The sequence below is a fragment of the Brachyhypopomus gauderio genome, chromosome 6 (genome assembly GCF_052324685.1).
Source record: "Brachyhypopomus gauderio isolate BG-103 chromosome 6, BGAUD_0.2, whole genome shotgun sequence".
Taxonomy (NCBI): domain Eukaryota; kingdom Metazoa; phylum Chordata; class Actinopteri; order Gymnotiformes; family Hypopomidae; genus Brachyhypopomus; species Brachyhypopomus gauderio.
The window spans coordinates 23,177,743-23,321,921 of NC_135216.1; the positions used below are offsets into that span (position 1 = coordinate 23,177,743).

The 144,179-nt window shown below is 44.6% G+C and overlaps 4 protein-coding genes across 4 annotated transcripts in view; 2 read left to right on the top strand and 2 right to left on the bottom strand.

The window, feature by feature from the left end:
• The window catches only part of nkiras1 (NFKB inhibitor interacting Ras-like 1), a 3,848-nt gene extending 1,415 nt beyond the window's left edge, over positions 1-2,433 (bottom strand). The window contains exons 1-3 of the mRNA XM_077009761.1: positions 2,113-2,433; positions 1,680-1,796; positions 1-36 (exon numbers count right to left, since the gene is read on the bottom strand). The exon at positions 1-36 is cut by the window's left edge and continues 206 nt beyond it. Coding sequence (XP_076865876.1) covers positions 1-36; positions 1,680-1,773 — 130 coding nt within the window. The 5' untranslated portion in view covers positions 1,774-1,796; positions 2,113-2,433. The remainder of the gene's footprint in view (positions 37-1,679; positions 1,797-2,112) is intronic.
• A 701-nt stretch (positions 2,434-3,134) lies between these two features.
• Positions 3,135-4,969, top strand: rpl15 (ribosomal protein L15). The gene is made up of 3 exons (XM_077009760.1): positions 3,135-3,342; positions 3,848-3,984; positions 4,611-4,969. Exons 1-3 carry the CDS (start codon positions 3,171-3,173, stop codon positions 4,914-4,916), a joined length of 615 nt encoding a protein of 204 aa, XP_076865875.1. The 5' UTR covers positions 3,135-3,170; the 3' UTR covers positions 4,917-4,969.
• Positions 4,970-11,317: 6,348 nt separating this feature from the next.
• nr1d2b (nuclear receptor subfamily 1, group D, member 2b) lies at positions 11,318-21,326 on the top strand. The gene is made up of 8 exons (XM_077009763.1): positions 11,318-11,830; positions 13,345-13,563; positions 14,179-14,267; positions 14,591-14,735; positions 16,551-17,212; positions 17,361-17,546; positions 17,792-18,002; positions 18,124-21,326. The coding sequence occupies exons 1-8, from the start codon at positions 11,812-11,814 to the stop codon at positions 18,318-18,320; spliced, it is 1,728 nt and encodes a 575-aa protein (XP_076865878.1). The 5' UTR covers positions 11,318-11,811; the 3' UTR covers positions 18,321-21,326.
• Positions 21,327-23,645: 2,319 nt separating this feature from the next.
• Positions 23,646-110,015, bottom strand: thrb (thyroid hormone receptor beta). Its single transcript, XM_077009764.1, is given in 11 exon segments — positions 23,646-26,858; positions 31,964-32,222; positions 32,980-33,126; positions 36,230-36,435; positions 37,619-37,766; positions 37,952-37,990; positions 37,992-38,053; positions 53,561-53,625; positions 53,802-53,854; positions 69,206-69,272; positions 109,754-110,015. Coding segments are annotated over 8 exon segments (1,110 nt in total). The 5' UTR covers positions 53,568-53,625; positions 53,802-53,854; positions 69,206-69,272; positions 109,754-110,015; the 3' UTR covers positions 23,646-26,616.
• Positions 110,016-144,179: the final 34,164 nt, after the last annotated feature.

Sequence of the window (144,179 nt, forward strand, 5' to 3'; positions counted from 1 at the left end):
CATAAATGTCTTCCTGAGTTTCGTTTGACTCTGCACCTAAAAAAAAGAAACAATGCAGGTTAATTAGATATTTATTTCAGTCTCTTTCTTTCAGTGTAGATTTAAATTAAATTAATGAAGACCAAGATACTGGATGTACTACATAAAAGTAACAGATAAAATTAGGATGTGTGGAGGTGTGAACACATTCTAAATTTAAAAGCAATTATAACAGTCCTTTTACATTTCTGGAATGGACTCTTCACCCAACTCCATACTCTATAAACTATAGCTATAAACCACATTAGCTGAAATATCTGTATTTCCAAATATGATTTTAGGCTTTACACTACATTAATGACATTGAGCATACTTTGCTTTGAGTGTGCCTGCAAAGAATTAATGTCATTTTAATACAGTTATGCTGTTGGGAAACCCCATTCAATCATTTCGTTGAGTAAACTTCAGTGGCTTTCAGTCTCAGTCTTGGAAAGTCCTGGTCTATGTCTGACAGATCCTACTACATCGTGTATACTGCATTCTGGTCCCCATAGTAGTATGCAGTATAGTATCCATTATGCAACAAATTCAAACCACACTATGGGGCCACACAAACATATGAAGGTTCCACTTGTGAATGGATTTCCTGCCACTGTTGCATAGCAGGATGCACCATGAAAATAGCTCTGGTCATGTACTGGAATATTTGGCCAGAGTAGTACGTCATTCGGGCATCTTTCGCATATTGAGTACTGATATGGGCCCAGTCAGTAGCGTGGCATGTAGCGGACTATCCAGAATACTGCCCAAATGCTGCATAATTCCATGTACCTGCTGTAACACCTGATGCAGCTGATCAGTTCATTAAAAACCTTCCATATGCTGAAACAGGCATGTTGGGGTCATATATATATAAATATGCAGAGCAGGAGATCCAGAGATGAAGGGCATAAAATGGCACTATATTGGCAGGCATCAGTAAACTCTACTGCACTTTGGCATATAGTCAAATATAGTTCATTCTGAAATGAATGAAATGTTCCATATTTTGTCAATTGTGATTTTTTCACTGCAATCGAAATTTGTCCTCCGCATTTACCCATCTGTGCAATTAGAACACACACACAAACACTCACACTAGTGATTAGGGGCTGTGGATCACACATGACCAGAGCGGTGGGCAGCCCTAGCCCGGCGCCCAGGGAGCAGTTGGGGTTAGGTGCCTTGCTCAAGGGCACCTCAGTCATGGCCTCAGGCCTGGGAATCAAACCCACAACCAAGACCAGTTCCCTACCACAGGACCATGACTACCCCTATATTCTGTATTTATGAATCGGCCACAACAAATCTGAAAATGGGAACAACATCAAAAACAGTAACAAAAGAATATGTGCATCCCCTGTATATTGCACAACAATTGTTTGATGTCACTTTTTGGCATAATTTTATTACATGTGATTGTAGAAAGTGAAGTGAATGTAAAATAATAAAGTAACACTAGCATGAGATATTTTTACTTCCACCTACAGTGACAAAAAGGCACTTTAGTCACTTCGCCAAGGCTGTTTGAATAGTTTGGTTTATTGAAAGCCTTCGTGTGTAACACTACTTACAGTAGTATGTTAGTTAAATAGCCCAGGAAAGGAACACGCCATCAATGTTTCATATAAATTGTAGGACGAGGAAGGACAGTAACTAACCGATAGTGTGGTTGCCGTAGAGTAGCTGCTCCAGGATGGCGGTTTTCCCCACAGAGGCCAGGCCACACACCACGACCTTACAGCCCTTACCCATGTCCGTGTGCCCCTGGAAACACCCTACAGGGGATAAATCACCATAGTGTGTGACATGAAGTGATGTACAATCAACCCCATCTAAAGTGGCCTAGTAGCAGGACACTGTAACCTGCTTGTATGGACCACAAAGCTCACGTTAAACGGCCAAGATCAAATAAACAGAGTGCATTTAAATCTGTTTCCTCATTCATAGTTCACTTCAGCCAGCCAGCTAAAAGAACTTACTGCGGATGTATAGATAGCCTTGCATACATGTTCTTTTATCAAGCAGCTAGCTTCACAGCTACAATGCCAATGTTTTATTAATCTGTTATAACATGATAAAGAGCAAACATACCTTCTCTCACAACTGCAAGAACAGTGGATGGTTATGTGCGCAATTATATATACGGTTACGTAACGTTAATGGTTCAAATCGAAAGTGATTCTAGCTAATGCTAATGCTAACGCTAACCAGCTGCTTTATATTATTGTGTCAATAGTTTCAATTAGCTAGTTGTCTGGCTAGCTGGCTAGGAATCCGAGTGTCTCTTACTTGATGCATAAGAAAATATACAAAATACAGCAAAAAAAAAGATTTTTATTAAAATTTCGCTTTCAAATTCTACAGCATTACCCCAATAACCATATTTCGCTTGCAGTCATTTAATAAGTCAAAGACACTCAAACACAAGATAAATACTTCACTTCCCAGTGTGCATTTCACCGGAAATTTCGTCAAAGGTTTTCATAAAGCATTCTGGGTACTTTTCTCTCTCTTTCCGGTTAGTACGCCATCAAGTAAGCGAGACGTTTCCATTTTTCTGAAATTTAAATCCATTAAAAATCTCTTTCCAGATAATGTCATCCAAATGACCTATTTCTTATGTTTGTAGCGAGACACCATGTGAACCATATCGTGTCGCAATTTTCTTGCTAAAGGAGCTATTTCTATGTTATTTCGATAATAGATGCAAGCTATGACCAGTAGCGACGTCGGTATTGCCAGTTCTTGCCGATGTTTCTTCATTTTAGGCGGAGCTGCTTCACACACATTAATATATAATATTACCGTTGTACAAGCTATTTGTAGTTCAATGTACCAAGTTTAACCGTTATGTTAATCGGGTCTGTCGTTGAGCGAGCTAGCTTAGTTTGCTAGCTACATGTTGCAGGCATACTCGCATGGCGAATATATTTAGTGGCAGTTGACTAGTGTGAGCTGTCTACACACGTAAACATACAGTGTGTGTTGTGTGTGAAGGTTATTTACCTCCATAATGATCACTGTAACCAGCTAGTGTGTTACTAGTCCATTTACATGGCCAGTATGAACCCAACTGTATTGACTCTCCGCACCCCTACAGTGTGATAACACCTGCCCTGTTTCCTCCCCGTGTATCCAGCTAAGGCATCATGGGTGCGTACAAGTACATGCAGGAGCTGTGGAGGAAGAAGCAGTCGGACGTGATGCGGTTCCTGCTGCGTGTCCGGTGCTGGCAGTACCGCCAGCTCTCATCCCTCCATCGCGCTCCAAGACCCACCAGACCCGACAAGGCCCGCAGACTAGGGTACAAGGCCAAGCAGGGTGAGTCTGCAGTGGTTGTTGAGATCTGGTGTATATTGTACTTGAGTTTTTATAATCTGTTTCGGGAGGACTCGGCATGGCAGCATTTTTGCATATTGAGCAAATGAAATGTGACCTGCAGCAGTGTACAAACATGACTGTCTTGGCCCTTTAGTGCCATGGTACTAAAGCGCCAACATGTTGAGTCCTAACATTTTGTGGAGCAACACTCAAGACACTTGGTAAATAATCTCACAGTATAGATGGTAATAAGTCATGTTTTATAAGATTTGTTCATTTTGCAAGGATGGAGCGAAGATGTAAAATGTAGATGTGGAGTTCCCTCATCTTCCCTGTCTGACACCACCCTACCTGTCTGACACCACCCTACCTGTCTGACACCACCCTACCTGTCTGACACCACCCTACCTGTCTGGTCTTCCAGTGGACCAGTTATTAAAGCGCCTTCTTAAAGGGGCCGCAGTGTAACCGTTGCTTCTCTCATGCTCCTTACTCTCACCCTCAGGCTACGTAATCTACCGCGTGCGTGTGCGTCGCGGTGGCCGCAAGCGCCCCGTGCCCAAAGGTGCCACCTATGGCAAGCCTGTGCACCACGGCGTCAACCAGATCAAGTTCGCCCGCAGCCTTCAGTCTGTCGCTGAGGTACGTCCGCCGTGCCTTTACCGTGCGATCGCTGTGTTTCTACGAACTGGCCATCTGCAGTGGGCTTGTGTAAAGTGTTTTATATTCGTGTTATGGGTGTGACAGCCAAATATTTGTTATTGCATGAGAATGGAGCAGGAAAACTGAGACAATGAGAAGTTGGACTAATATGTTAAATTGAGTTCTATAGTTTTTAATTGCACGTTGTAATGTGTTGCCCTGCCAGAATGTGATGGGCTTAGTGAACTGTTGGTAAAACGCGTCTACTTCCCATCCAGAGATGAGTCACTGCAGATTACTTTTATTTTTACTAGAACTTCAAATAAGTGTTAACAGTTTTAGGCTTCTGTTCGGACAACTTGTTAAAGTCCCATATACATGTGAACCATAAGTGGCGTGTAATGCCCAAAGTAAAAAGTATATATTGAAGCTACAAAATACATGTCATCTGTCTTTAGGCTGTTCAGACCAGAGTTGCCTAGAATTGTCAGTGCCTGTGCAGGATCAGTTAATGAATATGATCCGCTAACACCAGTGCCTACTGAGCTCCCTTTTTTTTTTTTAAGTTTCGCTTTAGTGACATTTAAGTCATGTATCTTCCCCACTGCCGTCTGCCCTCCCACCAGGAACGTGCCGGACGTCACTGCGGAGGCCTCCGGGTGCTCAGCTCCTACTGGGTGGGCGAGGACTCCACGTACAAGTTCTTCGAGGTGATCCTCATCGACACTTTCCACAAGGCCATCAGACGCAACCCCGACACCCAGTGGATCACGAAGGCCGTGCACAAGCACAGGGAGATGCGCGGCCTCACGTCCGCCGGCAAGAAGAGCCGTGGCCTGGGCAAGGGCCACAAGTTCCACCACACCATCGGGGGCTCGCGCCGTGCGGCCTGGAGACGCCGCAACACCCTGCAGCTGCACCGTTACCGCTAAAGGGGGCGCTGCACACCTGTACATTCATCAGAATAAAGTACCTTTTTATGGTCCCTGTTGCTGCCTGCTGTGATTTCTTTTGTGCAGCTTGGTGAATGCTCAGGTTGTTGATTTATAACAGGGGTGCTCATTACGTCGATCGCGAAGGAAGTGTCGGTCGATCGCGAAGGAATGTGCGTAGATCGCGTCACATAAAATAGTAGTAGATGAATCGCACATCTGCACTGACGGTTGTATTTTGATTGACATTCACGGTAGCCAATCTGCAATCCACTCAACAAATTATGTTCGCAAGAAGCATTTGATCTGATAGTCCTCTTACCCTAGATGGTTTTTCAGTAACACCTAAATATCGCAGAAAGCTTAGGTGTCACTATTGATTCGGATCTTTGATTTGACACACATGCAATGTCACTAATGCTGCCTTTTTCCATTTATCTAATGATCGCCAAGCCGAGACATTTACTTTCATTAGCTGATGCATGCTTTTGTCTCGTCAAGATTGGACTGCTGTAATGGTCTTCTAATTAGATGTTTCAAACAGTCCCTAAAGAAACTCCAACTTTTACAGAATGCTGCAGCTAGAGTCATAACTAGGGCTAGAAAATTGTATCATATTATTCCTGCTCTCTTGGCAATACACTGGCTTCCAGTTAAATATCAAATTGATTTAAAAATACATATATTGACCTATAAGGTGTTAAATGGTCTTGCTCCACAATATCCGAGTGAACTCATAGCAAACTATCCCATCTCACCTGTGTGCCCAAAATGCTGGATTTCTACAGCCAGTGGCAGAGCTTTCTCCTTTAAAGTCCCTCAGTTATGGAATAGCCTTCCAGCTCCAATCCGAGAGTCTGACATAAGTCTAAATATAAAGATTGGGTCTAAGTTTCACATATTGAATCAAGTCAGTTTATATACTACATGTGAAGGTGTGGAGCTCGGAGGGGGCCCAGTCATTGAGTCTTCTGGTAATCTGAGATGTTGGTGCGGTCATCCATGCTGTCATGTGATCACTAGTTGTGACAATGGCTGAATCTGAAATGCCGTACTTAAAGCAGTAGGCACTAGATGCAGTACGTTCTGCTCAAACGTTGAAGCAGTGCAGTATTTCAGTAGGCGAATGGGATGTTTTCGTAAACTCTGACATACCTGTTATGGTGTACTGAATAGGAAGTACTGCATTTCGGATTCAGCCAATAACTCTAGATGACTCTAGTTGTGACAATGACTTGGGTGGAAAGCAATGGCTCAGTGAGCCCTCATGACTGTGGTCACCTCCAGGCCCCTCCCTTTAGTTATGTTGCTATAGATAAGTCTGCCAGAGCCTCATGCTAATCACTGGCGCGTGAGCTATGTATGTCTGTTTAAATCTATGGTTGTCTAAATTGATGTTCACATACTCACCCTGTATTTTATATCTCGGTTGTATGCTTCTACCAAAGATAATTCCGTACAAGCACCTACAGTCATGGCCAAAAGTTTTGAGAATGACACAAATATTATATTTTCACATGATCTGCTGCCCTCTGGTTTTTATGTGTGTTTGTCAGATGTTTTTATCACATACAGAGATATAATTGCAGTGATATGAGTAACAAAAGCTTTTATTGACAGTTAGAATGAGTTAATGCAGCAAGTCAATATTTGCAGTGTTGACCCTTCTTCAGGACCTCTGCAATTCTCCGTGGCATGCTCTCAATCAACTTCTGGACCAAATCCTGACTGATAAGCAGTCCATTCTTGCACAATCAATGCTTGCATTTTGTCAGAATGTGTTGTCAGAAAATTTTTGTTTGTCCACACATCTCTTGATGATTGACCACAAGTTCTCAATGGGATTAAGATCTGGGGAGTTTCCAGGCCATGGACCCAAAATCTCCATGTTTTGTTCCCTGCTGGAAAAGGCATTGATGATCACCAAACTGCTCTTGGATGGTTGGGAGAAGGACATTCAGGTCTCGGAGGACATTCTGGTACCATTCTATATTCATGGCTGTGTTTTTAGGCAAGATTGTGAGAGAGCCGATTCCCTTGGCTGAGAAGCAACCCTACACATGAATGGTTTCAGGATGCTTTACAGTTGGCATGAGGCAAGACTGGTGGTAGCGCTCACCTCGTCCTCCCCGAACAAGCTGTTTTCCAAACAGTCCCAAACAAATGTCCCAAACAATCCGAAAGGGGATTCATCAGAGAAAATGACTTTACTCCAGTCCTTGGCAGTCTACTCCCTGTACCTTTTGCAGAATATCAGTCTGTCCCTGATGTTTTTTCTGGAGAGAAGTGGCTTCTTTGCTGCCCTCCTTGAGACCAGGCCTTGCTCCAAGAGTCTCCGCCTCACAGTGCGTGCAGATGAACTCACACCTGCCTGCTGCCATTCCTGAGCAAGCTCTGCACTGCTGGTAGCCCGATCCCGCAGCTGAAACACTTTTATGAGAGACGGTCCTGGTGCTTGCTGGTCTTTCTTGGGCACCCTGGAGCTTTTTTTGGCAACAATGGAACCTCTCTCCTTGAAGTTCTTGATGCAATAGATTGTTGACTGAGGTGCAATCTTTCTAGCTGCGATACTCTTCCCTGTTAGGCCATTTCTGTGCAGTGTGATGATGATGATGATGATTGCACGTGTTTCTTTAGCGATAACCATGGTTAACAGAAGAGAAACAATGATACCAAGCACCAGCCTCCTTTTAAGGTCTCCAGTGGTGTCAGTCTTACTTAATCATGACAGATTGATCTCCAGCCCTGTCCTCATCAACACCCACACCTGTGTTAATGGAGCAATCACTGAAACTATGTTAGCTGGTCCTTCTAAGGCAGGGCTGCAATGAAGTTGAAATGTGTTTTGGGGGATAAAGTTCATTTTCTAGGCCAATACTGACTTTGCAATTAATTGCTGTTATGCTGATCACTCTTTATAACATTCTGGAGTATATGCAAATTGCCATTATAAAAACTGAAGCAGTAGACTTTGCAAAAATTTATATTTGTATCATTCTCAAAACTTTTGGCCATGACTGTAGAAGTTGGTCTGGCTTGCCAGTGTATGTATCATTGCCACAAAAGTACACACTGATTCTAACTCCTACCTGAAGCTCACCATCTGAATTGAAGGGACTGTGACTACTCGGCCTGGAATTAGAACTATAACTATGGACCTCTGCTAGCAGGTCGCCCAATGGAGGATGAGTTCCCTTTTGAGTCTTGGTCCTCCCGAGGTTTCTTCCTAATCTCTGCCATTTTAGGGATTTTTTTCCTTGTCACTGTCGCCTCTGGCTTTTTTTTTATTTTTTTATTTTTTTATTCAAAAATGTATGTACAGTAATTAATTCAGAAAATATTTACACTTTTTGCACTTTGTGGACAGGTGCCAAGTCTTGCTGGAAAATGAAATTTCCATCTCCCAAAAGCTTGTCGGCAGAGGCAAGCATGAAGTGCTCTAAAATTTCCTGGTAGACGGCTGCACTCACTTTGGTCTTGATACAACACAGTAGACCTACAGCATATGACACGGCTGCCCAAACCATCACTGACTGTGGAAACTTCACACTAGACCTCAAGCAGTTTGGATTGTGTGTCTCTCCACTCTTCCTCCAGACTCTGGGACCTTGATATCCAAATGAAATGCAAAATTTACTTTCATCTGAAAACAACACCTTAAACTTCATGCTACCCTCTGCCAACAAGCTTGTTGGAGATGGAAATGTCATTGTCCTCACTGCCAAAATTACCAATACCAGGTTTAATATCCACAGTATCGCTGTGCTTGGTTAGCCAGCAAACTCGTAAACCCCATAGAGAATCTATGTAAAGAGGAAGATGACAGACACCAGACCCAACAATGCAGATGAGCTGAAGGCTGCTATCAAAGCAACCTGGGCTTACATAACACCTCAGCAGTGCCACAGGCTGATTGGCCCCGTGCCACGCCGCATTAATGCAGTAATTCGTGTATAAGTACTCAGTGCCTTTACTGTACACACTTTTCTGAATTATTATTTTTAGTTAGTCTTATATAATATTCTAATTTTTTTTGATAATGATTTTGGGTTTTCATTGGCTGTAAGCCATAATCATCAACAGTAACAAAAATAAAAACTTGAAATAGACCATTCTGCTTGTCAGTACCTACTGTGGGTCTAATACCCATCTATGCAACTTTTGAGTGTTAGGTCTTGGTGGAGTACACCTTGAAACAATTCTTCACAGCAGAAGAGTTCATAAATTACAGAATGTGTTTCCGTTTTGAGAAGTCCATGCCCACACATGCCTGAACCTTAGACTCAGGAACCATGCACAACTGTCAAATACAAAGATTTGAAGAATTATTTGTTAATAGAATGTGTTTGCTTGATTAATTCATTACAGTGAATGTCATGATGGAACAGTACATTGGTCAGTCTTTAAGTTCAGCCTGCAAATGCAGTAAATGTCTACTCAAGATGTTCTGCTGGGGATGTACCATGTTGTACACACCCCCAAAGAACGAAAGAAGTTCTCAGAACATGTTTTTTAAAACAGGTATGCTAAAAATGCAAAACCCTATTCAAGAATCTCCACCAATGCTCAGTTAAGGTTGTCATGGAAAGAGTTTCAACTGTCGACATTAAGTGGTATTTTAAGTACATTATGTACATTGACATCCCTTTTAAGTAATGTTTTCACAATACTTTGTTGAAGCAGTAGGGTGATTTATAATTTATAACCCCCACCACAAACATATTGCTTCTTCCTCCATCACTGGGTTATGAGTGTTGTGCATCATTCAAACCACATGGTACACCACGAACCCCTTCCTGAGAAATGATATGTTGTAGGTAGTACTGCTGACTGCAATGACAGCAAAAAACTCCCCATTAAATGACATCCGTTAACAGTGATGTTACTTTGTCTAGAAAGTGCATTGATATTTTGTATGTACATTTATACACCTTGTGAATAATGTAAAGATTTTCAGATTAGGGTGAAAAAGGTTGACCCAAGGACGGTGAAATCACACATGTAATACCAAATTGCGTTTAATTCTAATCACACATGTAAGACCAAATCGTGTCTAATTCTAATTTGCTGCAGTTGTAAGACCTTTTGCATACATGTCATGGTTTGATGTCCAGTGTGCCTTTCCTGTCTAAACCAAGCTGTTGTCACTGTCTGTCTTTCAGTGTTTCTCTGTTTTATAAGATTGTTGAGTTTTCCACAAAGGACAGCTGTGGTACCCTTCCCATCACATCTTATGCTGTTCCTTCCTCCTGTGTATTCTCTTCAGACTGCACTGCAACCAGAGCAGAGCTGCCAACATTTATCATTATCCTCTGAAATGGATCTGGGACACGCGGTGTGCGTTAGCAATAATTCAAGGTGTCATTTTGTAATCATTGCCAAGACTCAACAGAGAAATTAATGTGGAATGTAGGCTGAAGAAGCTTTTCAAATATTAGTATTGTATGTTATATAATGTTCTGATGCTGTATTTCTGAGTATGGGTGTACAGTACTGTTATTTATAGTAGTTTTATGAAAACGTAGACTATATGCTTTTGTACGCGTTAAACCGATATATGAAGTTAAAATATTTTTATTTATCCTTCTTACTTATTGCAAATGTATAAAATAAAACCAGGGGTGAAAGCATATCAGTGATGTAAATGAATGATGTGTAATGGAAACAGACATTAGGTTTAAATCGCTTATCTCCGAATTCAATCTGTTTAATTACAGTGGAAAACAAGTTCCAGTAGTTTTACTTTTCATTATTTTGAGCCTAATGTAAACGCAGGCACCAGGTTTAATATTCAAAAATACCTATTCAAGGTTTAGCATGGACAGCTAACATGGACTAGATTGGAGTGCATGATAATAAAATATGTAAATCTACAAAATGGAGACGTTACAGTAAGAGAGCTCAAATATTCAGAACACAACTATGTTCACTAGTAGTGTGAGGGTGCACGCGACTAACACTGATCCGACAGGTGCACGTGACTATTGCGCATTCGTAGTTGTGTTCTGCGTGCGCTATTTTCATTAGAAATGTTGTGCAGCAGATGTCCTGTAGCAGAAGAAAATTCTGTAGTATAACTCACATTCTTTTAAACTCATGCATTAGGGCTTTTCCCGCATTGTTTAAACTATGTACGCTGAACTGGCTGTTTAATTGATGCTTTTTACAAGACACCGGTCATTAACGACCAAAAAACAAGTGAATCTGGTTTTGCATTCCTCAGCGTACACAGGCGACCCGCTCCCCTGCTCTAGACATCTGAAACCATGTGTATAGAACGTCGACACGAACGAGGCCCCTCGAGGATCCCGCGTTACTTGGAACTATGAAAGTGTGTCAGTGGGTTACATTGACACCAATGCAAGCTTCAGGGAGGAGGAGCCGCTTGAAGTGGGTCACATGGCCAGCAATGCTCCTCACTCGAAACAGTACTGGAGAAGCACGGTACACCCAGTCATCCTGTTAGAGTAGCTAGTCTTTCACTTGGGTTATTACGAGGAAGAAACCGACGTGTGATATTATTCCGCTGTTTCTGGAATCGGGGTCCAAGAATTATCCGTTGCGTTCTCGTTGAAGTCTTTCGAGATCTAGTGTTTCTTTCACGTTAGAAGAGGGTTATTGTAATTATCCGGAGCGAAAAAGAAACGGTTTACTTGGTTAAACCGAAACTTCCAACAGCTGAAAGGGTTGGTGAAATATTACAGCTATCGGAGGTTCTTTAAGCAGACGCCCACGCAGACTCCAGGTTTTCAACACTGAGTATGTTCGGTCTTTAAACCATTCAGCTCATCGACCAGTGAAATTCATTGCATATAATCAGCGACTAGAAAGTTGCTGGAAACACGAGGAACACGGCTTCAGATCACAGGTGACCAAGGGCTCTCTGTCGGAGGACATGGAATCAACAAAGGCTGGTAAGGTTATTTTTCTTCTCAAAGATTATATATTTGTTCAAATTTGATCATAACGTTTTATTGTTACTGCTTTATCCGTAACTGCATTACACTTCCTGGTAAGTCATTGTTTTGTATTAGGCTACAGGCTCATTCAAAATTTAAATATGTATTATTCTTTAGAACGTAGAAATTAAGACACTAAACCATAGATTGAGATGTTGCTAGGGATGTAAATTATTGATCGATGTTGGTTTACGTTTTTACCCATTCGTTACTGAGCCTATAATTGTAACTGGGTTAATACTGTCAACAGTGCTGTTGTTATAACATAGACATCTGCCTCGGACGGCACTGCAGTCCCCCAATTCACATGGACGCATCACCCTAGCCATGTGCAGCTGTGTTTACGCTACCCGTGCGTCTGCTCTGATTGGTCAGAAATGTAGTGACGTCGCTATTGCATAATTTTGCATGGCTCGGTGGTGTGGCGGCTCGCGGAGGATCCACGTGAGGCGAACCCAGCCTGTTTGCGCGCTGACCTAGTTTTGCACCAGCCCCGGCGGAGGCGTGCGCACTAAAGAGGAATGTTCAATGAATACAAACTCTCTCGTATCTCCGAATAACCCTGCTCCACTCGCAAATCGATTTTTAAAAATAAAACAACAGTTTGTATATTATTGTTTTTGTATTATTGGGTTAACATGCAGATACTTTAGAGGTCGACAATAATTATAATCTTAGTCGACCACTCTGCCATTCTGAATAAGCTTCTTTCGGTTTAGGCGACAGTTTCCTTGAGTAATTTTAGAGCATGTTTGTTAAAAGTTTATAGAGCAAGTTTGTTACACCTGTATACCCATGTACATGTTAAACTATATTAAACATGTTAAGTTATTCATATAAATGTTTAACTATTCAGATTTAAGTTAATTTCATGCTAATGATCCCATTAATTGGCTTTTAAGTACTTGTAGAATATATTTCTTCAAGGAAACCTGCCTTATATAAAAAAAACCCCACAAAACCCCAACAACCAATTTCCTTTTGCTTTAAGTTTCTTTTGCTAAGTTACTGGTAGTTGGGCCAGTCTATACCCTTCAACACGGGTATTGTGTAATACTGTTACCTAACCACTGAGAATGGGTGGCAGAAATCAGGTCAAGCGAGCTGAAAAAATTATATCCCAGTAGTCTGACTGGTCCACTTACTGAGAAGAGAGTTGTTAGACCGGCAAGCTGGGTAGTCAGCTGTAGCTGTTCCTTGTATTTCCGTTGCCAAAAAAGGACAAACCTGTTTTGAACAGTGTATGTTTGAGTGTTTCTGATGGACTGAATAGAGGGGTCTATGCTTAACTGCATTAAGAATGTAAAGACTAAAAATGTTTTTACTTATGAATTTCAACTCATTAAACATATTGCTCCTGTTGCACACGTGTTTCGTCTTACAGTTCATATAATTAGCAAAACCAAAACCAGAGTGGTGACAAAACTCGCTCTGGTACTGACTGTGCTATTACCATTGTGCTCCACTAGGGGGAGTGATAGCGTACATCAGCTCTTCGAGCTCTGCCTCTAGTCCGGAGTCATGCCTCAGCGACTGCTCCAACAGCAGCTACCGCTCGTCGTCCCCGCCGTGTGCGGCCTCACCGGGCCACAGGGAGGTGCCGACGCGGGGGGAGCAGGTCGCCCGCCCCCAGGGCCATGGGGGGAGCAAGGCACGCTCCCCCTCCTCCTCCAAATGTGCCATCACCAGTGAGTGTTCTGACCGCCCCGTTCCATTTCACCATCCTCACTGACACACAGGAACACACTGATCCTGAATCAGTGGTCATTAGTTCCCAACAGCAAGTGTATGTTAAGGAAGGTGTTCTGTGAGTAGTAGAATGAGGCAAAGTCTCATTAAATCCCTAATTTTGAAGTCATATGTGATCTGCTACATAAGAATGTGAATGTAGGGGGTAAAAGAAAAAAAGGTCAATAGAAACTCCCAATCTGAGAGTTTCCCAGTGACCTATTTCTGAATTATTGCCTTACCTGTTGTCACAAGCTTTGTTTAAACATCACCTTTGTCCTGACCTCAATGATGCATGTAAGTCCGGGTAATATAATGTAGAGATTTTATATGACTTCACAGCCCCATAAAGTACATCACACACTTCACACAGTAGAGCCCTGAACTGGGTGGGGTGGGAGGGTGGTACTGGTTCCCATCAGAGGGCAGGTAGTTTATTTGTGTTCCACTCATCCCTATACAAACCTTAGCAGATAATGGCTGTAAAACAAGTGTTAACACCCCCCCACCCCAACACACACTCACACACACACACACACACACTCACTGAGTCTGCTTTGCTTTTGGCCCTCCAGAGATCAGTGGTTTGGTGCTGCTGTGTAAGGTGTGCGGAGACGTGGCTTCTGGCTTCCACTACGGCGTCCACGCCTGTGAAGGCTGCAAGGTGAGAGATCGCATACATGCTGAGCACATCAGTGCAAAGACACTGCATGTCTAGACCACATGGTCTACGCTAACGTCTTAGCTGAGCTGTCTTCATGGGGCTGGAGTATGGACCCGGTCCACATTCCCCCCACATCGCTCCCTTACACAAAACCACTTGCAAAGTGGTTCACTGTTTAACCCTGAGGCCCGCTGGACAGATCACCTCTCTGGTGGAGAGCGGGGACTTCATCACACACGCCTCGCTCTGACCTGCCCCGCTCTGACCTGCCCCGCTCTGATCTGCCCCTCTCTGATCTGCCCCTCTCTGACCTGCCCCTCTAGGGTTTCTTCAGGAGGAGTATTCAGCAGAACATCCAGTACAAGAAGTGCCTTAAGAACGAGAACTGTCCCATCATGCGTATCAACAGGAACCGCTGTCAGCAGTGCCGCTTCAAGAAGTGTCTGCTGGTGGGGATGTCCAGAGATGGTAGGACCTGTGTGTGTCTGTGTCTGTGTGTGTGTGTGAGTGTGTATACAATGTAGTGCCAAAATTATTCGCTCACCAATCCAAATGACCGGAATCAGGTGTTCCATTCACTTCCATGGCCACAGGTGTATAAAATGAAGCACCTAGGACTGCAGACTGTTTTTACAAACATTTGTGAAAGAATGGGTCGCTCTCAGGAGCTCAGTGAATTCCAGTCTGGAACTGTGATAGGATGCCATCTGTGTAACAAATCCAGTCGTAACATTTCCTCGCTCCTAAATATTCCAGTCAACTGTCAGCTGTATTATAAGAAAATTGAAGTGTTTGGGAACGACAGCAACTCAGTCACGAAGTGGTAGGCCACGTAAACTGACGGAGTGGGGTCAGCGGATGCTGAGGCACATAGTGTGAAGAGCTCACCAACGTTCTGCAGAGTCAGTCACTACAGACATCCAAACTTCATGTGGCCTTCAGATTAGCTCAAGAACAGTGCACAGAGAGCTTCATGGAATGATTTACATGGTCTAGCAGCTGCATCCAAGCCATATATCACCAAGTGCAATGCAAAGTGTCGGATGCAGTGGTGTAAAGCACGTCGCCACTGGACTCTAGAGCAGTGGAGGTACGTTCTCTGAAGTGATGAATCGCGCTTCTCCATCTGGCAGTCTGATGGACGAGTCTGGGTTTGGTGTTTGCCAGGAGAACGGTACTTGTCTGACTGCATTGTGCCAAGTGTAAAGTTTGGTGGAGGGGGGATTATGGTGTGGGGTTGTTTTTCAGAAGCTGAGCTTGGCCCCTTAGTTTCAGTGAAAGGAGCTCTGAATGCTTCAGCATACCAAGATATTTTGGATAATTCCATGCTCCCAACTTTGTGGGAACAGTTTAGAGCTGGCCCCTTCCTCTTCCAACATGACAAGCAAAGTCCATAAAGACATGGATGGCAGCATCTGGTGTGAATGGACTTGGTTGGCCTGCACAGAGTCCTGACCTCAACCCGATAGAACATCTTTGGGTGAATCAGATGAATTAAAACAGAGACTGAGAGCCAGAATGTCTTGTCCAACATCAGTACGTGACCTCACAAATGCACTTCTGGAAGAATACTTAAAAATCCCCATAAACACCCTCTTCCCAGAAGAGTTAAGGCTGTTCTAGCTGCAAAGGGTGGACCAATGTCATATTAAACCCTATGGATTAGGAATGGGATGTCACTTAAGCTCATATGAAGGTCAGCGAATACTTTTGGCATGTGTGTATATATGGGTGTGTATGTGTGATATATGTATATTAGACACTAGATACACACACACGTGTAAATATATCTTGCCAAAGTAAATTCCAGGTGAGAGAGAAATTTCCAAAGGAGATTCCAGGTGCTGTATATTAAGATAAGCGCACATAAGCAGCTGTCTCAGAAGATATAACTGCAGTACACGTCTGAAGGGTGGGACAGAGATGGCTTATGGTATTCCATTTCAAGGATTTTATAGTGTTGGTTGTTAATTTGATAACAAATGCAGGTCAAAGCCTACTTAGCTGATGTTAACGTGACACACTTTCAGTGTTTATTATCTCAGTGTAGTGAAGATTGTAATCACTCAACCCAGCTCCCTTTAAACAGCTATTACTGCTGTAATGTGCGTTATGGTCCTCTGTCTTATGTTGATTTGTTATGAAGAGATCTGTAGTGGTGGAGCATTGGAGGAGAGAAGTGGGCGGTCTGACCACGTCTACTGTCCAATCAGACCGCCCAGTGGTGACCCGAGCGACCACTGCCATGCCTCTGATTGGTTATTCTGTCTGGTCCTTCCTCAGCTGTGCGTTTCGGCCGCATTCCCAAGCGGGAGAAGCAGCGTATGCTGTTGGAGATGCAGAGTGCCATGAACAACATGATGAACACCAGCCAGCTCCAGCTGCAGGGCAGCCAGGCCCCGCCCCATCCAGCCAAGGCCGCCGCCCCCGGGGACCCGCCCTTTGCTCCTTCCTCCTTTCCTCCTGCCTCCTCCCACCAGAACATCCAGCCTGAGGCCAGAGTTGGTCCCGAGTCGCTGGTCGCCATGGACACGAGCCCAAGCTCGGATTCGTCCAGCGCCACGGACAGCGGCGAGGAGGAGGTCGTCGGCCCGGCGACGGGGGCGCGGCAGGAGGCGTTTGCGTACGGTCAGGAGTCGGCCGTGCGTTCCACCGCTGGTCGGTACATGGAAGAGACGCGCGACGCGTGGAACCGCCAAAACAACGTCACCACGGTGACCGGCCAACTCCCACCAGAAGACGGCCAACTCGGCCACTGCCCCGTCAAAGTGGCCGACGGCGTCCCCATTGGTCACTGCCCCGTCAGAGTGGCAAGCAGCAACCGTGGCGACCGCTGCTCCTCCTCTGTGATTGGCCATTCACCACGAGTGTGCAACGCCAACGATATGCTAGGCAACAGCAGCTACGCCGGTCAAGCGTGGAGTGGCGGCAACATGATGCATCTGGTGAGTGAGGCGGGCCTGTGACCTGTTTACAATAAATAACAATAAGAAAAAAACCTTCTTAACAACAAAGACATTCATTTAAAACGAATCAGTCTCTTAGTTAGCGGAACGATGCCTGTGTGAGTCACGACGGTTCTCTCTCCACCAGGTGTGTCCTATGAACACTTCGCCTTATGTGGACCCCCACAAATCGGGCCACGCTATCTGGGAGGAGTTCTCCATGAGCTTCACCCCGGCCGTCAGGGAGGTGGTGGAGTTTGCCAAGCGGATTCCCGGTTTCACGGAGCTCTCCCCACACGACCAGGTTAGCCTGCTCAAAGCAGGCACTTTCGAGGTACGCTCCAGCTGACATCGTCCCGACATCTCTGTCCCGCATCCTAACGGTCCCGCGCACAATGGCGTCCTCTTGATAGCGTCCATTTCAACCCATGATCGAGTTATTTGCGGGTCAGGTTGAACATTTCGGTAGTGTTAATGCCTTTGTCTTCTCAGGATACGATGCGTGACGTTATACGAGGTGTTTTTTTTTTGGTTGGAACACGACCCGTTTTCTCTGACCTGTTTCCCCTGGTGGTGCAGGTGCTGGTGGTGCGCTTCTCCTCGCTGTTCGATGCCACGGAGCGCGTCGTCACCTTCCTGAGCGGGAGGAGGTACAGTGCGGAGGCGCTGCGCTCCATGGGGGCTGGAGACCTTCTCGCCTCCATGTTTGACTTCAGCGAGAAGCTGAACGCTCTCGGCCTCAGCGATGAGGAACTGAGCCTCTTCACCGCCGTTGTGCTGGTGTCTGCTGGTACGCCCCTCGCCACCCGTGTTATATATATATATATAAATACGCATAGTCATATAAGATGTACGTAAGCCGTCATGAATGACCTTCAAAGTAAAAGCCAGTCTGCTCCTCTTCTCCTCAGACCGCTCGGGCCTGGAGAACGTGAACTCCGTGGAGGCCCTGCAGGACACGTTGATCCGTGCCCTGCGTAGCCTCATCACCAAGAACCACCCCAACGAGATCGCCATCTTCACCAAGCTGTTGCTCAAGCTGCCCGACCTGCGCTCCCTCAACAACATGCACTCCGAGCAGCTCCTGGCCTTCAAGGTCCAGCCCTGAGAGTGGACCAAGAACTGTGGACCATGCCCCGCCTCCCCACCTCCACGCCCCGCCTCCGGAACCAGCATGGGCTCCACCATTTTATCTGCAGCCATCAGAAGGGTGCTTACCGCACTCTGCTGCTGGTTGACCTTTCACCCCTGCTACATCTGAATGACCGGGAGGTGGTGGAGGGGTGGGGGTTCTGAAGATCATAGTGTACAGACTCTTCGTGGTAATGCATGCTGTCCTGCATAAATGACCTATAATGACCTCGAGCTTTGGTGGGAGGCACCCTCTTGAATTTTAATTTGTTACTAGATTTGTACTGCTTAACTGTCTGTGCAATATGTGAACCATGTTGACATTTTTTTTTTCGTTGTTGTCGTTGTTGTTTCGTTCGCATCTTGTTGGTTGCAGAGCGGTGTACGTACACCGACTTGGTGCGGGGTGATGTTTGGTGTACACCAAGATCTTAAGCAACTGGTGTCTACCAGAAACCTGTATGGCTGTTGGAGGAGGACGTTGGGCAGGATGTTTACATACCTCCCCATTTAAGCTAAATATAAGTACAGGAAAGCTAGCAAGAGGAGTGCTGGTCCAAACTCCTCTCTAAAAAACACAACCAAGACCAGAGGAATGTGGATGGATCTGCTGCTTGGGGCTTTTACAGGTGGTATAAGGCACTGTGGCCCTCTCTCTAACACAGAAAGAGACGAGAATGTTAAACGGAGATTATAGACCTATAAAATATGGGGTTGTGTGGGCGACGGAGAGAAGATGGAATGATATATTTTTCTGCTTGGTAGGTGTAGCTGAGTAAGGACACTGCTGATCTTTAGTCTGGCATTATGGTGCAGTTGTATATATGTTTCGTGAGTAGTAGGATTATATTTGGTAGTATTGATTTAAAAATGCTCTGGCAGTGTTTTTATTTTAGAGGAATTTAGGAACAACCTTGAGATGTAGGAAGCTTGCATGCGCTGTCCACTGGCGTCTGATGGGACCTAATCGAAACATTCTGAAAAATCGTAAGCAGAAATCACTCCATCATGGCTTGTCAGCGCTGAAACTTCTAAAAGATTCTTGTCTATTTTGGTGAGGAGTTATTTATCGATAGAAAAAGGAGGTTGTTGGATTACTCCAGATGTTTTCAGAGTAATCTGTTGCACTGAGTTTAAATCTGCACCTCTCTGTTTCATTGTTAAGGTCATTTATTTTCATTTTAATTTTTCTGGTCAAGTTCAACAAGAGTAGAATTATTTCATTTTATAACAGCTGTGCAATCAGTAAAGTGTGTGTATTCTTATACATGAACATATCACAGACAGGAGAGAGAGAGAGAGAGCTCAGAGCAGTCACCAGAGAAAAACACAAGCAACACAAGCACTTTTCTTAATCCTGTCCTCTCCTTTTACAGGAGCTCCTCCAAAGATGAGAAATGTGTTTGCGTCTTTAAAAGATTGTAATTTGATAGTTGGCTTGACTGAAATATCAAATACCTCATGATTGTATTATCAGCACGATTTATTGTAATTACAGTGTGAGAGGAGGATGGAGAGGGCAGGAAAATGTTAGGGAGACGCTGTTGGCGTCTAGAGCTAGGCCCGTCCTAGACCGGGTACTGGTTTGGGTTCTGATGCACTGACAACATCTCAGCTCCCTCTCCTTCTCAGAATCTGCCCTGAGTCTTTGTCAGCGTGATCACTGTATTGCCAAACTCTGGTCTGTACTGGTTTTCCTTTGTGAAAGCATAGCCGAATACCTAAATTACAAATAATATTCCTCTATATTATTATATGTAAATATACATATCTTACATATAAAATAAAACATAAATGAAGAACTCTTCCTTCTGAGGTGTTCGCTCCGTTCATCAACACGTAAACACTCACATTTCGCTATGAGCTTCATCCACCATTACAAAACCGCAAGGTTCCAGTGAACTACATGTGAAAATATACCCTGGCCAAGGCAATGAACGTTTCACAAGTGACATGTCGTTGGTTTCTCAAGGCCGCTCACATTGAGCCACTAAGTTTTAGAAATTAGGTGAGGAGAAAAAAAAAAAACAACCCAGAGGGAACGGAAAGACCAGTTGAGGATGTTGGCCTGGAGCTCCGCCCCTGCCCTTAGCCCCTCCCACCTCGCACAGCTTGGTGGCAGATGGCAGCCTGAGGGCCGGTGTACAGCGCCTCTTCTTGGGGCAGCAGGACTGCTGTGAACTGCCCCATTTCCCCTGTTCCCTAGGTGCTATCCATTAGGGTGTGACCAGCAGATATGGAACGCTGCCTGCGTGTGGCCTTTGACAGGGCCCATTTCTCAGCTCTGGGCATCGTGAGGGCAGATTTTGCTTTTGTATCCTGTTTGTTTTTGACTTGTGTCTATTGCTGTGCAGGGTTTTAGTCAAACCATTCAAAAGACATTGAAGTCTTTCAAACAATCTTGTCTTTGGTAAGACGTGTCTGGTAAGAGTGTTCAAAATGGTCATTGCGTCTTAGAGCGATTATCTGTGCTTAGCTTAGCTTAGTATAAAACCGAGCATTCCGATAAAAGTACTGTACTGCGAAATAAGTGTAAAAGTGTTATATAGAAAATGAATCAGTAGAATATCTTCCTAATCTTTTATCTTCCATAGCTTCCATATTGCCGTTACCAGTGCTCAAATGTTCACGTCTTCCTTGGGCAATCCCAATGCAGAAGAAACCAGTTCTGCGGCAGTCTAATCCATAAGCCTGTTTCATGGTTTGATGCAACTTTACAGCAGGACTACTTTTCTATAGTAATGGCTTTTACTGTCTACTTCACAAGTGACTCAGACAAGAACTGAAATTGCAAGCGAAACAAATCTGGTTTCCACTGGGGCTGATACTCCATAACCCACAGAAACTCCAGTGTCATACTGGAGGGGAAAGTTAAGCTTGTAGATTTGTCTGCTGTGTTAAGTGTTTGGAGAGCATGAACTTCATTTACTGAAATGTACCAAATAAATTGGAGGACAACTGGAAATTGTTCACCATAAAGATATCTGCTTTATTGGTTTTGAAGGTCAACCTGCACGTTACATAAATTTACTGCAAATGCATCATTCCTCCAGAAGATGGCAGCAGTGAACAGTAAAATATCATCAAGCCCTCCTTCAAGAGACTGACAAACGGGGTCACTCCTTTAGGAATCCATCCTGACATACCCGTAGATCAGTTCCAGTTAAACATGTGAGACAACATGACACCATGAGTCCAAAGTAAATCAAGTGTTGGTCATTCAGAGAACATAACCCCCGGTGTAAAGGTACCCAGTAGATCTGACACTTATTCTTCTGGGTGCATTCCTGCCCCCACTTTCCATTTTTTATATAAAATAATACTGTACATGTGTGTTGTTCTGCACTGTAGGATTTTCCCCATAGCAATAGAAATTAATCTAAAAGCTGTAGCTGTGGTCAGCGCCTTACCTCAGTTACATTAACCATTTAGCCTATATGACCATACGAGACAGTGAATCTCAGTTCTATTCCAATTTTAATCAAAATTCCCATGGCACCTATTTGAGTTACTATTTAAAATTACATTAGTTTAACCTAGGCTATTTAGCATGAAATCTTTACGGAACTCGTAGTATGGCTGGGACTTACACCTGTAGCTGTGTTGTAATAGCCCCTTGTGGATTCTCATTTTTCTTATTGATTTTTTTCCTCCATTCAATGAATTGGGAGTGAGATTTACTATCCTGACGAAGTAAATGGTTGTGTGAGTGATCAAAAGCATACATTTATGTTTGCAATGCTGTCTATACCACAGGATGATGGAGATTTGAATGTTCTGTTGCAAATCGTCTACTACATACAACTCGCATACTGATCGGGTCCCAAATCAGCATGCAGTGTGTAGTAGGCTAACGTAGGGTTGTGTTGTCTATGGACCTGGATGTTTGCAGCAGTTTGAATATAAGCAGTGATTTAGCGGCGTAATGGGATTTAATATTAGCGCCTTAAGGAATTCAGTGTTACAAGCTTCGTCCCTTTAATAAGCCTGTGGGAAGTTGCTCGTTGATATTAGGTTCTATTTCCTTCGGATAATGTTCTCTCAGGTAGCGGCGGAAGATTTGGAGATGGTTGTGCCTTCAAAAACAGATTTTTTCTTTATTTGGGAGTTTTTCGTGGGTCGAGCGCTATGAGAGCACCAGTAACAGAGGTCAAAAATCTTAATCCCCCCTCCCCCAACCCCACCACAACACGTGCCGACATCTGCTTGTAAAATCAATATTTGTATCCGGATGGCTGGCTGGCTGATCCGGATGGCTGATTCGGACGGAAATAAAGGTGTAGAGAAGGCCTGTAAAAGAACAAATTACCCCAGGACGCAATGAAAAATTAATCCTGTCTGAACAGGCCTGAAGACATGATTTCATACAATCTTCACTTTCTTTTTTCAACAAAACTAATCTTCACCTTATAAATGCAAATTTGGTTACCTTTAAATCACTCAATTTTCTAAAGACGTTTAAGAACACGGAATAATGTGAAGAATGAGGAGTAAGACAACATCTATACAACAAGTTAATTGTAGTGAAACTTATTTCTAATATCAGCACTATAATGATACAGGGTGGAAGAGGCCATCTCCTGATTTCTTGAAAATGACACACACACACACACACACACACACACACACACACACACACACACACACACACACACACACACAGGTTACAGCAGCAGAAGACCACACCGGGTGTCACTCCTGTCAGCTAAGAACAGGAAACTGAGTCTACAATGATGTGCAGATGACGTGCAGCTGACAAACCACGGTGTGGTCTTCTACTTCTGTAGCCCATCCGCTCCCTCAAGGTTCGACATGTTGTGCGTTCAGAGATGCTCTTCTGCATGCCTCAGTTGTAACGACTGGTTATTTGAGTTACTGTTGTTCTATCAGCCGTTCTATCAAACCAGTCTGGCCATTCTCCTCTGACCTCTGCGCCCACAGAACTTCCGCTCACTGGATATTTTCTCTTTTTTGGACCATTCTCTGTAAACCCTAGAGATGGTTGTGCATGAAAACCCCAGTAGATCAGCAGTTTCTGAAATACTCAGACCAGCCCGTCTGGCACCAACAACCATGCCACGTTCAATGTCACTTAAATCACCTTTCTTCCTCATTCTGATACTCGGTTTGAACTGCAGCTGATCGTCTTGGCCATGTCTACATGCCTAAATGCATTGAGTTGCTGCCATATGATTGGCTGATTCGACATTTGTGTTAATGGACAGGTGTAAAGTGGCCAGTGAGTGTATAACCACAAGTACAGTAAAAGTCCTTTTGGAATAAGAAACAAACATATCGGGAATTTCTCAAAACCATCTTTATTCTCAGAGCCAGTTCATATTAAATACACCATTGTGATCATCACCATTGCCATCCTCATTCTAATCAATTCTTTCGCTGTTTTTACAATCATCATCACAGTCATCATCAAATCCAGGATTATTTTCACTTAGTGCAACTTCTCGTCTTCCAGGCTACCCAAAATTGCAGAGCGGTACAAACCGCTGAAATTTGACTTAATCCTCGGCCTCACTGTCTCACAGCAGCCTTGTGCAACATGTAAAAATTTGGTTAAAAACAAAGAAAACAAAAAATCTCAGCCCCTTCACGAACCGATTCACATTCGAACCACACAACCTCGCGCCGAACCCAGAACGAGCTAATTCGGCCCCTACCCATTGTTTCAAGGCCCTCAGACCCACGTCAAGTCAAATCGACACATGGATGAAAATAACAGTTTTAGGGTTGAAGCTCTTGAATTCAGTTTAAAACAGAGGCAAGGGATGGATTTCTTCATAAAGGACTTGGTTTGGGGCATTTATCCAGTATAATGTTTTTTTTTCCCCTCCCACTGTTTAAATGATTGCAATCACAATACTTCCTGTTGAACAACCATTGCGGACGGGTGGAACGTAACAATAGTGAGAGTTCTTGACCCTGTCTGAGATACTCGTTCACCTCAACATGAATTAAGTCTCGACAGAATGTGGTTTTGTTAGAAATCTGTGAAAAGAGCTTTATTTCAGTGTTATGTTTGTAAAATGTTAAAATGTTCATTATATGCAAACATCTGTAAAAATATCTGCAGTCTGAAAATATACAGCCATTTTTTCCACCTTTATACTGTAAAATAACGTTTTGTCCTGTAGTGCGTTTCTCGTCTCAATCAGCATTTCCCTGTGATTCTCTATGGGGACAATCGCTCTCCCAGAGCAACGTGACTCGCTCGTTCAGAGGCGGCCGACGGTCCGCGCTCTAACCTGCATGCGCCTGGCTGCGCGACAGACGCCCCCTGCTGGCAGAGACTGAGGATTGTTATACCTGACCATATTGGAACAGCTTGAACTCGCCAATGGAGCAAACCAGCCAATGGAAGCAAGCAACCAGCAGTTGGCACGGCGCTGTCTGCATAATGCGAACTGGCGTTTACTGACTCACATTCACTGCTGGCGACATCGGCTTTGTAAATTAACTACCTTAATGCATATAACTGTCAGGAGAGCAGTTGCAGTTCCCTCTTGTCTTTCAACTCTTTCTCTCTCTGTCTCTCTCTCTCTCCTCACACACTGATTGTCTGTGCATTTAGTCTGAGCCTGTGCTTTGTGTGCATGTAGTTGTGTGTGTGTGTGTGTGTGTTTGTAGTCCTAAATAAGCCAAACCACTAGAGCAACTCTATTGCTTACTAAAGGCATCACTTTACAGAGAAACACAAGCTTGAGGCAAAGTGTTGCAGTTGTTGTTTGTATACAAACAAAATGACCAGTTATCATTATTTCCTAAAGAACATATAGAGGTATGTGACAATGAAAATGTTTCGCAGTACAATAAGTTGTCAGAGGATGATGTCACCAAAAAACAAAAAACAAACCAACAACAACAACAGCAACAACAAAACGACCCAAAGGAAAGAACTGAAAATGGAATACCTGACACATGCCCTGTGTCTCAGAGGTCACGTTGTGTTACGCAGCAGTGGACAGAGGCCTTGCCCAGGACTCAACGCTCACTACTGAACGAGTAGACATATATTTAATGTGTGCGTGTGTGTGGAGGTGCATGCGTGTGTGTGTGTGTGTGTGTGTATGTAAGTGTGTGAGTGTGTGTGGGGATCATCCATACGGCTGATTCCGAGGTTTGACTGACAGGTCTAACAGAGGTATAAATAGGCAAACTCATAGCACCATTAAGTCCAAGCGGAGGAGGCAATACCTTTGTCTATCTCACAAAGTTATGACACGTACAATTTATACGAGATCAGAGAGACAGTCACAGACAGTCCGGCAGGGGGGAGGGGCCCGGGGGGAGGGGGGAGGGTCCGGACAGGTATGGAGGAGAACAAACAGGACTTCCTGTTTCCTGTGGGGTGGTTCTTGGGAACATGAGCTGTAGCATTCTCTTGCGTTTTAAAAATTTTTTTGGCACCTGAACAGTGGCATTTCTGTGGCCGGAGAAGCGATGCGTTGATCTCAGCATTCAGCCGCTCCAAAACCCAGCGTGGTAACTACGCACGTCCTCGAAGGTTACAGCCCGCGTATATGGTCCGACATCACTTGTGAACAGTGCTTGAGAACTCTTACCTTTGTATGTGTAAACTTGTGAATGAGCACACTGCGAAATGTAGTAAATGTAGTCTGGATCGTTTTCATTAACCTGCATTCATTACGGAGAGCTTGAAGACTTATCGAGTGTTAAGGGACAGAGGGGTGTCCCCCATTGTAGGCTTGCGTTGTTGGTTCTTCCGTAAGTCGGACGCATAACGGACTCCCGCTTGATGTGGAATGTTGCATGACACGCTACAAATGCATAGATCATACAACTGAGTGACGAGCCAATGACAACGACAAGTAGATATAATCACTCATAAAATAACTGTACAACGATAATACACCTAAAGCAACAGGACAATAATTTTTTTTTTACAAAACACAGGAAAGCAAAGAAAGGAAGAGAGAAAATAGACAGAAACAAAAAAATAAAATAAAAGAAAAGAAAAGAAAAGAAAACGAGATGAAAAATAAACACACTATTCACATGTACCCGCATCGTAAATGGAATGGTCCATCCAGAAACTAGGCCCAGGAGCTAAAGCTATGGAATGAAGTGACACTCAGTAGTGACAGATTAGAGTTCGTTAAATGTGTCCAAAGAGGGTGTGGTTATGCGCACCGTTGGTGTGGAACAGAGGTTGGGGGAGGGGCCCAGGGCGGGGCAGGGCGGGGCGGTGGTGGTGTGCGGGGCTCAGCCCGATTGGCCGGCCACGACCTGGCACTACGTCAGTCCTCGAACACCTCCAGGAAGAGAGGCGGGAAGAGCTCGGTGGGGCACTCCACCTTCATGTGCAGGAAGCGGCTGGCGTGGCAGGCGCCGATCATGCGCAGGTCCGTCACCTTCATCAGCAGCTTGGGCCAGAAGTGCGCCACCTTGTGCTTGCGGTAGTTGATGTAATGCTCGAAGGCCAGCAGGAAGTCCTCCTGACAGCGCTCGATGCGGTCCACACTCGTCAAACCAGGACGGTCTGTCATAGACGGAGGGACGCATGGGTTAGTGGATAAAAAGACAGACAGATCGAGTTTTTTTTTTTTTATCGAAAATGTTGCAAAATTGTCTCACTGTATAAAAAAAAAACAAACCCAAAGAACAAAAAAACAAAACAAAACAAAAAACTACCAGTAAACCTGCCACTTTGGAAATGAAAGCCTGCCCTGATCTGAGTGTCAAAAACAGAACACAGACAGACAGCCAACAGCTGCTTAAAAAGTTCACACTTGGTTCACAGGAGCTGTGTGTTACTCCTTTTACCATGTCTGCCAAGCTCTCAAAGGTGTTTTATTAAAGACCATGTATTGAGAGTGAACCTTTGTCCATGTTGTCTCTTCAGTTAGAGTTATTGCCAATTCCCACAAGCAATCTAAGTCTCCTACTAGCACAACAGGTACTGTTCATTACAGAGTCCTTTAATAAGTCCATTACAGAGACAGGTGTGTAAGGTGAGGGGTGGTGCTGTGTGAAGAATATGATGTATAGTTGCTTCAAGTAAAAGAATATATTATAAAATAAAAATATAAAATGTATATATAAGATATCTGACTGAATCCTTCACACACTGACAACATGGGATCAGCGTAGTCATAGTGAGTTAAAAAAAGACTTCAGACACAAAGGGTGATATTTCTCCTGGTAACAGACTGTGTAATGTGTAATCTCCTGTCAGTCAATGTACCAACCACACCAAATTCATGATTCACGATTACAAGGCAACAAGTAATGAGTGTGAACAGTACAGCCATCTGATGAGTTTGAGAGTTGTGTGGCATGTCCGTAGCATTAGGCATGAATGTGGGTGAAGTTACAGCTACAGTGCCAGGTTGTTGAAAGGGCGCCCCCTGGTGTCACCATGCGGTTTCTCTTTATGAACCTATTATGGTTTAACCCAGGGGTGCCCACACTTGTCTGGCCTGAGAGGTAATGCACTCATCCTCAGTTTCATAACTGTCCTTCACGTGCTACAATGAGCTGACTAATAACTGTCTACTCAATGACCCTCAGATTCCTGCCAACCAGTGGCTTCCAGAAGGAACGAGCTGATGAGGAATCCCAGCCATCTTGAAGCAGAATCCTGATTAGCATATTTCACCTGACATGCCAGTGCGTCTGATTTCCTTACACGGTGGGGTGAACAGGCCAACATCAAGGCGCAATCTGCAGCAAAGTTTCCGGGTTCCCAAATGTAATCGGAGCAATTGACTGCACTCGTTGCTTTAACACCCCTGCAGATGACAGAGGGAACCCTCATAAGCTCTGGCTCCTTCCTGCATTTCATAACCCACATGGTGCAGCAGAGAAACCCCACAACGACACTCAGGCTCTGGAGCGTTCTTGTGGTTAAGTGCTCCACTGGGCTTCTAAAAGGCAGATGGCATTGTCTGGGTTCGTCAGGTGGGAGACTCTGCTATGCCAGCCAGCAAAAAAAAGTCTTCCAGTGTGCAGTCTTTCCACACCAGGCAGACATTACATTGAACTCAACATGACTCGGTCCAAAAACTGTGTTGCTTCCAAAAACTCCAACTGACGTCTGTCCGTCCTAACTTAAGCAGGAAACAAAAAGGGTTACTGACGGAAGCTGAAAGTACAGAAATTTCTTCAAACTTATACATTACTAATTTCTGTTTTCATTTTAGAGAATGCAACAATTATGGATTATTATTATTAATTATCTTCATCATATTTTAACCTCTTTAACTAAATTATTTTATACAATAAATTAACCCTTAACTGGCTCTTACAGTGCCCGTATCGAAGAAAGGCCGGGTTCATGCAGCGGTGCTCAAGGAGAAATATATCCATGGCATTGCAGACCTTGGGATCGTTAGCTGGTGCATGCGTGTTTGAAAAGCTGGATGTGAATACGTCTTCCTAATGCAGTACATTTATAACAACAACCAGAACAATTCCAGAACAATTGTGTGTCAGTGGTAACTGAAGGAGTGTAGTGGTGTGTCATGAACACAGCTGAAACAGGGACAGCTTCTGTACACAGTGATGGGACATGTCAGCATGGCTGTCCTAGTCCAATCAGAAGTGACACTACTGTCATGAGAACGCCACCCTCAGATTCCATGATGGTCTCCTGAAACGTCCAAGCTAGTGATTCCTGCAGCTATGTGCAATGTTGGAGAAGTTACGTGAGGGCCATCAGAGCATTTCCAGGTGCGATCGGCGGGTTTGAGAGTCAGGCCAGGCCAGTCCTAGATAGGCGGTGGCTTGACCTTGTTCAGAACTGAAGAGTGATAGGGTCTTAAAAGAAACAGAAAACCTTTCCAAATCTTTAATGCCCACTAGATCCCCTGCTATGTCATGGTGAAAGATACGTTCACACTTAAGTTCTTATAGTGTTTTTCTCCATTTCTGGCAATGACTAAGCGTGTTCCTACCACATCAGGCATTTCTGGATGAAATTGTGTATCATAAGTCCGATTTCTAGATATGGTATTCAATAAAACTGACAGTTGCCCGAATTTTCCAAGACTGGAAAGTTTGCAGAGATATACCGACATCTAGCATATCACTAGTGCCCCAAAATTTGCTCAGAGTAACGACAAAACATCGTGTCCATATGGGGAAACAGCTTCTTAGCCACCCCAAAAACCCTTGTTTGATATAGGCCAACACGTTTGGTGCTCATAGTGTTTATAGTTCATTCCAACTGTGGTCCCACTTCCTGACTAGAATACTATAGCTGTCAGAGAGAATGAGGAGACAGAAGGAGGCTGCTGTGTAAAACACAAGACATGCGTTGATGACAAACCTTTGCCAGCTTGCACCTGTTCTGAGAGTATGACTCACAGACATACAGAGGCAGGGGACCATGGTGTCAACCCCACAACGCCCCAGAGAATCCTGGGAAGAAAAGGTGGCACCTTGCCCCTAGGTCTGTTGCTGAGAGGGGGAATGAGCTCCTTTCAACACTGGACAGGCATTTGCCAGTTTCTCCGGTGCCTCATCTATCCCCACCTTAGTCAGACTCACCTGCCACAGCTCAGACTCGCCAGTGAGAGAAGTAGTTAAAGCCAAGAGACTGGATGTAGTTATTTAGGAATATTCTTTTTAACTTATAGCTGAAGCTTACAGAAAATTGTGAATATCTGAACTTTCATATGCTCTTCTAGTTACATGCGTCCTGTAGGCATTTGAAGCAGGTTCACGTGTGTTTGCCCTCAAAGATGGAGAAATAAGGATTCTATCATCGTCCAGCATATTCAATCTTGTTGAGAATGTGGGGTGTGTGTCACAAAGATAGCTATGTACACAAAGATGTGGACTAAGCAAATTATTTATTACAGTATTTCTCGGTCGATTTGGTTCATTTCTCATATCAGAACTGAAATTCTCAAAACTGCTCATTCAATCTCCACATCTTCTTGTCACTTGTGCACATCATAATTGAATTTCTCATTGTGTTTAACATTTAGCAAAATGCTTTTGTACATTTTGCAAATGGACATGAATAATTGTCCCCTCCAAAACATTTAGTCTTTAGGTCATTATATGCAGAAGTGCTGAACATGTCATAATCTCTAAGGCATCATTTTACATTTATTTATTTATTTTGTTACATTTCAGTAATTTATCCTAATTTGATTAAATTGTTCGCAGGTGAACATTCAGTTACATTCAGCTGGTCGTTGGGTGCTGCCGAATATTGGAAGAACAACTGTGTCTTCGATTGTTCATATTGAATTGTTCATAGAGAAAGCATGTATGTAAGAAATGTGCTCTCTGCTGTAATGCTGCACATTGACATAAATTCTGACATGTTATTCAATATTTCGTTTTGCATATTTGCATTCTTATACCATATAGGATATCAAGAGTAGCTCATGGGGGGGCAGAGGTTCCATTTTCACACCTCAACAAGAGGAGGCTGTATGTGCTCAGATTGTTTTGAATGTGTAGTGTAAGTTTCTAATTTTGTAGTTTGTAGTCAGTTGTCCGTCTTTTCTGAATTTCAATCAGATTTGTTTTAGTCAACAAATTGCAGTGTGAACAATACAGCCAAACAATATTGCTGTGCAAATTTGATTCCAGTCCAATTTCTTGCTATCGTTATCCCACCTACAGTCATGTGTAACTTTGTGTTCTGTGTAAGTTTGTATTTTGTGTGTAACATATTGTTTCATTTGATATACCATAGAATGTGCAGCATTCTTGAAATCAAAAGCTTAGCTGGTTTGCCTCAGAATATACTTACAGTCTGCACTGACTGTGACTTATAGTTGCACTGACATCATGACGTCAAGTATTTTGACTGCCTTGTTCATAGGCAATGGCACTGACAAATTGACCTAAATATTTGCTTCTGAGGCAAAAATAAAGAATTCTGTGTGAAGTATCTGCTTTCCCAGGATTTTTTTTCAGGAGTTTTGCTGTTTGCACTGTTTTGAGAAATGCACTTGTTGTAATGCCAATGTAAACTATGATGTGAGAAATGTACCAAATCGACTGAGAAAAACTGTAAGTGGGTGAAGGATCTTTACAATAACCCTCTTGCTTCAGTTGTCACCAGTGGTCTACAGTCCGATCATTTTAGCATCAACTTCCATGTTGGTCTTGGAGTGTGCGTCATAGAACACTAGCTGAAGCAATTACAACAAACCTTAACATACATGCTTTCAGCACATAAAAATATAAAATCACATTTGCTGACAATTTGATATTTATATATTAAATTATATAAGATGCAAACTGACAATGGACTATGGTCAACAGACTCAGATTCGACCTGTATGCATTCATACTGGCTAGCTGGGTAGATTTGAACAGATTTAACAGATTCAGATTTTAACTGAATGATCTGTGGTTATCATAAGGTTATCATAGTAGTAGTATCAATAGTGCCATATGAACAATATTTCTCCCCAATTAGTGAGATTAATGTCGTAGGCAGAATTTGTACTCAAAAACGTTAAACATAAAGGCAGCAAATATTATTTCAGTATTTCTTGCTCCTACATGTTATTTCTTATGAGGTAAATATGTCGATAATTGGAGGACGTGAGGGTGGGCGTGGTGCACGTGAGAGTGGGCGTGGTGCACGTGTACTCCAACAACGCCGGCGCTCACCTGAGGAGAGAAGGATGACGGCCTGCAGCAGGGCCACCTCTGAATCATCCAGGTCGAAGGACGACAGCGACACACCCAGGTCGAAGATGGCGTCCGAGACCACGCCGAGGCCGCCGTTCTTCAGCTGCCCGCGTGTGACCGCCATCTCCCCGTTGAGCGTGAGCGTCTCACTCTCGGGGTCGTAACGCACGGCAGCCCGCAGAGACATGATCTCCATGCAGCAGCCCTTCAGGAGAATGATCTGGTCCTCACAGGGCAGCTGCAGAACAACATCGCAGTGTTACACTCCAACACACACACACACACACACATCACGTACACACACACATCACGTACACACACACACACACACACATCACACACACACACATCACGTACACACACACATCACGTACACACACACACACACACACACACACACATCACACACACACACATCACGTACACACACACACACACACACACACACACACACACACACACTACACACACACCACATGCATCACACACACATCATACACATAACACACCACACACACTAAACTCATCACACATCATAAACATCACACACACCACATAAACTACACACATCACACATACCATGTAAACCAAACACAACACACATCATACACCACACGCATCACACACACACAACACAAACCACAGCACATGCATAACACACACACCATGCAAACCACACGCTTCACACACACACACTATACACACCACACATTTCACACACGACACAAACCACACACAACACACACATGTTCACATGATTCATTTTCCAGAGCAGGTGACAAAAGCTTCACTTTCTTTTTTCCATTTTTTTTTTTTGCATCTAATTAACCAAAGTTAATGTTTTCCATGTCATTTTCCATACAATTTCAATCTACCTAATGTCTATTAACATGCTTCATACCTGAGGGTATTTTGATTCTTATGCTTAGAAGTATAAAAAATGATGCTTATTATTAATTACTGCTTCACTTTTTTCTTTGGTATATCCGTTTTACCTCACAGAACATGGGCAGCTTTTTGGCGAAGTCCACCACTCTGGTTATGGCGGGGGTGATAATTTTTGTAAACTGACTGAAGGCTTCTATGTCCACCTTGCTTCCCTCTGGCGCGTTGACGATTGGCCCTTGACCGATGTCTTCAGGCTGCAATGACAGGAAGCAGGGAGGGGGCGGGGCCTTTAAGCGTCGTCGCGACTCGGACAACTAATGGACATTTACCAAGTGGATGGTGTGACACAGCAAATCCTCATTCCCCTCTAAAAGCTTAAGAAAGGGCCACAGAGTTACAGCGAGCCACATTCCAAAAAAAAAAGTTGAGTGAGTCCATGGTGCCCAGTTATTCAGAGGAAAAGGCGGAGAGGAAGGAAACTTAAACGATAGGAAGATAACTGAGGAAGCCGGAGCAGAGAAGCCATTTTGATTAGATCTCCCTGTCTCTCTGCTGGTGATGTCATTGACTAGGGTTATTCACTGAGGTGCTGAGTAGTAAGTTTCATTAACTTTTTTTCTTTTAAAACCTTTTGTTTGTTATTTTCGAAAAGCACTTCAATGCCCTTCTGACCAGAAAAGTGATGTGAAAGATGAAGCGTGGAAGCAACCAGACTGAGGAAAGAGAAGACAAGAGTGCTGAATACAGCGCAGACTTTGCTTTCTTTCTTTTTCCCTTTTGTTTTTGTCCTTGGGTCTTAACGTGCTCAGCAGAGTCATCCCTTAAGCTCTCCTCCCCTGCGCACACCTTCAGTCTGACACAGCGAGCAGAGCGCTACACAAACACGGCAAACAGACACTGCAAGCGTTCAGCATGTTGATTAGAGATGGCACGATACCAATTTGTCCCGTACCGATCTGATATCTTTGCATTCGAACGTCACCCAATATCGATACCAATCTGATTTTTTTATTTTGCTGAAAAACGCTGTGGAGCTGTGTTTCAGTTGTTTGGGGGAATGTTTTGTGTTGGATGAATTGTATATGCTATTTTTTTTTTACAGACATCACGCATGGTTATGAGAGAGGAATATATTTTTTAAAATGATAAAAACCCAAAAGACTTTTACAAGATTATAAAACTTTCCTTCCATTGCCATGCAGTCCAAGCGCACACGCACGCACGCACACACACACACGCGCACACACACACACACACACACACACGCGCACACACACACGCGCACACACGCACACACGCACACACGCAGGTGTACTTCACACCTCAACTGGAAAAGTTATCTTTTTTTTTTATGGTTGCCTCTCTTACTGACTCCTGAAATCTTTCTTACTGACTCATCACTAGTTGCAACTGTAATTCCACAACAACTTAACATTGACCTTACAATTATTGTTCTTGTGAATTTCAGTGGTCAATCACTGTACTACCTGCTACACCCCAAACCCTCCGGACCCTACGTGAGCTTACAGAGAAATGTTACCTGCTCTGCGAGTCTCTCTTCACTTAAAACCAATAGCTTCTTCAAAAATTCCAGTTCACCTTAAAACTCAGCTGGCTAACGGTAAACAGAAGTTTTTTCGGTTTATTTTGCGGTTTATTATAGAGGAAATAACTTCATGAACTTCGAGAGGGAGATTTGCTTTACTTCCATTAGTCATTCTCCCCCTGGCTCAGTTTGTGCGGTTTCTCTTTTCCCCGACCATGAACTTCCTGTACTTCACACCTCAACTGGAAAAGTTATCATTTGTTTTTCTTTTTTTTTGAAGAACGAATTTAATAAATAAATCACTTGGCTGCATATCCATGGCAGTGAGCAGTGCTAAAGCTCTATTTTGTCTTGTTTAAGCACTCTCACTGATCCACACAGTGAGGAATCAAAATTACACTGCAAATAATTGTGTGAGTGCATGCGCATTTGCATTTGACCATTAATAGTTTAAACGTGAGGAAAATGCAGCAGTTAAAATCTACAGTAGTGTATAAACTGTGCTAAAACTAGCCTGACTGTTGCCATATTCCATAGGCTGTTTTCAGGCTGGGGTTGTGATGGTATCAGATCGGTGTCCATAGAATTGTCTCCATCGCTATATGTGATCCAGCATTTTTGCTGATATTGACCCGATTCCGATATGTGGTATCGGATCGGTGCCATCTCTAATGTCAGTCTATCCAAAAATTCAAATAAAAATTTAATTAAATGAATAAAAAAAGACAGAACAGAAGCAGCTGACAATTTCAAACAGCGTTTTCTTTTTGGGGTAAATAAAATAATAATAATAATAAAATGATAAAAAGCTCAAATGGATTTGGTCTACTGGTTCTTACCTTGGATTCCTTCACCCCCACTGCACTCTGGTCAGAAGTATAGAATAAATTACAAGTTATTTCATTAAGTAGCATTGCTTCCTCGACCTGTTGGGCAATCAACAGGGATCGTGAAGTTTCAATGAAGAACCCGAGTCAAGCCAACTAAAAAAAAACAGGTTGAAACTGAGGACAGAGGAGGTAGTGCACAGAGAAACAAAGAAAGATCAGAAGCTCAAGTGGCATTTCCATGGAGTTTAGGACCCAAGCTGCCATGACCACACGCCCAGTGACCAGGTGAGGGTGCTCATCACAGACATTTGAAATTTCATAATGTCTTAGCACAAACTGCATATGCATGTGTTGCTTACTGTCACTGTAATGATACGGTCACTACAATGGCACTTTGGAGAAGTCCCATATAAGCATGGCATTTGTTAGTAAACATGGTGTGGAAACCCACAGCAAAGCTGAAACAGACATCAATCTGTACAGAATCATTAGATTTCAAAGGATAAGCGATTGGTTAGAGACTGAACAGGTGAGAACAAGCAGGAAAAATTAGAGAAAGACAGGGGAAAAAAAACTGCACAGAAAAAGAGAGAAAGCATTTGATTGGTTTGGCTGAACAGAGGAAAACGGAGTTTGAGGAAGGAGAAGAGATAAGAGTGAAAGATGTCCCGATAAAGTTAGTGCTGCTGCCCTTGTGGAACACAGAGTCTCCAGCGTCCAGCTAACATTCTCCCACTCTACAAGATACAAAAACATGGACATATTAACACAGGGCACCACAGTGGAGACGGGACTGAGAATCATGGGAAAATGGGGAAACGGGAGGTGGTATGTGGAACACTGGGAAAAGTAGAAAAACTGGGTGGTGTGTTCGAAGTGCGGCAGGGAATTAAAAAATCTACCAACACGTCAAAAAAAGGAAAAAAAAACAAACAAAAAAAAAACCCCCATGGCATTGACTTCGGGGAGGAGGCATCTCACCAGGAATTTGCGTTTTTGTTTCCAGTGGTTGCCCTGGGCGTTGGTGGCCATGTGGGCGTCGGTCACCACTCGGATCAGCTCCCACTCCTCCTGCGAGGGTTCGGGCCGGTCCCACACGCTCTTCTGCAGCTCCTCCCGCCGCCGCCGCTCCCGGTTCTCCTCGATCAGCTTCCGCTTGGCCAGCCGCTTACTGTCATCCAGCACCACTAGGGGGCGCAGGGGAGGAGCGGCAGCAGGCCAAGAGGTGTGGACCGCAACGGCGGGACGAGTCGAAGGATCGCGAGGCAAGAACAGGATGAGCAGTTAGCACACAGAATAAAAACATTGTATACACACATATGTGTAAAGAAAGGTCCAGAAAAGGGAGTATTCCAAAATGATTAAACTCTGATTATACTATGATTAAACTTTGAGAGATTAATCTTTCCCTTAAGCCCCTCTACTTCATTTATTTTCAAGAACAAAGAATAATAGGATTGTGGTCAAATGTCGATAGAGCCATCCCCTGAAACTATCTATACACACAGGTGCGTGAAGCTTCTCACTGAAGTGCTCTGAATGACACGAGCATACGTGACACGTGATGGCAGAAAGAAACCACACCCACAACCTCAATGAAACCACACCCACAACCTCACAGAAACCACACGCACAACCTCAATGACACCACACCCACAACCTCAATGAAACCACACCCTCAACCTCAAAGAAACCACACCCACAATGACACCACACCCACAACCTCAATGACACCACACCCACAACCTCAATGAAACCACACCCACAATCTTAAAGAAACCACACCCACAACCTCAATGAAACGACACCCTCAACCTCAAAGAAACCACACCCACAACCTCAAAGAAACCACACCCTCATCCTCAAAGAAACCACACCCTCAACTTCAACTTCAATAAATCACACCCTCATCCTCAAAGAAACCACACCCTCAACCTCAAAGAAACCACACCCACAACCTCAAAGAAACCACACCTTCAACCTCAAAGAAACCACACCCACAACCTCAAAGAAACCACACCCACAACCTCAAAGAAACCACACCCTCAACCTCAAAGAAACCACACCCACAACCTCAAAGAAACCACACCTTCAACCTCAAAGAAACCACACCCACAACCTCAAAGAAACCACACCCTCAACCTCAAAGAAACCACACCCACAACCTTGCCCTCACGCCACCAGGTGCGTGCACCCCCTGAACCTGAAGACGTCCCATCACGGCACGCTATGCAGGAAAGGCGTAGCAGAAATACGCATGAGCTTGCACTACAGCAAAAAACCAAGACAAACCAACCAACACCCCCACCCCCACATTACACGACTACACCTGAAAAGCGCCAACGTTACGGAAGAGACGAGAGCGCTTACAGTCGGTTGCCATGCCGACGGCAATGCATTTCTTGAAGCGGCATTCCTGGCACTGGTTCCGGGTGACCTTGTCGATGACGCACTTTCCCTCGTACTTGCAGGCATACGTCGGGTTCAGGTTCTTCTGGATCGTGCGGCGGAAGAAGCCCTGTGGGAGGAGGGAGGCGGTGAGGCACGGAGTAGCTCAGACTCAGGTGCGTAGCTCAGACTCAGGTGCGTTGCTGCACTGTGATTGGCTGCGTAGCTCAGACTCGGGTGCGCTGCTGCACTGTGATTGGCTGCGTAGCTCAGACTCGGGTGCGCTGCTGCACTGTGACTGGCTGCGGCGCTTACCTTGCAGCCCTCACAGGTGATGCAGCGGTAATGGTACCCCCGTCGCTTTGTCCCCACACACGACACAAAGCTCGTCCTTGTCTAGGTAACTTGGGATGTACCCTGAGAAGGAAACAAAAAGAAGGAAAGAATGGAAATGTAAAAAGACTGTAGAATGGGGAAAAAACTTCAAAGTAAAGAAACTACATAGTAAAGAATAAACAACACAGTAAAGTGAGTTAAGACAAGTAAGACGCAGTTGATTTGTAATTGAAGAATGACTTTGATTGTGCTCTTTTTTGAAAAATGAATCAAAGATTGTTTTCTATTTAAATTTAAATTATGTTCAGCCCAGAATGTAAGAGCGGAAATGTGTAATTAGGAACACGCAACACCTGTGGGCCAAGCCTCTTCAGGAACACATAACACCTGTGGGCCAAGCCTCTTCAGGAACACGTAACACCTGTGGGCCAAGCCTCTTCAGGAACACGTAACACCTGTGGGCCAAGCCTCTTCAGGAACACGTAACACCTGTGGGCCAAGCCTCTTCAGGAACACGTAACACCTGTGGGCCAAGCCTCTTCAGGAACACGTAACACCTGTGGGCCAAGCCTCTTCAGGAACACGTAACACCTGTGGGCCAAGCCTCTTCAGGAACATGTAACACCTGTGGGCCAAGCCTCTTCAGGAAGATGCAACACCTGAGGGCTGAGCCTCTTCAGGAATGCCAGATCTTGGTAACTGCTTCATGTGTTTTTTAAAACACTATGTGTCAACACGATAGCACAGCTAAACTAAGCTAAAGCTCCAAAAGTTCATTCTAGATAAGCAGAATCAATACTGCTTGTAACCAATAAGACTGCAGGAGGTGAGAGGCAGGCCATTAACCCAGCAGGTCAGGGCTTTCTGGGCCCCTGTCTGGGCTCCAACTGGCATGGCTGCAAATCAATATACTGTACAATACCAGACAGGCCTGAAGACATTAAGACACGCTGTACTGAACATGGTTCCCTGCATGTTATACACAAACCAGCAGATCTAATGGTGCAAAGGTCTTTTCACCAAAGGGCAAAAATGTTCCCATGACACTACATCAAACTATGTCATATTGATTCGTAAGGAACAGGATCACAGGATCATGGGAAGTTCTTTGGAAATGCTGAGTTACAAATGTGTTTCATTGCACAATGTGTAGCCAGTAATTAATCACATGAGGCACAGCTCTGTATTGATCTTTGTTTTTTTTTTTTTAAAGCTTAACCCCCCCCCCCCCCCCCCCCCCCCCCCCCCCCCCCCCCCCCCCACACACACACACACACACAATGCATCAGTAATCTAATTCTACATTAATTAAAACCTGATCATAGTGATCAAATTTCCAGATAATCTAAAATAAAAAAACAACATAAAACAAAATACAGTCCTACGTGATTCAGGCTATTCTAGTTCTTTAAGTACCATATTCATGCACATGTCCGTTAAGTAGCATATTCGGCAGGTAATGTAAAACAGTGCCCAACAAAGCCCATAGGTGAAATTCACAAGCTCTTTACGGTTTTTAACAACCATTAACTGAATGAATTTGCTCTGAAGATTAGATGAGCTCCATTACTTCAACTTAGCGACAGACCATTAAGAGATCGATGTATCTACAATCTACAGCAGAGACCTTCACCGAGTGCTTTAATCATCCAAAACAGAACATTAATATCAATCCATGTGTATGGAGATACACAGAACAATAAATCAACTTTACTCAAGTTTAAGTCACTTTCAATGTTTTAATGGCCACCAGTACCACCTCCAGGCTCCATGCCATCCATCCTTTGATGCATCTTTCACCTATTATTCCGTAACACTCTTCCTTAGCTGCTGTTCCATCTGCTAGGTTTAGTGAGAAGCCTCTCTTTCCCTAACACACACCCTCTCTGCCATGTGCCTCCTCTTCCCTGCAGTGCCTCTGTACCTTTCTTGTGTGGCGACTGCATCCACTGCATCTGGGAGAGGTCTGGCCTTCCTTGGTCGGAGAAGCAATGCCCCTGCTGGTAGTGGCCCAGGGTCACCTCCGCACTGCAGAACTCGCTCTTGAACGCGGGGTCGTAGGCGCCCTGGTACAGGGTACATGGGCCCGGAGGCCACGGCTGCTCCGCAAACTCAGGGTGTTGGAGCAACGGCTGTGGCTCGTAGTGGCACAAGGCGGGACCGTCGCCGCCGTACATGCAGTACTCGCCTCCACCCGGCACCGTGTAGCCTCCGCCCGCGGCGTGAGGAAACTCGTAAACGTCCGGTACGCAGTAATTCATCGCTGCGTCCTTTTGAGGCACAGCGAGGGCAGAAGATGTCTAGGCAGGAGTGCTGACGACAACGACATCAAGCTTTCTAAACTACAGGCCGACACATGGCTAACGAAAGTCTACGGTGAGTAGTCGCATGCGAACGAGCGGACGTGTACGGTCTCGGCCAAATATAGAACAGCAACAAAAGTAAACTGAGCAGCGGTGAAACCAATGGCGTGAAAGATCCCCAGAGCACTCTTGGCCTTATATATGGAGGAAGGTGAGGCAGACGGCCCATCCGCCCCCCATGTCCCGCGCCCTGCCAAATTGTAGGGAAGATTTATGCCGACGCGTTCTTCTAATCTGACTCTGGACGAATCCTGGAAGTGTGGCAGGTGGGGGTGATGGCCCCTCAGATTAGAGCCAACCGTAATGGTCCTCTCAAGGCCTGGACCTTGCGCTGTGATAGTCCACGGAAACCGGATAATGGCGCCTTAGCCTAGCGTGCCTACGCTATATCTGAACATGCTTAAGAATTATCACTATTAATATCTGCCACTGGAAAACCTTGGTTGAGATGTTATGATTACACTCAAGATCCACAAAGCCCAAAGTCCTGGTCTGCGCATCCAGGCACATCATTGCCAGGTATTGATTTCCAATACAAAGCGCTCCATAACCTCATACGATCTTAATCTCTCCTAAATCATACTGTGGATAATGCTAAAAAGCCGTTTGGACACTTGTGACTTAAAACGCCACCTTTTGCTTTACTGCGAGACACAAATTATGTTCATTTGCTCGTATAGATGAAGATAAGTTGTATTATTAAGCAATTCCTCATTTACAAAAGAAATAAGCTAGGTTGTTCAGTGCCTCGTGTGGTATGACTGTCTGGATATTGTTTTCAGACAAAGGGGGAGTACCGGAAGAGCTGTCATTCTTTTAGACAAGCAGGCAACCAGTAATCATTTGCTGTATGACAAATGACAAACATGAAATGACAGAAACGTGAATATAAAGAGGCAAAAAAAATGTATATAGATGGGTGTTGGTAAATTAGTTTTTTTTAATTATTATTATTATTTTACAGTCAACATCATTGACTATCTGCTTAGGCCGAAATTGTATTACCAATCTGAACACATTTGTTTACTCACTAAGTTATCTGAATTTAGCAGCAAATCTCCATAGAGTCAAATTTTTAAATGTAAAATATAAAAAACGAATAAAAGGCTTTGCTTTATGATGTTACAATAAACTATTACATGACAACAAAGTAGAAAATAACAATGAACAAAATAATAAAAAAAAAACAGCTTCAAACGTAGCAGAAAATGTGGCGTTGTTTTTGGACAGCCACAGATAAGACAATAATGTGATCAGCACACACCAGCTGTTTACAGTGGGGGCCTCTGAGGTAAATCTGCTCCTGACCCAAAGCTGATACCAGTTTAACTTTTTGATGAGGTGATGTCCTTACATGTAGGTTTAGTCATTAGGGGTATTTACTACTGACAGACAACTTCAGACAAACAAGCAATTTACTCCTCATTGACTTCCTCGTTGTAAATCTGCTAATTAGTATTCAAGCAATTACTCCTAAATAACAACAGCAACAACAAAACACAAAATGATGTCTGTCTTAGAGTATGGGTCACAGCTCACAGCAAATATTACCCGAAGCTGAAAACCTTAGCGAAACTAAGAAAGAACATGGCACAGGTTCAATTATACATCGCTCCTGACATCCAGCGTCATCAAGCTTTCACTGAACTCCCATAGGACCTTAACTTCTGTCTTTGAATTTTGGATTTTGGTTGAACTGAGTTGAAAAGCATTGCGCTTACCTTATTGCCACTTTACAGTGTCAGTCAAGCAGCAGACCCTGTGCCCTGCAGCCCTTGGGCTAAACTAGCGGTGGTTCCCACCATGGTCCACGCGTTCTCCTAGCAGAACATGCTCAAACCCTTCTTATATCCATCACGGTTAAGTAAAGATTGAGGTGGACCCTCCAAATTTGAGCAAGCATTCTGCTATCTTGCAGAAGCCCCTCTCAAGGCGAGCGCACACCTCTGCCTCCGAGCCGCGCAGGCCCGCGGTGCTGGTGATGGCAGTACGCACAGCTCGCCAGCCCGTGTGGTGTCTGCGGCCCGATGAGCGGGCTTCTGCACTCATTTATTTCCTCAAAAATAAGGGAGGGGGGGCAAAGCCGGCCATGCGAATTTGCGTTGCAGTTCTCGGGGTGAGGCCTGGGTTGACATGGCTGCCTGAGCCAGATGTCCCCAGCCGCACGGCGTTACCTGGAAAGGGCACCGGCTGCCCCGAAGGCCCCCCGGGTGAGCTGGGGCCCGACCCCAGAGGACGTCGACACGCCACCCCCGTCATAATCACGGCCAGATTAGGCAGACAGGAGCGGACAGTGCTGCTCCAGACATAAGGAGTGAGGGCCATATAGTGTCAATGACCTGTTAATGCTCAAGAGCTGGAGCTCAGCAAGCAACAAGCTGTTCTTATTGATCTGGCCGGTAGTGACAGAAGATCCTGATCAATGCGATTATTAATTTGCCAGTAATCTTGCTTCCAAGAAAAAGCACAAAGGAGTGATCAATAAGATAAAGCATTTTTCTGTCACAACATGGCAAAAGCCACATACTCAATTAGATCCTGAGAGATTATAATCTTACATATTTGAAGGATATCAAGATGAGTCTCAACTAAGCTCTATACTCAAGGCACATTTAAGTTAAGGATCATAGCCTAAATATCTGAAAGGACATAACAAATGAAAATCCCCCGACCACACTAATGAGTTTTAACTAGTCTTCATCAGAGTTTGATATTCAAATAAAACTAGCAAGGTTAAGAATTAGTAGCTCTATAATCACACGCACACGTCCAGTTGTTCTGTTTCCAACAGAAGTGATATAAAAGAACATCAAGGCATTTTTCTTATGCACAAACAAAACTTTACAAGTGGGTTCTACTTGTTATTCAAGTCATATAAAACCTGTCATCAACAACCTGTATAATTTATCACTCTCTGTCATTCAAGCATGTATATATTTACACTTAATCATGCCAAGATTTCATGTTTAACAGCTATTTGACTAGAGTCAATATAGGACTACATGACATAAAAACACACACCGTGACTACAGCCTTTTTCTCAGCTCTCTTTCCGTACGCGTCACGGCTTCGGAAATAAAGACGTGATAGCGCTCATACACACACTGGCTGTTGATGCTCCACACAGTGACAAATGAACCTTCAAGGAGTGTGTCATTTAGCACGCGTCACTGTTGAGAATGATAATGAGGGTCACTGCGCGCTGAGGCGTCCTTTGTCACGCCGCCTGACAGTACGGCCTCCCTAATTGGTCGTGTCCTCTGACAACACTTCTGCTTGACCCCCTCACATTTCAGTCATGGACAAAAAATTGTTTTTCCATTCCGTGGATTTTACAGGTTTGAACTACTGATGTTTTTTCTTCCTGGATATTGAATGCCGGACTTCAAGTCCCTCTGCTCCCTGTTTTTCCCTTATATGGCGCTTTTAGTAATGACATATCGGGGTGGGAAGCCTTGCTTCCTATATTATTTTTGGGCCATTGTGAGACATTTTCTTGAATGTTTGCTCTTGCACAAACAGGCAGGCTTTGTCCTGTTCATCGACGAAGGCTTTCCTACACTGTGAACAGCAGCTTCAAAATGACTTGGCACACTCCCGTGCATCCACCTCAGACACAATGCAGGGGAGGATTGAGAGCACAACCATGTTCCTGCATGAGGCCCACTCTGTTTGGACATTATTCTTGGAGATGCATTATCTTGATTGGACGGTTCATGTAATTGCCATTGTTAATCGGTGGTGGCAGATGCAAAATGCCTCGGCGTTGTAAACAAGAGTGGGGGGGGGGGGGGGGGGGGGGGGGGCAACGACAAAAAACACTGTTATACTGGATTTCACTCAGAGAGATCATTACATCATCCTTGCTTGAGCCTGAAATATCATTAAAAAGGACTTAAAATATTACCTCCTAAATCTAAATATTAGCTCCCAAATCTGTTGAATTTAAAAAAGGAGGGGCACTGAGAAACTTTGCCCACTTTAATCCTAATTTAAATACAGAATGCCAGCCAGCTCCCTTCATTGCCACTTAAAATGGTACAGTTTGTTTGATTAAGTGCTCCTGGGAACACCTATGAAACAGCGGATTAATCAGTTATTTGAAGGAAATAAAACCCTGTGTTTGTTTAGGCAGTGGATAATTCATTATTGTGTTCAACCTTGGTAGCTTTTGGCTAAGTGCTACAGCCCAAGATAACATGAAGTAATCATTTCCCCATGAACCAGTTTTTAAACAAATTCAGCTAATTAGGCTTCACTGTGCAGCTCCATGTTTATAAAACCTGGTCCCACATGGCCACAACGCAGCACATTCACTGTCCTACCCACAAGCCTCTGAGGTAACATGTTCATCTTAGCTGCCGTAGGTATATACTATCTGGACCAGGGGAGGAGTGCGCCATGCAACACTACATGTTGACATTTTTAAATGGAGCATTTCATCACTATCACTATATCTTTTTAGATGACAGCACTGTCATGCATGTGTGCTTGAACTAATCACCGCCATTCCTTAAGAAACTGGGATCAGATTTATATAATAGTATTAGCATATGTACCACAGTAATAAGCAGCATCATCGTAGCTGAAATTAGCATATCGCAAAATACGTCCAAAATAGTCGGACGGCATCATTTCTATCTTTTCCTCTACACACAAATATTTATGCGAGACCAGAGTTAAAACTGGTCCAACTTCCTGTGGTGGGGTAGGAAGCTTCCCCTCATCCTGCTCGCGTGTAGGAGGACGTGTGCACAAGCACTTCACACTTGTTGCTAGAACACGAATGAGTTGTAGATCAGATCAGAGGTTAAATGAGCAATCTGCTCCCCAGAGATCGTCGCCAAAGCCGCGGGGGGGGGTGTTTTCCCTCATTTGGTTCTTCCGTTTTCCTTTCTTTCATTTTTCTTTTCTTTGCTGAATCATACTGAATCACGCTGTTTATATAGCAAATGGTTTGCTAAGTTCCAAAAAAAAAAAAAAAAAAACCAAGAGATTCCTAAGTAGATTGCTGAGTGAAGACATTCTGGACTACGTGCAGGCACAACAGTGGCCACCAATTTGACTGCTGGTTTTGCTGTAAGCAGAACGTGAATGTTCTACAGCTTGGTCCAGAAAGCCTAGTTTGGGAGTCTGTTCAGGAATGAGTGAGAAATCCGGAAAATTAACAAATATGATAAAAAAAATATATCTCTCTTAAACAACGAAAGGTTACGTTACACAAACAAAAAAACATAAAACCAAATGAAACCAGGCCATTTCTTAAAGTTCCACTGACAAATATTAAATAGTACGAGATATCATCATAACCAAACAGTGATTACCAGATTTTCTGTGAGTCATCACCAGCTGGTTTAGAAAGCGGATTCTGAGAAGTCTTATCAGATAAAAGCTTTTCTATTCATCACAGCTGCCAAAAAGTCTCTTTTTTTCTGCCCAAAGGGGTTCCCAGGGAGCACACCTATCCGCCGCCAGAATTGCGTAAAATCACTGAAGTAACGCACAGACAGGACTGGTATCCACTAGCTAAGAGTGTAGGTGGTGAAGAAGTGCAGAAAGGCAGAGTGGCACCCTGTTGATGAATTACAGCTTAAGTTGGATTAGTTCCCATTTGTAAAAGTTACACACATGTGACACTACAACAGATGTGGTGCCTCGAACGGTAGAATCAGGTATCAGATTAGTACATTAAAAGCTCGGTCTGTTAAATATTTCATTAAGTAGCACATTTTATGTTCTACGTATGTTAATATAACATACACTGATAGTCTGTCAAACACAAAAGTAATTGTAACATATGAGCTGAAGCAAAGAACACCGATTCACCTGAATGTTGATTTAGTATGCCAAATGCCAAGATAACTGCACAACAATTTCTTAAAACCATAACAAAATAGGTAACAAGATTTCTAGTGTTGAAGCCCTATTTAACCCATGCTGAATATCAATAACCCATTCAGGGTGTTTTATTAGCTTAACTGAAAATGTCATGCATCAACAAAATATTTTTTTAGATCACCTGAAATCTATGAAAGATGAGATGTAAATGCTTTTCTAAACCTGGCAGTGCTGTGCTGTTATTAATTATGGATCTCTGTTGTGTTACCTCATGCTACTCTCCTGCCCTGCAAAATTTTCATTACTCCAGTTGTAATTTGTGAAGGATTGCGCTAACTGAGTCTGCTGGCCCACACACACCATGAACTGCGTGAGTGTGATGGCCCGTGGTCTTCCACACACCACCACACACCACACAATAGTGTGTTGTCTTTCCAGATCAGCTATTCCTTACTCACATTTTACTCACAGGTAAAAGATTCAGATAAAAAAAAACAAATGTCTGATACATTCAAAGTAAGAACACTCAGGATGGATAGCCTTATGTACTGTAAAACAAAACCAGACATAAGCCTGTTATTTTCCATATGTCTGCTTCGAAGCTAGGGCCAATGTCATGAGTGTGCTTAAGAGAGTGAGCTGACTTTCACAAACAGCAGGAAGATTTCATCATACCAGGCAGATGGTCTGAATGTGATTCTCAATCATGCCAACATATAAGGTTTTTGAGGTTTCTACACTGAGCTGCTTCGAAATCACAATAATCAAAGCCTCATAATTAAGCAACTGAAAATTCTATTCGAACACACTTCAACTGAAACTAATTTGGCGTGATTGCTCAGAAGAATTACGATGATAACGGTAGTCGAAGAGAATGTGCACAGACTAATGTGAAATCCAAAACTATACACGTTGCTCCACGAGGCCCGTCAGGCCTACAGCAGTGGAAGGAGAGATCTCAGAGCCCCACCTGAGTGTTCTATAACATGATCACAGTGAATGTCTGTCTTTGAGGATCGGTAGCTCACTCCAGTGCTGGCAGTGGTAGCTCTGCTATGGGAGTATTAGCCCCAGGCCATGGGAGGCCTACCAAACGAAATCCACACGGCTTGTGCAACATCCACACAGCCCAATCGCACACAGAATTTGGAATTTGCAGGAGTTCTACCAAGCAAGAGCAAGTTGTAGGAAAAATGACTAAACCTGCCCCTGGCCCTACCTGCCCCTGGCCCTACCTGAACACTACCTGCCCCTGGTCCTACCTGCCCCTGGCCCTACCTGAACACTACCTGCCCCTGGCCCTACCTGCCCCTGGCCCTACCTGCCCCTGGCCCTACCTGCCCCTGGCTTTACCTGAGCCCTACCTGCCCCTGGCCCTGGCTGAACCCTACCTGCCCCAGGCCCTACCTGCACCCTTCCTGCCCCTGGTCCTACCTGCACCCTTCCTGCCCCAGGTCCTACCTGCACCCTTCCTGCCCCTGGTCCTTCCTGCCCCAGGCCCTACCTGCACCCTTCCTGCCCCTGGTCCTTCCTGCACCCTTCCTGCCCCTGGTCCTACCTGCACCCTTCCTGCCCCTGGTCCTACCTGCACCCTTCCTGCCCCAGGCCCTACCTGCACCCTTCCTGCCCCTGGTCCTTCCTGCACCCTTCCTGCCCCTGGTCCTACCTGCACCCTTCCTGCCCCTGGTCCTACCTGCACCCTTCCTGCCCCAGGTCCTACCTGCACCCTTCCTGCCCCCTACCTGCACCCTACCTGCCCCAGGTCCTACCTGCACCCTACCTGCCCCCTACCTGCCCCAGGCCGTGCTGAGCAACACAGGCGTGACACTGTCAGACGACGTTTGCCTTGGTTTCCTGCATTTGTCTACGAACACTGACCCACAACTGCCCCTCATTTAGCAATCTTGTATTTGCACCAGTGAAAACAAGACTGCATATACGTTACACTCCTGACCAAATGTCTAAATGTCTGTATTACATTAACTGAAATCAGAAGGACTGTGCAAGAACTGGATGCTTGACTCAAATTCAGGACCACAAAATGCACCTTGAGGCTTTCACACCGACAGACAGTTATGCACGTTACGTCTGTGGCTGTCTCCTGACCCATTTGAATTACTCATTCCTTTATTTATAGTTATCAGTGGTTATGGCAACACTGGTTATGTCACACCATTATGGCTACATGGGGTGCTCTTTGTTTGCTGCCTGCTTGCCGTTCTTATTAGCAACAATAGCACTAATTATTATCATAACAGCACAACAACACAGCTCCATCTAATTGGTTTCAGGGCTGCGGGAACTTCAGAGAAACGCAGGGACCAAGCTCACCTTCCCTGTGTCTTCATGTCCAGTGAATTTAGCAGTGCTGCTTTACAAGGGAAAGGCGATGCTAGAGGAAAACACACAGGTCCCGCAGCCTGGTGTCACCACTGAATCATAGCGTCTTCACCGGAATGAGATTTTCATTTTCTGTGGGCGACTAGTTAAAAAAGTTCCCTTTTCGTGGACAATTCCCAAGATCCCGTGCTTTGGCTTCAGAACTCTTTCCACACCTATTTTAAGTGGCCACAACTAACTTTTGCATTAAACTCCCCCAAAGAGAGCCGCTGCTCTGTAAATTGTTAGTTTGCTTCGATGTACTATATTTTCCTTCAGCAAAGAATAAGTTTCCAAAATAACTGCATTAGGTTGGCCAAATGCTGTTTGAAATGGTTGTGTACTTTGCTTTCACAAAGGATTCTTGGCAGAACCCTTCTAGCTATAATTTTAGGAGCAAGGAAAACAACCCTCTGTATTATAACCATGATTTACAGATTTCCAAACCAACTGATTATAGCGGTCCATGATTTCATTTGTGGGGATACAGGACATTTTCAATCTGAAGGGGACAAAAAAAAACTATAACCACCACAACCCCCAAAACACACAAAACAACCAAAACTCTAAACTCTGGTGCATATTCAAATGAGGGCATGTTTTATTTAAAACGGACAGAGCTAGGCCAGAGGCATCTCATACAGGCGGAGTTGTTAAGACCACGGAGGGGCCATCTGGTTCGCAGAGAGGCTAAATCCATCTCATTAACCTGGCAAATGTCACAGGAGCACCTGGAGGGGAGCTGAGGGGGCGTGCCCCGCCGGGCGAGGGGGCGTGTCTCGCCGCGTGTTCCGCTGCCGTGCTACGAGTGTGCATGACTTCGGTCAGCGGTCTGTTGACCCAATTGCCCTTACACGGCCAGGTGAGCAGCACAGCAAAAAGGTCACCGCATGCATTTCTGTCCATGTTTGCCAGGAGTGCCCCCCCCACCGAAGGCTTGGCGGGCGTAGCTGCTTATGTGTGTTGACACTGTGGTTCTGTTTAGTCTCGTGTGAGTAGGTGAACAGGTAACCTCTGCTTTTCTGAGAGTAAGGGATATGGGAAGTGCTTACAATCCTTCAGATATCGGCACTATGGTGCCATCTGCCACAGGTCCTCCTCTCTAACAAAACACATCATTATCTCTGGGTGGTTATTGCCCGTATTGTGCCTGTTGTCTATTGAGATTAGTGTGATATATTCACACAGGCTGTACAAAGGCTGCTTGGACCTCCTTTGAATGAAAATGGGTTTTAAAAAAACAGATAGTATTATACTGACACAGACCTCAAGGTATTAATCATATTCATCACTTACATTTACCGCCCATAACAGATGCTCTCGTCCAGAGCGACTTATAAAAGTGCTTTGTTGTCTGCATGAAAAATGATCTTTATGCTAGTACACTAGGGTAAGAATATCATTCAGCGACAGCCCTGTCAGAGAAAATATAACATACTTTTCAGATATATATATATTTATATATACACACACACACACACACACACACACACACACACACACACACACACACACACACACACACACACACACACACACACACACACACACACACACACACACACGTACATAAATTCACAAGTGGAGGACCAGTGATTAATCAAATGCCTTGAAGGGCCTAGACAAAGTTCAAGTGCCTCTTGAAAAGCTGGATCTTCAGTGTACAAATGAAGACAGAAAGGAACTCATGTTCTAGGGGAAGTTCATTCCAACACCTGGGTGTTACTGCAATCATTACTCACAGTTAGGAAAACGTCCCCTTCTGGACAGCTGTCTCCATTTGTTTATGTATTTCACTTGTATATTAACTATTGTGCCAAGTGGTTTGAGCACCATGTTCACTCGCCCAGTCAAAAGCATCTGATCGGCCCGTATCCATTATACTTTGTTACCAGCCCTCAATGAAATGATTCAAAATGCTGAGCCACTGTGTAAACCTAGCACCCCCTAGAGGCAGACTACCAGTAGTACGCTAAATCTCATAAAAGGTCAGTGGGTTTTTTCATGAAAGCGTAATGACTTCCATGTGCAAGGCTACCCACTGGAAATAAGTTATGAACTGCTCCTGTAGCTCTGCTCAGAAATACAGGGAGAAACAACTGCTCAATCATCTGACACAGAAAGCACACCTCCACCGACAGGCCATTCCATCTCCATAATGCACCTCTGATTACTTTTAATGGAGAAGGCTGACCTCAGCTTTCTGTCATCTGTTTATGAGAACGCGGATCTGGCTGTTTAGATGTATTTTAGTACACTATTCCTCCCTGAGGATTTTTGCTCTAAACAGTAATCTCTCTCTCTTGTCTTCTATCTCTCTGTTAGACGAAACACTGATTTTCAAGCTGTCCACAATTAAAGCCTCTAAGCACTTTTAAGCAGTTCATGAAAACCACATGAGTCCATTATACTCGCCCCCGGGGATGTTAGCTTTGTCTGCTAATGGCCAGGACTGGGTGACCAACTGCAGGGTCTCTTAGTATGATAATGAGACATTGGATTGTGTAGACTGCACAGTGCCTGTATGAATTAACAGTCTCCTAAAAATATTCGACACCAAACGTATCCCATAGCGTTTACTTCTTGACGCAATCGTAGGTTAACCAGTGTGCCAAAGGCACGGCTAAATAACTCCAAGCAATTATTGCATAGACTTCCAAAGAGTTGTGGAGAGACACATTTTATGACCGTTTCTGTCAGTGTCTCCACTGTGACGGGTGCATTTTTCCCCCTTGTAAACCATATACCATGATGGACACTCATGGGAGGGGGAGGTGGGGAGAGTCAGAGAGGAAGAAGGAGGAAAGCATTGAGTAGAGAGAGAGAGAGAGAGAGAGAAGGAGAGAGATAGAGAGAGGTAGAAAAGGAGAGGAACAGAGAGGGAAAAGGAAGAGGGGCAGAACACTGTGTGAGCGTGCAATCTGCCTCACTCTGACATGGAGAGCGAGAAGGAGGGAGGCATAGGATGAGAGAGAGAGAGAGAGAGAGAGAGAGAGGGGAAGAGGCAGTGTCTGTACCGAAGGACAAGGAAAGACGACAGCAAAGGTGAAGTGAATGTTGACACACGTGTTTCTTCACTTCATTTGACAGCTGTGTCATCTTACTGTCCCACTGAGTGTTTATGAATATCTGAGAGAGAGAGCCCTTCAACCTCCAAATGACACACACTTATGTCTAATGATCCACACTCTCTGGCTACATGTGGGTTCTCGTGGAGTCAGGCTATACCGGTGTGTTTAGGACATGATCAGATTAATCTTTATTTCATTTGACAGCAAAAACACATTCTCAGAGCCAAATATAAGCAGGCAGTTATTCTAAAAAAAGAAGAAGGTCAAAACAGCAAAGTAGCTGAAGGAAGTGACATCGTCAGATCAGGCTAATGCTAACCAGCAATCATTCTTGTATTGCTAATGGGCTATGGCATGTCTATGCCACACACACAGCTTTGTCAGGATGAAACTAGTTTAGCTCTCTACTGTACACACCTGAAATGTTGCTCATTGTTAGCATTCTACAAATGTTTAAACTGAATTTAAACTATGTAAACTGTTTAATCCAGTGCTAGTTTGCTTTGACCAAATCAGTCCTCCGACCTGAACCAGTCTACATTCTCAAACACATCTACAATGCCTTGTGAAAGTGAATTTTTATTTGAACTTCATTTGAATTCAGATTGTTAATGATGTAATGTTGGGAATGCCTACATATTCACTGCCTTTGCTATGAAACCTGGTCCAATCAATTAACTTTTTAATCAATCAATTAGTTGATTAAGGGCCATCTATGTGCAAAGTGTCACATGATTTGTCACATGATGTCAGTATAATTAGACCTGTCCAAAAATGACCCTTTTAGACCTGTCCTAAAAGGTCTGCAACACCACTAAGCAAACAAAACAAGACCGAAATGTTCTCCAAACAGGTCAGATACAAAGTTGTGGAGAAGAAAAGGTCAGTTTGGATAATAAATAATTATCCTAAACTTTAAACATCCTATGGAGCACCAAATAAATGGAAAGAACATGGCGCCATTAGAGAATGCCACTGGAAAGAGAAGACCACACATCAGAACTCACAGACTGGGCAAGGAGCACATTAATCAGAGATTCAATAAAGACGTTAAAGACATGAAAGATAACACTGACATAGCTGCAAAGATCCACAGCAGGGATGGGAGCATCTGTCCTCAGAACCACTTTAAGACGTACCACAGAAAGGGGCTTTATGGAATACTAGCCAGAAGAAATCCGCCGCTTAAAGTAAAAGGTAAGAAAACACATAAGGAGTTCACCAAAGAGCAGACTCACCAAACACATGCAAGCAGGGTGACCAGAGACATTTAAATATATATATTTTGGCCATCATAGGAAATATGTGGCACCAGCCCAACACTTCACCACAGAACACCATTTCAAAGTGAAGCATGGTGGTGGTAGCATCATATCATTATATATGTAGACATGCTTTTCATGGTCAGGGACTTGAAGACTGCCCAGGATTGAAAGGAAGATGGATGGTACTAAATACAGTGTTCATACATGATTCTGTGATTTTTAGTATTTCAAGTGTTTAAAAAAATTTAGAGCCCTAGTTATATACCACAGATTGGTTTTACTAAAAAAAAAATAATAATAATAAAAAAAACTTCCTAATTCCAAAGTAGTATATATTTCTACAAACATTTAACTTAAAAAAAACAACACGGCCATAAACAGAATAAAAAACCCAAATAATCTATCTAACCTTATACTGCATTTAAGAGACTCTAGGGGGCTGAGGGGAGCAAAGACAATACAGGTCTGCTATACTGTTTCATGTTTGTATTTCTGTTTTACAGTATATATATTTTTGACACCGTATTAAAATTGTCACATGCTCACACATTACTTGGCTGAGGTGCACTGGGAACAGAACCAAAATGTGAACAGGTGGGGTGTGATGTAGGGGGTCCCCAACCACCAAGGCAAGACCCTCTGGCACAGGCAGAAAGCTCATGGAAACCTCACCTGACATACTGCCGCGGATCAGGGTCTCAACGTCATTCTCACGTCGCTCACGGACTCCTCGATATCTGGCAACAGCACGGGAGAAAGAGAAGAGCTACTCACACTCGATACACTGAATACATTCACAGCACAGAAAAAGCACCATGATACACTTAAAATATGCAGCATTAAATGGGAATAGCTTTGTGCCAGATACAGACTTTAAAACGCCGTCTGGTGTCTGGTGTCTGCTCCTGCCCACCTTGCGGTGAATGATATCTGGGTCCTCTCCAGCGAGGTTCACACCAGTGGAGCCTGTGGGCCAGACGGCCAGAACAGTAAGAGACATGTTGGTTCAGATGCTCTGGCTGACATGACCCGAATGAACTATAATCACTTGTCAGCTTCACCAAAGAAGAAACCACACAAATAAGGCCGCCAAAACCCGCCAACTGGCCTGCTGAGGTAACGCTGGAAAATGTTACACAAGTTGGAAATCGTTACAGAAGTAAGTCGTGTCGAAAGCTAACCTTTCGTTAACCTTTCATGCACACACTGCTACGGGAAAAGCAAAACTTGCTGGTCCTGAGGCAGAGGACACACACACACACACACACACACACACACACACACACACACACACACACACACACACACACACAAACACACAAACACGCACGCACACAGAGTAAAGGCCACTGTTCTCATTCGACTCACACTCCTTCGCAGAATCGAACGGTAACGTGACGGCCATGTCAACCCCACGCCTCTGCGATGCAATAAGGATGCTTATAGAAACGACGCTCGAAGAGAAGTTCTTTTGAAAGAAGGAGCTCAAGGGTATGTGAACCTGAAGAGGGATTTGCCAAGGTCTTGTGATCACTACAGAATGGTGCTAGTGTTCAGGAGAAAGGCGAGAGTGCTCTCCTATCTGGTTCATACTGACCTGCCCCCTTCCCCCTTTGGTTCATGTGCTTCCTTTAGTCATTTTCAGTTTGTGCCTTGGTACATAATCCACACTCACAGCTTTGTAACATACTAATGATCTTCTTGAGACATTATTTACTTGCTAACGTAATGCTAACCTCCACAAAAGTCTTTTGGTCATGTTCGCAGATACTGTAAGTGGTGCATTTCGATCTTCTTGGTGGCATTTAACACTCACGGAGGCGTCGTTTTATTATAGTCGCAAAAACCTAAAAAGAGGGTCCTAAACCACACAGGCTCTTCCCCACTGTAAACATCTTCAACCACACAGGCTCTTCCCCACTGTAAACATCTTCAACCACACAGGCTCTTCCCCACTGTAAACATCTTCAACCACACAGGCTCTTCCCCACTGTAAACATCTTCAACCACACAGGCTCTTCCCCACTGTCAGCAAGCAGATGACAGGCTGGAGGACAGCGAGGTTGGCGAGGACGGAGTGCCACCGCCTTCAAGCTGGGTGTAGACCACAAGTACTTATTTCAGCCGCAGTTAGACCAAAACACATCTTATGGACTCTGTTCCCGCTGTTAGGCCAGCGATGGAGCATGTAGCCATGGGAACACAGATGTAGCACTGTTCACATTTATTGTATTAAGTGTAAAACTATGTGCCGCTTAAAGCTCGATTACCTGCTCCACTATACACCACTGTGACCTTTAAACAGGTTGGATTTCAACGTGTGAGATGATGCGTCTGTAGACGGACATTTGAACTTGCACTTTAGGTTTTCACTTGTTCGTGTTGTGGAACTCGAACCTCAGCAGGAAAAGAAATCAAGAGATAGAAGAATAAGAAAAAAAAGATTAAAGGTGCCATCTGCAATGAATTAATTCACTCGCTTAATAATTGTGCGATGGTCAACGTGCCACAGAACGGCGACCTTTGTCTTTGACTTTTTGACAAATCCACGTTTACATATGCAGAAATAATGAGAAAAAAACCCCTGAATGCACTGCAGAGCTTCATGGCCAGCCGCAGCTCTGTGGAGACGTGGGCAGCATGAGCAAGGTTGTGAGACGAGGGGAGCAGGACACAAGAGCCGGCCTGAAGAATGTGGCGGTGACGAGAGAGAGAGAGAGAGAGAGAGAGAGAGAGAGAGAGAGAGAGAGAGAGAGAGAGAGAGAGAGAGAGAGAGAGAGAGAGAGTGTCACGGTGTGCAGGAAGTTCTAAGAATGGACAAGAATATGAACACAGAAAGAGCCGATGTTGAAAGTGAATAAATGCTGGAGACAGAATAGGGCAGGGACAGAGAGTGAGAGGGAGAGAGAGGGAGAAGGGGTGGAGAGGGAGAGAGAGAGCAGCAGAAGGTGTAGAGAAAGTGTGTGTGAGAGAGGGGATGACAGGAGAGACTGTGAAGGTGAGAGAGGGAAAAGGGGTAAAGAGTGAGGGAGAGAGAGTGGGAGAGAGCACAGGAGACGGTGTGGAGTGAGAGAGAGAGAGAGAGGGAGAGAGAGATGGAGATGGAGTAGACAGTGAAGGTGAAAGAGAGGCGGGGAGGTGGGGTGGAGAGTGGCCGTGTGAGACGGAGCAGAGACACAAAAGTGCGTGAGAGAGATTGGGGAAGGGAGAGTTTCTCGCCCCTCGCTGCGTCTCCCGCTCGGAGGGCGAGAGTGGTGGCGGCTATTGTTGGACGCTGCCCGGCGTCTCTGAACCGCCGGCCCTGCCGCTCGTACACGCCACATTTTTGGCAGCTAGTAAAGGTCCTGCCCACCTGCTGGCCAATGATTACAGCCCTGCAAGCGAGCTCAGGGTTCAGCCAGGACACACACACACACACACACACACACACACGGACATACACACGGACATGCACACGGACATGCACACGGACATATACACGCTAGGGGTGTGACGATACACTCAGCTCAAGAGACGAGACGAGACAAGACACGATATTGGGTTCACGAGAACGAGACAAGACGAGATTTTAAGAAAACTAAAATGACAAATTATATGACTGGACAACAGACTTTTATTTGACTGAGTTGCACATGCATTTTGAAATTTTTTATTATAACTCTTAACATGCATGATGTAAGCATGAGTTTTTAATAAACTTCTTCCTCTACAAATTGAAATTAAAATAACATTTTTATAAAAGATCAAATAAAATAGATTAAATTAAATATTTCTCATTTTTTCAAGTGCAAACAATATTATGTGCAAAACAACAAGTTCTTCTCTGTCAATACAGAGTGCAAATAGTGCAAACAGAGCCTGACCAAATATGTCACTGACAATTTGCTGCAACTACACAGCCATGTTCATTTTAAAGGATTTTAGCATGTCCACCTTGACTCTTCATAGAGGTTCGGGATCAAATGCGTGATGGGATGGTGTACTTGGGTTCCAGTGTGTGAAGGAGTCGCCGAAATCCTTGATTTTCCACCACAGAAAATGGCCTCATATCTGCTGCGATGAAAACACCGATGTCTCTTGATATTGCTGTGGCTCTGGCGCTTGACTGTGGAAGTTGAGGTCCGAATGTGTTTGTCAGCGTTGTCTGGCTTGTTGGTGTTTTCTTCACAGGTGCAGTTGTTGATTTGAGTACTGAGCTGTGGTGGCGCTGTAAATGTCTCTGCATCGTGCTTGTATTAGCCGCGGTGTACGGCATTATCTTCATACAATGTTTGCATATGGTCCGTGTCTCATCAGTCACTCTCTTGCCATTTATCATTTCCGCTGTGTACCCAAAATGCTGTCAAACAAACGATTAGAAAGTGGCAGGGGCATCTTCAATAGTAATACATGTATTTTCCGACATCATTTTAGCTGCTTGCTGGATCACAAATCCAGCGAGACAGATTTTTACCGTGATGAGAAATATTGCTGAGTTACATCTCACACCCCTAATCTCACACCCCTAATACACACATATAAAAAAGTGCATGCAAAAGTGAACAACTGGAATGCAACAACTGATTGTGAAACCTCCCTCGATCACACCCAAGTCCATGCCTGCTGGAGACTCAATGAACTGAACCACCAGAAGCCTTTTGCACCTCTCACCCACACATATACTGTAAATGCATAATTGCAAACACACACACACACACACACACACACACACACACACACACACACACACACACACACACACAGCTAAAGAGGACCGAACGCGTGAGTGATCCATGTGGTGAATGTAGCAGGTGAAAAAAGGCCTTACGGGGGCCTAATCCCCCCCCCCCCCCCATCTGTTTATTTTTCTCCCCCTCTGTCTCTCTCTTCATCTCTCCCTCTCTCTCTCTTTCTGCTGCTTTTGGATCGCTTTCTCCATGTATTTGTCTTTTCTCTCTGGCTCTCTTTTTCTTTCACTCTTTTGTTTTTGTTTTTTTTTCTTTTCTGATCTGTCTCTCTCGAACCTTTGACCACTAGTGCCAAGTCAGGAAATCCTAATTCTAACCCTAAACTTAATCCTAACAGAACAGAAAAGGCTCTCTTCCCTTCACTCTCTGCTGCCCCCTACTGACTGACTGCTCTGTATTCGCACCCAAGAGACGAGCAACACGTCCATAAGGGAATCGTATAAGTTACCAGACTTGCGTCCCTATAAAAGATATTTACCATTAACCTCTGCTGTGGAGGATGACGCAGTAGTGGCATGGAGGAAGAGAAGCAGACTACACCACATGAGGTATGACATCAGTCACCCCGAGAGTGCGCCCGAGTTCATCTGAGCACGGTTTATTCCATCGTCGGCCTCTCGCTAAGAGACACAAACTGCCTTACAGGTACTCCTTTAGCGGTCTCGGCTTGTGGGAGGTGAACACGGTTGAGAAGACGATGTCTATTACCGAGAGCTTGTTAGGGAACAAACGGACGTTAGCAGAAGAGGCAGGAGGGCTCGCAGACGCACGTCACGGAAGGCGGACGCAAGCACGCGGCGCCGTGCGGAACGAGCGGCGGGTGGACGTGCGGATTGCAGAAAGACCGAGTAGGGAAAAAGCTGTCGTGTCTCTCTGTAGTGTACACACACGCATCCAAGCACACACCAACATGTAATAAATGCAGGACAAAGAAAGATAAGTAAATTAGACTGAACATCAAAAAAAATGACAGAATATGTGCTAAAAAGAGAATTTTTACTTTGGTAAATCTGATCAGACGTGTCTGGGAACTAAAACAGCATATACCACGCAACTACATATCAAACCCAGAACTGAGACTAGAACTCAAGGTTAGAAATGGCCCTGCAGGGCCTGGACACTGGCAATAGCACTGTTAGCTGTACAGTACAATAGCACTGTTAGCTGTACAGCCCCCATGGTGAAAAGGGTCCAGTAGGTGTCTTTGAGAAACAAAACACAACAGGAATCACTTCACTACAGTACAGAGAGCTTCCAGGTTAAATCACCAGTCACTGTGTGGCAAGTCAAAAGGTCACTCGAACCGTTGTTTTTAGAAAACGGGAACGAGGGGAAAATGTGTCCCCCAGCCAGTGGACGTCAGCTACATCTGCAGACAAGGCGGAGTAAAGCTGACCCGCGGAGGGAAACATTAGGTGGAAACATTAGGTGGAAACATTATGCGGTTTCCGAAATCTTCAGAAAGGATCTCGCAGAAGCTGTGAGGGGGAGACTAGAGGCTGATCAGGTGTCTTATTGAAACACTGAATTAAATGCTGCAAACTTCCTAAACGGTGGAGTTCAGGCTCCAGTCGCATCATGGTTCAGCCTCGATGGTCTTCACTTTTCTCTTGGACAAAGGGGAAAATGCCACGCAATCCTGGCATTCCGAACGGACCTCCTTTCCAAACGTGTGGAGCAGGATCAGTGGGCACCGTCAACAGCAGGATCAGTGGGCACCGTCAACAGCAGGATCAGTGGGCACCGTCAACAGCAGGATCAGTGGGCACCGTCAACAGCAGGATCAGTGGGCACCGTCAACAGCAGGATCAGTGGGCACCGTCAACAGCAGGATCAGTGGGCACCGTCAACAGCAGGATCAGTGGGCACCGTCAACAGCAGGATCAGTGGGCACCGTCAACAGCAGGATCAGTGGGCACCGTCAACAGCAGGATCAGTGGGCACCGTCAACAGCAGGATCAGTGGGCACCGTCAACAGCAGGATCAGTGGGCACCGTCAACAGCAGGATCAGTGGGCACCGTCAACAGCAGGATCAGTGGGCACCGTCAACAGCAGGATCAGTGGGCACCGTCAACAGCAGGCAGATGTCAAGCTGTTCTGCTTGTTCCAACGAACAAGGAGATTCTGGCCTTGTGGAATTTTGCAAAGAAACTGCCATGTGACCTTGAGAACCAGACAAAGGTCATTAATCAGGTGACCTCAGATTATATCCTGGTGTAACCTGATGAGGACATTGCAGGAGGACAATTATAAGGAGAATGTATTTCAAAATATTTGATTTGTGTTTACCACAGGCAACCCCTACTTGAGTATGAAACAGCTCATGCACTTAGCCACCCCTGTGACTCCATCAATACTCTCAGAAACTAAACCTGAGCCTGAACTATAACTCGAGGGGCGGAGCTGCCATAGTGCCACTGTTCAGTCGAATTTTCCAACCCGTCAAATTTTCCTACCTAGGCTTACTGCGCAAGTCACTATTACGTCATGATTTTGGTGGCTGGCTACTACACCCATCGATTGTTCCTGCCTCCTCATTCTCAACATTCAATTTAGCACATTTCAACAGTGCAGTACTATAGTGTTGATGAACTTAATGATGTTTTATAATGACATTTAGGCTGTCGAAATTTCCTACCTATAGTGTTAAAGAACTTCATGCTGGTTTATAATGACACAGGCTAAAAACATGTTCATACAAAGATGTAAACAATTCAATTTGCTTGTATTAATATTAATAACAATACATGAAAACGCTAAATAAAACTTTTAATTTAAAGATTATCCTACCTTTTAAACGCTTGATTTGCGCTACATTATGACGTTTCCATAAGGTAAACAAACTCTACAGAGATACGTCTACAAATACGCGATGCCCTCGGACACGGTAGGAACTATCAACAGGGTAGGAAAATTCAACAGAACACCACCTACAATTTGCATATTCTAGTTTCCTCCCCCTCATCAAGGAGACAGACCTAATTTTAAGAAGATTTAAAATAAAAATTAAAGCCGCAGGACTGGAGACCGCATTCCTGGGCTGAAGGAAAGGTGGACTGTGGTAGATTACATTTTTGTTTTCCACTCAAACCTCCACCCTATTGGCTTGCCAAGGGTTCTCTGAGCGTTGGCTCCACCGAAGACGACTTGGATGTGCGTCTCGGGTTCCCAGTGTTTCATGGCAAACGTTTCATTCATGGACATTTTTGAGTGCTACCTCAGCTCAGGCAAGACCCCACATGGCGTAATGACACACGTCACAATCCGAGGCATGCAAACAAAGAGGGTCTGTCAGTGCTGGTGCTTTGCTGATGGATGCGTGGCCTTCTGAATGGGTCTCCAGTCCCCTCAAAGGATGGAGGAGGAGAGGAGGGCAGGACAGAGGGAGCCCGCACATGCCGCCTGGGCCAAGTCGTCTCCAGAGACAAATGGGTTTGAACGTCAGGCCCGACATCACAGAGACTAGCATGTAAACAGTGTCTGTCTGTCTATCTGTCTCTTTGTTCTCTCCCTCCTCTCTCTCTCTCTCTCTCTCTCTCTCTCTCTTTCTCCCGGTCTCTCTCTCTCCCCCTCCTTCTCCATCTTGTTTGATCTCCTGCTTTTTCAGCATGCCAGTATATTACAAAGGGAATTCTCTCAGTAATGACACGCAGACGTCCTCCTCCATGCGATTCGTTTCATGATGCGATCCGCTGTGCTCTCACTCCCTCAGAATTAAACAGCAGGATTTTGACTGTACAACACACTCCACTCATCATCCATTAACTGCGAGTACGATCTGGCCCTTGTGGTTCCAACCAACTGTGAATAAGAGAACAAAACTATTTTTAAGGGAGTAATATCAAAGGCATTCGTGGATCATAAAGTACAGTATTTACCCCAAATGCAACAACACACACACACACACACACACACACACACACACACACACACAGTTAACGATTATCTGGGCTCATCACTGAGTAAAATTCACCAATGCTGGTGAATTAACTTGAGGCCAAGTTAATGAATGAATAAATAGATGAACAAATGTAACAAATACAACTGGACCTGTCCAGTGGGGGGGGGGGGGGGGGGGGTGTCTGACGGGGACTGACGGAGAGCTTCCGCACCTGGTGGAGGTGGGGTGGTGCTGGACAGACCAGCCTTCCCTGGGTCCGAGCAGTGGGGGAGATGTGTGGACGTGTGGAAGGTAATGAACCATTAGCCATTGGACTGAAGAATTTTACACCAATGTGTTTCACGGCAAATCGAATGTTTTCAGATACAGCCGCCACATATAACTACCCTTTTACTCTTAGTTATTAACTGCATTATTTGTAACTGGATAATATATTTGCAGGATATATATTTGTAATATGTGCAGATCAAATTATGTTTATAATTAAGATTATTTTTGGAAAAAAAGACCCATAATGGCAATGTGGGTTAGATTAAAAGGTGAGATTGAAAATGTACCATCTGTATTTGTATTTAATGCAGTAAGAGAGGACCAAGAGAAGTTTAATCAAATCCAACAAGCTCCTACTTCTCCTTTACTAGCGCTACCCTCCACACGCGCGTGTTAAGGCTTTTTTGTGTTTCTGTTCACCCTCAGGCTCTGGCTGTTCAGATCCTCTGTGGTCCATGCTGTTCCAATGTCAGCACACTGAAATGGTTTAAAGCCCGATTTGATTTTCTTGGAAGAGGCTAAGGGACAAAGAGTGAATTATGCTCATCTAAATTTAATCAGAAAGACAAACAGTACCGGCAGAGGGGGGGGGGGGGGGGGGGGGGGGGGGATCCAACTGCACGTCCAACGGGTCTGACCCCGCAGTGCACACAGGACGGGAGTCTTAGCAACTTTAATTATGCACAAAAGATGCATAATTGAGGAAGCTACATCGAAATGTCAGGGTCAGACTGTAAATGACAACTCTGTTCCCATTTCAGGGAAATACAATGACTTGAACTAATGTGAGTGTGAAGTGATAGGTGACTGTTCACAAAGGGGACCGGCCCTCTGCCGTCGAAACAGGAGGAAAGAGGAACAAAAGGAGGGAGAAAGGTAGAGAGGAAAGGAAAGAATGTGGAAAAAAGTCATATAGACACGTTGATGGAAACAGAGATAAGCACAACTGGAATTGAAGAATTGATGCAAAACAAACATCACGAAAAATCAAAACTGTATATTTTGGATTAATGGTAAAGCAAAATAATATCAATGTTATTGTTCATCATGTTCATCCATTATGAAGATATTTTCAATAGAAACACATTCATTGAGCGTAGGATATATGGAAGGAAAGGCTTCCAGACACACCGATCCCTGAACATTTTTTTCTACACATTTCACATCATTAGATTCCCCAGCATGTCAGTGAAACCAGGCAGAGTTTATTAAAAAGGATTTAAAATAACAAAATGCCTTATTGAATTCAACTCTGTTGTCAAAGATAACACCTTTCAGATGTTGAATTTGAAAAATTAAGCTGTTTAATGTCATTTTTTATGTTACTGATTCCTCCAGGTCCGGCTCTAGACCACCAGTGCACACGGCAACTCCTCTTAAACAAATGTAAAGCATAAGAGTGTCTTGCCCGAGGACTGTAAGGTACCTATTAATTTCATTGCTTAACTATTTTCTCCATATTTTAATTTTATCTGCCAAGGAGGTTTGTATGACTGAGTCTAAAGTGCTTTATGAGCCTGTTTTATGAGTCAAATGTCCATTTTATGGAGTTTGAGTTTCACTGTCCTTATTCACTCCTAGTGTAGTTATTTCCAACGCAGGTGCCTTTTAGCTTTAAAGTAGCAAAGAACAGCAGAATTTTTACTGTTTGTATAGATCTAAAACTGAGCATTAACCTTTTTCCTGTATAAATTAAGTTTACAAAGAACTCGCTGTGTTTTTGATTAAAATTGGATTACAGTAAAAAAAATCAAATGACCAAGACAGCAGAGGTGCACAATTTATCTGATGCGTTATGAAATGGTAAGGACTGTTGTCATTATTGGTAATTACAATTGATTATTCAATATTAAATCTCAAACATACTCAGTCCAATTCAACTTTATTTATGTACTGCTTTTAATAGACATTGTCTTAAATCAGCCTTATGGGAACCAGGTATAGGTCTGTACTGAGCAAGTCAAAGGGGTCAGTAGCACACAAACTCCCTTGGTTGAGGGATGAACCCTTGGGAGGAACAGACTCCAAATGAAACACACTCTTCATCGGGCAAAACTGGATTGTCCTGTGCATCCAGCAGAATACTAATAAATGTACGAGTTTGCACAATGTGTGGTTCCTCTGGTTCAAATGGGCATAACTCATTTCATTCATCATCACCTCGCCCGTTGCTCAAGAGCGTTTTGATATGAGGAAGCACATTAGCATGTGGTACACTCTCAACCATGTGAAACCTTCATAACAGCATTTTTATTAGAGGTCACTGAGGGCAAAGTACTATTTTAAATGACGAAGCGGTGTAGCTACATCCCACGTAACGTTGCTTCAGGGGTGGTGGTGTTGGAGAGTTACACAGACCACAACAGTCGGCCTGGTGGCTGTGAGAGTGATTCAGATAGTTCATGAGTATTTGATCATCTTTAGATTTATCTTCAAGTTCCCTTTGGAGACTTATCATGAATTATTGTCTTTAGAGAATTACATTAGCTAAAGTTGAGGAGTGTATCATAGGTGTGACCATTGAAGGTTTTATTCTTTAGAATAAACAGGCAAATACATCTTCATCTACTGCAACTTCCTCTCAGGGGACACAATGTGCTCTATGAAGTTACACACACACTGTGCTCTATGAAGCCACACACACACTGTGCTCTATGAAGCCACACACACAATGTGCTCTATGAAGCCACACACACAATGTGCTCTATGAAGCCACACACACACTGTGCTCTATGAAGCCACACACACACTGTACTCTATGAAGCCACACACACACACTGTGCTCTATGAAGCCACACACACACTGTGCTCTATGAAGCCACACACACACTGTGCTCTATGAAGCCACACACACACTGTGCTCTATGAAGTTACACACACACTGTGCTCTATGAAGCCACACACACAATGTGCTCTATGAAGTTACACACACAATGTGCTCTATGAAGTTACACACACACACACAATGTGCTCTATGAAGTTACACACACAATGTGCTCTATGAAGTTACACACACACACAATGTGCTCTATGAAGTTACACACACACACACAATGTGCTCTATGAAGTTACACACACAATGTGCTCTATGAAGCCGCACACACAATGTGCTCTATGAAGTTACACACACACACAATGTGCTCTATGAAGTTACACACACAATGTGCTCTATGAAGTTACACACACAATGTGCTCTATGAAGTTACACATACACACACACAATGTGCTCTATGAAGTTACACACACACAATGTGCTCTATGAAGTTACACACACACAATGTGCTCTATGAAGTTACACACACATTGTACTCTATGAAGTTACACACACAATGTGCTCTATGAAGTTACACATTACAATGTTCTCTCTGAAACAACGCACACACACACACACACACACACACACACACACACACACACACACACACACACACACACACACACACACACACACGCTCCAGGAAGTAAATAAGCTATAGTGATCTGTCAAAAAGCAGTGAAAGTACTGTTAGTAACAGTGTAAACACATGCACACATTCACGCGCACACACACACACACATTATAAATATACATTAATTTTTTTGTCATGTCATTTTAATGTCATGGTTTGATTTAAACATCTGCTTTTTCATATATAAACTAGTTCCTCCTACTAATTCAGAGGCACTTTGCTTGCACAGTTAATGAAGGACCTCTGTCCAAAAAAACGTAGCTACTGTTTGTCTGGCAATCTGGTGCACTTTGTGGATTACAATTTTTAATATTTAATGTATCTACTAAAATACACTGCAGTTGCTTACCTGGAATCTTCTATTGTGTGTGTGTGTATATACACACACACACACACACAAAAATATTATTTTTTTATATAATTTTATATACACACATACAAAAAATATATAAAACCATATCTAGTGCTTGATCAGAGGTGTACAATATGAACTAAGATATAAAATATATACTAAGATACAAAATGCAATTTTGACAGGGGACTTTGGGTTCATTTTTCTAAATGTATGTGCAAACGTGGGGCAGAAGGAGTTCTGGGAAGCTGCCCTATCCCCATGACCACTTAGTGCTTCCTGTCTAGTGGCCCAGGCCCCTGTCGTGTGTGGCACCAGAGAATGACATCACACCAGTGATATCGTGATATCTCCGCATGGGCACGTGTGCAAATACACATAAATAAAAACGGCAGAGTGAACTCTCTGCTCTTGGCGAGGAAAAACAACACATTGATTTGCCACATTGACCAACTACTCCAGTCTACAATATTAAATAGCTAGATGTCATTTTATAGTCCAGGAATGGCCTTGGAGTTGACACACACTAGTCCGTTCTAATGTTTCTGGCCATAAACAAAGCAACTTCTAAACGCATTAGCTTAATTTCTTCAGACCAAGATGAACAGTGGAAAGATCGAAACTGCTCATACAATGCAAAAACAAAAAAGACAAAACAATGGCCTCATCTTCTATATCTACAGCTGAAACCTCAACAGCAAAAGACAAAGCTGTAAAAGGAGAGGAGAGGTTGTGTTCAACGCCGCTCTTTTACATTATTTAGCATTGAGCACTAAACTTTACACACAACACTGAGCAAGCTAAAGGCTAAACACAGGACACAGGACATCAGTAATGACCACAGCGCTTCTGTTATTCATCTGGTATGCACAGGTTCAGTATGGGTTGTTGACCAATATGTTCGTGATGTCCGAGAGCATTACTGCCCCCTGCAGGACACCAGGGCATAAGCTGGAATGGTACCTCAGGGACAGAGGCTTGCACACACACGCACACACAGAAACTTTCCTCTCATTTTCATGAGTGCTGCATTACCCGTTCACTCCGTCAAGAGGTCTGGGCTTGTGTGACCAATTAAAGTGAGGTAGAGAAGCAGTGAATAACTGGGTTATATGTGAGGAGACGATATATGCTAGAGAAAGAGAGAGAGAGAGAGAGAGAGAGAGAGAGAGAGAGAGAGAGAGAGAGAGAGCAGGAAATGCTCATTGATCAATGGGGACGATCAATGATAATAAAGTAGTGGTCTGCCATCCATCAAAACCGACTCACACAACATCCGGTCAGGCCTGTTAGTAGTGCTGTCCACCCAGAACCACTGAACATAGAACCTAATGGGTTGTGTTGTCTCGTGCATAACAACAAGCCACGTAGCCCTGCCTAGCCCTACTTTAGCCCTATAGCAGGCATAACCATCATCCCAGTGGCAGAAAACCTGCCTTGCCCCCGGGCGGCTGGACCCTCTCCAGGGTGCTGAAACCCCTTGGCCCGCAGAGCTCAGCATCACCATTGTGGCCCCTGGCGGGTCAGGACGAAGGCACAGCGCGCTGACCGCACCCAGCTGGCCCACGCCGAGGAGAGACACTTGAGCCCACTCGCCTCCCCAGGATGCTGCTTAAAGCCGACCGCGAGGTCATCGAGGCAGCAGGACTCAAACTCGCTCCTCACGAGCTCCCCGTGGCTCCGTTTACCCCACTTACTCCAGATAATGCTCTGGACACAGGAGACGCGGGAGACGCTGCTTATGGCCAGAGGCCACAGTCCACGCCCACTTGTAAGCACTCCACCAGCCGAAGACTCCAAGCTAATAATTTCCTTTGTGCAAATTCTCAATAAAATAGTCCCGTTGGGGTTGTTAAAAGAGCTATCTTTGATTTTATGTGTTTGTGGTCTCTCCTCACTGAACTGAGTGCATCACACACACACACACACACACACACACACTAACACACACAAACACACACTGACATTAAGCCAAATAACACTGAGACATAGTGAGAGTGGCTCTGCTTTAGAGCAATGTGTTCCACCCTGATGCCAGGAGAGTGTCACTCAGTGCATTAGAGCCTCAACACCCCCCCCCCCCCCCCCTCCCCCACCCACTCCCCCATCTACATTAACAGTGACCGTCCTGCTAATCAAATGAGCCTCCGTAGCCCAGACGTGCTCTCCTGGGCCACCCAGCTCCTTAGCTAATCCTGCGCTCACGGCAACACCCCTCCCACCCCTACCCCCGTCCACCCAGCAGCGGGTCCGCATAAGGGCAGCGACGGCGAATCACGTCAGAGAACGGGCGCACGCCGAGTCGCTCAAAATCTCCGTGCAATTAGTTAATTCGTGGGGCCAGGACCAGATCATCGTATTTAATATGGGCACACTGACATGGCAACAGGGTGCCGGCGAGGAGGGTTGGCAGATGGTGTTTTCATTAGAAGAATGCATCGGACAAAGGAGTAAACCGGCTGACATCGCCCGTGTGCCCTCGCCTCACTTCTCGCATTATGCTGTTTGCCCATGTCGCCGGGGTCGAACATGCACAAACAAGGGGCTGGAATGAAACCGAACCGAATCCCCGTCCCCACAAAGGACGTTCTGACACAAATGTGTCATTTTAGGAGCTTAATATCCAAATGACCGCCGGCATTTCAGTCTAATCAGGTTGGCGGTTTTAAGTATTTTTTGATAAAGATGATAACTCACAGATAGGGCAGATCTGGGAGCTCCTCTCAGCTGAGACCCCTAAAGCAACCACAGCAATTTGCAGATGTTCACCCCATGCTCTTCAAAATGACTTAAAAAGGCTTCTGCACCAAAAACATGGACCAGAAACACACTTTATCCAAGTGTGTGGATAGCACGCAGGAACAGGGAAGTCAAGTTCTCATGTTATCACACAGATGCAGAAGCATCATCTCCTGTGTTCTCAGCAGAGCTCAGCTCCCAAAGTTTTGCCGCGGGTTAATGAGGGACTTATGGAGACTTCTCTAAATAGTTCCCTATCTCCTTCTGTCACGGACTGTGGTCCCCAGACTCTCTCTACCTACTGTAGATATGAAAGCAAGATCTCACAGATGAACCCAAGACTCACACAAACACGCACATGCAGACACACACAAACAAGCACACACGCAAGCATGCAGACACACACACACACACACACACATTTATATAAATAAAAGCAGGACTGGTGGTGTAACAAATGAGATCTGAATCCCCTACAGTGACGTTTTTCAGTACAGTACAGTTCTCTCTGCCATTGTTTGTCTGAGAGCCAGCAACCATATTTGAGCTCCCCATGGCACTGCATGCTTTGGGGGATGACTCATGCAGAATTCTTCCAGCACATTGAATCCGCTCCCCGGACTTCTGAGCTGAGAAGCCGTTTGCCAGTGTGGACTACATCTCAGCCCTGGCTCAGGGTCAGTACATCCTTTAGGCTTCTAACCACTCACATCAGAGCTGAGCAAAGGCAAAGTGATCCTGGATCAGCACATTTCTCACTGCTGTACCAATGCATAAGCAGTAGAAGGGCAAATGCTGAGCAACCGGACAGCGAGATGTAAACAGTCTGCACTGAGTCATACGGAAAAGAGGCGAGACGTAATGCAAACTGTTCTTACCGGACAGAGCTTGAAACCTTCAGTCCTGCCAGGATTAAGGAGCACTGATCCCAGCACACATGAAAACCTACAATGGAGAAGTGAAAATAAGAGAACCCATGTTAAGTACGTAGTTCTTCCAAACTATAATGACGACAAATTACGACAGGTCCCACAATCCTCAAGTTGTCCGTCATCATCCACCTGGTAGCAGAAAGCTGGTAGAAGAAAATTTAGAAGCAAAAAATTTGATTTTCTTTAGAAAGACAACATAATAATGGAGATGCCACAGCTAGAGGTGAAAATATTGGGCATGAGCATATTGTATATTATGTGTAAATGTTACATGTAACATGAACATGCGTGTTTCTGCATGTCAAATGACTGGAACGAGCAACACACAAGAGTTGTTTACTATGTAGTGAAGGTCCAGGCTCTGATCTTGCTGAGAACATGGCTGAAGTTAAAAGGCATAGCTGACTAATGACAGTTACTGACCTAGAGGAATAGTGTTTACATGGTGAACAGTTTATAAATGCATTATATAAATGCAATATAAATTGAAACATTCATTCATACATTAATTATAAAAAGTAGCAGTGATTTTTTAAATAACATATAGTTCCAAAGAACTAAATGAGTTTCTTGCATGATTCTTGACACTTCAGGTTGCTGTTATACAAACAACCAGAGGATCGCTCCAAACGAATTGAATAACAAACTCATAAAATCACAGCACCTTTGAATCATCTAGGTTAAGGGTGTGTCACCCTGGTGATAAGGTTTGTATAAGATGCAAATACATTAGGAGACTGTTGGGACTAGTTGTACCAGGGCTTTGAGGTCTGAGGCGATGAAAAACACATGGGTATAAACAAGCAGTTGAAGAACGTGGGAGTCATCAAATGTGAGCAGAGGGAGAGAAAGAGTCCATGTGAGTTAGCAGGGCAAAGGAGAGAAAGAGAGTCCATGTGAGTTAGCAGGGCAAAGGAGAGAAAGAGAGTCCATGTGAGTTAGCAGGGCAAAGGAGAGAAAGAGAGTCCATGTGAGTTAGCAGGGCAAAGGAGAGAAAGAGAGTCCATGTGAGTTAGCAGGGCAAAGGAGAGAAAGAGAGTCCATGTGAGTTAGCAGGGCAAAGGAAACAACTATCTGGTTACTTGACTAAAGATTTCTGATTACCTATGATGGCCAGACTTCTCTGTGTTGTACAGATTCAAAGGCATAGGTATATCCCCAATTCCATTCTCTCTCTCTCTCTCTCTCTCTCTCTCTCTCTCTCTCTCTCTCTCTCTCTCTCTCTCTCTCTCTCTCTCTCTCTCTCTCTCTCTCTCTCTCTCTCTCTCTCTCTCTCTCTCTCTCTCTCTCTCTCTCTCTCTCTCTCTCTCTCTCTCTCTCACACAAATATAGAATAGAACAGATTAAAACAGCATTCACCTGTACAGCAATAAAGGGGCTGTACAAATTATAATGACCAGATTATAATGACCAAATTGCTGTTAGATCTGCTATGTAACAAGGCAGCCGCGATACCTTAACATTAGAAGTTAAATGCCACTCTGTCTCTCACGTAGGTTTCATTACTATGTTGCACACAGCCCATGGCTTGGACAGTCTCATAGGGGGTTTTTGTAAATGCTTTGAACAGAGGTGCTGGCAGTCTGAATGGGGGCCCGTGGGTGTCTCCCCTCTAGTTTGCCAGCTTCTCTCCTCTCCTCGCGAACAGTTGCCATGGTGATTGAGTTATATCTGGAAGGCTGAACACAATATTTGGCATCCTTTTTTCTCATGAACTCATTAGCACTTTGAGCGGGTAAGGCCAGCCCTCAAAGAAAAGAGCTTATAACGTTGCTTTCATACATTCGGTTTACAGGCATACTAAGGAGTGTCTTACGAATCTCTGTCTCAAAGCCCAGGGCTTGGTTCATGGTCACACTTTCTTTTCTCCCCACAGAGCATGTGACCTCAGATTGATAGCTCTGCTCAAGGACAAGCACGCGCCGTTTAGGAGCTGAATGAACGCAGCACAAAACCCCCAGCGACTCCGAGTCACGGTTTCATCCGGCAAACGCATCAGCCCTTTGGTCAGGTTTTGGTTGGGTTCTGGACGGCTGGACCATGGCTGCAAGGAATTATATCACACCTGTGGCTACAGGTGGCCCAGCGTGGCCCTTTTCTGGTCCTGGGAAGCAGGCCGCAGCAGAGCAGAGATGGCCAAAATGGCCATGTGACGTAGTCTTCCTGTCAGTTCCTTGGAGATTCAAAGTGTCTGGAGTCACTTGAGGAGACCTCACACTAACCCCCATGTCACAGGATGAGACCTCTCACTAACCCCCATGTCACATGAAGAGACCTCAAACTAACCCCCATGTCACAGGATGAGACAGACCTCTCACTAACCCCCATGTCACATGAAGAGACCTCACACTAACCCCCATGTCACATGAAGAGACCTCACACTAACCCCCATGTCACATGAAGATACCTCACACTAACCTCCATGTCACATGAAGAGACCTCACACTAACCCCCATGTCACATGAAGATACCTCACACTAACACCCATGTCACATGAAGAGACCTCACACTAACCCCCATGTCACATGAAGAGACCTCACACTAACCCCCATGTCACATGAAGAGACCTCACACTAACCCCCATGTCACATGAAGATACCTCACACTAACACCCATGTCACATGAAGAGACCTCACACTAACCCCCATGTCACATGAAGATACCTCACACTAACACCCATGTCACATGAAGAGACCTCACACTAACCCCCATGTCACATGAAGATACCTCACACTAACACCCATGTCACATGAAGAGACCTCACACTAACCCCCATGTCACATGCTGGACCAAAATGTGACGTGAGGTGGGCACTTGTGTGGGACAAAGATTATATCCTGAAACATTGGTAATGTGTATTAGTACAGAGAACAACTTGTGTTAAACCAGTAGCTGAGGATATCCCAAATTACCACCATGCAAATTGCATGTTGGCTTAAAATACAAAAATCACATGATGCTAAAATGAACTCAGCTGAGTGCTTGATCAAAGAGAGGGTTATGACCACTCTTATCAAACCTCAGGGCAGCAAATAGCAGAACAAACTGTTCGGTGAAGCTAGGAACATTCTCAGATGCTGAGGTACTTACAGAATGTACAGAATAAGCAAGTGTCATTTACACTTAAATTCATTCTGCACTACTCCATGCAGTCATATTTCTGCCATCATGTACATGTTTGGACGTGCTTTCTTTTTACACCTGGAACCTGATGGATCAATTCAGAACCAATATGTATGATTTGAAACGTGGAAATCGTGGTTTTGTAGCGAATATGCAATTACTACTGAATTACATCACTGATGTAAGTGTGAAATGCCATTGTGAGAACGTGTTCTATTAACAACAATCAGAAAAGGATAACGTGAGAGTCTGTGGTTCATTAACCCAAAGAGATCTTCTACATAACATCCACCAATCAGTGCATGGCATGAAGCTCGCTGCAGTAGAGATGTAGTCATGGACACCAGCTGCTCCACAGTTCTCCAGCTAGCCATCAGTGTGATTGGGACAGCAAGGTCAGTGGATGTAGGTGTGCCAAAGTCCTGCTGGAGCTTTCTGCTTCGTAGGAGAAGGCCAAAGTCGCACTTCCAAAAGTTGCCTTTTAGGCAGAAAGTGACCCATGGTGCAAAACAACAGCCTCACTTTGGCTCTCACCAAACTGAAGGGGCCAAATTCTCCACTATAGCTACAATAAGAAGAAAACTGCAACTTGTGAGTCAAAAAACCTTTTGTTTCCATGGCCAAGTTCAACAATCACCTTTCATGAAACAGTTGATATTAGTAGGTTGGCATGAGGAAAAATCAATTTTCCGAAAACAAAACTCTCAAACAACATTACTGTGTTTGCTTCTTCACACATTTTCAAACTCAGACAGACCTGTGAACTTTTGCCTGAGGGCAAATCTTACTCGTAATCACTATAATCTCCAACAATGTCTAACTAAAATGTCTTTTTCCATGGCAAGTGAAAGTAAGCAAAAGGAAATAACCAAATTGCTTCCAAAAGTGTTCTGCACATGATCAGCTAAAACAGATATTTGAAGCTAAGCCTCAGTCAAAATCATGGCATACTTTGCTTTGCTTAAATCATTCTGACATTTAATTAATGCTGTCATTTCCCCCTTCTAGATTTCAGCACCACAATCAAAACATCAAAACAAAACAATCAAAACATCAAAACACTATCCACCAGAGATCACTTACCCCGAATTATTGTAGTCAATTTAATTTTTTCCCTTCAAAACATAATTCTAGCACCACCTACTGCCTAGATCTAGGTCTATGGCTTAAGCCTCTACCAAACCAGCCTGAGTCAGAGCCAGAGCCCAATACCACAATATCCTTCATACCCAACAAGGACATGGTGAGCTCCTAGCCCCATGAGCTCCTAGCCCCATGAGCTCCTAGCCCCATGAGATCCTAGCCCCATGAGCTCCTAGCCCCATGAGCTCCTAGCCCCATGAGCTCCTAGCCCCATGAGCTCCTAGCCCCATGAGCTCCTAGCCCCATCAGCTCCTAGCCCCATGAGCTCCTAGCCCCATGAGCTCCTAGCATCATGAGATCCTAGCCCCATGAGATTCTAGCCCCATGAGATCCTAGACTCTGAAGGTTTTAGCATCTGGGAATAACCTATCTGGGATCTATCTACACTGCAATGCCGGCCGACTATATGTACTTGCGTCCACCTGGTATCATGTTTGGTATTATTTCATACGGACCTAGTCACATGGTCATAAACTATGCCTTTAGCTGCACTTGACAGCCTAAATCCTGTAGTTAACACCAGGCTATTATCATTCATTTTTTAACCTCACTCTTTTAACCTCACTCTCACTCTCACTCTGATCCCAATTGTACTGAACTGTATCCTGACATCTTTAGTAATGCTGTGAAAGGTATCTGGACAACACCATGGGTTATTGTTACACTTTTCACTGTATATTCACTGTATGTCCTTTACAGTGTTCCTGTGTCATACTGCAACAGTCAGTGAGTGTAAATGTGACACACGCAAAAAGCTTTTATCTGTGAGAACTTTCATCATCAACATGTCATTCATTTAAGATTTAATGGTATGTTTGGAGTGAAGCTGAAAATGTTTGAACGGCACCATTTTCCACCTCTGTGGACAGGCTCCCACAGATTCAATCTCTTAGCAGTACCATGTGAGGTGTTCAAACCTCATTCTCATCTATGGCCGTATGTTAACACTTCACCATCAACATGTCTAAATAAGTCTTCCTGAATAACCAGGTGTTCTATTTACTTGGCAGTAGCAGAGTCATTCAGAAACGTATTACTGAAACATATTACTGATTTCAGTCAGTTATCTGCAAGAATTCAGTAAAGAAATTACATGCAACCACAACCACATAAATCATGTACAAACATCATATTTTAAAAAAAGCTAATTATGGCTGTCAGGTGAAGTGCATTTCATAAAAACAGATGTGAGAAAAAAACTGAGAATGCTCTGAAGTCATCTCATTTCATGAAAGGCCCCTAAAATTTGACAGGATATTCAACTAAATCATAATGATAGATCAGCACAGTCTTTAAACACACCCAGCAATTTACAATGCTACATTTTTGGTAAATAAAATGGAACCTTTTTTATTAGTAGTCTCAGTCAGACCCTTTCTTCAGCCCCACAGACGTTTCTTGTGTAGGGGCTGCTGTCCTGTGGAGGCTCCAGTCCACATCTAATACACCTGATTCAGCCAATTAAAGAGCTTTGAACATTTATTAGGTCAGACATGTGTGCTAAGTTAGTGTTGGAACCAAAGTCTACAGGAAGCCCTTTCCACCAATGAGGAACCAGAACTGTTCTGCTTTCAAATTAGGTTCGCAAACCCAAATGGGTCTGGTTCCTCATTGGTGGAAAAGGGCTATAAGAAGAGACCTGGAGATCAATGCTCTACATTCTTGGCACATTTAGTTTTTTGATTCTTCAGATCATGCCACAAAGTTTCTACGATCAAGTCAGTCTGTTTGAGTCATTCTTCTTGACTTGGATGGTTTCAGTTAGCGTGATATTTTGCGATGAGATCCCTTGTGAGGCTCACATCACAACAGAGACCCTAACCAGGAAGTTACTGGTCCCTCAAACACTTTAAGCCATCCAGGCCCTGAAGCAACAGTGTGGTCTTTTGCAAGCTCTAGATGGTCAGCAATGTTTTTAGAGATCACTGGTTTTCTCTGTGGTAACCACCCAAAAATGCATTCCTGTTTAGTATTTTTATTGTGGCAGATTTATGAGCACAGGCGGGGTATGAAGGGCAAGAAACGCCAGAAGATTTTTAAATGCTAGGGTTAGCTAGGGTGCTTAGATGCCACCCTAGGGCAACTAGGGTCTTTAGCCCACACCCTAGAGAAGCTGCAGTGTCAGATAATGCTTAAGCCTTTGCATTGATCTTTGTAGGATGCTGTAGTAGTGAAGGTGCTGAATCTGTTCATCTGCCTGAATGATGGAAGCACAAGTCTTGACAAATCCTTTTATAATCAGTTCTCAAGTTCTCAGTTCTTAAAAAATAATTAGTTCACATTTTATTAGCAAGATAGTGAGCTCTTTGGCAAATCTGCAATGGATTATGGTAATACACACCCCATATCTCAACGGCTTTCTAATGAGGTTTACTAATGCTGATACTGAAACACTTCTATTATACAGTTCCCCCACTAAAAAGGTAAGAATCACACATAATATGTTGGCAACTATCAAGCTATTCCTTGGGAAAATAGGTGAAATACATTATGCTGTTTAAGTTCATTTGCTGATTTTGCTGTTAATTAGCTGAGCACAACACTATATTGCACAGGACATAACCATTATCATCTGCTATTAGCCAGCTAATGCTAAATTACATGAAGGAGCATTCTGTAGCTCATTAGGGTTTCTCAAAACCTGTTCAGTGCGCTGGTTCAAACCTCTCCACTGCAAACCTATGCACACATCTCATGTTTGACCATATTAGTCTGTACTGAAATGAGCAAAACAGTTACACAAACAATACGCCATAAAGACAAGAGCTATATAGAAATGAAATGGGGCTGCGGTGGTGTTTCCTCAAGGTCCCTTACAAGAATCCCTTCAAGAAAACAATCACGGCAAAGTGGAACGAGAGCAAAGGCAGCGGAGCGAGTGTCGACTCCACACGTCTCCCAACATGCCTCATCTCTGTTTACCGTCCTCCCAAACCCAAAAGTGCAACATGAGATAAAAGAGCAGGTGGTAGATAGAGCGTCTGAAAGGAAATCCTTCTGCCTGGCCCGACTGCCCGTTGGTGCGCTACGTCAGCGCAGAGATGGAGGAGAGAGTCGAGGGACGCTGCTGGAGCTACTGGAAATTACTGGTACACCGCAGAAGCACAAAGCACTATGACAGCGATGAACATAAACAGGTCCTAAATGCGCCCTCCCATACGGATTCATGCACTTTCTCTCTCTGTCTGGCAATCTGCCTTTCTCCCTTCATGCCCCCCACCCCATATTTCTCCTAAACCAGCCAATCAGCTGGCTGCTATGCTAGCAAACGGGTGGGTCAGCTGAGGACGATAGCGGTTGTTAAATGCGCACACACACACACACACACACACACACACACACACACACACACACACACACACACACACACACACACACACACACATAATCATTTGAGTTTTTGTTTGCCTCCTCCAACAGCAACATTGTTAATGCAGCGGCGAAGGGCAGAAATTCTGCGAAAACCGAAAACGGAAGTGTGACAGAGACAAGAATGAGCGTGCGTAGATGGGTCACAGGAGAGCGGACATTCATACTAAACGATGATGAAGGATGAGAGGCGGTCTGGGGCATCTGCCCATTGGCCCGTGTGCCCCCTCCCTTCCCGAGGCCTTCCCCATCCCCCTGTGCATCTGCGTCATGCCAACAGTGCTACCCACTGCATTAGGGGTAAGAGTACAACTCAGGATGTGCAAATGGAAATGGTGGAACAAAGCAGAGACAAAAGAGAGAAGAGAGAGCAAGAAATAGTGGAGTGAAAAGGAAGAGGAGTGAGAGAGGGATGATAAGGGAGAAATGAAATGAAGCACTTAAGGTGAGAGACTATATGAGAGAGATGTATGCAAATGAGTGGTTAAGAGGGACAGGAAGGTTACAATAAATTGACTAAAAGAGAGAAAGAGACAAAGGCAGAGGGAAAGAGAGAATAAAGAAGGTGGTCTGGATCTCGGAGAACAGCGCATCCCATCAGACGGGGCGCACACGTGAGAAATAGCTGGGAAACGGCTTCTGACAAGCAAGCATGGAAAAAAAACAAACCGAGGCTCACATGTTCATATGGAAAATGTCGGGTCTATTTTTAGAGGTTCACATGATTGGCCTCCTGTCGTGGCCATGAGACATTATAAAAGCAGAAATAGGGCAGGGCTGGGCCTTGCTATCATCTTATCTTACCATCCTGAGCCACGAGCCAAATTACCCCATCAGTGTGTGTGTGTGTGTGTGTGTGTGTGTGTGTGTGTGTGTTAGAGTATGTGTGCCTCAAAATAGCACACGAGACTGTCATCACTCCCTGTCAGTGTAGCACAAAACAGGCTTTTTAAGTGGTGAAAGGCTGATGGAGGGTGCCTCAGGGTTGCTGAGGAAGATAAGAGACAGATGAGCTGAAAATGAAAGGATGAATAGGGAGGGAGTAGAGGAAGAGAGGAGACAGAAAGAGAGAGGGGAAGGCGAAGGTAGAGACAGAGAGAGAGAGAGAGAGAGAGAGAGAGAGAGAGAGTGTGGAGAAAAAGATAAACAGTAGAGAGAGGTAAAGGGTGTTATGCAGAAGGCCGGTGGCATTGTGGAGATTAACCTCGTCTGGCCTCAGTGTTCAGCGCCGGCTAAACTCACACTGCCCTGAGGAAGTGCTGATGCTAACTGCACAGCTATGCATAGTGTGCAAACACACACTGATTGAAAGATATTATGTCAACCTAGCAGTTTCCTCACATTAGCTGATGCTGACAGACTTTATGTCATTGTCTTGTTTCCACAAACGTGTAGTCATTATTAGAATATTATATTGTTTGGGACAGACTGTTGCATCGTAATCCCAGTCATATGGGATTAAGTCAACTACACACCAGGTCCCAACATTCAGCCACTACAAGCAGGCCTTGATAGGCTCGATCAGGTTTGTGAGATTAGGGTTGGATCTCCAAGATGGGAGATAGGTCTACTATGATCCAACATCTGTGGAGGCATCCAAAAAAGCTACTGCTCGAGTGAACCAATTACACAAGCAAAAAATCCTACAAGGCACGGCATCTCGAAACGCCACAGCTGGTGGGTACCAATAATGCTGTTTGCTGTAGACAACATGACCCACACAACCTAGCAGCCTTGTCCCTACCACAGTGTGAGTAATTGATTTAGGATGTCGTCGGTAGCTCGTACTCTGCCCACATGCAACTGTGCGTCTCGCGTGGACGCGTGTAGCAAATGTTATACTTGAGTGCATCCGGCGACAGATCGTTTCTCCCGGGCCGGACCTGCCACGATGTCTTCGTCGCAGACACCACATCAGTCTTCGCCACTGCCCAGTGACTCGACCTCGAGATCGCTCGAACGTCACTTCATTAGTGTACCACAGACATCGCTGTTATTGAAACCAGACGCTGCATTAGTCGGGAAGCCAAGCAGATCTCATCCGATATTTTCCCACACACAGCCAGACAAGGAAGTTGGGTAACTTGAGCGATGTCATAAAGACATAGAGGGCATATGGTTCGTGGTGCACATTCTGCAGTCAAACCCGGTTTGGGGTAAATTGCTATTTACAGTACAATTTAGCCTGTCCGTAAAGTAACACTGACTATCAAGAGGCAGCCTGTTCAACAGTGGTGTTTTAATAGCGTTTTCCTCACCATGAAAGGCTGTTGAACTGTTATTTTCTTTATTACTTTTATTACTACTATCATTGTTATTGCTGTTGGCATTTCTGTTAGTTTAGATATCAGCAAGCAAGTGGCTTGCATGAAATTATATCTTCCCAAAAGACTGTCACATATTCTTAATTTATTGTATAACTTCCAGACAGGTGTGAATGTAGAATGTAGTCTGTGGCTGACTGCAAGATCGTTGAGCCTGTGAGGTGGAATGAAAGCAGAAGAGATCACAGATATGTGTGATTGTGCTAAGCCATGCAAAACTTTATAAACAAATAAGAACACTAAATTGAATTCAATACTGTACTGGTTACCATGGCAGTGATGCCAGTACAATGGTAATACTTTTCTTGGTGACTGACAGATTCTCATGTATGAGGAGTTACAGTGTGCTCTTGCAATATCATTTATCTGCTTTTCAAACGTTAGTGCCGGATCAAAGATAACACCAAGATTGGCTATGTACATTATATTAGATGTTACAATAGATGATAATGGCCCCAGATTGTTAGCTATAGCTATAGAGTCAGCTATATAGCTATAGAGTCCGAATTTACAATATAATAATGTCTGTTTTGTCTTGATTTAATTTAAAGAAGCTCTTTGTCATCTAGCAATTTATATCTGTCGAACAATGAAGAAATTGAGAATCACTATCACTGGTTTAAGTGAAAGGGAGAACTGTAGAGCTGCATATCAATTATATGGAATATTGCACTGCTGAAGAAGGGACCAAAGAGGAATCATGAACCAAGGAAATTAAATAGACTATGAAAACAAAATAGGACCTGAAATAGAACCCTGAGGTACCTTATGGGTAACAGGTGGTACGGAAGAGGAAAAATGACCCACCTAGACAGAGAAGGTTATATTTTACCATTTCAATACTTCAAAATGAAGAAATTTGTACTTTGTACATTTGCACATATGGCCCAGGGTAACACCTTGGACTTGCATGGCTGCAAAAACAGGCAAAATGTATTACATCTGTCACATGCCGGGAGGCCAAACCGTAGCTCTCTGTGGAAAATTGTTCTCACTACATGGATGTAAGCCAACTTTACATGTCTGATTATATGGTCTAGGACTATACAAACAAACTTTACATGTCTAATTACATGGTGTAGAACTATAAAAACAATCTTGGATTAGTAATAATGATGTCCACATGAAGAATGCATGTTACTGTACGTCATGTGGACTGGATTTGTTATATTTATTCTGAAATAAATGAGGAGAAAAATTAAATTCACAAGACCAAAAAATGTTTTCTATCTTTTCAAATTGTCTTAATGTACATTGTGTCACGGTGAGGCGGCCCCCTACCGGTCGCCTCCGTCCACAGCGGCTGTGTTGTTGTTGTTTTGTGACGTCGTGTACGCCCCTCAGGTGGGCGGAGCCCGTGATCCGTTCCCACCTGATGGTCGTTTGTCTGTCTATATATGTCTTGTCTTTGTACCAGTTGACCGCTGGTCATTATATCCTTAATTTGGATCTATTGCACGGGTTTTAGGTTTGCACACTTTATATTAAACCACCCTTTTTCCCTGAGACTTGGCGTGATCGCTTCCTTTTTGTTGCTCACACCTGCCCGTCACACATTGACTGTGAGGAGGATTTCAGTTTGCTGGCTGAAAGCAAATGCAATAAAATGAAACTCCGACAAACATTGAAGTTGCAGCGTTAAATGGGGAAAGCTATGAGCCACAATATTCCACACACCAAATCGACAACAAATGCAATCTGAAAATGCATCACACATGTAAAGCTACTCTTCCTGTCTCCTTCCTGGGGGTGGACTCAAGCCAGGGAGACGCAGCTGAGACGCAAGGCAGGGCGGAGCTACAGCTCAACAGGACATTCCATGGCCATGCAACAGGATGTATCCCAATCCAAGGGTAGAGGCGAGGGCAATGGCGGAGCAGAATTGACACAATGCAGCACAACAGGCCATTCCAGCCATTCTCCACACGCTGCACAAGCATACCATCCCCGCCAGCATGCAAATGCAACAAGAGCGACTAGGAAGACATTCAAGTCAACTGGTCGTATGGATATAAGTTAGGCACCATGTGGTACTGAGGAAGCCAGAAGGGAAAAAGGATCACAAGATCACTCATGAGTACAGTATTAAAGGCTTTGTGGGAAACAGATCCGGCTCGTATTCTCACATGGTCCTGGCGACCACTGGGGAGAGCCGCTGTTGATGTAAGGTGATTATAGTGGGACGTTTACCTCTCCTTGTGTCCGGGTGCCTTCACCCAACGTCTAACAGTTCCCAATTACCTCCTCCCTTTTCAGGCCTCTGAGAGAATGTGGTTTGGATCTTTTCCAAATAGCCTCCCCTGAATGGATGGTTCCAGTGCTATCTTGTGCCAAACACTGGATATCTGGCTATGAGCTTTTGCCTAGTGACAGGTGGCTGACAAACTCAGAGAGGCAACATCTCATACATCATTATAACCTCAAATAGCCCCTTAGCCACTCTATTAGCAAGCCTACCTGCAATCAAGTAGGTCGAAAAGTGGAACATTACATTGATGAATTAATACTGCTATCAGTTCACGGGTCCTGAAAGCTATAAACAAAAGCAGATAAACTGGATGATGTAATGTTGGTCGTAAAAACGGTGGGGAGAATTCTTGAGATTCTAGAAGCATGAAGAGATGGACAGCTGGATTACAGAGAGATTCAAATCCTTGATTTACTCCACTTACAGCAGTGAATGTCCATGCTACAACCTCGATTAGCCAAAGGCTTGTCAAAGAGTGTAAATGGAAGGCTAAATGGAAGGGATTAGACCAGTTATTACGGCAGAGAATCAAGAATGTTTTCCTGTTTGGACCCAGTTCCACAAGATCTAATTCGTCCATAACAGAAATACTTTGACTTTTCAATAGTCTTGAGCAATTCATTTGCGTGGTAAACTGGACAGAACCAAATATGATCTACTATCCACTAAAGTCCATTGCCACTAGGTTGGAATAATGAAAAATACAGGTTTTCCCCCCCACTCAGGGGAACTTTCCTGACAGGCTAGTCATCTGCTCTTTGTCAGCAACTTACTCCACTAAGAACTGAGGCAATTAAAGTCCGAGCTGCCCATGTGGGTGTCTGGTGCATGAGTTTAACTTTCTAGTGGTAGCAAGTCTGCAACTGAGAATGGGAGAGGCTCCAAAATGAACAACTCATGAGCAGCCAATGATCTGGCCCAAATAAAACCACGTGTAAGCATCTAATGTCACATTTCCAGTTGCTATTAGTAGATATTCCAGTGCAAGTTTCTAATTGCTTTCAGTAGGTATTCTGATGTACTCTAAAACATATTTTTTTGTGATAGTTTGTGCGAAAGATGAAAAAAGTTACAGGTTTATTCTTCACTAAGTAAACAGTTAAAGTGCTGTTGCCTGCTTAAAGATCAATGAGTCACTTGACTTTGAGCCAAAGATCATAAAAATAAAAAAGCCATATGAGCATACAGTACATTGCTCTCCTGGAAATCCAACCCGCTAGGCTATTAATAAAAGTTATTACTTTCTACAGTCAGGCTCCAACATCAGTAACAGCTGGTGTTCTAATTTTTGATCCAGCAGGCTATCTGCCACGCAACCTTTCTCTCCAAATTTCATTTGATCAGTCGTTTGACACAACAAGTGAACTTATTATTATGTGAAACTCAAATGAAGGCGTCCCTGTCTAATCAGAAAGCCGATATCCCAACTTCAGATAGACTTCCTGGAAACGGACAAGCTCGAGCACCCTTGACGCAGGACAACGACGAGAGAAACCTACAAGGTGAAAGAAGATGCATGCAGGGTCAAACATCAAGAGGTCTTGAACTTCGTGGGCTATGGGAAACAAATGATGCGTATGAATTAGCATTCCCAATCGGCGCCACCTTTAGATTGGAGCGAGTGTTGTCTGAACCTCCTCCTGCAGCAACCTCCCTGCTCCCAGCACACCTGACCTAACTCACTGTGCAATTACCAAGTGCTTCACGACTTTAAGATGGGCGTGAGCGGGGACGAAACCTCACACGGGTGATGTGGACTCCTGCAGGTTTGCGCGAGGCTCCAAGCTCCAAACGCAGAGACGCTGGATGCAAACAGGGACAAGGGAGCAGAAGACAGATGACGGCAGTTGGGGGGGGGGGGGGGGGTGGTTAGGAGGCGACCTGGGAGGGAGACGAGGAGACAGCCAGTGAGCCTGCATGAGCAGACGAGGGAGCCAAGGGCAGCCAGCACTACCGCAAGCTGTTGCTATGATGCATCTCTTCGGCTGTGTTCTTCAACCAGATTGGACCAGGTGGCCGTTCAGAACTAGAACGGTACTAGAATGTCTAGAATGAGAAGACAAATCTTAGCCAGATTTATGCATCACGCATACCTGGCAGTGCTAAGCTTAACTGTACAACCACGTCAGCTTATTTTTGGATGGCAAATATTTTCAGATGAGTCGAGCGGACATTTCTCCATTGCTGAAGCCAGAGAGCCGTGACCCAGTTTTAGCCTACAGATCTAGCAGGCTGAGCCAATTCCAGGTTTCCAGCCATTTGCAGCCAAGGTTGAGACTGCTTATTTATTTATTTATGTACATGTGTATTTTAGATGAACTCCTCTTTCTTATAATCAGTGCAATTTCTGTGCCTGTTTATAACCCCCCGTCCTCCATCATTACCATTATCATTACTATTTTTATGCCATCTTTATTCTCCAAAATAAAGAATAAACCTACCTACCTTCCTTCCTAGCTACCTATCGTTGCAAAATGTACTCAATTTAGTAAGCAAATAGCTGTTTTTTTGTGCACGAATTACGAGCTGGCTGTTTCTGAGGTAATCTAGCACAGCCCTCCTGCACATCCTGAGTGCCTGTTAGGATTTGTTCCTGTCCCTAGAGAGGATGGCCTCAGTTGCCCCGGAACAGCCTGCTGAGCGCCGGCCCAAACGCTGGGGCCATTACGTAACACGCTGGCCTTGCACGTTGCTTTCACCTCCTTCCTCTCCTCTCTACTTCGTCTACTTCTCCTCCCGCTGTACCCGCTCCGCACTGAAATCCTCCGTGCTGTTTGTCTGCGCTGACCATTCCAGACACGAGTGTCCAACAACCCCCCCAAAAAAGGACCTCCATCAGGAGGAGTCAGAGACGGAGCGCCCGGCGCAGCTGAGCAATGCTCGCCACGTGGCCCTGGAAGTTCTAGAAGACAGATGCCGTCGACGGCCTTGCGCAGAGCCGAGCCGTGTTTTGCATGGGCGAAAGACACGCTCCGAGAGAAACGCTGGTGGCCCTGCTTCTCAGCCTGCTGTTCTTATTACAGTTGGCATGAAAAAAAGTCTCCCTCTAACATTATATAATTACCACACAAAGAGGCGAAGAGGAAGAGAAAGGGAGAAGGAAAAACTACAGCCTCACACAGCTCCTACTACCTCTTCTTGAGGAGCATCTGAGTGCAATATTTGCCTCTGGCCATGTAGCCTATACACAGCTTTTCATCTCGGGCTTTCAGAGAAGACACTTCAAGACGGTACGTGCTCTGCCCGTGTCCTTCATGGTTACGTGCTTCATAAGGCGGATCTGGCATCGGTCCGCACTCACCTCTGAGGCAGCCGGCACCTGGCTCCATGGGGCGAGGGCCATGGAGGTCCTGGGTCCTGTAACCCCCCCCCCCCCCCCCCCCCCATAATAAAATCCCGTGTCCCGCATGTCCCGGACCCGCAGCTTGACTTTCCTCAGCATGTCCTCCTCACTGAGAAAAGCGAGTTCATCACCTGACACCGCCGCTCTCTCGTGCACCTGGGCGTGTGTTCGCGTAAGAGTGCTACCCTCAGGACTCCGGCATTCCACGAAAAAGGGCTAAAAGGTCGTTAAAATGTCATTTGGACTTCACCCTCCACCCTCCCGTTTTGATCCGTCTGTCCTTCACAGGTTGAAGGCCGTCCAACTTGCCCGCGGCACGAGTCTCACGTTTGGTTTTGGCCCAGACAACCCCGACGGATCTGCGTCTCACCTCCTTAGCAGCTTTGCTTTTAACTGCATGGAGAACCCAAGAAGAAAGGAGAGGAATCAAGGAGAAATTCAAATCCATAACTAGGTGAATGCTGCATTTGAGCCCTCTATGCCATGTGGTGTGGGGTTGTTCACAGAGCATCTGCAACATCTCACCATGTCACATGGCCAACAACAACAACAAAACTACTTCTGCAGCACAAAACTATTTCAGTTCTGAAACTCATTTTCTTCGCCCACAAAAAACTAGAAAACCCAACAGCTCTTCTGTAGAAGTGTTTGATGAGAGCCTGATGCAGTCATGTTATGAGATAATATATATCTTCTACAGTCATCTGTACCTTTGTTCTTAGACCGGCGACCCAGTCTGGAATTTTCTGACCCAGTCCAGAATTGTGTGAACAGTCCCCAGCGATTTCCTGTTACGCTCTGAAAATGTACCGAAATACCGGTACCTTTGTTCTACTGGCTTGTGCATTCAGTTACCTTTCTCTCTTTTCTGCATCACTGATGAAGCTTCCAGCAAAGGAAAACACCCAGAACCCAACAGGGGGATTTCCCCACTACACTACAGAGAAACCGTGTTGTTTCTTGGATCTCATCTAACCAAGCCATGGTCAAAGGTGCCTTGTGAGGTGTGAAGTGCCTCATAGACCTGGACTATAACTCACTCACTCACAGTTCTCCACAAGGTAATATTATGACGCTCGCGCTTTGCACCGATATCACTTGTGTGTGTCCACAAAAAAGACTTGCAAGATAAAAAAAATTTAAAAAACAATGGTCTGAAATCATGCTCACGCATCATCATTGTTCTCCTGCTGCTAATCTCATTATAAATGGGACGTGTGGCCGGCCACCGGTGTTTACATCGCTCCAGCTTCCAGGTGAAGGGTGCAGCGACCCGACCTGCAGAAACAAACCGAAGGTTCGTTTTTCATTTACCGTTTTAATCAAACGCTTTCCTGGATGGAACACTAGCCACTGGTGACCTTGAGCCCTTTGGTTCTGCTGCAGAGGAAACAGCCAATCGAAACACCATTGGCCACTCTGAGAGACCTTAAGATCTGGTTCAGATAACACTAATAACTACCTCAGGCAAGACAGACATGAAAGGAGAGAAAATCCATTGCTGGTCTCTTTATCACATATGTCCCTGCTACGATGCTTAAGTCCTCTTTGCTAACTGCAGGGATTATAGATGTGAACAGGCAGTATCAACTTGAAGACTCTCTTATTGTGGCAACGCTTTTATGATACTGAGCTTTGTCCCAGTTCGATGAAGTGGTTAGAGCCATGTGTGAAGAATTAAAGTTAAAGTATGTTTGGATTCGAGACACAAAGTGCACCAAGAAACATTTGATTCTAAAACAAATGTGTGCATTGTGCTCTAATGATTGGACTCGAAGGATGGCAAGAGAAGCAGGTGCTATTGTAGAAGCCTGAGGCTGACATGTTGCACGATCCATTTAAGTCCAAAAAAGCCAGAACCCTGCTGTGACACCAGGGAGACGCTGGGCTGAACCCACACATCCATGGTTTGCTTTAGTGAGAGTTTCAGCTTTTGAAGTCTCCCCACCACAAACCTCACATCTCCCATCTCTCTCCCTCTCTTTGTGCTCTTCAAATCATGCATCAGTAACACTCCTGATCATGCAGGGGCTGAGAGGGCCCACACAGTGCTGAATAAACACACAACCGATTCTCCTTGCCCCTTCAACCCAGCCCAGCACAGAAGACCTGAAGACAATAAATCCAGAGACCTAGGAAGTCGTCTGTCTCCACGGGAGGGAATATTAAAAGTTAATGTTTGTCTCTGTCTTGAGGTGTTGATGCATAATTCAGTCTGAGCAGGTTTGCAGCTACTCTGGTGGTCAAGAATATTGGAGAAGAATTTCTTTATTTAAGGAGCATCCTGAGACCTGATGCTCCATCTGGCTGTTTAAGACGTCTGTGGAGAAAGCAGGTTTTCCCCAAATCAAGCACTCCTCTCTATCCAACAAAAGTACAAAAGTTAAAATGTTTTTTCTCCCACACAATTTGTTTCAGTTGAGAAGGTGTGGCCACCTCCATATCAAGGCAATGCAGGACGTGGCTCTCCCAAAGCACACGCTGAAGTAAACACAGTGCCCGCGACTGTCCCAAGGCCAGACAAGCCTCCCTTTAATGCGCCTGGACTGAAATGGCGGTTGGTTGGGGACTCCTCCTGAAAGACCCATATTGTGCCCGGGGGCTTCTACTGAAGCTGGCTGCCTGGCTCCAGGCCCACCAGCTAACTTTTCACTTGTGCTGTACACATGTGCATCCATTTTCCTCTGCCCTTGTGTTAGTGCGCATGTGTTGTATGTCTGTGTCTATGTGTGTGTGTGTGTGTGTATGTTTATATATATGTATGGTCTGCATTTGTCCTGCTCTGCTTCAGCACAGTCAGCATTAGGCAGAAAGGATGTGTCTCCATGCACAGCTGGCTGGAGAGAAGAAGGCCTTTGTCTACCACGAGACACAAAGAGATCCTGTCTCTCCGTTTCACAACACTTAACTGACACTAACAGACGCCCGCACAAACTCAGAGGGGCCACGAGCCCGCACATGCACTACACGTGTGTTCCAAACAAAGCCTTCCCCAACAAAGAAAGCAAAAGGTGCACACACGCTCAAACTCTTCCAGATGCCAGCCGCCGACACCTCCAACACCTTCTCCAGGAGCCACCTCAATGGCTGTGGGGAACATGTTTTAACTTCTCGTGCAAGTACTGAAAGGCAGGTTGGACCACAGAAGTAGAATCCTATTTCTACAGGTAACGCTCACCTTACTGGCCTGCAGGTAGTTCCCCACAATCAGTTCTGTACGGAGAGCGGAGGAGATTGTGACGACGGCTCTCAGGTGCCCAAGCAAGGCAAACCAATCCGGGAAGAGTTTGACTCGGGGAGGGTTACTTCGAGTACTTGTGAAATGTTGATGTTGTTGAGAAGGAAGAGGTATGCTGCTTTGTACTCGTCATAGAGACGACCTTTGCCATTAAGTTCTGTTGACGTTGTGAGCTGTGAGAAGTTTCCAGCTTGGTGTTGGAAGGAAATGTTTAGGAGTTCTACGCCATGGTGGCGTGTGTCTGTCACCTCGCGTTCTGAGATTCCTGACATTGATTTGGCATCAGAGGTCCCTCCAAATATATATATATATATAAAAAAAACACGCAGCAACTGTGAAACTGCTATGCCAGTTTCCCTCGGTAGATTTCACACGCTTGACCTATGAACTTTCATGCTCGGAATGCTTGTGGGTGCACGTCTATGTTAAAGGAGTATCAGAGAGATATCAATACAGTGAGAGCTCAAAGAGAGTCCAGCTCCAAGCAAATGCAAATACACACACACACACACACACACACACACACACACACACACACACACACACACACCTGAGAACTACAAGAGCTTTGGTAATCCTAAATGGCTTTGAAGAAGCAGAGCACAGTATAAAGAAAAGCCATTCTAGGAAGCCTTCATAGAAGCTACTGTACCCTAGAAGGTTACTAGCCAGCACGTTTGGCATATATATGCTGATGGGCGGATGTCATTCCAGGTCTCTGTGAAGACATTGGTTGATTCTCCACCTGGAGATGAATGACCCAACACTGTTTCAATAAACACAGTGGTGTTAGGAGAGTGCTTGAGGTGAGATTGGTAGAGCTGTCCAATAACTAACACCATCACCTGCGCTACAGTTTGCATGTCTTATAGATGGTATCCATTAGCGTCACTTTTCCAACAGAACTCACCCCCTCGGTCAGACTGAGAAGCAAAATATTCTGTACCATGTCTGTGTTAATTAGGGGAAACTGAGAAACCAGGGACGAAACCAGGAATTATTTGTTTAAATTAAAGGCTTGACAGCGATCCATCCAAATGACCAAAGAATCAGTGGTTCATGGACATGTGGTCAGGAATTGGGTTTCCTCACATTTCTATGTACCTGATTTTGATGCCTGAGAAACACAATAAGCTAAGCCTGAAGGCATAGCCTACAAGCCTTGATGGGCCGTCGGACTTCAAAGCAGGATTTGTTCTTCAAATGAAAGTGAAACGACCTCTCCTCCAAATGTTACCATTAAACCTAACATTTAAAATATAAATTCTTGTGGTCATTGTGATCTTTAATGTTTTTTTCTTTTCCAAGTGTATAAAGTTATCGGGCTAACTGTCTAAACAGAGTCTGTCTTGGCTAGCTAACACAGTCTTCTCTTTTCTTTTGCTTTCGGCAGTGTGTAAAAAGATAGCTCTGAATTAACGTTTAATCTATCGCACAACAGCTCTTTCATATTTTAGATGCTTTTGTGGCATTCACACTGAATGCCAACACTGCCGGTTTTTCTGCCACTCAATGCGCATGACAGCAGTGACTCCAACCAATTGTGAGGTCACATACATACCCTCCTTAAACCTTATCTGGTGTCAGTTCTTATCTCCTAAGGTCCATAGACGCCGGCGTGCCTATATCTGTGCAGAAGGTATCTGTGCATAGTATAAAAATGCTTTTCACCTGTATTGGAAAGCGATTACCTTCTAGTACAATTTGTGACATGTTAGTGGGCCCTCAGGAAGAGGACTATGTTGGGGCACTTCTAGAAGACTCTACAACCTGTGCTCCTCAAGCTCATCTAGTGGAACAGGTAGAGCAAGGTACTACATACCCCAAGGCCACAGGATCAATTCCCAGGCATCATATACTGTCATATTGATAAGTAAGTCGCTCTGGATAAGCAACTGGTAAATGTTGTAAAATGTCGAGCCAATAGTCTAGTGCTGACAATTTGCCAGTGGGTGAAGGCTTAGTGCTAATCAAGACGCCAGTATGAAGAGGGCAAACAGGAGCACAGAGGAACAAGTACATGTGAGATGAGATTCTGGGCACCTACCCCAAGATTCATCTAAATACATTCTTTCGTTTTAGTCATAATTAATTCTGAGGAAAATTATATAAAGAAAATCAAATGAAATGCAAGGGCCTCACTATCCTCCCCAAATCAACGAGGTCGCACAGCTCAGTCTGTGCTCTGGGAAGTGGGACAAGTGTGCTAATTAGTAGGTATGGGATTATTTAATAAACACATGGATATTTGTGGCTATTACTTCCTATATGAGACACATTAAAATGAGGTAATTTATCAGTTAACATTTCCATGCTAACTAGCGACATAACGTTAGCTTTAACTAGATGGCTAACTAGCTAGGGTCAGGTCCTTAATTAGCAATTGTTGAATTTCAGTTCATACCCTCAAATCTTCCTTTAGGCAAGTAAAAATATAAAAATAACATAAAAACAGAAAATGGATTAGCATAATTGGAATGTGCTGGCTGTATCAGTATCAATTGCGATTGCTGTGTATACATTGAGAAAGCCCCAATTAAAGACATGGGCCACAGTTCCCTTCTGACGTTAGCTAAACTAGCCTGTACTAGCAACCCAATAGCAACTGCGGGTGCCCCATTTTCCTTTGAGCACCTGCCCCAGAAGAACTTCTTTTAGAACTTTCCAGAATGTGCATTTCTTTCCTGCAAGCAGTGCAGTGGTGTGAGAGAGCTGACCCGGCTGACAAATTAGACTGAACAGATTTTTGGAAACTTCTAATATATTTTTTGTGTACTTTGAATTGTTCTTATACATACAATACATTTTCATACAGTTGTGGGTCGAATGCTAAGCATTTAAACTAAATGCCACTAAATGTAAAATGCATCTCTTTATGTGCCCGGACCTGCACAGCACTCTCCCCCTTCACTTCTCTCTAACTTTCATATTTCAAATTTCCCTTAAAATCCTCTCCTTTCACCAACGCATCCACCATCAAAATGATGCACTCTCACTTTCTGTTTCTCCGTTTTCTCTTAACCACTCATATGCAGTCTCTCTTTCCGTCTCCCCTCCCTCCCTCCCTCCTTCTTGCCCTCCTCCACCCTCAACTCCTCCCCCTCTTGCTCCCTCTTCCCCCATTTTCTTTCTTGGCAGCGATTCGCTTCCCTGGCTTCGCTGGTCGTGGAGGAGGAGTTCAGAGGCTTATGTAACCAACCTCGTGGCCCATGGTTCCACTGCAGTGTTCTTTTAAAGGTGAAGGGCCCCTGGCAAACGACGCTGTTCGAGGACACCAACGTCGCACACGCACCGTGCAGATCAAACCTGCTGCAAACATACTAGCAAAAGCACTGGCACCTGGATTAATGTAGCACCAAAGCCTGTGGCATTTCTGTTACTGGTGCCTGTTCTGGCAAGCATATGCAACTTTTCAGTGACTAATTCAGAATAAGGTATGCAGTATCAAGCAACAACAACAAAAAAAGTGTATTATTAATGAATTTACAGGGTTCAGTGTATGTCCAAGACAATGTTCTGAATATGGACTAAAAAAGAGACAGTTGTGTGTATGTGAAAGAGACAGAGAGAAAGAGAGAGAGAGAGACAGGGAGGGAGGGAGAGAGAGTGAGATGGTGAAAAACTGAAAGAGCGAACGGACTGTATTTCAACCAAGCCAGCACCAGACTGATTACATAAGCATGCTGTTGTTCCTGGGAGTTGTGTGTGTTTTTGAGAGAGAGAGAGAGAGAGAGAGAGAGAGAGAGAGAGAGAGAGAGAGAGAGAGAGAGAGAGAGAGAGAGAGAGAGACCCAGAATGACCTTAACCATCTGAAGTTAAGCACCTCCCTCCAGTTTCACATTTTCGAGCACATTGAAACAGCAATTGTAAACTTTGACAGGGAAGAAAAAATGACAGGGAGCTTTTAGGCATGCCACACTCTCCCCAGTGTAAGGTCTCAAAGGAATAATTAGCCAATTGTAACTGTTCTTTCATCATCTCACGTTTGCCTGAAGTCACAAAACTGTGTCACGTTTCCCAAGTGCCTGTCTAAACGGTTTTACCTAGCAGAATCTCACAGAAAGATCAATACTGTCATTACTCTAAGCTGAACTGGGGGGAACCGGTTGAACTGGGGGGAACTGTGGGGCAGAAGCAGAGACATACTGGTGAGCATCGGTCCCTTTAACTGGGAACAGCATTTCTAAGACAGTAGAGCAACGAGGGCGTTGAGGACAAATGAGTAATTACAAACCGGCCTTTCCAGACGCTGTGATGTCACAGCTACTATTGCTGAATGAAATCGCCATAACTGAAGCTCAATTCATGTTTGAAAAAACAAGAGAACAAGAACTTTAGGAACTTCAGGAAGGAGAACTTCAGCCTGCGAGGCGCATGCACCTGCCATCACTGGCCGTGTCGTTTTTCTATCGTTGGATGGATGGTTTCGGTTCACAGAGTGCGGGGGCTACCATCAGCACCAGCGAATACCTCCGCGTCAAATGAAACTTCTCCTCAGGCTGTTCTGAGCTCTACGACAGAGAGTCTGGTACTACCGCTCCGGAGAAGGATCCAGGAACACGGCCGTGAGCCAAGAGCACGCGGACTTTATCGTCACAGAGGCACAACACAACAAGCTATAAACCTCCCTGAACCGTGCGCTATCCTGAGTGATACTCACGCATCGAGAATGTGGGAAAGAAGGTGGGAGAGGAGGGGGGGAGATACTGGGATCTTCCCTCTCCCCCTCCACCGTGACAGGGAGATCCGAGAACTCTCTCAGCATCTCACTCTAGCAGCTCTTAATTCCATGGTACATATTCATTCACAACACAAGCCATAAACCCTAAAACAAGCGCCTATATGTACCTTTGGCCCCGCACAAAAGCCCGTCTTATATAAAACAGATGTTCGACTATACAGGCACTCCAGAGGTGTTTCCAGCACAGTTAATGAGAAAAGAAATGGTATTGTCCTGATTTCACGAGAGAGAGAGAAAGAGAGAGAGAGAGGGGAAAAAAGAGAGAGAGGCGGGAGGGAGAGAGAAAGAGAGAGAGATGCCCATGTTGAGCACATACAATTGGGGAGTGTACAATGGGTTGCAGTACAACCTAAGGCAGAGTAAGTTCATGATGAAGCATGCAGGACTATTACTTCAACAGTGTTAGAAACATGAAACGCTGTGTTACTCTGGTTCTCCCGAACACAGTGTTTTGATCCAAATCACAAGTATACTTTGTTCTTCCACCACGGGTATCGGGATGAGGGAAAAGATTGGCAGCCATGAACAATCAACATTTCATCTACATCAGGGCTTACTGCCAGCATGTAGCCAGTCCATCTCAGAAGACAGCATGAATTATAAAGAAGTAATAAGGTATTTTTAGTAAGAGACAAAAAATGATTTCCAAAGATGTACATAAGAATGTCTAGTGATATTAAACCCTAGGAAAACACATTCCTTTACACATGTGCACCGCAACAGTTTTACCCACTAAAAGAGACATGATTCACTTCAGACTACACGCTACCCTGATGGTGATCATTAAAAAGCAGTTCTGTACTAAGGGCAGCATGTGTCCAGGTGTTTCTCCACACCTTCACAATCTTAAACCTTCATGCCATAAGCTAGCAAGACCATGAAAGCTAAAGCTTCATATAAAGAAACATACCAGTCCAGCTGTTCACCAGTTTAGCTTGTACAGGGGTCAGGTCGACCATCAACAGAGAATATAGATCAGTCAGCCAGCTAGACAGATAGCTAGACAGGTAGCTAGACAGGTAGCTAGACAGGCACATCTGCCCACCGTGCTGGCATGAGAATGTCATACCTGCTTCCGCTCTCACAGAAGCCCTTGGAATCTCACTCCTCCGCTCGCCAGCTGTTCAAACCTCTCTTGCATCCACCAGATAAACTCCACGCTGGACCTCTCAGATTGGACCACTCTAATCTAATTAAAGCACGCCGTTGTCCGAGCCAAGAGGCAGAGGAACAAGAGTCTGCAGAAAAATGCTCAGAACACTGCGATCGCCTTTGTCTCCCATGTACCCCACCGCATCCTCGCACTCGTGACAGTGAAGCACCATAACGCTGCACAGGAATGCAGGAATGTGGATTCATAGAGGTGTTATAATGCTCTACGACAGGTCATAGGCCTTCTCTGAGCTTGGGGCTGCAGTAGGCTCTTCCACAGCTGTGAAGATATCAGCACAGCAGAGATGGTCTGGGTGAAGACCCATTACAGGAGAAGAATCTGCACATGGAACTCAAACCTGACTGCAACTAAATAGCATTCTAATCACCAAGAAATGGACCAATTATTGGAGTGATTAATTAATTGATATATTAATAGGTAAATGTGTGGGTTGCTCTACGAGCCCCTTTCTCCGCAGGTGTTCCTGCAGAACTCATGCTACTGTGAAGCTTCAAGGTGCTGAGGGCCCCTAGACCCCTTCTGTTAGTTTTAGATTGCTTTCCATCCCAGGAATGGTTCACATACACACAAAGACAAAAAACAACATATGTCAAAACAGTAGACATCCAGACATCCATGTTACCTGTAATACTACAGCAGAGCATTTACAACTGAAACTGACAATAATTACTGTTCACACTTAAATCGCAATGGCCCTTGTAATACCAGTTCTACCACATGCATTCACTCCAATACCCAAAATAGATGCCTAAGCTAAATTACCATGACAAAATGCCAAGGCAAATAGTGGATGGATCACCTTCACTGGATCTGCTCTGCAGAGTAGTAGGAAAAGCCGTGTGGGCCAGGGTGGCTGTCCACTGCTGCGGGAACGTGAGCGTTCACTCCGCATGGGTTAAACACCGAGAGGATTAATCGAAGGTTCTTCTTCTTCCACTGAAGTAGATTAAACAAACACATTATTATGTAATCTTAGAAAAATCGATGTGGCCGATAACTCTTGCCATGTGTTTGAATCACATTAGCGTCCCAAGTCAATTTTATACCAGAACAGTTTCCTAGTTTTCTGACCATGTGTGTACGCTGCTAAGTATAATACAGCCTAAGCAAGCTATTTCCGCTTTGAGTATTGGCCTAGATTGCATGACAAAACAAGAATATTTTGTATATATTGTATATTTGTATTTGTCCCAGTTACAGCAAATGCATGCAAGATCATTGCAAAACTGAACAGGGCTGATTTCTGCATTGTGTATCTAAGCTAATTAGCCAATTATTTTAACATTAAGATTCAAATTCTGTAGGAGCTTATGCATCATTAAAATCCCACCAGCAAGTGCACTGACATATTGTTTTATTGGTTTAGCTCACTCAAAAGATCTTGCCATCAAAAACTATTTAGCATTATCAACTAGTCACCCTCAAAGCTTGACTCAAAGTGAAGCAAATATTGGCAACCGCCTCATCACTTCAGTTCCTAGGCAACAACCTTCTGGGTTCTCCGATATGAATAAGGAAAAAAAAATAGGAAGAAAAAAAGACGCCAGCGATGAACACATGTAGCTGTAGCTGCACATGAAAGTGGATTGTTAACCTGAACCCACAATTGGTTCAGTACCTGCAGCCAATGGGGAGCAGGTGAAGTTTCAGTCATCCGAGCCACTCGTTGAGCAGGGCTGAGTTCAGAGCTGGAACAACTCACTTGGCTGAGGGGCAGCGTGAGTGTGTGTGTGTGTGTGTGTGTGTGTGTGTGTGTGTGTGTGTGTGAGAGAGAGAGAGTGAGAGTTTGCGTGCGCGTGTGTGTGTGTGTGTGTGTGTGTGTGTGTGTGTGTGAGAGAGAGAGAGAGAGAGTTTGCGTGTGTGTGTGTGTGTGTGTGTGTGTGTGTGTGTGTGTGTGTGTGTGTGAGAGAGAGAGAGAGTTTGCGTGTGTGTGTGTGTTTGTGGCAAGAAGATCAGAAGTCACCTTTAAATAACAACCTACGCTGTTCTCAACAACAAGAACAAGTTCTCCATTCTTTGGCCCTGGGTGTTGCGATTTCCTTCATAACTAATGCAATTAGCTCTGGGTGGGCCGTTAATGCAGAGTCCCATGGCAAGAGAATGGGCCCAAACACTCTACAGGCTAAACAGGGGCTTTTCTTTCATTCCCTTGGCAGTCCTTGAATCTCTATACAGATGAGGGTTTTGAACCTCCATACAGATGAGGGTTTTGTTATGACTGATTAGTTGAGCAAAATGAACAAACAACTGCAGCTTGTAGCAGGTCTGTTCACTCAGCAAAGCTAAAGGGCCTCACTGGAGTCTAGTGGACACAAATACTAACCATAAAGGATTTGCTTTTAGTCTGTAATTAACCATCAGAGAAACATACAAATAAAACTAGGGGTTATTATTACTAGGCATATGTAAATGTACTAGGGTAATAGTAAAGGCTTTGCTACATAAAATGGAGATCATTTATGTGCAGCTTATGAACAGGTTAATGATATCGCAAGTTAGTTGTTAGACAGTTGTGAGTTCAGGTTTGGGGGATACATTAACATGGACTTGTTTTACTAGAAATATGGAGCTCTGTAGCTCTTTGGAGGAAAATAGACTCATGATTAGTTATTTTTCCATAAACAAACAAACAAACAAACCAACAAATCCGGGCTTCAATCACAAAGTTCAGTGTAAAACAGAGAGATACTGCTCAAAAGTGTTTTCAGATGCTGTAATATATTAGCTTCCTATTTCACAATATCCAGTGCATTCATTTTGTTGCCATATTATTTAATTGTCCATTTAAATGCTTCCAAAAGTTATTAATGATGCATGTTTTTCAAATACGTAAATATCACATTATCAGCCAATATGGTTACTGTACTCAGTTATTAAAGACATGTCTATAGTTTTACTAATTGAAAACAGAAAGCAGGGCCTGAATGCACTACAATTCAGCACTGGAATAATTCTTCATCACTGATGAGAACAGGCTGGTCTCGGACAGATTTACTAAAGCCCTTTGATGCTGTTAAAAACAGCTGGGGGAAACGTGGCTCAACAGAAGTCCTGCTAGAGACGTACAAGCACGAGCAGTTGTGACAATAAAGCACAGAGAAGTCCACTAATTGACTCACTCACTACGTGTCAGCTATTACGAGATATCAGCCAGGACCGCGCCCATTTCAGGGAACAGCGCTGCATTGCAACAGTTAAAAAAAAACTAAGCAAATGGCTCGTGATGTAGTTATATCAGGATGGTTAACTGTATTGCAAGTGAGGAGTTTTACAAAAAGCAAATGGTTTGGCTATGGGTTGATTTATTATCGCATGATAAGTAATGAGTGAATAACATCTCGCTTTAGTTTTTATTAAGCGATAAAATAAATAACGAGGCTTTTGGACTGCACGCTAGCACACGACTGCACATACGCACAGTGTGGGACAAACCCTCTAGCTTTCTCCAGTATGTTATTATAAATCACCAGCGTAAGCCTTCGTACAGACCAACGCAAAGGAGAGGAAGCCGTAACCACTGGTGTCTCTCGGGTGGGCAGGAGAGGTGTCCCCTCCAATTAAGGCCCGAAATACTGCCCGAGAACATCTACTTAGCAGGAGGCAGAAAACAAGTCCTCTAAACAGAAACGTGGAAACAGGGTGTATCTGTGGTCAGTGTTCAGTGTTCAGAAATGCCATGGAAATCAGCAGGAGACGCATGTAACTGCACAGGAGACGCAGTGTTGCACAGGCCACGTGGGTTCAGCAGTACCTGTGCAAAATGAGCTCATCGAAAAGAAGGAGATGAAGAATGAGGAAACGTGTGCTGACGGTGGTGTGGTGCCCACTGGGCGCGTAGCACTTCAGGTACAGCAGAACAAGACATCTGCTTCTTTACCGAGACTGTGATTATGCTTGAGTAGGCAAGACAAACACACACGCGCGCACACACACCAAGGCAGAAGATGCCAGCTAAACATCACGAAGAAAACAAACAAAACACACACACACACACACACACACACACACACACACACACACACACACACACACACACACACACACACACACACACACACACACACACACACACACACACACACACACACACACACAGCAGGACTCCTTCAAAATAAGTATTCTATTAGGAGAAGAACTGCTTGGAATACTCCATCCACAACACGCCGGACCCCCCCGAGCAACCGTAAGGGTGTTACTCAGCGTTTGCTTTAACAGCACATCTGCTCACGGAAGGGGATTAAGAGCAGCGGAGTGGCACTTGTGGACTCCTGGCTGGGGGCCCAGTCAGGCCAGATGCAGAGCTTGCAGGGTTCCAGGTTGGCTGCCCCGCTTTACAGTACCACGTCCGTTTACATGGCTGCAGATACGTCATTTCAGAGGGCATTCGTGCCAGAGGACAGCCCCGGTCGTAAAGAACCAGCCTCAAGTTCTGGAGCCTCCAGACGCTTTGGTAGGACATTTGTGAGTATTCCAAAACAAGGTTTTATTTTTCTCCGGAGGCGGCCGTGTGTCTAGGCCCCTTTGGCTTGCAGCAAAAATACATGACAAACCATAATCAGAGGGGTTAAAGGTGGAGAACCAGAGAAGGAGAGAAAGAGAATAGCTTGTTTGCATGGTGGTGTACAGTTTGCTTCTGTTGTTTGTTTGCTCAGTGTGTGTGTGTGTGTGTGTGTGTGTGTGTGTGTGTGTGTGTGTGTGTGTGTGTGTGTGTGATGGTCAGCGGGAGAGTTGCAACCCATCGCCCAAGATGAGAACCCTTGATGAGGCCCCTTGTGTCTGTGCCAGTGTTCAGACAGACCTCTGTCTTGTGGCCACACGACTGTGTGGTTTTATTGGCCAATCCGGTACGTGACGGAGGTCTGCGCCATGGCTGGACACCAGGGCTGCATGACTGTGGACACACAGGTTGAGAGAGAGAGACACCAATATAAACATCACACCTGGAGCCTGGGCTCACAGCTGAAAATAAGCAAGCCTGCATGTGTTAGAAAACCTGCAAAATCACACGCACAATCAAGGCTCCGGGCCAAACCAAAACATTTGGCTGGAATTCCATCATTTCCCAGAGCGTTCCTACATGGCTAACATGTGTCCAGCTGCATTCCTGGAGGTGTCCAGCCTGCATTCTCCTTTGGCACATATCCAAGTCAACCCTTCAGCTAATTATCAAGACCTTTACAACTGGACTTCGTTTAACAGCAGAGGAAAAAACACAGTGGTGCGGTCCGGGAGGAACGCAGGTTTGGTCGCACCTTTCTAGAAAAACACACGAAGCACATGAAACAACATTCAGCTGCTGCTGGAATGTCAAATCAGTGCTATGGCGCTACATTAGCACTCGGACACGTTTGTGTAGAGGCTGACGGATGTGTCTCATAGACAAACTACAGGTGGAGGCACCAGGCCCTAAAGTTCATCAATCAAGGACATTTGTGTTTTAATCTTGCACTTGTGTTTAATGAAGGGCATATATAAAATACACTAAAAGCCTTCAGCCTTCTTGTAAATTCTCAAGTATTATGCAGTATCATGGTTTTACATTTCAGTTTGCATTTGTTCTGTACTTTTAAAGTGCCATACTTAAAAAAATCGGTTTATGGAATCAAATGCATGGTTATAGTGTTGTAGACTACAGATTTGCCATAGATGTCTGCTATAGAAACTTTCAAGATCACCAGTAATACCAGTAATATAGCCAGGCTATTAAATCCATCTCATGTTGAGACCTGAAAAGAACCAGAACACGCTCAGTTTGCCTGGGATTACTTTACTGCTCCAGCTCATTTGAAGGTCGTGGGCAGTGATGCGTTTCTGCACGTTCTCATACATTCTTTACCCCTTCCCGCTGAAGCAGCTAGATTTAGATACTCCAGTTCATATCAGCCCAGATTCACTTCATTCAGAAACACCTGTTCAAATCAGCCCTGATTCGCTTAATTCAGAAACACCTGTTCAAATCAGCCCTGATTCGCTTCATTCAGGAACACCTGTTCAAATCAGCCCTGATTCGCTTCATTCAAAAACACCTGTTTCATTGTCTAATGTTTTTAAATGTCTTCCGTCAAACATGTTTTGATTTAAATGACCTGCTTGCAGATGTTATTCTTGTAATTTAAGGAGATGATGATGTATCAGGAATTGAACATCACGGTCTTGACTACAGGCAAGTCTGAAATTATATTTCTGCATGGTCTGTAACTCTCAAGCCACACACATTGACAAATCAACACTTTCTCAAAATTTTCAACAACCATCTTTGCAGAAAAAAGGTTACGCATAGGAATTTAAGTATTTAAGGACGTAGTGCCAGTGTCCGTGAGTGATTTCCTGAATTAAACAGCACAGCAAGTGTGTTACCTAGATTACAACCATCTACCTGTAAAAATTACAAGCAGTGTTCAACTTGGGTTATCATGGTTATCCTAAAAAAGCTTTGTTTTTTAAAAACACCGCTTTATTGCCAAACGTCCACACCACCAGAGTGTTCCCACTAGCCAAATATAACAAAGAACAAAGTGCTAACACCATCGTCTCCAAAGAGAATGCTAGCGAGACTTGGCTGTGGTTGGTACCGGCTGTGGCTCCCTTCACTGGATTCTTCGTGTTCGTATCGGAGCTACACAGATATTCCACTGCACTGCGACTGAATATCCTGCAGCTTTTGAATGAAATGAGCATACGCTAGTCAGGCTAATAGTTTGCCTGTTTTCACATTCAATCAAAGCAAGAGGCCCTTCCAACTACACTGGCCTTAAGACCTGCCCTGTGGAATCAAACAGGCTGGACACGGTGGACAAGGCGCGGACTGCATGGCCGTCGTGAATTTCATTCTCTGGTAGGCATGATTTTAAGCTCAATCTCGAGCAGTGTGGTTTCTTTCATATCAGCGTTTGGAACCGAAATGACCGAGTTACAACTGAGAAGCATACGATTTTTCCCCCTGCAGTGACAGAAACCATCATGGTGAGATTGTGAGTTGCTGCACCTCCAAACTCTCCTAACTGCAGTGCACAAGGCTCACGACTTCAGTCCCATTGCCAATCTGCCTTGTTAGTTTGGAGAGTGATGAAACAATTTTCACTATGAACTCGTAACACACACACACACACACACACACACACACACTCTGTTATGTATACGTCCGTTCCTAGACCTCCACCAACCACGACTTCCTGCTGTGATCACATGTGCAGCTCTCCTGACGTCACACCTCCGCCACACACAAATCAAAAGCAAGTGGCCGTAAACAATGCAGATTATCTAATAAAAGCTCAACAACAACTAGAGTGGATGTGCCTCCGCTGTGTGCCGTCCAAACCCCAGGGCTGCTCTCAATGGCCCTTTCATCCTGCATGTGCAAGCACACGCATGCCATCCAATTACCTGGTGCAACATGCTGTTTCACGCATCTCGTGTGATTTGCTGAAATACATCTGTGCCGGCTCGTTCGACAAAAAAATGCTGTCGAAGGCCGGCAGCGGGAAGCGCGGGTGCGTTTGAGGGGGCCGGGCGGTGGCCGAGTGGTGGCCGGGCTGAGGTGGCGTCCACCCCGGCGAGCGTATCTGAGAGAGAGGCTGGGTACAATCGGAGCCGCAGGGCCTAAAATGTGTCGTAATGGGGAAGGTGTTGGGGGTGGCACCAGGAAGATGGGGGACTCCTATGCAGGCAAATGGAAGCCACAGTGAGTGATGTGATTGTTCCATGGTCTAGAAACTGATCCCAAAGCCCCAGGACTTCTGGCTCCCTACAGGTGCTGAACCACCCCCTGACCACACACACACACACTCTCTCTCTCAAAAAAACCAAGAGACAGAGAGAAAGAAGGATGAGACCGTAATAATAGAACACTTACAGTATCAGGGTGTTACCTAAACAGCGTTCTCAAAGGTAACGTGAAGCAGACTGCCTTTGGGCTTGTGTGAATCCTGAAGAGAGAGTGAAAGGAGGCAGATTAAGAGTCCAGCATGACCTCAATAAGAGAAAAAAGGGAGTGGAAGAACGTGAGGTAGATATTTTGTTAGACAAACAGAGGGGGAGACGGGAGGGAGGGGTGAAGAAAGAGAGAATGGGGAGGAGAGGAGAGGCGCGAGAGCCCAGAGCTGGAGATGGACATCACGTGTAGATTCTGGCCCAACAGGCCCGGAAACCGCGCGAGCACGCGGACTGGCGGCTTTGGTTTTTTTTGGGGTTTTTTTTCCCCTTTTTCTTCCCACATCATCCGTTCGCCTTCAAACGGCCTTAAGAAGGAAGGCCGACGCACAGGCCCAGTAGACGATAGTAAAAGAGATGTGGGCTGAGCTAGCGTGTCTGATGCGGGAAGGTTCCTCAAAGCCGTGTCAAAATCCACCACGGCGTCAGACTGGCACGCCGACAGCTCCGCTGGTGCCCTGGCTGCATATCAATAACCGCAAATGAAAAGGACTTTCAGAAAGGTCAGGAACTCAAAGCCCTAGGAACACAAGCCCCGTAATAATAAGGCTTTTTTCGCGTTTTGCCAGCTCACAGCCAAACGTTATAGGATAATGCATAATGCCTCGATGGCCTTGGTGAGACAGAAAACATAGATGTCATGGACTGTGCAAATGGCGTGTGCATTTCTGTCTGTAGGGCATGGGATTGGGTCGAGGTGTTTGCAAGGGTTTATCTTTTTTTTTTTCTTTTTTCCTATCAGGTTTGCATTTACAGTAAGACGTATTACTTTTTCAGCTGTCCGCAAGGTTGCATAGTGCTTTTTTCGCTGCTCACAAGGTTTTTTTTTGCTATTAGGTTTGCATTTAAGATGTATTGCTTTTTCGATGTTTGTGACACACCTTGTCTATACAACAACACGGGGGGGGGGGGGGGGGGGGGCATGTTTAGAAAACATAAATCATTTTAAGTGATGATGCTGTTGTACTGTGGTTGATTCAAAAGGGCTATTAAAGCACTCTTTAAATAACCCCCCAAAACACGCACAATCAAATATGCAAATAGTGTCCCAAAGCAAAGCAGTGAACGTTTCATTTAAATGTAAATAACGGTAACGAACACAGTGAAGGAATTCACTGAGAAGGTATCAGTCCAAATCAGACGTATGTAGCTGACAGCGTCTTCACGGGGCTCCTGCCTTGAGAGTAACTGTTTGAGATCCCCCTCAAAAACGAAAGAGAGGCATGTGTTACTTTGACCCGATCCATAAGGCCTGGCCCAAAGCCAACCTCTAGTTCTTCCCTCAGTGCAAGTCGGTACAAGTTTATTACTCTCTGGAGCTACAGCCAAACTGCTCGCTTTTGCTTTGCTTACTGGTAAACAAGATCAAGGAGGGGGTGTGTGACAGCCCCCATTTTAACTAGCCTGCCTTCCTCAACAGGTAAAAAAAAAAAAAAAAAAAGCAAAAAGACTTATTTCCTAAATGCACTGTGCATTTGAAAGCTCTTTTAAAGCATGTTCTCCCCTGGACGTCTTTTTCATCCTTTTATTCTGTCTTACTGCCCTACAGGGACGCCAACTGGATCACAGAAAGAAAGAAAGAATAATTTATCGGTGTGGGAGTGGGGAAGACCATGAGGCCATGGGACAAACGCCTAAATCTGATCTGGGGGTGGTTCTGAGATGATGAGGTCCAAGGTAAATGTATGGAGAAGCACGGCAAGACCTGCACATCAACAGCTACTCCCCATAACTTTAGCCATCAGCTTTAAAGGCATGGATGGACCAAAGGTGACTAGCAATGAGCAATAATGTTAGAATTTGAACTGTTGGGATGCACTCATTACAGCTTCAAAAATGACTAATGTATAAAGGTTGAAATAGTGAGGGGGGCCAAAACACTGCCAAACACTATAAATTAGAATACAACAACATGAACGCTTCCTCTCGATCAAGAGTGTCCAACTCCTGTACTGTGAATGTAACGCCCTGCTGAGTTCTGCTCTGAGACTAATCTAACCCGGTGCCGTGAACTGAGGCCTTCAGTGGCATCCCAACTCCTGAGCCATGAGCACTGGAACAAACATCCTCAAGGGTCGATCTCTAGAATGTTCTAGACCTTTTCTACTAGTCCATGGGGGAAAAAACAAATCACATTGTCCTTCCCTCTTTATTCTGCATCAATTACAAATGGCTAATACGTCCCCAACACAAAATACAGGTAGTAGAAAAATGAGTGCGTTTGCCATTATAACAGTCCTCATTGGTTCAGATGGTAGCTGTCACTCATACTGGCACACCTGGCATTGCTGTTAGCAAAAAACATGATCCATGTTAATATTGCTTGCTTATTGAAACCTGGCTTGTATCCCTTGGATACTTGGAATTTCTTTATGAACAAACTCACATTTAACCAGTAGAGAACAGTTGTTGGGCATCCGACTAATACAGTCTAGATTATGTCTTATTCCTCAGGTAGTATATCTGCATAAGTTAAACATTTAAATGGTGTATGGTGTGCCCTGTAAGAGGCTTTGGTACTGTGTGATATGATACCGCAGCATTTATGAAATTGTGTAATATGACACAATACTGCCCCAGTACAAGGGGAAAAGGGAAAATCAGAAAACAGAACAAACAGAACAGCTTTGTTTCTTGGCAATAGTTTTTGACCATTTTTTTTTTTACATCAACAAGAATTTTATAATCTCATCGTGGCACCCAGAGTCCCACACTAATTCTCCACAGTCGACAACCCAAAAGGGGCCCAGACAGAGCCACAGTGTGTGCTGCTGCCAGTCACTCGCACCTTTGCCCACAGCTGTTCTGAGGGATTACGTCTCCTCCCCGCGTCTCCCACACAGCACACGCTCCAGAACAAAAGGGCTGCCCCTTAGACCACGAGATTACACACATCTCACTGGCACACTACCCCTAATGCAAATCCAATAAGGCGAAAGTTAATTGTCGTATTCGACTCAAAGTAAAAGCGCGAGAGTCGTGGCCTTTAGCGCCAGAAGTAGTGAACCACACCCGCTGATCAGTGACGGTACCGCTAATGAACTGGTGTTGACACAATTACAACAAATGCATCCTTTTGTGAGCCGGGTGGCTCATGGAACATCTGCTAGGCCTGTCAGTCTGGCGTGATTTGTGACAAATAAGCACGTGCTAACTTACATGCTAACTCACGTGCCATCAGGACACTGGAATACAGACCACTTAGCAACCCCCCCCCCCCTCCCCAGTCTTCATTAAATTATGAATAATAGTTCTGAATGCAAAAAAAGCCCCCAAATTAAACAAATGATAAATAAACCAAGCAGGTTTATACGGAATAATCTGACCATAGTGCTGAGTCTATATTAAAAGCCTTAAAAATACAAGCAAAACAATCATGTGTGATCTGGCTTCACACATGCTTTCCAGAAAATTAACAACAAATAACATATAAAACATATAAACATTTGTTGATAGGTTGAAGTCACAAGAAAAAAATTGCTCTTTCCTCATCTACACAATACAGCTACGAAGAGAAAATTTTTTGTTAGAGGGTTCATTTGCATATTCCTTGTAAATTAATATTCTTTTCTCGATATCAGCATTCCTAATGCCAATATTGCAATAACAGATAAACAATAAATTGTGTGAGTCTACTAAGATTCATCTTAAGTCTCGTCTTATTTACTGTGCTGGCAATCTTTCATTAAAACATTTCATAGCCCAGGATTTTGCTACAAATCATCTTTAAATTAAAGGCATTACACTGGGTGAACAACTATACCAAAGACACTTTTAAATATAGAACACTTTAAAAAGTCTTTCCATCCAAACACATTGGTTTGGAATAGTGGCTGATGAACTAAAAGTCTGGACTCCCACATGAGAACAACCTTCCCACCATCAGAGAGACTACTGTGACCTGGGGCCTACAGTGCGCATGAATGAATTCAGCAGAAATATAGAAATCCAAAAGAATGCATGGAATTTGTGATTTACAGCAGTTGGCCCTGTGTGTCACATTTTGAGGTCTGGCGACAGAAAGCACATCAGAGTCCCTCAGGCCTGGGGGTCAACTGAGAGCTTGTGAAAAGGTTAGCTGAATGTTAACCATCAGTAAATCAGACACAGCTAGGCAGAACGACAAGAATAATCACTGCACTGTAGCCCTGCATTCACTGGCGATGGGAAATTCCTGTTAAGCTAGTTTTTGTGGCTGTAACAGAAAGTTTTACTCCACAGTAAAGTGACAGGACTGCACCCACTACTGATCGGCGTGTAAACCAGGACGTTTCTGCATTGCTGTCGTGTTAATGTTCGGCTTCCGCAGAAAGGCTGCGCGGTCGAAGGGTATTTCGCCGTCGCTAAAAACAACAAAAGTAACAGATTTCTGCAGGGCATTAAATTTTTACTCAAAATAAGCTCTTATGGAGCACCGTGACTGATCGCTTTCAAAGACATCTTCACCTCACTGGGTCGGCCATTCTGAAAATCCCTGAAAAGCCAATCCCAGTTGGAATTACAGTTCCGCTTTCATAAAAATTGTGCATACACCTGAGGTGACAAGAGGAGTTCACACTCGTGCTTGTAGGTGTCATTCATGTGGGCTGTTCTGGGTTACCATGTAAAAAAAAAGCACTGCAGTAAAAAATTACTTGCTTATTTTTAATCCCATAACATCCCAGGTTGTAGGCATTTAGACTGCTGCCTGTTTGAGGAATCAATTATTTTTTGGCTGTACAGGTTGCCACAGACATTATGAAATATATAGACTGAAATCAGCAAATGTGTGGTAAAGGTATTTTTAAAATATGAAAAACGTTTATTATAGTTTTATGATTATTCTTATAGTTTTAATCTAGAATGGTTCCATCAGCATTCAAAACATCAAAACACCAGTTATTTTTTCAAAGTTAATAACGTGTGACTGCTCAATGTTATGTGGCCAGACCAAAACACAATACAAAATCCTACATAATAAAAGACCCTCTCTATGAGATAGATCTACCCATATTCATACCCATAATCCTTTTCACAAACATATTTTCACATGCATGTGTGTGAAATACTTCTTGTTACTTCTATATTGCATTGCATGCTAAACTAAACTGTACTTTCTTCTGAGTGTCATCTGCTGTCTTTGAAAGATTGGTTGTACTGACATATATGTTTTATATTTTATATAATAAAAAATATAATGTAAAATAGAACTAGTTCACAGTATATATATATATATATATATATATATATATATATATATATATATATATGAGTGTATGTGTGTGTGTGTGTGTGTGTGTGTATATGTGTGTGTGTGTGTGTATATGTGTGTTCCATATTTGCTCAGATTTCATGGTCTATATTTATTTTTCACATCTATCACATGTAGCGTTCGTATCCACAAACTTACAAGAGGGCTTTAGAAAAGCATATTGACTTAGCACAACTCAGTTATAGGTTAGAGCCTAAAAATGTTTACCTCAAGAACAAAAAGCCACACCAAGATGAAGACACTCGACGCTTCGCGTGTATGAACCGAGGCTCCGCACACGTTACCCTAACACACCCCTCACTCACGAACTGCCAAGGAGAGGCAGCCCAAAAGGGGCGGGGCCTAGAGAGGGGTGTAAGGCACAACAATGCAGCTCTCTGCGACCTGCAGCTCACCAACCACAAGCCGCTCTGGCAGCATTCCACGGACAAGCTTGAAGAAGAAGCAGATTAACGCTGGAGAGGAGCAGCTCGTATCTCTTCACCCCACGATCCTAAATGACGTCCAGTCACGCCAGCCCCACGTCTGCCCAGCCTCCATTACAAACTAACTAAATGTTGTGCATTCGGCCACCTTCCAACTCAAAACTCCCCCAGTCCAGTCATGTAACTGGCTTCTACCGACAACATTCGACAGTTGCGTCTCTGCGTGTATGCTGTGTGCATGCAGTTGTTGCTAGCGTGCAGTTGGTTTGGGCTACGTGCTACAACTTGAAACCATGTGCATTTCACCCAGCAAACGAAGAGGGTCTAGGAAGGGAATGGAAACTCTGCATCCATAAAACGCAGTCAATGGATCAGGGCAGGCCGGAGACCAGCGAGTTCACACAAGTGTGCATGCTCAAGAAACAACACAGTTACAGCTGCTGAGATGTCGGATATGATTTGCTTATTTGTGGAAATTTATGGAACCACGAGTGTTGCCTTCTTTACACCGGTTTCTCACACTAAGAAGAGCTTTTTAATATAATTACATAACCAGCAGAGAGAAAAGTAGCCCATTCAATATGACCCTCACTCGGGCATTACATAAACCCAGAGGAAGGATTCCACTGGAACAACTCACACTGTCCTGGTCTAAGTGGCTAGGAACTTGTGTCCAGACAGCGTCAATTACTACTAAGGAAGTTCCAATTGTCATGCCCCCCCCCCCCCCCAACATTGTTGTGAGGGAGTTTATCATCCATTCATTCTTTCGGGGTACTTGACTGCCTACCAAGTAACCTGGAGGCTAAAACAAGCTTGTGAAGAGTCGCTGAAAGATTAACTTTGCAACAGAGGCTGCATGTGTAGGCTATAATTTGTTATTTCAGGACTTACAGGACTTACTGTAATAAAGTCAGTTGACAGCTGCATAGGCCAGTGTTGTTGTGAGCACACTGCATTCACTGAACATGCCCTGATAGACAGCTCGGTTCTTGAATCAAATGCACGTCCATAATTAAAGCCATCCTGAAAGACTGTCGTACACAGCAAACAACTAATTCGACATTTTCCAGTTAGGAGTGCTGGTACTTGCAATCACTCGCCAATTACACGGGTCCTATTTGAACGTGCAACCCCGTCAATCTAAATCGACAAACTGAATGTCACTCACTTCGTTGTCAGTTGTCGGCTCACTTAGCCAGCTTGCAAATTGATTTCAGTCGTCGCTGTTCACGGCTACACGAGCAGAGCCATCTGACCCGGAGCAGCCCACCCTCCACACAGGCGCGTTCTCTAATCGCGCAGGATTCTGATACATTGCACGTTGCGAAATCTTTACGTACGGCGGCGCGAGAGGGACAGCAAGCATTTTTATTTCATTCTCCAACAGCGCTGCACGAAGCGCGAAGCCGTTAATACTCGAGTTTCACTTCTGTCGCACCCGTGTGAGAGGGTGAAATTAGGCTGTAATCTTCTCGTCCACAGCAGACCTACGTTGCACTGGCGGAGCAGAGAAATTTAGTTTTTTTTTCGACACACACCCGCCGCCTACATTAGCCTGAACAACAGGAAATAATTGGTTTTAGTTACTGAAATTTTGCGACGGATTAAATAGCATACACGTTGTGCTAGGCAGCGGGAGGTTAAATATGGCGAGAATCTTACACGGCGGCTTCGCTGAAATATGCTGAAATAACCGTCGTGGTGGGGCAGCCGTTTGCTTTGCGGTGGATGTTAAAGACACGGTGAAATTGGATACGCTACTTCTGAAAAAGTTGTACTTACTGTCAAGTTAACTTAATGACACCGTCAACGAGCATTTTCAAGACGGTAGAAACTGATTCTTATCGCCACCCCAACGTTTAACGTCCACATAACGACGTTGTAGCGTTTCAGCTGTAACGATACAAAATATCGCGTTTGACGTCCCTCACCGCCTCAGTGCGCCCACAACTGACACAGTGCTACACCGACACATCCGCTTACTAAAGGCTGAATCTTAACGCCACACGGCTCTCCTGCGACTAACGACGTGAAGAAACGAATCAATTCCGCCAAATAAAGCCGAAGTTACGTTAATAATGAAAACCTTCGCTTCGCTCGCAGCGTTAGCCTGCGCGACATTTTCCCGGAGCCCCGTCAGCTCTGACAACCTTGAATGTAACGTTAGGGGGGATTTGTCTCACCTCGAAGCCGAAGAACAGATATTTCCGTCACACCGTCAAAATAGTCCCCCGGAGCGGTGTGTGTGTGTGTGTGTGCCCTGCAGGGAGAGTCTGGGCTCCCTGCGAGCGAACGGACCGAGCTGAATCTTTGCAGCGAGTGGCCTCGAATGACCCCACCGAGTCCGGGCAGATCAACTTCAACATGGACCCGAGGAGAAAGCGAGCCTGCTGGCTTGAGACATGCAGCGCTTGGATTTGATCGCTATGAGGAATCAGAGAGCAGCTGACTCTTTCTTTTTTCTTTTTTTTTCTTTTTTTTTGGTGTAAAGGATCAGATTCTTATCTCAGGGGTTGTTGTTCTGTTATGACATGCAGTCAGAAGAGGCTAAATCTGCAACGTGTCTACGACCCAGATTAGTGCACCAAAAATAAACAAATGGATTTATTGTGTATTTTTAACATCCATTCTTCTTGGACGATATCAACGGGCCAAATTATATAATTTCATTTCGTTTTCGTTGGTTTAAAACAACAACAGGAGAATACCCAACCTTGCATTTTGTACCGTAAATGAGACGTCCACACCAGAATAGACGAACACGTTCATTTCACGTGTGACAGTAGCCACACGTTTATGACGGGCCGTGCTGTAAGATGCACGCAGGTCTGCGGGTCTCTATTAACCCGTTTCGTTAGCTCACTGTGTTCCCTTTCGTTTGTGTCCAAATCTATACAAGGTTCGCATCACATTTTAGTCGAGCACTCGACAACGCCCAAGGCACAACACAAGCGAAAACGAGGATCTGCGTGACAGGGGCTTGAAGGACTTGCAATAAATGCAGCACCAAACGCATAACGTCTCAGGATGGCCCGGCTTCAGTTGAGCGCTGAAATTAAAAGCACAAAGGAAGTGGTGTGCCCATTCCAGATTGCATATTTAACATTATTCCCTCCCATCCCGTAGTGTCGGCGGCATCTCTGCTCACTTTGACCGTCATTGCGTTTGAGTTTGCTTTGCTCCTCCTCCATGTGGGCCGCGGTGTCCAGATAGCTGGAGTGGCGCTCAGAAGGTCTTGCAATAAGAAGAGTAGATCTAGTGGCGGGGGAGCCTCTGCCTTCCTCCACTCACGGCCTCCTCCATTAGAAGCTCAGCAAGAAGAGAAGTTGGAGAGATACCCTGTCAGAATGGTGCACGGGGGCCCTTTAGGCCAGTCTAGCACGTTAAAATTCAAAACGCTGAAAGCCTTGCAGTAGATAAGGACACGCATGATTTTCTGGACCAAGATCAAGTCTGATGATAAACCTAACCATAACTGTCAATGGCAAATCTTGGAAATACTAAAATTTAGTCTTAAACAAGTGTACAGACCACTAAAAACAGTTGCCTGTTTTTTTTTCTGCTTGATCACGTTGTGTTGAGGCCTTTTATTACTGCAGTACTGAATGACTAGCCAGAGCGTTCATTTGCAAATAACGCATTGCTTCAGGCAATATCCTGATGTGAAGCTCTTGAACTCGTCCCATGTTTACATACAATGGAGGACAAGTTGTGTCCTTACCAGCTTATGTTTCATAAACCGTCTACGTGTGCAAGATCAGCTTCGTCCCCTTGCATTCTAATAGACAACACCTCAGAAACAGTTCCAGGGGCTGTCGTGGTGGACACATTAGCATTAATAGTTCTTCAGTGCTGGACTAGTATGGGAGACACGTGAGCCAGTGGCAACAATGTATCATGTCTGCCTTATTTGAATGACCTCTGACTGAACTGTGGCCCTACAGCATGACTAATGACCTCTCACCTCTTGTCTCTTAAACCCTGAGCTCATGCAGACATGTATGCCTGTAACAGTACCTTTCTACAACCATCCATTAGCAACCACTGAAGTTGACATAATTACAATAAATCTGTGGTCCGGCTAATGTGCTCGAGACTTTGACAAATCAGAAATGTGCCAGGACGTCTTAGTACTAGATTTAAATTTGAAATGGCAAAACTGGACCTCAGGATATTAGATATACACATATACAGTGTCCTTAGTTTGTTCTGCTGGTGTTACTGTTAATTAATCATCTCCTGTCCAGAGAAATTATTTGTTGTAACTTTACATTTATATTTCTGTCATTAAGCAGAGTTTTTGATTGATTTACATTTTTAATATTTATTTCACTGTATATAGTTTCATGTGTTTGGTTGTAATTATTATAGTATTACATGTTTTTAAGGCACTGGTCATCTTGGCATTGAAGGATTACAGTTAAGCTTATATCATCATTCCATGTGAGGAGTGTTTAAGTGAGCAGTGGCAGTGTCGTGGAGTTTGAATCTCCTTGACGATGGCTGACGATGGTTAGAGCTGTATTGTCTATCACACTCAGCCATCGTACGACGCCTGCCAGCACTGTGGAATAAAGCAGCCTGTGAGCATGGCACCCGTACAAACGTGCTCATCAAAGATTCATGCCCTTCAATCCAGCCTTGGAGGCGTGCTGGGAGGGGGGCAGCTGAGGGTCCAGATCCCCCCCCCCCCAACACACTCCGTTGAGGGGATCACAAAGAACGACCTGTGTGAGAACAAACTTGACAACGACGTTATCAGAAACGTCGTATAAGGGGTGTGGCTTCTGCCCTAAACCCCGCCCCGAGGTGGGAGGTGCTGCGTGTCACTATGTCACTATGTTTATTGACCAGCCCTCGGAGGGGTGGGCGGGCGACAAAGCCGGCAGCGTCACCTGTCAGGAGTCACCTCACTCTCGTGGCACATCCCCTGCAACACAGAGGTGGGCAGTGCCCACCATCAACTGCACAACTGCCATGTAGCCATGAACATCATCTCCAGTTCTATGTTCTATTGCATTACAGAATCCAAGCTTGCTTAAACATGTTTAAATAAGAGGGTTGCTGGATATAAATTATTACTGAAACATTCACCGTTGAGTAACGTGCTTGTTTTTTTTTTTTGGGTGGGGTGGGGGTGGTGGGGGGTACTGCCAACAAGTATTTGAATGAATGACTTTTTCCTCCTGCCTTCAAAGCATTGTTCTTACTAGATACATTCAAGAAGTGTTCTGTGATGATGCAAGTGGGTGATAAGCAGTGATCTGAAACTCAGGCGCCTGCAGACTTCTATTGCAAGAGCATGCTCACCAATGCCATGATGCAAGCAACCCCCCCCCCCCCCCCCCCAGCTGCTTGTAACAGGGGAAAGGCTAGTCATCTGTTGACAAAATAAACAAAAAACAAACGCTCGATCCTGATGCGGCCAGCACAGCTCTTTCACCACTTCCCCTTCCAAGCCTCGTGCGTCTGACGCGGACTCTCGGGTTCAGTTCCTCAGTCTCAGCGTTTTCACGACATGACTTAGCATTCCTCCGCCTGTCAGTGCTCCAGCATAGCCGGTCAGGTGTCATACTTGCATCGGCGGGGCACGTTAAGATTCAGTCACCTGTCGTGTGGCTGCGTGCCATCGTTGTTACCTCTCCGTAAGCCGCTTGGCAGGTGCCCGCTTGTTCCCTAAGCCTATTTGTTTATCGCTCGACCAGCTGCATTTTCTCTGAAGGACGTTTGTGTGCTTTTGCTCACTCGTCCTTAGTGCTTGTTAGCTGATCGCTAGTTGGAGAAGTAGGCTAAAGTACATAAAGCATTGAGCAATGCATGCAAACGTGGAGAGAGTAGGTGCGAAATGTCAACACCAAGCAATGGGAAGCAGTTTAATCTTAAAGAAAAACTCAGACAGAACCAGCAGGTTTTATTCAGCAACTGCGGAGCAGACCGGTGTGAACCCTAATCCCAGGCCCTACTGTTGACAGTAGTGACTGTACTTAAAAAATATAAAGATGGAAAGTACAACAGGAGAGGGGGGGGGGGGGGGGTGGTAGCACTGAATAGAGCGCGAACGCACATGTGCTTGTGGGTGCCAGAGATGTGACCCGCCCGATGCCCCGGAGATCAGGCAGGCTTTTCAGCAGCCTGCACACGCTGGCACACACTCGATCCTCTCGACAGCTGCCGAAGCTGCGGCCGCGGCCCTCTTTGGCTGCACTCATGTTTGGAGCGTGCGCGGAGGGGAGGGTGCGCTTTGGACTTTTGCACGCGTCCGGTTCCCTTTCTCGCAGCGCGCACTTTCTGGTAAGAATCGCTTCCTCTGCCGGCAGAGGAGGGGACTTGCACGAGAAAGGAAGTGTCAGGGGAGTCGTGTCCCCCTCCTGTTGCTGACGGCGCCTTCCCAGGGGGCTTTGTGGCGGGTCTGCCATTGTTACACTGGAACCCTCTCCCTCTCTCTGATCCAACCCTTCACCCATGTAAACAGCAGGCATCCAGATCGCTTTGGGGTGCTCCTGCAAAGGTCTTCGTGGAACGTAGCAGAGAAGGACCATGAGAGGTCCATACTGAAGACCTGCTGGATTGGCTTCTTCTTGTAAGTGACTTTTTAAAATGTCGAGTTGAATTATTACTCCAGGCCTTAGCAGCTGCCAACCAAAGTGCTAGACACCTCAGTTCCCCTCATGGTGGTTGGTTTCACTTGACTGGAGTGACAAGATGGAGGTTCAAAAAAAGGAGGGAAAAACAGCGTCAGTGCGCTAAGAGATTGGCTACATCCCTGCCCTGAGCTCCCCTGACACCAGCCCGGAGGACATTTAACAGCTCTTTCTAGAGTTCAGCTGGAGTGCCATGCAGGGGTGTAAAATGTGTGTGCCGTGTGTGGCTGCTTTGGCCGTTTGAACCCGACACACTTTAAATAAACAGTCTCCAGTCAGAAGTCAGTTTCCTTTGTGCTCTGATTATATCCTGGGATAAACTTCTGATATGCCCTTCACCTGCTGGACAATTTGTATCTGTTATGACTATCATCAATCAAAAATAACATACTAATGAATGAGCAAATATGACATAAAATCATTTGAAGCAAAATAATTAGCATTTTAGCAGCATTTGACTGTATATCCTACTCAATCCGGAGAATACACTCTCTGTGGCCACTGACAGTATACCTGCTTGCGATGATAGTCACTTTTGACCTTCGCTGTTATCATTTTCATTGCCCTGCATGCATTTGGTCAGTGTTTTCAAAGGTTTTCCCAGTACAAAGGTACGTACAGTACATACGCCTGTCTCCTCATCTTTAGTCCTGTCGAGGGCCAGAGAAAGCGATTCATTAGAGTCCAAGCCTCGCTCTTCTGTTCTTTCCAGTATCGCTGTTAAACCTCTAGCGGCTGACCACACACTTTAAACACGCACGCAGTAGAAAACACAACTTTCCCATCACATCCGCACCGTCCCTCTGTCCTGTTTCTTTAAGAACCCAGAAACGATTTCTAATTCGCAACCATCTTAGACTTTTTAAAAATGTATTTACTTTGACCTTTCATTGTCTTAAATATTGGTAGCATTATTGACAATGCTGTATTGAATCAGATATTGCAAGATGGATGTTACCATTTTCTGTACTTTACACGACTCTTAAAAAGCCGGAGATTTGCTGAAACTTCGCCACGTTATGTAACCTCAAAGGCCACGATAACTCTCTACTGCCCCCCTGCGGTGACATTATGTAACGTGTGAGGCCAAAAGTCAAAAGCGAAGTACCGAAGGTCTGTCGTGGTCGTGCTCACAGGCCTGAAAACGAACATTCACAAAACAAAAACTGCAGTAAAATCTATATTATACTTTAACATATAATAACTATATAACTATAGCACACCAAAACACGACTGTTCACAGAACAATCAAAGAAACTGGTTTTGCTAATAGCACTGCTAATAGAAGTAAACAATGTCTGTCATATTTTATGGTTTATGATTCTGGAGCAAGTTGGGATTTGAAGTTGTGAAAGTAACAGTTGTGAAAGTAAAAGTTAATAAATAGATGACACGCATTTGAAGCATTTGGAAATGTCATACCTCCAGGGAAAACCATTAGCAATATTTACACATGTTGCAACACAGCAACACAGGAATGCCAATGATGCAGTAAAACAAGTTTACCGTGGTGTGTGTGTGTGTGTGTGTGTGTGTGTGAGAGAGAGAGAGAGAGAGAGAGAGAGAGAGATTCTGTATTTGCATGTACAGCATGTTTCTGCATGAACATTTTTTATAAACATAAATATTAGAACAGTCGATAGATTTTCAGAAACTGTGAATTGTAAATGTGCTTAGCCAGTTTAACCAGCTGTAAAACTAACAAGTGCATGTTAGACAAACAAACTGCGTGTGTTTTGCAATTGACTAAAAGGTACATGTCTGTTACAAATATTAGTTTTGATGAGTTGTCGTGCCTCTGCTGTTATAGAAACGTACTGCCAGGGCTTAGTTTGACCTCACTTCATTTATTTTTCTTCTCTGTCCACCTCTGTCTATCATTAACGATCTCCGGTTTAATTTCATGGCAAGGCCGTTGTTGTAATTCATTCGCTGCACCTACAGGGTAATCACCACTAGAGGGACTCACAGCACCTCAAATGACCCCTCGGTTGGCTGCCGTATTCCATCAGCGCCGCAGACGGATGGTGATATTTCGAGGCAATAATGCATCACAGATTGGTTCTCTCAAGCGCTGTGGACCCGAATTTGACCTTTCCTAACGACCCCCCCCAACACCCCCGAGAGTCCTTCTCCGAGTGTTGTTTCGCGCTGATGAGCTGTCAGTCAGGCTTAGTTCTGCATACAACCCCCGTTGGCCTCTCAGGGCGCGAGAGAACACGCGTCAGCAGGGGCGCGCGCTTAACGCATCTGTCTCATCTCATCAGCGCGAGGAAGAAACGCTGAATCATCGTGTCGTTGTTACTGGGGGGGTCCTTCCACAAAATGTTACTAAGTTACATTACAGTACGTTCGTCTAATCATCTCACGACGTACTGTAAACGTACTGTAAGCATATGTTGTGAAGTTATGAATACACACGTCTGATAAATCATCTTTGCACGACCTTCAAATAAAGGATTGTCCATGACTGCGGTTCGAAAACCGTGGATTACACGTTTGAATCCCTTGACTCACCTCAGACCACCTCAAGTGGGCCGGTTGCCTTTCCGGTTACCCCAAAAGGCACTTTACCTCGTGATGCTTCCATTTGCAATCCATCACAAGAACTGAATCCACAGCACAAGTGCATTCATAACCTCTTCCTTATGCCATGCCATGAATATATAGACGATCCTCCAACATTAAGGACATAAGGAGCAGGATTTATTAGGCTCATCTCTTTAAATCTCTTTGTAGCATGTGAGTCCAGTGATGACTCCCCCGTGACAGAAAAGTCGACGTTCGTTTCACCAGATTTCTGTTTTGGCTGCCTCACAAAGCAGAGTGAGAGTGTGAGAGTGTTTTGTTGGATGTTATACGTGGAGGAGAATAAAACAAACCTTGTTCGTGAGACGTTGTGCAGCCTGACTCAGCGCCTGTGAGGGGTCGCAAGGCATAAAGATGATCCACATCTTAAGTTCATTAATATTTTGCTTCAGGTCTTGGGTGTCACAACTGAAGAGACGCCAACACGAAGGTATTCCACACCAAGCACACAAGATCTCAGCATCAGCTTTGCAGGGAAAGAACGTTCACTACCGAGTGGCCAAACTCACTGCATGTGGCTAAGCTCCATCATACCAGGTTAACTGAATCATGCTGGTTGAAGCACGATGGCCGGATGAAAATGTTTAGTGCATGTGTGTAATGAACCTTGAGAGGAGCTTCATTTGTAGATTGAGGTTTGTTACAAGCAGTGATCAGTCAGGACCATGCAGTTCCTGCGTGTTTACTATAGGTGGCGCTGCAGCCCTGCGTGATCACGTGTATAGACCTGGCTCCATACTGATCAGTGATAGAGAGCACTTCTGTCAAAAAAAAAATACAGTTTACTGAGTGTGCAGGTTCCAGGACCGGTGCAGTAATCACAAACTGTGTGTGCATGTGTGTGTGTGTGTGTGTGTGTGTGTGTGTGTGCCCACTCCCTGATATGCTATCCACACTCGTCACTATGAAATATGAAAGATATAAGGCAAGCTTGCTGACTTAACACTAGGAACATCTTCGATGTAATCTTGTAATTTATGCCTCAGTACAATGGTGAGGGGTGAGAGGACGTATGGATGCCAAATGGATGACCTGCTGCTGACAGGTAAGTGTTTCAAATTCATATTTACCATTCGCAAAACGAAGGGAGCCAAGAACGTTTTATCAGCCGACGGCTTGTCTGTGAGGAACCTGCCCTGCCAAACAGACCTTCTGTAATGATGTTGGGGATCTGAGGAGCTGGGCAGCGTGTGTGCACCGCACATCCATCCTGGCCAGAGGCCCCCTGGGGCTACCATAGCAAAGACGTCTTTGCCTGTTCAGTATGTAAGTCGATTGACAGGTAAAAAAAAATGACCTCTTCTAATACCCCCGACACCCACGGCACAGCCTTGAGAATGGATGCAGGCCACAAGGAGGCGTGCGTTTGGGTGAGCGGCGGAGAATCTGTTTCGTGTTGGACGGAACGGTCACGCGTGGCTTCTCACGGCAGCTCCGAGGTCAGCTTGGCGGGTCGGCATCTGACGGCTGCATTAAGCAGGCACGTCGGAGAGAGATGATCTGAGGTCTGCGGTCAGGGTCTATAACAACATACCTAAATCAGGCCAAACAAGCCCCTGTCGGGAGTTTAACCTTTACAAGACGGACTGGGAAGCCGCCCATTGCTCAGCCGAGACGGGCCCTACCACGAGGCTCTCCGCGGAGGTGCGGCCAGAGGCGGCCATAGCTCTTCACCTGGTCAGCTGGGCTGTAATTCGGCTGTCGCGGGACAGCGATGAGATACCACGGTGATGAACAGAAGCTGCACAGAAGGCCAATTTTGGTCAGGTCAGTGGGGCTCAGATGATTTTTTCCAAGTTCAAGTTCACTTGCTGAAATACAGAGATACATTTGTCTCTTCTCTCTCTCTCTCTCTCTCTCTCTCTCTCTCTCTCTCTCTTCTCGCTGTCCTCCGTCAACACACATATACAAACAGGTTACATTATTTGCACACATATGCACATCCACACACAGGCACACAAACCAAAACATGCCTACACTTCCATACAACCACACGTATGTGAACACAACACACACACACACACACACACACACACACACACACACACACACACACACACACACACACACACACACACACACATTAAATTATCCTGTGGCGACAGAGAGCTGCACTCATCAGGAGAGACGACAGAGAGCAGCAGCTTATTAAAATGTTATTGAGTGCCGAGACCCCTCGCATTTACAATATGACTCGAGCTGTCCCATCTACATTCCACAGTCTCCCTAATGAACCTGTGTGTGTGTGCATGTCATCCAGAGCACCCTGGAAAAAAAACTTGCCTGGGCGTGTGTGAGAGTAATGGCGTGTCGGCGGTGTGTGAATAAAGGCGCGGGGGTAATTGTGTGGCTGGCCGGTAAATGGCAGAGATAAGGAGCGGCGAGTGGATGCGGTGTCAAAAAGAGGAGTGTCCTCCCTGCACTCCTCTACCGCTCCCCCTCTCCCCTCACTGTGTGTGTGAGGAGGGCCCAGACAATATCTCCAGGAAGAGAAATTCACACTCAGCTACCCATGCTGATAACGACATCATCTTTTCTGAGAGAGAGAGAGAGAGAGAGATGGGTGCTGTAGTGAGGGCTTGACAGGAGCGAGAGCATTAACAAGACAATGGCAGACACTCCAGTCCCTCCGACGTTCTCATCATTCAGGATAATAATGCCTGCAGCTCCCCCTCACCTCCACCTCCACCACCACCACCACCACCACCACCACCTCCACCGCTCCGCCCGGGGGCCTGCAGCCCGGCACTGCAGCCGCCGTCCAGACTGCGCCGACTGTTCAGCACAGCACAGCTCAAGACGCTGAACATCACCAGTCAAGCAGAGGGAGGGAAGAGAAGAGGCTTCTATTTAGAGAGGTAGACTAGATGGGTTTATTTTAGTACAGAAAAGCGCTTTCCCCCCCCCCACGGCGGCCACGCGGAAGGATTCAGCCGGTAGACTGTGTTAGGGTAAGCTCAGGAAATGTGGGGAGACCGCAAACCTCCAGTGCTTTTAAATTAGACATCTGAATCTAAATGGGAAGACAGGGTGAGGAGGAAGAGAAGATGAAGATGTGAAGATGGGGAAGAGAAGATGAAGATGAGGCAGAGAAGATGAAGATTGAGTTTTTGTGTGGTGGGGGTGGGGTGGGGGGGGGGGGTTGCACTGTACAAAGACCACATTGCAGTGCCTGCCTTTGTAAAGAGAAACAAGAACAAAAAGCATGAGAGAAGTCTAATCTTTCAGAATGTTTTTAAAATGGAAAAACCAATGAAAAATAAATGTTTTATAAATCATGAATTCTTGATTGCTTAGAAATTCAATACATTTTAGAATAAAGGTAAATGATACATACTCCTAATCATATTTTACAGTATAATATCTGGGTTACCGGTCTTAAATCTGAGTCTCTAAATTGTCAGTTCTTAACTTCTTGCTTAAACACTTCCAAGTGTATATTTATTGTAAGTGAAGTGACATGCAGGCTAAACACATGGAATGTTCCTTTACAGTAAAACAATGGATGGATGGATGGGTGGATGGATGGGTGGGTGGATAGATGATGGATGGTTGTATGGACGGATGGATGGATGGATGGGTGGATAGATGGATGGATGGATGGTTGCACGGATGGATGGATGGATGGATGGATGGATAGATAGATGGATGGGTGGATGGATGGAAATAAGGCTGCTGTCCTGTGTCTTGCTTTGCTTCCTTGTGTCTCCCCCTATATAAAGCCCACAGGTACACTATGGTGCTGCGCATTGCTCTCCTGTTCTGCGCCTGTTCTGAAGAAGACACCCAGAGTCTCGCTGCTGCTCGCCTGTGTCTTAAGCGCCTCGAGTGTTACTGCCAGCCATTGTTGTTCCTGTGTTTGCGTAATTTCTCAGATGGTGCTCCTGTGATCCTCCGTTCCTGCACACGTGTCCTGCTCCCTCACTGCTGACGTCACAACTGCTTTCACACAGAACATTCGACGACCAGGAGAATTTACCAAGGAGAAAAACCACAGTACAGCCTGGCTAATCTCCAATGTGGTCTTCAAAACACATCAAGATGATAGATTGTTACAGTAAGTCAGGCAAAAAGTGGCAAATGAAAATTGCATTGAAATATTACATCAACAATACATTTAGTCATTTACCAGGCATTCATTCGATGCATATTGGAAGCTAACTTCACCTTCTAAGTGGTTAAGAATAATGTGGTTTTGTCTATTATCAGTGGCGGAGCCAAAGGGGGGGCAGGGGGGGCAATTGCCACCCCCAATAGAGCCCTTGCCACCCCTACTGCCACCCCACTGGAAATGGTAATTTTAAGAGAAAATGTGTGTTTCCTTTCGTTCATCATTTGTATATGGACCCTCTGATAAAGCCTTGGTCACCCTTTGGCCACCCCTTGAAAAAAAGTCTAGCCCCGCCACTGCTATTACCTCTTAAATCTAAATGGTAAATAAGGTTAGTAGCACTTCCTCTAGTTTCAAAACTGTGATCTTTGAATGAATTATGTAAGGTACTTGTAGCTAGTTTATCTAGACTTTTGTGGTTAAGTCTCAAGTTTATTTACTCTCATTTCTACCAGAATAAAGTTGAGCTTTGAAAAGTATCCTTTACAGCATTACCTACACTCACTGCACAATCTAACGCCTCAAAAGATGACCTCTGTTTGTCCTAGATGAAGGGACAACTCTTCATCAGATAGCCAAGTTCAAACTTTTAGAGGCTCAGTATTAAATGTTTTCTACATCAGTATCTTTGTGAGATACTAACAATGCAGCATCACCAGCATAAAGAAAAAAGATTGTGTGAGCAAGTTGGTATATGTGACGATGGGGTCGTGGCAAAGGATGAGACACGGATCACTCTTGTATAAAAGCACTAATATAAAAATAAAAAAAATGAAAGGCCCAAGAATGCTTCCAGGAAATATGACATGATCATATTCTTTAGAAGTTGAAAGTGTCCCATTTATGTCAGCTCTTTGAGGTCTTTGTGATATAATCATGAATCACAAATCATGATATAATCGATCCAGCTAATGTTTATAATTTGTGCTTCAAATTGCCAGTATCAAACATTTGTTTGGGATCCAATGTCTGTTTGGGATCCAATTTGACCATGTGACAAAAATGTCCTTCGTTTTCCTTCATTTAAAGATAATTTATACAACAACAAGTTTCTGAGGAACAGGACCTTCTGAAACAGGACTGTAGCTCATAGAATAAACCATGCCTTGAAATATGATCCTCAGTCCACTCATAAATAATCTTTTCTGTAACCACCCGAGACTGGCTTGTAATTCAGTTTTACTACCTTTTTAAAAGAGGAACAATTCATGCAATCTTGAACTCCTCTGAGATCTTTGCTTGTTCAGTGAACAAATTAATAAAACGGTTAACACAGGGAGCAATGACTCTTGTAGAGTCCATTTGAAACCTTGTAGGAATTTCATTTAAATCCATTGGTTTATTAGGTTAGAATTCACTTATTCACATATCTTGCATACCATGGCTTCGTTAACTTTAACAACAGAAAAGCACCCCGGCTGGGTACCATATTAGGCGTAATAGTTTTGCACTTGTGGTTCATTATAAATACCTGAATGTTTGGGAGGTTGCTCATCTAAATTGCTAATGAGTATTTAAATTCATCTTTGTAGACCTATAGTATGTGTTGAATGTTGAATCCACCCTTAACGACCTTTAAAAGGGATCGTATTATACAATAATTACATGAGACAAAAGGTTGTCTGCCCTCATAAATCAAACAGTGGCTATAAAAATATTTGCATACTTGAAAATAACTAGAAAAAGAAAATAACCTGTTTGAGACAGGACAAGAATGGGGGGAACTAGTTTGTGGACATCTTTTTCTGGGGAGCACAGCTGGACAGTTGCAAAAGTTGATAGCAAGTCTCCATAACATACACCTGTATGTCCATGTGCACAGCTGCATGATAGTTACGTCTTTGGAAAGCACGCCAAAAGAAAGCACCTGGTGTTCATTGAAATTACTGACCAAAACAGGATTCTCCAGATGGATAAGACTAATATAGTGCCTTCGGCAACAAACCATAAATGCTCGTTTGACATGAAAAGAGTGAAGGTCAGGCAGAAACGAAGCTAATCCCAGCTGTGAAGTATGGTGGTGGCTCTGTGATGCCGTGAGGTTGTTGTCCTTCCAAAGACCATGGGACTCTTGTGAGGATACACTGAATCATGGGGTTTAGATTCAAATCTGGCTGTCTATCAGGAATCAGAGGCTATGAGGAATCATAAAGATATAGATATTTTGTGTGCAGGATTATGCTCAGATCCACTGTTTTGTGTCTTCACACCTCACTCAGCAGAGCCGGAGTGGCTAATCGGGAGATTCGGGAGGATTCCTGATGGGCCGGCTCATGTCAATCTCTAGTTTGGGCCGATTGGGAGGGAAAAATAATTTTGGGCCGGATTTGGGCATGAAACTCCCGGACTGAAAAAGTGGCCCACTCCGGCCCTGTCACTCAGCATTATGACAGAATCGATGTTGTTATTTTGGAAAAACACTGTATGTTGAATGTAGCCTAGAAATGTGGGCGTGTTAGTATGTTTTATGTGGTTTTACATGTCTTTTCCAACAGTTTTACAAATTTGATTGATCTCAGTTGTTTCACACATTAAACTGATAAATTACTTTGAATTTTTTACGACCACTTAGTATCATATCATTACCATGGGTGTCAGTAATGCTGGAAGACTATATAAGTGCATTTCTTAATCATTTATGAAAATCCTTCTTTTAAACCTAAAGATCTAACACAAGACTTTACCCGTTGTAAATAATTTATAATTCATTGCAAACCCATCTGCCAAATTAGTCTGAAATTATATTTTACTCATTTGCAATTGCATAAAATATCACCTAATAGCTGCATTGTGTTACTGAAAAGAACACTAAGTGAATAATTCACATTGTACGTGGGGGAGGAGGGTCTTTTGTGAAAATCCAGCAGCTAAAATACTGAATTTCTGTGACTTTTATAAAATTCCGAATGTTTAAAATGTGGTCCTTGTTATGACAAAAAAGGTCGGTATGTTAGTTTCGAGTTAACGGTTTTGATTGCACGGGCTTGGTGTGTCGCTACACTTTCGAGTCAAGGGCAAAACCAGCATCGGACCTGACAACCAGCTGACTTAAGGCGGAGGAGACGACCCGGAGCAGACAGAGCACTGCGAGAGGTCTCCGCGCGCACTCATTCAAACATGAGGAAAGCTCGTGCTCTAAGATCATGACATTATTGCACAAGGCGTGACTCGGTAAAACCTCCCGCCTCTCAACCTCGCGCACCTGTCACACTGCATTTTTTTGTGAGGGAACTCCGGTCTTCGCTGTCAACCGCCGCCAGAGTCGATAGGTCGGTGTAACGGAGGACCTTGTCGCTTAGCACTGACTGCGTATTACGAGGCATATATATTAAAAAAGGGTTTCTTAGAAGAGGAAAAGAAAATAATTTTTGGGGATATCAAGAAAGTCGACTATTGGTGCAATGGTTTCATCTCCAGCAACTGTCAGGTAAGGGACAAGCGCTTATTTCTTTGAGCACTTTGAAACGGTTTTACAGATACAGCAATGATGTCAATAACATACAAATAAAGCTTCTCCGAAAATACGTGCAGCTGTTCATTAACAAGTGTAACAGTGTTGAAATGTAACCGGCGGGTAGGAGGGGGACCTTGTGAGACTTAACCTGTACTTACAGTCGTTCGTAAGAGGTGAGGATCCCTTCACCTCCCGAACTAAACGGCCCGGTGAGGATTCTGGCCCCTTATATAACCTGTCAAATCCGGTGATGTCTCTGTCTCTCTGCACGCGCTGGCGATGTTGCTGCACGCGCGTCTCCGTCTGCGCCTCGTCCACATCACGCCAGATCCTGCTGCTCCCCATGGGGAGCTGACCGGCTTGTCACTCAGAATTATATAAAAGAAAGTTAAGATACCTCATGTAAATTATTTTGGTACTTAGAGAGAGAGAGGTTGATATGTGATCTGAAATAGTTTCAACGTATGTTTGTGTTCAGAGGACATCAAAAAATGTTTTGTGTGTCTTGTGTCCTCTGTCATTGTCAATCATATATATATACATACACACACACACACACACACACACACACCATCCTCTCTCTCTCTCTCTCTCTCTCTCTCTGTCTCTCTCTCTCTCGCTCTCTTATATAATATATATAAACCAACATATAGCCCCAGTAAAAGGTGGTTAACAATACTACTGTAAAGAGCATGGATGCAAAATTTTAGCGTTGAAACTATGAAAATACAATATAGCAAGCATATAGCACAAAAAACCCACTGCAAACAAGCAATTGGCAAGAATAGACACTCAAGCAGTGCCTAGGCAGTGAGACTACAGCAAGTAACAGCAAACAACTCTCCCGGTTGTCCCTCTGTCTCTGTCTGTCTGTCTCTTTCTCTCTCTCAGTAACAGCTTTATTTGAGGCATGGCATACCTATGGCAGGCAGGCATGGAGATCTGCTCTTGCTCCAGGCTTGGTTCAGGCTCCTCTTTTCAAACCTCTTTTCCAGGGCTTTTCATGGTTGCCACCTAAGTAAAAGAGAAACCTTTGATGTTTCGCTTGCTGTAGTGGCTGCATAGCAAACCCTTTGGAGTACGCCAACACTCCCCAATTGACTTGTGAGCCCTTCGATTAGCACACTTATTTACCGGAATGTCTTTACCATGCACCACGAGACGGAAGAAAAGCCTTAACTTCTCCGCTGTTCTTTTCCTGGCCGAACAACAGAAGCGAAGCTTTTGGAATATTTAGGATGTTTCTGCGGTTCTTATTAGGATTCATGTGTTGTAGGCAGCTAAGCCTGGTTCTCAGAGCTCCAGGATAATGAAGATATTGAGCATTAGGTGGCGATTATGCTCTCAGCCATGCAAAATTAATGAGTCGGAGAAATATATCAAAGGATGGACCTTGGAGATGCAGTAGCCTCAAGGACGCCTACATTAATAATGTTGTTAATTTTACTGGCCGTTCTGTGCTGCGGTTTGATTTTCTTAATTCATTTTTCTTTCATGTGTGGGCTTATGCCCATCTCAAAGATTTTTTAATGCCCTCATACATCTTTACAGGGACTCTATAAAAGACTCGAATTGATTTCTATTAATTAGTCAAACTCAGAATACATTTATGAAGTATTCATGTGAATTCAGGTAGCATTTAATAGGTCACCCGTAACCCCAAGTAGTTCTGTATTAAATTCCTTGCTTGGCATACATTCTTAAACAAGCTCTGACAATACAGATTGCTCAGTGTGCTACCTGGTAAATGACTGGAGAAGTCATGTGATAGCAGTCTACAGTCAGTAGGTGGCAAAGTCCTCTCGCAGAAGAGATGGAATTTATCATGAAAAGTTGACGTGCACTGTGCTACACTTCTGAAAAGCATGTCTCTCTCTCTCTCTATCCCTCCCTCTCGCTCTTTCCTCTGAGCTTATATAAACTTTCTATACTGTCAGGCCCCTATAGAATTCTTCCCCTTTAAAGTGAATTCAGTAGGACCAGAAGTCTTAGGATTGCACTGGCTGATATAAGCGTTAAGGAATCCTTGCTAAATGTTGCACTCAGTCTTCTGAATTGATTAAGATATAATGGTAGTGTTAGTCAACAAGGGGTTTACTCAACTAAATATTTAACAGCGTTAAAAATGTAAGGCACATGAAAATCACTATTGTTGTATTTATGATATTTTGTATTTTTTTTGTAGTTGTGTGTCTACGTAGAGCTATAGTGCTTCATGTTGGCATATATAAGTTAGTGTGTAATGTATTCAGAGCAGAACTAATTTGACTCTTGAATTTCAAAATCATACCCTACACCATTGCTAAATACTTCATCCTAAAAGTTAGGATTTCACCATCCAGTTCCTACACGTGCCCAGTCATGGCCACATTCATCATAGTGTGTTTCTTCAGGTGAGAATCAGCAATCGGCTTATAGTACACTCACCACACATCTCTTAGGAGAGTTCTCAGACAGCTGCAGAGCTGAACAGTAGAAGCCTTGGCAGAAAAGACAAGAAACTCCTTCTCCCTGGTGCTAGGTGCTAGGGTTAGGGCTTCCTCTTAGTACCGTCAGTGTGGTACCATCAAGGGATTTGTCGATTTACCAATCCAAGGTTGTAAACACACTTTAAACTATAGCTGAACTGTAAAAGTATTGGCAGCTAAAAGATAATTCCATAGCTAATATTGCAAGGTTGGACTGGAAAATGTTTTCCCTGATATAGTCCAAATTTTTATTTTTTGCATTTTTTTTTCCCGCGTGTTCTAATCCAAATCCTTACTAAATCCCTAAAATGTGTCAATACGGCTTCTCTGTTCACGGAGGTTTTAGATCAGTTCCTGCAATAGAGCTGTCACTTAGACAGTGAATTGCGTGAAAGGGCTTATACTGTCACGTATTAAGTGGCAGCTAGTCAGCCTTTTGAAAGGGGATCATAGGAGTAATTACTGAGGCAAACAGTGTCAGTCCTTCAGTACCCTCTTTACATAGACAGTCCCATAAAGAGGCCACTGGTGATCATTTGAACACATAGACTGTAAACGTTGCATATCTCATTGCATAAACAGGCAAGCTCGGCTTTCAGATATTCACGTTGCCTCTTAATTAGAAAGCGGAGTGGTTGGGGAGGGGACTCAAAATGTGAGCTTGACGCCCATATAACGATGCAAATAATTGTATAATTAAACCTCGTTGGTTTAGAGGAATTGACTAAATGGGTAAGATGATCCACATGATGTGGAGTGGGGTGAGAGGGAACGAGAGAGTAGAGTGAGAAAGAGAGAAGAAGAGATTATAGAGGAGTGTTTGATGCCAGGTCTGGCTGTGGGAATCCTAGTGGGCCTTCAGGGCTAGACTTCTCTCTCAAAGCATCAATAATGAATGAAAGATATCTTGTTCAGTAAGGAACCGAACTTAGCTGGCATACTGATTACTTACAATGAACCCTATGTAAAAATTGCATCTGAGTGTTTGGTTCATTAAAACCTAGCACTTTTGAATGATATTGGTTTTAGAAAGGGGGGAAGGTGTGTCTTTTATCCTCAAAATTTTAGGATTAGGGAATAATCTTTAATAGCCTCAGATTTGTACATACGCTACACATGCGTTTTGGTTTTACAGTCTTCAAATGATGTTTACAGTACAGAACATTTAATTGAATGTTCTGTGTGCTAATTATATGTCACGTACTTGCACATTATGGTCCACACCTTCCCACGCTCCTCTGACTTCCATTTAATCAGGCCGATCATCAGAATTTATTTCATGCGAACATCAAATGTCTGACGCCTCCGAACTGTCGGCCTACACTCGCAAACAAAAGCCAGGAGTGAATTAATGAGTTGCTATGAGACCAAGGCAAAAAAAAAGAAAGAAAAGAAGTAAAGCCGTTTGCGGTCCAGAGTGGCGATGGAGTGTGTACCGAAGGCATGGGTCTGCCGTGAAGGTGCTGCCCCTTTCATCTGCTCCTACCTCGCTCCAGAAGGAGAGGTGGGGAGGGGCTTGGATCGGCCCACCACAGATGTTACTTGAAGGACACCCCATTTCAGCTTTAAAAGCCCTCGTTTGCATTGCAAATGGCTCCATTCTCATTTGGAGGCACCCTCGCCCCGTTACCCGAACGTGCTGCTGGCGTGTGTGCGTGCATCATGCCTGTGGGACTCTCCTCCCGGGCACCCCCCACCCTCCGCGTGCCTCTCTTCCGTCTGCCTGCCGTTCGGAGTCCGCACCTCCGGTTCAGGACTAGAGAGGGAGAAGGTTTCAGGTGATGAGCTGTTGACTTTGCCCACGACCTTGTTTACCGTTGTAAGCGCTTTCATCTGTTTCATTTGCAAAGCTTTAATAGGCAGAACGGATCTCTCTGTAGCTTGCATTGTACAGTATTCATAACCTCAGGGTAACGACGTTGTGAGCAGAGGCACATTTGATGGGGACAGCAGGTTTTAGAATTGAGAAAAAATATATATAGTGTCAGCTACAGGAATTCAAAGGAGATTCTGGAGAAATTCCTAAGGGGTGCAATGCAGCAGATTCTTCAGCTGCGTGACAGGGGACAAATCTCAGCAATGCTGCCCAGATTATTTCTCCCCTCCAAGATCCTTTCAGCTCTCTCTCCCTCCCTTCCCTCCGTTTCACTTCTCCGTCCTTGCCTGAATTCCCTCCCTCCTTCCCTTTCACTCTTTCACCCTCACTTTCTCTCTTGTTCCATCTCTCTTTGCCTCACAAATGAGTTCATTTCGCTCTCTTCTGCAGTTCTCTGGAAGTAATTACGGCATCCGCATTAAAAATACGCCGTTCAAAAAAGGCTCCCCTCGCAGCACAAGACTTTCACTTCCCTTTATTAGTCTGGAACGTAGGCGGTCTTAATGAAGCAAACTGAATAAATCTCGTTACTAGCTGATCTACACATTCATCCTCCTCGTTGCAGGTCTTGCCGTGTTTTTATGAAGAGTCACTCTTTCTGTGGAAATGGGTTGACTGCTTGTTACTGCTGTGGCTAAATAAACCCGTCAGGGCTTGAAGCGTTTGATCAGGCCCACCTTATAGCTTCTTCATGAGGAACTCATGAGTCAGAAGCTGAATATTTCCATTTTTGCAGACTTCCACACGGCATATGCATTTTAAGCATCCATCCTTATTTGGGCATGGAAGCCTGCTGCTAAGTGCAGGCCTCCATGTTCATGGTGTGTTATCCTAAAGCACCCATGTTTTACGCAGAGAGTTCCCTTTAAAAGCAGGCTTGCATCTGTAGGTCTCTTGCCTGAGCGGTGATTCACCTCTCTCTGAACCTCGGCAGCAGGTAGACGATACTGTGGCTGCTGGCATCGTTCAGCCGGCGACTGTGCCAAGCGTTTGTACCCCTCCACCATGTCTGGCGAGGGTCTTCCCTGGCTACCTGCCTGTCCCCCACCCATCCCCAAAGAAGGCCAGGAGAAACAGACTGACAGTGGTAAAGTCCTCCTCAGCACTGCATGGCCAATCAGCACTTAAATCTGTTTCAGTATAGTGCTCAATAAAATGCTGTGAAAAGCCAGTGGCTCACGTCACCACATCGCCGCAGCTGTCGTCTTGGGTTTTTCGGTCGCTTGTGCATTTCAGAGTTATTTTGGGAAAGGGCTGTAAATCCAGCCCCACTCTCACCTCCCCTGCGTGTCCTTCCTCCCTCTTACGTCCTGTGAGACTTCCTGTTTGGTGAGCAGTCAAGACCCCAACGCTTGGTAGAGGGTCTGCTCAGTCCTCCACTAACAGCAATGACTGATTAAGAGCAATGTCTGGTGAGCCTTAAGACTGGAAGCTTCTTTGACATCCGAAAGCTTCATTTTCCTCTCTAAAGAAGGCACTCGAGTAGCTGCATAAACATTATATTTTGGCCTAAGTTCATGTTTGCAAGTACACACTGGCAAACTGTGCTCACAATTGCGGTGTCATAAACATTCCTTCCAGTTAGCAGAAATCTGCACAGGAAGAGTAACGAGAAAGTAGCAGGCCAAACACACAACTACAGAAAGTCCAAGTTATAGTTTTTGTTGCATAGTTAAACTTACCTAACCCAGACTCTCTGCTCCCTGACTGCCCTAATACCATGGAGAGAGGCTACAGCATGAAAGCACACACTCCAATCAAAAGATTAGTTCAGTTTTTATATACGATTCTTTGATGCTCTGTGACATTATGAATTTAGTCTCTTTAACCTATCAAATTCTAATCAAAACACCAAGTCTCAAACGTGTCATAAATCGCGCTGCGATGAAAAAGATGTCAGATGGACTCCCACTGTGTACTTATCAAACAGCCAAACAGCATCCCTCCATAAGATGTCCGTGTTGGTGCGTTGCCGGGGCTTTTGTTTTTTTTTTCAAAAGAGAAATGTCCCTGATCAAAAATACCATGAATGGCAAAGCAAATTGAGTTTGAAACGAAGGCATCGTCTTTCAAGTGCTGAAGACAAGTTGCATCTGAAACGTATTCCGATCGCCAGGCCTTTGTGAAAAGAGCACAGAGGATCTTATCTCGTTCAGCTGGACTGCCAAAGTCTGTTCATGACCCACATCATCACATCTGAGCAGCTGAACACTCCCAACCATGTCTATTAATCTTGACATCAACTCGATCATATGAAATCCAAAGGTCTTTCTTGCTCCATTTGATGTTATGGTCCAAGAAACAGCAGGAAAAAAATGCAGATTTATGTCACACCAAAAAGTTCCCAAACAAGACCACATCAGCTTGTTGGCGTTCTTATGACACCTTAAATGCCATGTCTCTCCTTGTGTGTTGTCCTGTTCTTCCTAATAAGTCTCTAATTGTACGCGTGTGTTGTCACAGTGGTCTTACTGCGCTTGTGCAGTTAGTGAGTGCCGCCGTTTGAAGATGTTACCGTGAATCCGCCAGGCCTTTGATCGCACGCTTAGGGCCCTGAGAAAACAGGACCACGGCAGCAAAATCCATACCGGAGCTTTGCGCTTCAGACAACAGCGGGAATAAGGGGTGCGACGGTGTGCGATGAGAACCCTTTAAAGCGCCCCTCTGAGGGAGCGCTCTCATACGGAGGAGTCAGACGGATGAGCCGCGCTCATCCGCCCAAGGAATTTAAATGATTTGCTGCCTATGGAAGTGCTCCGTATGAAACAGCAGGGCTAGTCGGCGGAGTCGTTCTCATTTGGAGGCCTGTGCGCTTTTAAAAGGTGGACAGCGGGCGCGGCAGTGGTGTGTAGGGCTTTCAGTCATGAAAGGAACGAGTTTGTGCTTATATTCCCAACCGTCGGGTTTTCATCTTCAAATGCACTCGCTCTCTGTCTGTCTCTTCGTCACTTTAGTTTTTTTTTTTCACTTAGATGCTGGCATGAATATTAATATATGACTGAAAACACGGACCTTAAAGCACAAGAGTTCTATCAGGAACTTGATATTATAGAACCTTGTGGGCTGGCTCTCATAACAGAATGAACTGCAGCCCTTCTGTTTGCTGGGAAAAAACCAGCGACATCGAAGCACATATGTTCATGTGTTTGGTTGGGTGACAGAAACACTCACAGTGAGAAGCTCGGTGTGTGTGTGTGTGTGTGTGTGTGTGTGTGTGTGTGTGTGTGTGTGTGTGTGTGTGTGTGTGTGTGTGTGTGTGTGTGTGTGTGTCAGTGAGGGTGTGTGTATACACATGTTTGTTTGTCAGTATTAGTGTCAGCCAGTTAAATTCAGTAACAGGGAAGAGTATCAGAGGTCAGGCCAGCCCTGAGGGCATTCTGCACAGGGTTGCATGTCGAAAACAGATGAGGTGCAAAGCAGAGAATAGCAAGCACTTGCTAAAGCCTGCATACTGCAGCTCTTATACCTATAAAGCCCTTATACTGCAGCTCTTGTGCTTATAAAGCCCTTATACTGCGGCTCTTGTGCTTATAAAGCCCTTATACTGCAGTTCTTGTGCTTATAAAGCCCTTATACTGCGGCTCTTGTGCTTATAAAGCCCTTATACTGCAGTTCTTGTGCTTATAAAGCTCTTATAAAGCCATTATACTGCAGCTCTTATACTTATAAAACCCTTATAAAGCCCTTATACTGCAGTTCTTATACTTATAAAACCCTTATACTGCTGCTCTTGTGCTTATAAAGCTCTTATAAATCCCTTATACTGCAGCTCTTGTGCTTATAAAACCCTTATAAAGCCCTTATACTGCAGCCAGCTCTTGTGCTTATAAAGCCCTTATAAAGCCCTTAAACTGCCCTTACACTGGAGCCCTTATACTTATAAAGCCCTTATACTGCAGGCCTTGTACTTATAAAGTCATTATAAAGCCCTTATACTGCAGGCCTTACTTATAAAGCCCTTATAAAGTTCTTATACTACAGGAAAACCTGTACCAGGAATGGCAGAACTCAATCATGGCATATTCCAAATCTTACATATACATTTTCCCAACCTCTCATTTCTTCCTGCAGTGCACCCAGGCTACACATGCACACTCTTGGCCAGTGGTTTCCCTTCAACCTAGATTGATCCCCCCTCTCTCCCTCTGATCTCTTCATGATGGATTGTGACCTTACCTTTCCCCTTTGGCATTGTCTTTGTCCCGCTCTGTGAGGAATGGACACAGGAACCCAAACCAATGATCTTTTTCACATCCAACAAAAAGGACTCTGAGCCCGAATAATTCAATTTGTATCCATCAAAGCAGGCACTGCGCTCATGGGCTTTTACCCAGCATGCCCTGCTCCGGCAAGTTGCTCTCTTTTTCTGTATCGCAAATCCAGATTCGATCCCCAGTGTTGCACCACATTCAGAAAGAACGAAGGATGCGGGAACAGCTTGATTCAGTACAGAATACTGATCAGAAACTTAAAAAGTAAAACCCACACAAAATCAAAATTGTATATATTTAAGGGGATTTGTTTATAGAATTCAATTGAAGGGAAATTCTGGCCTCACTGGTTTAGATTTGAAGCAGACCCGTATATCAGCTCTGTATTTTAAATCTGACGTCACATTTTGGGTAAGTGTTGTAAGTGATATTGTATGAGTACACTGAAATATGAACCATCCGTTCAGAATGCAAACAGAGCAACATGGCTGACCTCTGGATGACCAGCAAGAAAAGGTCAATTGTGAAAAAACAATTGTGAAGTCCACTGCTACTGAATGCCAGGATGTGTGACTGACAGGGGGGGAGAGAGCCCTTTGGGAAGGAGATAAATCACAGGCATCACGTTCTCATAAAAAGGGGGGACTGGAGAGGCTTTGTGTCAGAGCGAGAATGAGAGGTTTTCTGTTATGAGTCTCACCAACAGATCACCCAGACTTGATACACACATGGTGGTAAGCGCAAGCAGACCCACACCGGTATAAAACACACACACACACACACAAACACACACACTAAGACAGCTAGATAATCATCTAAGATTACCCAGAACCCCAGATTTACAACCACTTAAGTAGTGTAGCAGCACTCCCATCTCTCACTTTACCACCAGGAAATTAAACACACATATTCACGTTTGCACCAAAGCAAAACGCGGCACGGTTTACTGCTCCCTGCGCTCCCCTGAACATCATCTCCGCCTTCGTCTGTCCATCAGCCAGGCTCTTAATGTCTGCTGCATTCTTCAGCATGTTTGTACAGCTGCCGCTGTGTAAAAAGTGACCCCAGGCCGCCATGGAGAGGCGCGCACCTGTTAGCCTGCCGGTTTATGGACCTCCAGACTATGGAGTGCATGCGTTGCACAACACCTACGACGCTCAGCCACACTGCATGTTTTTCAGTATTGTCTAAATCCAGGAGTTCAGACCAGCAGCATCCAGACGTCCAGATGATGAGGATCTAGGAGATGCACAACAGCAGGACCGTGCCGTTCCACTTTAGTGATCCACGTCTATTATGTCTAACGAATCTCATGAAGGCCGTTACAATGAGCTGATGACCTACATATGCATAGGAAAAAACACAAAACTGTGCAGTTATGGCCGTCTCCAGGAGTTTGTTAGAACGCTTCCTTATATTATTTTTTTCCAGACCTCGAACCCTGAGTTATTGCTAATAACATCTACAAAGTAATAACCATGCGTGCAGGATGTACACATGCATGTGTTACTGTACACCTCTTCATTCCTTCATGACCTATGAGAGCAGGACTCAGTTTACTAATAGGATCCGACTCCTTTAATTAAAATTGTCCTTAATTATGAGCAACATAACGCCTGTAACGTGCCTGTTGTGCGTTTCCTTTGTGTGCAGCAGAAGATCAAATGGACATTAAAAAACACAGCTCCTGACAAATACATTCTATTGCCCTACGTGGGGGGCGATTACATTTTATTGCCCCACAAATAAGGTATAGAAGAGCTGTTTTAATTGGGCTAAGTGGTAGAGATGGAATTCTTTGTGTGGATGACTCAGATGCAAATTCTCTTTCAGTGTAGCCTGAAGGAATCCATTACTGATATACCATGGGTGCAGCTCAGGGTTAGGCAATGACCTCAAACACAGAAGAGATTGGAGAGACTCACAGAGAGACTGGGGACTGAAAGAGAGACTGGGGACTCACAGAGAGACTGGGGACTCAAAGAGAGACTGGGGACTCACAGAGAGACTGGGGACTCAAAGAAAGACTGGGGACTCACAGAGAGACTGGGAACTGAAAGAGAGACTGGGAACTGAAAGAGAGACTGGGGACTCACAGAGAGACTGGGGACTCAAAGAGAGACTGGGGACTCAAAGAGAGACTGGAGACTGAAAGAGATTGCCTTATATTTGCAGTCTTATCAACTGGTGAGTGGTGAAGTCCGTTTTGAGTATACAAATGCCAGAGTGTAGATCGACAGACCTTCTGAGATTTGGAGCATTGAATTCTCTGTTGGGGGGGGGGGGGGGGGGGGGGGGGGGGCGAGCAGGTGAGAGTGCAGTCTGAGGATTTTGCTCCCCCAGCTCTCCAGCCAGAACATTTGTCTCCGATGATGATTTGTGCCCTGTTTAAATGACCATTACGGAGTGCGGTTTCCACACCGACGCGGGCAGGGGAGATGGATGGTTCTCCTGGGGTCTGTGGGGCCATCACTCTCACTGGATTTGTCAATATGAGAGGAGCTGTCAGATGGCATCAATAGAAGGAGGAGAAGAAATCGCTCGCACTAAGCAATTACGTGCCTGTAATTGATAAATTTCATATTTTTCATCTCACAAGGAACATAGATTTTGTCCCAGGCCTCCCTCCCTAGCGCCGTGCTGGTGTTGCTTGTCTATGTAAATGAGAGATAGATGAGGTGTGGGCTGTTTAAATGCCAGCGCAGGGCGGTACATGGCACAGACGAGCTGGGGGATCGTTTCGTGTCTGAAGCCACAAGGGGCCCAAAAACTCTCTGCAAGAAAAGCTCTGTGTCAGCAACAGTGGCGCACAGCTAACTTGGAGTCTGTGATGTGGTGCAGCTGTGCATGTGTGTGTATGTGTGTGTGTGTGTTTGAGAGAGAGAGAGAGAGAGAGAGAGAGAGAGAGAGAGAGATCGCACAAGGGTGCGCTTGAAGAATCATTAAGTTTGAGGAAATTAGAAGGGTCATTGTCAGTGTGGGGAGAGTTTACCATGCTGTGTGGGTTGGGCAGTTGTAGGCATGTGTATGTGTGTGTGTGTGTGTGCTCTCTCATGTGTGCTTGTACTCTTTCTTGATATAGGTGTGTGTTCCCACCCCTGACCATGTGTACGACTACATGTCTCCCGGCTGCTTAACGATAGCCAGACCTTGTGTTGGTTGGGGCCAGTGCCTGTCCCTGTGCCTGTACCTGGAGCAGGGTGAGGATGTAGTGGCCAGTGCCTGTCCCTGTGCCTGTACCTGGAGCATGGTGGGAATGTGGGGGCCAGTGCCTGTCCCTGTGCCTGTACCTGGAGCAGGGTGAGGATGTGGGGGCCAGTGCCTGTCCCTGTGCCTGTACCTGGAGCATGGTGAGGATGTGGGGGCCAGTGCCTGTCCCTGTGCCTGTACCTGGAGCAGGGTGAGGATGTGGGGCCAGTGCCTGTCCCTGTGCCTGTACCTGGAGCATGGTGAGGATGTGGGGGCCAGTGCCTGTCCCTGTGCCTGTACCTGGAGCATGGTGAGGATGTGGGGGCCAGTGCCTGTCCCTGTGCCTGTACCTGGAGCATGGTGAGGATGTGGGGGCCAGTGCCTGTCCCTGTGCCTGTACCTGGAGCATGGTGAGGATGTGGGGGCCAGTGCCTGTCCCTGTGCCTGTACCTGGAGCATGGTGAGGATGTGGGGGCCAGTGCCTGTCCCTGTGCCTGTACCTGGAGCAGGGTCTGTAGATCAGGCAAAGCCAAACAGCCCCAGAGCAGCACAGTCACAGCTGCTGACCTGCAGGCCATCCTGGGCACTGATGGGGGTGAATTAGGTGTGTTTTGTGGTGACACGGCGGGAAGGTGTAAGCCTGAACAACTGAAAACTCACTTATCAGCTTTCCAGCCCTGGCCTCGCACTGAAGACAGCCAGCCAGGGGGATAATTATAGCCGCTTCCGTCTTGCTTATGACATCCAGTGGGTTTGCGGTGTGGCACGGTGAGGCTGGGAGAACACACATGCGCACACGCTCTCTGTCTTGGCCTGGATCAGGATCAGCCACTGGTTCAGGGCCACAGTGGAGAAGAGAGACTTTGATCTGAGCAGTGCACATATGGAAGCAATTTCTGGCATTCCATCCAGATTAAAGCATGTTTGGAGAAGTGTTTTACTAGCCCCATTTCTGGCTATGGTGAGTAGGGTTTCAAAGAAGGTATAGATTTGGTTACTGCTAATATGGGTTCATAAGAGGAGTAAAACTAGGGTCAGGAGAGAGAGAGAGAGAGAGAGAGAGAGAGAGAGAGAGAGAGAGAGAGAGAGAGAGAGAGAGAGAGAGAGAGAAAGAGAAACAGACAAACACACAGACGGATTGACAGTGAATGAGAGAGAAGAGAATTATCAAATGATTATTCCAGTAGTATTTAATCCAAGGTAACAGTAAACAAAGACAGATGGAGACAAAAGTGGAGAGAGAGAGAGAGAGAGAGAGAGAGTGACAGAGAGAGAGAGAGAGAGAGAGTGACAGAGAGAAAGAGAGAGAGAGAGAGAGAGAGAGAGAGAGAGAAAGAATAAGGAACTCTTTCAGGACAGTAGTAGAGTTGCTGTTTTGTAGTTCTTAAAAACGTAATGGATTGTCTATGAATAGTTCTTGCTGTTTTCAATAGCACGATGACCTTGTCAGAGGAATAAGCTATTAAATGGTGAGCTGAATAAAACAGACATGTGTGATTCCTCTTTACAAAATGTATCATTCTGCCATAAAGGGAAACCATGTCAGTGAGGACAAGTATGTGTCCTCAAGAAAATCATCTTTAAAAATATGTATATGTGTTTCTTATACTTAGGACTTCATTTACTGTGCACTGCAAACCTTGCAGCAAAAGCATTTTCAGTGTATTTGAATTTGTATTATTTGTCTATGTATTATATAATAATGGATGGAAATAAATTATTATTTTCCTTATAATAGGTTTTATTTGCTAACAGTGTTTTTCATTGCATTTATGGTACTCTGTTTAGTCACAGTAAGATGATATTAGCAATACACTGCAAGTGTTGATCAAAGACAGCAGTGCGTCGAGGGTGTGTGAGCGTCCCCTCCCCCCGCTCCACCCACCAACCGCTATAGGCTTATATCTCTGTCTGTTTCCACGGCGACTATATTACAGTACAGGCGGGTTAATCAAGCTCAACGGCAGGAGTGAAGTCTTCTGTGCGCCCTCCACCATGAGCCGTGGTGGAGAAGAGCAGGGCCTATTACACGAGCGGTGGTAGTAACTCTCCGGGGGCCCCCGCCCCCCCCACCCTGCTTGAAGCTGTAGCTCAGAGTTACAGCCCATTGCCGTGTAACTGCGAAACGGTTACAACGTTCGCAAGGCCGTTGCCGAGACGCATTCGCCGCTCCGAGCTGTTTCTCAGTGCCACATATGCTGCGGCACCACTGTGGTGTGTGTTATGTGTTGTGTGTTGTGTGGTGTGTGTTACGTTATGATTATTCCATAATGGACAATTCTGCCCATGTTACGGATGGATTTTATGTTGAAGTGTGAAATCAATGTTATTTCAGTAATCTGAGAAATAACCAAAGCAAAACAGAGCAGAGCGTCTCTACCACAGAGATTCAGATGCATAGGTTGTGGAGTAATGGAGAGGCACTTGAAGACCCACACACACAGTACACCTGACACAAAAAAAGAGTCACAAATATGTACACACAGGCATGTAGGTCAGACATCGCTGTAGCCTTTTCCAACACTAAGTGGTGGGGGTGGATAAGACATGTATGAAGGGGATACCAGAAAAATGGATGTGCAAGCTCCAATTACCGTTTACATTTGCTTTTGACGTCGGACCCCTGCCAAAGCAACTAACCACAAGCGTTTTACTAATGCATTTTCTCTTCACGAGTGTGCTGTCGAATTACGCCGACTGAATCCAAACGGCTGTGGTAACTCGGAGCGCTTCTCAGAGGACCTGGACCAGCCTAACAACTCCCCACCGCTCCTTTCCTCTCAACACTTTTCACATTAGCCGTTCCGCTCCTGCTCCTGCCGCTACGGGACCCCCGACCTACGTCTCTGAGGGCGGAGCTCATTGTTTCCCCGCCCTCCGCCTCTCTCCTGCTTCCCCGAGTCCGTTAGACGCTTTGTACGAGTCCCTCTGTAGGTGCTGAAAGATTAATGGTGGCCATTCATTCGCCCCTACATGAGTCACCTAATGTTTTGACTCCCTGACACTGTAAAGCTGCCCCTTAATGACCGTTGTCATGGAAGGCCTGAATAATCACCCCTATTACCACAGTGGAATATGGATTATAATACCAAAAATATGCAGAGAACTGGCATTCGGATATTAACTGACTATAAATATTAACAGTTCGGCACAGATTTGATTCAAGCTCCTGGCCACTGATCAATGATTCATTAATACCATAATGGCTATTCTGTATTACCTCATGCGAGAGAAAAATGTGATTAACAGAGAATGAAGACAGACTGGCCCTGCTACTCATAGATTTCATTTTAGGTGCAGCACCATAGCAGTAAGAATTTATTACTTCATGTCAGGTAGAGCACTCGATTTGGGATCATTTCAATCCCCAGAAACCAGCCACGATAACGACACCTTTGTGGGTTTGACACCATTGTGGGTGATTTTTTTTCCCACAGTAGTTAAAAATTTAGTCGAATGCCATTGAACAATGTGAGAAAGGCATAGAAAAGGAAGTTGACCTCCCTCTGTTGCTGGCAGTGATGTGTAAGACTAAACAGCACACACTTCCTTCTGTTTTCCTTCTGCTGAAAATATGCCTTGAGTGTCACATTTCTCAGCCTGAATGGCAACCGTGAAGGATGTTAACTTTTGGGTGGTGTTCATCTGTGACCCCAAATTACAGCTGGGCAGCGAATTGTAATTGCTTATAAAGTCATTCTAAAACAGGTTATGAGTTCATAGTAATCATCATGTTCAAAACTTCTGTTTGGAGTATATGGTTCGCTGTCCTCATTTACCTGAATGTGAACTACTCAATTTGAGTAACAAGATCACTTTCTTCTTTATTTCACTAGAGCAAAGAGTGGAGAAATTCTGATAATTAAATATTTATATGCGTCATTGTTTAGCTAAGACACTTTGAAACTTTCAACAGTGCCACATGCAGTGTGTGTATCTTTGTTAGGAATGCCTGCTCTGATTTTATTATGAGCTGCCATAAATGTTGCGGTCAACTGAAAGTGGTAAGCGCTGGCACCACTAACTCATTTGCCTGATGGTAATGAAGACCTGTATCACATGTACATTGGTTCAACCTCTATTGGCCTCTTCATGAATTATGTTTTGGGCAGGTGTTAGCTGGATGTTATCACTGTACCTGTAGTGTAAGTGCACTTGTATGTACTGTACATTTATGAATTCATCATAAGGTAATATGTTAATACATACATGTATGTGTACAAACACAAGATATCCAGACACTCCGTGTCCTTTTTTAAGCAGGCTACAACAAACAAACTTTTATCTTGCCACTCTATGATTGTGCATATGTGCCTTCACAATGGCGTATGCATTGCAAAGATACAGCTAGTATGAAGAGATACAGCTAATATGAAGAGAAAGTTATGTGCAGAGGTATACTATATGTGTCTGTATATTACCCAAGATTAGCTTGATTAGCTTATGGTCCAGACATGGTTAATAGTGGTATAAATGACTTGCGACTTTTCCTGTGTGTGAAATTACATTTCCACATTGAGTGTGGTTGATCTGTCATGCATTAAATTCAAAAATGGAAGTAAACAATACAGCCATATACAAATAAATAAATAGACTTTGTAAAGTTTGAGGTGAGAAATTTATGCAGCACTTACATTTTGTGTATTATGATGAAAATTTCAGTGTAAACAAATGAATAACAAACCCAAAGCATATGCCTGAGCAAACGTTTGTTGGAGATTTTAATGTCAGTTGAAGTAATTAACGCAAGGCGGTATCTTCTCCCCTCAGTGGCAGAGTGGAGGGAGGTTCTCTGTCTGATGTGAATTAATGATGTCATTCAGACGGTGCTACTGCCCACAGTAACTTGCAGATGCCAGCTGCCGGGATAGTCCTCACGGAGCAAATGGGAATTAAATGCCTTGTTCAAGGGCACAATTGTAGAAGCTAGACGTTAACAGCTGGGCTTGGATGCATGACCTCATTGCTCATAGCCAGTTCTCAGACCGCTGCACTGCCAACAACAATCAGGCCTGTGTTAAAAGAGATATCTGTCTCTCTTAACAATTAGATCTGGAAGTCTGTGTTATGAATTATTTGCAGCCGCTAATTTTATGGTTGGAGAGAGCTTCCATGTTTTAGAGTGTTTAATAAAGCATTTGTGTCTTTAGATAAACACTGTTGTGTGGTGTCTTTCACTTCTGTCTCCAACGCTCTTTTCCCTTGCAGAACAGCTGCACCTGATTTGCTCCGTGTTCACTAGTAGAAAACACCATAAGCATACATATAGCTAATTTCTTTATTTAATGAAAGAACAAAATTCAGGCTCACAAGTTACAGTAGCTCCTGATTGCAGCTCTAAGCAATTCAACAACAATGCAACCCCAGAGTGCCTTTTGCTAGGTTTATTCCATCTGTTTCTCTACAAAAAAATAGAGGCCCAAGGATAGGGCCATGTGGCACCCATCAACATCCAACAATAGATGGCCAAGAAAATCCCATGTACCTCTAGAATAAATCCATTGTATACCTGCCTGAGGTAGAACACACACACACACACACACACACGTGTGCACACCAGCACACACACACACACACACACACACACACATTTGCAAGCACGAAACGGCATGGCCATTCAATTTATATGAAGCTGCTGAAAAGCAGACAGCAGCTGCTCACCTCGGTCCAGCCATTCCGGCGAGCGGCATCTTAATATTTCAGGAGCTGGGCCAAAGAGGCAGGCACAGCACTTTTTCTGGATGGGCATCCCCCCCTCACCCCCCCCCCCCCCACCCTCCCAAACCCCCCAACAACACCCCCTGCTCCCCACACCCACAACTTCAGGCAGCAGGAGAGGAGCTTGCTGGGGCTTAATTAGAGCGAGAAGGCTGTTATCACAGCGGCAGGCACGGAGCTGGGCGCCAGGCGCCTGCTCTGAATGTTTCATCCCCCAATCCGGCCCGGAGGAGGAACAGCCGAGCCGAGGTGTCAAACACAATAGAGGCAGGAGAATAAGTCTTCAGGCTCCAAGGCTGGGGGTGCAGGCAGGTGAAAGAAAGATGTGTGAGGGGTAGAGGCCGCTGTATGCATGCGCATGTGCTTATGCAGAACTGCTTAAATATTATATGTGAGACATCTTGGTGTGCGAGACTACGGGGAGCGGTGTATAAGAGCCCCGAATTAGAATTCGATGGAATGGATGGACGGGGGAGATGTGGAGGGAGTATGCAAGTGGATGTGGAGGCCGTGTGTGGACATGCCAGTGCAGCAGATTCCTGGGCATGTGAGGTCATCAGCACTACAATGCATGGCTGAATCATCTGAGTATTTACATCTTAGGGAGAGAGAGAGCGAGAGGGAAGGAGAGAGGGAAGGAAAGAGAGAGAGAGAGAGAGAGAGAGAGAGAGAGATGTGAGAGAGAGACAAGTGATCCTTATATATTCCTGCAAAGGTTTTACATCTTTCTTTTGACATATATTTTACCCCATTGAAGTTGAAAGATTTCAGGTAGGATTTAATTTCTTTACTGTTTGCATCTGAATATGGAAATGAGACAGCAGTGATTATATATTTATTCTTTTTAAAATGTAGAATAATAAAAATCCCTTATGAGTCTATGAGTAACTAGTATATAGTAGCATATAAACCAGCTATGCAGTGTTGGGGGGGCAGGAGGTGGGATCTGGGGGGGGGGGGGGGGGTTTGAATAAATTATTTAGGCAGAAAAGCAGTCGTATCAATGCCTGCAGGAAGCTGAGGGCCGGTGAAATTAGGTCAGTTTCATAACATACAAATGGGAGCCCAGCTCTGCAGCGGAGCAATGGAGCCCTCAAATGCAGAACATAAGTCCAAATTCAGGAGAAGTAAATCAGTTTACATTGCACAATGTCTTGTTTGAGCAGCCAGAATTGTCCTGCTATAGAAAATCTCTGTCAGCACTGATGCCCTTCACTCTAAGTGGTCCATTTGGGAGATATTGTTGTGATTTAAATTTTTCCGCCATCCATAGCAAGATATCTGTACTTGATGCCTCCATGTTCAACTTTGTGCAAGGTACATCTTCTAGACTTTTAGACATTTCCTGAAAATAATCAATCTTTGAATACTGTTATTTAGGCATTTTAAAATACTTAATCAGAAAGGCAATTGGAAAGACTCAAGTGTTTCCCAGAGGTCCAATTCACTGGCACTGTAATGGAACAGGTCCTTCTGCAGTATGACACCAGTCCCACATGGATTGGACAGAAAAGCCCCAGCCAATTCCGGGCTTCGTCTTGCTCACTTTGCTCCACCAGGTTTGTGTCCCTAGCCTTCACTAACCCTCATCCCATGTAAACTCCTGGTCTTAGCTGTCTGTAGCTGAGAGGTCACAAAGAGAGCAGCGCTGACCCAGTAGAGGAAAACTTGAGTGAGCCTGTCTCCCAAGACCCTAGCAAACGTATGAAAGGTGGAATCAGGACAGGGCGGGGTGTCAAGGGCAAGGGTTTCTCGTTTGGGAGGGGGGACAATCCCCTCTCAAAGCCATACATTCTCCTCAAGTGGACTTTCTCTTTCAAGCAGGGGGGCGTGTCCCTTTCACAAGCTCTCGCTCACTACCTTCCTGTCTTAAAGTGGGAATGAACACTGGGCTTTAGCACTCCAGACATGTGACATCTTGCCCTTTGATGTGCACTCGATCACTTGCCCTATCTCGTCTTGGAAGCACATAATTCAGGCAGATGGCTACATGAGGAAGAGTTGCAGGAAGTAAGATTGGTGAGGTAGAGATTCAACCACCCTCAGTGCAGCAGGATGTGGGCTAATGCTAAGGCTTTAATACGCTCGTCAGAAAATATTTATTAGTTATTTTATTATGAAGTTACATCCTAAGCTTTTTAAAATCTTGTTTTCTGTTGCACTGAGAAGCAGTCTAGTATTAGACAAGTTTTTATATAAATTGCAGTGTCTTAAAATGTATTCTGATGGGATTAAATTTTCATGGGATCCTGGGGAACGTTCTTCTTTCACAGGTGTTCTTCTGTGATTTCTGTCCGAATTGGCCATAGTGTTTTTCTCCCCTCCTCTCCTGAGAAAATTACAGGCTGAATT

Coding starts and splice junctions, on each gene's coding strand:
- rpl15 (XM_077009760.1), top strand. CDS start 3,171: ATGGGTGCGTACAAGTACATGCAGGAGCTGTGGAGGAAGAAGCAGTCG. Junction 3,343..3,847: donor AGGGTACAAGGCCAAGCAGG/GTGAGTCTGCAG, acceptor TCTCACCCTCAG/GCTACGTAATCTACCGCGTG. Junction 3,985..4,610: donor GCCTTCAGTCTGTCGCTGAG/GTACGTCCGCCG, acceptor CCCTCCCACCAG/GAACGTGCCGGACGTCACTG.
- nr1d2b (XM_077009763.1), top strand. Junction 17,213..17,360: donor GCGGCAACATGATGCATCTG/GTGAGTGAGGCG, acceptor TCTCTCCACCAG/GTGTGTCCTATGAACACTTC. Junction 17,547..17,791: donor TCAAAGCAGGCACTTTCGAG/GTACGCTCCAGC, acceptor CTGGTGGTGCAG/GTGCTGGTGGTGCGCTTCTC.